This window comes from Arvicanthis niloticus, chromosome 4 (assembly GCF_011762505.2).
Source record: "Arvicanthis niloticus isolate mArvNil1 chromosome 4, mArvNil1.pat.X, whole genome shotgun sequence".
Classification (NCBI taxonomy): Eukaryota; Metazoa; Chordata; class Mammalia; order Rodentia; family Muridae; genus Arvicanthis; species Arvicanthis niloticus.
Window position 1 is genome coordinate 74,529,010 of NC_047661.1, and position 130,168 is coordinate 74,659,177.

Genomic DNA, 130,168 nt, shown 5'->3' on the forward strand with positions numbered 1-130,168 from the left:
ATATTTTTTAATTTAAGTGTGTGTGTAGTGTGTGTGTGTGTATTCAGGTTCCTGCAGAGGCTGGAAGAAAATATCAAATCTGGAACTGGAGGCAGTTGTGAGTTGCCTATCTGAGTGCTGAGAACTGAACTCTGGTCCTCTAGAAAGAGCAGTAAGCACTCTTAACCACTGAGCCACTTCTCCAGCCCCCAATAAACACCATGCAATCACCCAAAGATAGAAGGATAAACCCGCAAGTTATTTTGGTTTGTTAATCAACACCTTTAACACCAATTGGTGGGGGATGAGGGTGGGCGAGGCAGGCAGGTCAGTGGGTTTGAGGCCAGCCCGATCTATATAATGAGTTCCAAGGCAGGCAGGGTTATACACAGTAAGACCTTGTCTGGGGGTCAAAGAAAAAAAGGCCTAGCCAGGCGGTGGTGGCACACACCTTTAATCCCAGCACTTGGGAGGCAGAGGCAGGCGGATTTCTGAGTTCGAGGCCAGCCTGGTCTACAGAGTGGATTCTAGGACAGCCAGGGCTACACAGAGAAACCCTGTCTCGAAAAACCAGAAAAAAAAAGAAAAGAAAAAGAAAGAAAAAAAAGAAAACAAGGCCTATTGCCACTTGTCTCTGGTCCCAACTATATAATGGAATGACTACAAGTTCAAGGTCATCTTGGAAATTTAGTGAGAGAAGTCTCAAAAATAAAAGGGGAGAAGGGCTTAAAAGACGTCTCATAGTTATGAGTCCTTTCTGTTTTAGTATAGGATCAACATTCTGTTCCCATCATCCATATGGAGTAGCTTACAGCTACCTATAATTCCAGCTCCAGGGGACCTGATGACTCCTTCTGGCCTCTATGGTTATGCAAGTAAACACACACACACACAGAGAGAGAGAGAGAGAGAGAGAGAGAGAGAGAGAGAGAGAGAGAGAGAGAGATACACACACACCTTAAAAAATAAGAACATAATAAAAAAAGAATCCCTCAGGAGCACCTCAGTGGTCAGGTGCTTGAACACAGTCAAGGTCCCAATTTCAACCCTTAATACAAATAAACAAACAAAATCAAAACAAAACAAAAAACCTCCCACCACCAAAAAAAAAAAAAAAAAAAACCCCAAACTTCTGGCAGGCAATGGTGATACAGGCCTTTGATCCCAGCACTCAGGAGGCAGAGGCAGGCAGATCTCTGAGTCTGCTGCCAGCTTGACCTACAGATCGAGTTCCAGGACAACCAGGGCCACACAGAGAAACCCTGCCCTGGAAAACAAAACAGCCGGGCGGTGGCGGCACACGCCTTTAATCCCAGCACTTGGGAGGCAGAGGCAGGTGGATTTCTGAGTTTGAGGCCAGCCTGGTCTATAGAGTGAGTTCCAGGACAGGCAGGGCTATACAGAGAAACCCTGTCTCAAAAAAAAAACAAAAAAAAAAAACAAAAAAAAAAACAAAAAAAAAAACAAAAAACAAAACAAAACAAAACAAAACAAAATCAAAATGCTTTGATTAATACTCCACAACCCAGGAAATACAACTGGAAATCCTGGTCCTGGTCTCGATTCCTTGCAAATGCATTATAGATTTTAATAACGTGTCCTTTAGCTAAACTTACTTGTATGTTCTGCTTTTAGGACTGTAGTTTCTCTGTTTTTAGAGGCTTTGCTTATTTTATAATTTTACATGTATATGCATTTTGCCTTCTTGTATGTATGTTTACCACATGCATGCAATGTCTGCAGAGGTCCAGGGGGACTCAGATTCCCTGGGACTGGAGTTACAGACACTTGTGAACAGCAGCATGGATGCTGGGAATAGAACCTGGGTTCTCTGCAAGAGCAACTAGTGCTCTTAATCTTCAGCCAACTCTCAAGCCCCCTATTTATTTATTTTAATAATTTCTTTTTTAAAAATAATCTTTAATTATATGTATTGTCTATGTGGGGGTGTGTACATGTGAGGTACACACCCTCAGACGCCAGGTGTCAGCCGGAGTTACAGGTGCTTCTGAGGCTCCATAGAGTGCTGAGAGCCAAACCTGAGACTTCTATATGAGCAGCAAGTATTCCGAACCATGGAGCCATTTCTCCAGCCCCTACCTATTTATTTATGAAGATTTATTTATTTTGTGTGTATGTGTGCACGCGTGTGTGCACCTGGGTATATCTGTGTGCACCATGTTCATGTAGCTGTCCAAGTGCCACAGTATATTGTGGAGGTCGAAAGACAACTTGTGCAAACCAGTTCTTTCTTTCTTTGTACCAGGTTTCAGTTATGGTGACAAGTGGCTTCACCTACTGAGCTCTCCTGCTAGCCTTTTAGTAATGTTGTAATAATTATATTGGTGCTTTGTCTTTGTTTCCTTTCCTATTTCTGTGATAAAATACCCTGACAGAAGGATTTTAATGGAGAAGGGTTTATTTGACCCACAATTCTAGGTTACAGTCCATCAAGGTAGTAGGAACTTGAAGCAGCTAGTCACACCATATCCATAGTCAAGCAAAAAGAGCAATAAATTAATGCACACATGCTAGTTCTGCTCACACTCTTATACATTTATATACTTGCATAGTTATACAGTCCAGGACCCCAAGCCCAGGGAATGGTGCCACCCACAGTGGGTGGGTCCCCCAACATCAATCAATATAATTAAAACAATCCCTTGCTGGGCAGTGGTAGCTCTACATTTAATCCTAGCACTTGTGGGGGGCAGGGAGGGGGCAGATGCAGGTGAATCTCTGAGTTTGAGGCCAGCCTGGTATACAGAGCTAGTTCCAGGACAGCCATTGCTATACAGAGAAACCCTGTCTTGCAAAACAAAACAAACAAACAAACAAACAAACAGAAAAAAAGATAATCCCTCACACTCAGACATTTTCAGAAATCCCTCTCCCACAGAGTTCTAGGTTATGTCAAGTTGACAATTAAAAGGTCCCTGACCCAAATTCCCAGGAATAAGAGTCCCAGACGGTGAGGGGACAGGATGAGAACTAAGACAAGAAGTAAAGACAACAAAGCAATAGCTGGGACCAAGAGGTCTTGCACACATTTATTAAGAAGCACAGCATCACCGGGAGGCAGAGGCAGGTGGATCTCTAAGTTTGAGACCGGCCTGGTCTACAGAATGAGCTCCAGGACAGCCAGGGCTACACAGTGAGATCCTGTAAAGAAGAACAAAGAAAGAGCATCATGTATTGGCCAAGGTGGTAGTGAGGGAGGGGAAACAGCCAAGGTCAGCAGAGAGTGAAACGCAACAAAGTTGAAAAATAACTCAGGACACCTCAGACACAGCCGCCCGAGCTGATAATCCCAGCCCAAGGAGAAGATTTGGGTCTCCCATTGTCCCCAGAAACGTCAACCTTGACTCCTATGAGTTGCTGGCTCCAGCCTTAAACTGTACTTGCCAAGTCCATTCCTGGACAAGGACACGGAAGCAAAAATCCCTTTGTCCTTTCATCAGGGCCTCTGAGAAAGTTCTGGATCCATCTGGCTCCCCACACATTACAACTCCACCCCTTATCAGCCTGACACATAAAGTACATCATGTAAAACCATAACTCTTTTGTCTCTGTAAGCCCATGGTCACCTTATAATTTAAAAAACCACTTGATCCAACTTTAAAAGTTCCCATTGTCTTTTTTTGTTTGTTTTTTTGTTTTTTGTTTTTGTTTGTTTTTCGAGACAGGGTTTCTCTGTGTAGCCCTGGCTGTCCTGGAACTCACTCTGTAGACCAGGCTGGCCTCGAACTCAGAAATCCGCCTGCCTCTACCTCCCAAGTGCTGGGATTAAAGGCGTGTGCCACCACTGCACAGCAAAAGTTCCTATTGTCATTAACAATTTCAACACTTTAAAAGTTAAGTCTCAGCAAAGTGTTGGTGCATGCCTTTGATCCCAGCACTTGGAAGCCAGTCTTGTGTATAGAGTGAGTTTCAGGACAGCCAGGGCTACATAAAAAAAACCTGTCTCAAAAAGTAAAAAAGTTAAAGTTTCAGGCCAGGCATGGTAGTATGTGCCTCTAATGCACACAGGAAGCAGAGGCAGGTGGATCTCTGTGAGTTTGAAACCAGGCCAGCCTGGTCTACATAGCAAGCTCCAGCCAGTCAGGGATACATAAAAAGACCTTGTCTCAGGCCAGGTGAACCCCATCATTTGGAAGGCAGAGGCAGGTGGATCTCTGTAAGTTCATGACTGGCCTGATCTACACAGTGAGTTCCAGGACAGAGAGGGCTATGTAGAAAGATCCTGTGTAAAAAACAAAAACAACAACAACAACAAAAACCTGTTTTGAAACAACAAAAAGACCTAAATCTCCTAATTTCAGAAGGAAAAACACTAAATGCTATAGCCCTAAGTGAGGCATCTGGAGCTTGTGGTGTGATGTAATCAGCTGGGCTCCAGAGGCTCGGTAGCTGCCCCTCTCTACCTCATCCATGCAGGTTCTATTTAGACTGTGTCACTCTAGAGCTGCAGCCCTCCTTGACAGACATCACATCATCCATCGAGGCCTATTCCAGCATCCTGGGGTTTCCCTTACAACTGTAGCCTCGCCCTCACAAGGATACACAATGGCCTCTCAGAACCTCTCTGTAGAGACTCCACCTTGACTGCTCTTTATGTCTGCTTAAATCTTCTGAACCAGTACCAAGCAGATGACATCACTAAGTTCTGATGTCAGTTCTTGTGCCTGCCCCTTTAACTACAGTAGGATGCTGACCTTGGGGAAACAGGTTCTTATGAATTTGCTTTCAAGAGGCAAGGAATTCCTTCAGCTTGAGATTTTTACAAAGATTTTATTTTTATTTATGTGTGTGTGTGCCATATGTGTGCAGGTCCCTCCAGGGTCAGAAGAGGCAAAATTAGAAGTGGGTGTGTGAGCTGAGAACGAAATTCAGGTCCTCCATAAGAACAGCAAGTTTTCTTACCCACTAAACACTCTCCAGATTCTTCCTTTAAACACATTAGGATCCGTGGATGGAGTCTCTGATGAGTTGGGTTTGCTCCTCAGAACAGGTTTCCTAGGATCCCAGGGAAGCATCTGAGACTGAAAAAACTCAAAGGGGGATTCTCACTCAAGTCTCAGGACAGTGCCCACCCAAAAACTCACGAGAGACTAGCTTGCTGTAAACACATGAGACAGTGTAATATCAGAGCTCTGGGCCAGTCCATATCTCCATATCTCACATAGGGGATAGAGAGACTGACCCGGAGGCTCTAAGAATTAGGACTTTTATAGCCAAGGCGTGGGGGAATTGGGAGATTTTCACGTGGGTATACATGATTGGTTGTTTTACATCAGCAGGCTGTTCCTGTCGAGGGGGCAGAGGGAAGTTCCTGTAGGTGGAAGCTTATCTAAGTTAGCATTGTATCGAGTTAAAACTTAAATTGCAGTTTCTTGGGCCTTGAGAAGACCTCAAAGGAGGGCGGGGGGGGGGGGAGGGTTTGGAGGAACACCAGATGGCCCATAACTCATTTGGACATATCTCTGTTCTTCTAAGGATGTCTTTGTATACCTTTTATCTTCCATGGTCAGTCAGCTTCTGGAAGGCTTTACAGCCCTTTGTCCTTGTCTTTTTTTTTTTTTTTTTTGGTTTTCAAGACAGGGTTTCTCTGTGTAGCCCTGGCTGTCCTGGAACTCACTCTGTAGACCAGGCTGGCCTCGAACTCATAAATCCTCCTGCCTCTGACTCCCAAGTGCTGGGATTAAAGGCGTGCGCCACAACCGCCCCACTGTCCTTGTCTTATAACTTTATATTTTCTGTAACTAATTAACTGGGCCCACAACTGCTGACAGGCGTTGTTTTTTTTTTTTTTTTTAACTATTTAGGTTAGGGAAAAGGAATCACAGGGCCCTATTATTTTATTAGTTTGGGCCTATTTCAAAATTTTCTTTCAAGACCTGTCTTCAGTGTGTCAGTCCCTTAACAAACACACCTACTTCCTCAGCACCAGCTTGAACCTGTCCTTTCCTGAAACCTCCCATGTCAGACAAAACAGTCAGATCTCCCCATCCAATGCCATTCAGTTTGTCACAACACAGGCAGAATGAAGCCAGATTGTGGCCAAAACACCACAGGAATGGCCCCACTCCTGTTCCTGAGAGTCCTGATCCTTTGCAACTTCGTAGTCTAGAATCCACTGTCTGTACTCTTATCTCCCAAAATCCCCAAAGAGTGGTCCATCATGTTCTCCCCAAAGCACGCAACAGCCTTCCTAGTTCCAAAGTCGTCTACATTCCTCCAACCTAATAATTCCAAAGGTCTAAAAGCCACATGGTCAGGTTTACTGCAGAACTGGGTTTTGGGAAAACTGTGGAAGAATTTGGAACACCAGGCTAGGAAAACCTCTGGATGTTGTAAGCAGCGCTCAACAAGCTGTTCTGGTGGAAGACTGGGAACATATGAAGGCTGAGAGAAGTGTGAACTTTGGAGGGCTGGCTCAAGCAGGTTCATAGGAAAACTGGGCTGTCTAGGTTGGGTTTTCCCTGTGTAATTTATGTAATTATGTAATGTAATCTAGCTACATTCTGTTGTCTCCTGAGAGCTGGACTGAGACTAAGTTTTAAACTATTGAGTTTGGTGGTGATTTCATGGCAGGTGCCTTAGTTTCTTCCTTGTTGCTGTGTTGTACAGAAACAACTCAATGAAGAGCTTATGTTAGCCATTATTGTTGTTGTTTCAAGAAGGGGCTCACTATGTAGCTCCGGCTGTCCTGGAACTCACTCTGCAGACCAGATGGGTTGAACTGACTCCCCCCCCAACCCCCCGACCCACAGTTGAGGTAGCATGCATCTGTAATCCCAGCACTTGTATGGTGAGATGGCAGACTAATAGAAGAATGACCTGGAAGTCTGTGGGCCAGCTAGCCTGCAGGATTCAGTGTAGCATGAACAGCAAGAAAGAACATGCCTCAAAATAAGGTCTTAGGAGAGAAGCTACTCCCAACTCCTCTGACCTCTACACACACATACCACCCCCTCCCACCACACACAGGCATGCTTAGAGGATTCTGTGCTGTCTAGTTTTATGTCATCTGAAAGGAGGGAACCTTTACTGAGAAAATGTTTCCATAAGTTCCCACTATAGGGAATTTTCTTAATTAGTGATTGATGGGAGAGAGCCCCAACTCATTGTGGGTAGGGCCATCCCTGGGCTGGTGGTCCTGAGGTCTATAAAAAAGCAGGCTGAGAAAGCCATGAGGACTAAGACAGTAAGCAATACCTCTCCATGGCCTCTGCATCTCCAGGTTCCTTCAATGATGAGCAGTGATGTGGAAGTGTAAGCCAAATAAACCCTTCTCTCCTCAAATTGCTTTGGTCATGATATTTCATCGTAATGATTGAAACTCTGACTAGAACAGCCCATCTCCCTGTGATTCTAGATTCTATCAGAATGATAGTTAACAGGAACCATCACAGCGGACAGGCATTCAATCTGTGACAGGGTTATTGCATTTTAAGAAAAATAGCTCAAAAATGCAGGCAAAGCTAGTGCTGGAAAGGAAACTGTGGTTATTAGGGAGAAACCTCCTCCAGGCTCTAGGACATTAGGAAAGCGTCTACTTCCCAAATGCTGGGATTAAAGGTGTGTGCCAGCATACCTGGCTTTTCTGATACTATTTTTGAAGGGATGAAAGATGCAAAATTGGGCTGGCAAAATGGTTCAGCAGGTAAAAGTGTGTGCTGTCAAGCCCGACAGCCTTAGTAAATTCAATCCCTGGGACCCACAAGGTGAAAGGATAAAATGACTCTCCCAAGTTGTCGCCTGACATCCACTCATGTGCAGTAGAATGTGCTATACACACACACACACACACACACACACGGGGGGGGGCAGGCAGACAGACAGAAATAGGTGTAATAAAAACAGAGACTGAGAGACAAATAGGTGTAATAAAAAAGTTTAAAACAAGATTATGGAGTCTTTCTGCATCATAGTTCCAGAGAGTCTCTGAGGTCAGGCAACCCATGACAGGGTTGGGGTTCTCTTCAAGTCCATGACACTCTGAAGGTGAAGCCTAAGCTACAGTGAAGACCTCAGGATCTTGGAGAGAAGACCATGGATCATCTGTTAAGGAATGTGACAGGCACAGAACGAAGCCATCCCAAAACAAGGCTCTGTGAAAGTTAGGGGTGGTGGCGGTGCATGCCTGTGATCTTGGCACGTTGGGAGGTAGAGGCAGGGAGATCTGAGTTCAAGGCTAGCCTGGTCTATACTCACTGTATAGAGTGAGCTCCAGGATGGCCAGGGATGCACAAAGAAACCCTGTCTCAAAAAGCACAAAACAAAAAAGGGGAGGCTGGAGAGATGGTATGGTGGTTTGAATGAAGATTTCCCCCCTATATTCTCATAGATTTAAATACTTAGTCGCCAGGGTGAGGCACTATTTGAAAATATTAGTGTGGCCTTGTTTAAGACAGTATGTCAGTGGGAGTAGGCTTTAAGGTTTTCAAAAGTGCAAGCCCAGTGGCTCCCTTCCTGCTGCCTGTGGATCCAGACATTGAACTCTCAGCTACCTCTCCAGTACCATGTCTGCCTGCATGCATGCCACCATGCTCTCCACCATGGTGACAATGACTAAATCTCTGATACCCAATTAGATTCTTTCTAACAGTTGCAAGGGTCATGTCGTCTCTTCACAGCAATAGTACACTGGCTAAGACAGATGACTAGGAGTGGGTACCGCTATTCAGAGACCCAGAGCTCTGTTTCAAGCACCCACAGCAGGCAGCTCATGAGCACCTGTAGCTCCAGAACTAGGGAGATCTGATGCCCTCTTCTGGCCTCTGTGGGCACCTGCACTCATGTGCACACATCCACAGATGACATACGCACACATAACCATAATTCAAAACAATAAAAATACTGTTTAAAGAAGAAAAACTGTTGTGGCTAGTTTGATGTCAACTTTACACAAGCTAGTGTCATCAGAGGAGGGAGCTTTAATTGAGAAAATGCTTCCATAATGATCAGATTGTAAGCAATCCTGTGGGATGTTTCCTTAATTAGGGATTAATGGGCTAGCTCAGGGCTGGTGGTCCTGGGTTCTAAAAGGCTGAACAAGCCATGTACAGCAAGCCAGTAAGCAGCATTCCTCCATGGTCTCTGCCCCCAGATTCCTGCCCCTTTTGAATTTCTGTCCTCAATTTCTTCAATGATGAACAGTCATGTGCAAGTGTGCGTAAACCATCTCCTCCCTAACTTGCTTTTGGTCATGGTGTTTAATCACAGCAATAGTAACTGTAACCAAGAGAGATAAATTGCCGGGTGGTGGTGGCGCACGCCTTTAATCCCAGCACTTGGGAGGCAGAGGCAGGTGGATTTCTGAGTTTGAGGCCGGTCTGGTCTACAGAGTGAGCTCTAGGACAGCCAGGGCTACACAGAGAAACCCTGTCTCAAAAAACCAAAAAATAAAAAATAAAAATAAAAAGAGATAAATTATTATTATTATTATTATTATTATTATTATTATTATTATTTTTTGTAAAACAAAACTATTAGGCCTTACAATCCTAGCACTTGGAAAGCTAAGGAAAGAAGAATGCTGTGGTGTTCAAAGCCACCCTAGGCTACAGCGTGAGATGCCATCTCAAAAACCAAGAACTTGAGGCTACAGGCTCAGTGATTATGACTGGGTATTGCCCCAGCAAGTTTGGTTTCTAGCACCTACAATGAGCTTGAAGTCCACAACCTCCTGCAGCTCCAGATTCAGGGGATCTGGCACCTCCTCTGACCTGTGCAAACACCCAAACTCACATACACAACCCTTTCGAACATTCAAACAGACACATAATTAAAAATAGAAACCTTTAAGAGAGAAAAACAGGCTGGGTGTGGCGGCACACGCCTTTAAAATTGTTCATTTATTTTATGTATACGAGCATACTATCTCTCTTTTCAGACAGATGGGAAGAGGGCACTGGATCCCATTGCAGATGGTTGTGAGCCACCATGTGGTTGCTAGGAGTTGAACTCAGGACCTCTGGAAGAGCAGTCAGTGGCTCTTAGGCACTGAGCCATCTCTCCAACCCTATAATGTTTAAAAATAAACAAAACCAGACCCAAGTTTTATTTTGCAGCAATATATTGATTACACTTGAATAGAGCTATAAGCACTACCCACCACTCACCACTAGAGGGATCCTATAATCAGAGGTTATCTACCCTCATTGAGATGCCTTTAAGGATAGCAGAAAGATCATTATACCAATCTACATCCAATTCCAATACTAGTGGATATGATGGATATGGTTTTCCCTTTACCCATCTCAAAGGGAGGCAAACTCTGAGTTAAAGTCAGAAAGTGATGGAGAAAGACACTAGAAAAAGGAAAGGCATCCCATGCTCACAGAGTTATAGATTTAATGCTGTTGAAAATGACCATTCTATCTAAAGCTATTACAGATTCAATGCAATCCTAATCAAAATCCCCATCCCATTCTTCACAGAAATAGAAAAAGAAACTATCCTAAAATTCATATGGAACCACAAGAAATCCTGGAACTACAAGAAATCCTGGACAGCCAAACAATCCTGAGCAAAAAGAACAATACTGAAGGGCCTCCCAAGTGCTGGGACCATTTCAGGTCTTAAGATATGTTACAAAGCCATAGTAAAAAACAAAACAAAAGCTGGGCAGTGGTGGCGCACGCCTTTAATCCCAGCACTTGGGAGGCAGAGGCAGGAGGATTTCTGAGTTCAAGGCCAGCCTGGTCTACTGAGTGAGTTCCAGGACAGCCAGGACTACAGAGAAACCCTGTCTTGAAAAAACAAAAAACAAACCAAAACAAAACAAAACAAAAATCAAGAAAACATGGTATCAGCACAAAAACAGATTTGGAGACCAATGGAACAAAATTGAAGATCCAAACAGGAGTACGTATAACTTCAGCCACTTAATATTTGACAAAGACACCAAAACATATGCTTGGTGCGGGGGTGGGGGTGGGGGTGGAGTGGAGAAAGCATCTTCAACAAGTGGTGCTGGGAAACCGGACATCCACAGGCAGAAGTGGGAAATTAGAAACTCCATCTCAATGCCTTCTGGGTGGCTAACCACTTCTGATCACAGGGTCCCTCTAGTGGTGATTAGTAGGTAGTGCTTACAGTCTATTCAAGTCAAACCACCTTGTGCAAAAACTTCAAGTGGTTCAAAGATCTAAATGTGGAAGGTGAAACACTGAAAATGCCAGAAGGACAGTCAGCACCCGCATGATCTAGGTGTTAGAAAAGTTCTTCTGAATAGAACTCCTTATGTACAAGAATTAAGATCAACAATTGGGAGGGACCTCATAAATTACAAAGCTCCTGCACAGCTAACTAAACCATCAGTGAAGAGGAATTCCACAGGACTGCAGAGAATCTCTGCCAGGTATACATCTGACAGAGGAAAAGCCAAGAGTGAAAATAGTAAATGACCCATTTGGGAAAAAATGACCCTGGAACCTCAATGGAGTTCTCAAAAATAAAAATAAATAGTTAAGAAATAGACCCCCCCCCCAATCAAATAACTTTGAGATTCCATTCTAGTCAGAATGGCAAAGATCAACAAGACAGACAACAAATGCTGAGGGGATGTGGGGAAAAGAAAACTCATTCACTTTTAGTGCAACTGAAAACTGGGGCAACCACTATGGAAGTCAGTGTGGAAAATTCTCAAAAAGATAAAAATAACTGTACTACATGCCCCACTATACCACTTCTTGGCATACGCCCAAAGGACTCAACTGACATCCTACTTCACAGATCCCTGCTGAGCCATGCTTGTCGCTGCTCTATCCGCAATAGCTGGGAAATGGAACCAACCTAAATGCCCTTCAACAGAAGGATGTCGAATGACAGTCTAGGGCACACACTATAGGACACTGTTCTGTTGGGAGCACAAAGGTCCTTGTGCTCACAGATCGCCAGGGAAAACCAGTAATGTTAAGCACATGGGATTGTTTTCTTTTTTTGAGACAGTTTCTCTGTATCCTCTGGCTGTCCTGGAACTTGTTCTGTAGATTAGCCTGGCCTCAAAAGCAGATATCCACCTACACCTGTCTGCTGAGTGCTGAATCAAATCATGTGTCAGCACAGCACAGCTCCAGAGTTGTCTTTCCAATGAAAAAGAAGTAAAATCTGTCTCTACCCACCAGTACAGACAGCCTATCTCCAGAACCCATTTTCTTGGAAGAAATGCCACATACCCTGAGTTGCCTTTAGCACTGGGGATTGTATTACACCAGGAGTTCCAAAGAACTGTGAGGTTGCCTGTGGGTGTTAGGAACCAAATCCCCAAGTCCTCTTAACCAGAGCCCTCTCTCTGGCCCTGCAAAAAGAGCTTTACTTAAGAAGGGAGCCTTCTTGATTTCCCTAGAGAAACTCACTAGGTTAGGTCAGAAGGAATTCTAGGGCCAACTGACCTCAGAGCTCCTCCACACTCATCACTCTGAGTGAGCTCTGAGTTGTGGGTTCTCAAATCCTAAGAAGACTGAGTCACAATCTATAAAACCACTCTGGTGCTGAAGGGACTGTACAGTTAGGAGCTGAAGCCACTGCTCTCAGCTTGAGTTAAATGCAAGTTGAAGGTGGGGTAAAGATTTTCACACTAACACAAACAGTCTGGGTGGAGGAGGGAGCTGGAGCAGAGGGACTATGGAAAGCATCTAACACGCTCAGCAATCAGGCAGAAGTTCAAAGCTCCCAACAGCCAACCCTAAGACAACAAACAAGTCCGAAGAAAGGGCAACCAGGAGGTGAGGGTGATCCTGTACATTATGTTCATGTATGAAAGCGTAATGAAACTATGACTACTATACTAATAAGAGCATTTAAAAATAGGTCTAAATAATTGATAGAACTGTAATACATTAAAACCAGATATTTATTACTTTTATATTGCATTTGTCATTTTTCAACAATACAAAGTAGAGGCAAACAGCAACACTTCATAAAAATGTTGACTCCCGTGTCCTTTCCCTAAGTCCCAGCCCTCCCTCAAATATTCCCTCCCACCCCTTACAGAACTCTGTCCTGAATAAAACACTTAAATACATCATAAATAGTAAATTATGAAAAAAAATAGCAAGAAATTGTTTCTTTCCTTCTTGTAAAAAAGAACATGGCAGCAAAGACAGGCAGCCAGAAGCTGGCTGGGGGTGTCTAATATAGACAGTTACGTGGGGGTTGGCTAACCTGCTATCAAGGTGAGACGGGGCGGAGAAGGAACTAATATGGGATTTCAACAGCCAGCCTGAAACACCATGCACTGCCCCACCAGCCAGGATCAGATGGGCCACAACCGAGAGGAAGGAAGCAGGGGGCTCTGTGGCCTCATTTCCAGCTTCTCTACAGAGTAAGGGGGCAGGCCAGGTGGCATGGCAACACCTTACAGAGGGAGTCTGTGGCTCCCCAGGAGTTTAAGAAAACATTCTCTAGCCTCATAGATACGGATTGCCTGTGAAACAGACACAAACATCTCCCTCCACCGCAGCTCCACAAAGAGCAGAATACTGTTGGAAAATACAGGAAGAACAAAGAAATCTCCTTTGGAGAATGGTCTAAAATCATTTGATAATTCTTTATATTTAGAAAAACTATTAGGATACATTCCAAACTGCAGAACAGTAATAACTGACCTGGCAGTGAGCAGGGAGTGAGCAGGTCCTGCTAAGGTCCACTCTCCTAACATGGCTGCCCCACTGTCTTAAAAAAGGGTGCGTGAGCCATGCCCTCTCCACTCCCTCAGCCCTGAGTGAGGGAGACGGGGAGCAGCTGAGGCAGGGCAGGCCCGGTCTTTCTGCTTCACAAACACTAGGAGAACTTTTATCTGAGACTGGCTCAAATTTACATTGTGTGCTCTTTGTGTTTTCTTCCTTTTTTAAGGAAAAAAGAAGGTTGGGAGTAAGGATTATCCTTACTCTCCCCACAAAACACCCTTATAAAAATCACTGGGAGTCTTTTCAAAGACCAGTGGGAAGATTGAAGGTAGAAACAATGTCCAGCCAGTCTGTCCTGAGGAAATGAAGAGTCCAGCTCCAGGTAAAGAGGAGAAAACCACCCAGTCCAGCAACCCACGTCCAGCACAGAGAATGGGGGTTTGAAAAATATTCAGCTATAGAAGCCATGGCAGGCAGTGGAAAATTCATGCCATCCACTTCTGGAGTGGTAGAGACAATGCTGTCCTCAACTGTCAAAGGCACTACTGCCCAGAAGAAGGGGGAGAGTGATAGAGCCCTGCTAGCTCCACACTCTCTCCTCTGTTGATGACCAAGAAGACGACTCAGCATTCCTGGGGCAAGGGCTGACATCTTGGGATCAAAGCGACAGCGGAGTCTTTTTTCAGGTCTTCCAAGGCTCACTGCTCACCAAACAGAGAAAGAAGATAAAGTTAACCATCGACAGGAGACAAGGAAGCAGGAGCAGCATGGAAGATGATCTCATCCTAGCTAGCAAATTTGACTTTTTCCCCCCTTTTCTTTTTAGCTTCAGCTTTCAAGTATGAAGTTTTAAAACCACAAACCTTTTTATTTTTTTGGAGACAGGATCTCACTATGTAGTCTTAGCAGGCCTGGAAAGACCAGGCTGGCCTCAAATTCTGCCTCCCAAGTACTGGGATTAACAGTGTGTGCCACTATGCCCGACATACAACCATTCAGAAGCAAGGTTCAAGAGTACACCAATATTTCTCAATTAGTATTCTGCTTCGTTCTCTCAGTGACCCACTTCATAGCCTTCAAGCACCTCTGGATTCAAGATACTTACATGGGTGAACTCTGACTCTGCAACATCAAGCTTTTCCAAGGTTGAACTAACAAAAGAAAATATAATGGCAGAGAATTAGAGGACAAAAGGGGCTTCAAGTGTTGCTTGAAGCAGAACACTCACACAGCACCCATAGTCCTGGCTTCTATCCCCAGCATGTCCTCCAAGGTCAATTATATTACCTTTTCACATTTCATTTAGATCCAGAATACAAAATGGGGCTGAAGAGATGGCTCAGTGGTAAAAGGTGCTTGCTGCACAAGCCTGGTACCCTGAGTTTGATCCCTGAAACTCACACCAATATGAAGGAGAGACCAACACCACAGAAAAGAAAACTCAAGAAACTATTAAATTTAAGACAGACACAGTGGTGCATGCTTATACTCCAGCTATGTGGAGGCTAAGGAGGAGGATTTCTAGCTCAACATCGGTGTTTCCAGAAAGTGCCTTCAAACCGGGCAGTGGTGGCGCACGCCTTTAATCCCAGCACTTGGGAGGCAGAGGCAGGTGGATTTCTGAGTTCTAGGCCATCCTGGTCTACAGAGTGAGTTCCAGGACAGCCAGGACAGCCAGGGCTACACAGAGAAACCCTGTCTCGAAAAAAAATCAAAAAAACCAAAAAAAAAAAAAAAAAAAAAAAAAAAAAAAAAAAAGAAAGAAAGAAAGAAAGAAAGAAAAAGAAAGAAAACACAGCACAGCTGATTAGGGTCTAAGAATTCTATAGTTTCTATTTAGACAACTCTCTCACACATACACACTGACAGAGAAGTTAGCAGCGATGTTCTGAATTACCTAGTGAAGAAGCCCATGCATCAAACAGATGGGTATCCTCAGCCATGTTACCAGCAAGGAACCAAGTAATGTCCATAACCACACCAATGAGCTTAGAGGGACATTCTCCCATCTGAGCTACCTACTCAGGACTGACAGTTTCATTATCATCTCATGAGAAATCTTAGCCAAAGGACCTACACAAGCTAAATCTGGATTTCCCTTTTTTTTTTTTTTTTTTTTTTTTTTTTTGGTTTTTTTTTTGAGACAGGGTTTCTCTGTGTAGCCCTGGCTGTCCTGGAACTCACTCTATAGACCAGGCTGGCCTCGAACTCAGAAATCCACCTGCCTCTGCCTCCCAAGTGCTGGGATTAAAGGCGTGCGCCACCACTGCCCGGCCTGAATCTGGATTCCTAACCCAAGAAATTATGACATGGTTTTTGTTTAGTTTTGGTTTTTTTTTTTTTAAATAATTTCTTTTTTTACAATTGACTTTATATATGTGAGTTCACTGTAGTTGTCAGATATACCAGAAGAGGGAATTGGATCCTATTACAGATGGTTGTGAGCCACCATGTGGCTGCTGGGATTGAACTCATGACCTCTAAGAGTAGTCAGTGCTCTTAACCACTGACCAGTCCTAGCTTTGTTTTTTTGAGACAAGGTCTTAGACAGCTCAGACCTGCCTTGAATTACATCTTCCTGCCTCTACCTCCCTAGTGCTGAGACAAAAGGTGTCCCCAGAACATTCAGTTATATCTTTTATTTTAAGCCACTCAGTGTGGTAAAATTTATTATGATGTAATAGATAACATACTCGGTAACAAAATTAAGTCATGACTATATTCACCTCCTGAATGCTTGGCTGTTAATAGGTAGCACATGATAGCACATGATTGCTATCCCAGGACATAGGAGGCTAATACAGAAGGACTGCCCATTTGAGGTAAGCGTAGGCTATTCAGTGAAACTGTTTCAAATCCAACCAATCAACCAAACAATAAACTCTCTTTCCTTTAAGATGGGGCTTAGCTATGAAGCCCTAGCTGTCCTGGTGGCACTCACTATGTAGGTCAGGCTGGCTTCAAATTCAGAGATCCACCTGCCTGTGCCTCACCAACACACCACAATGTGCAGCCAGTATAGACTCTTGAAATACATAAAAATGAAGATTTCTGATGACCTGAAAATAGATTATCTGGAATAACAGGTCAAGAAACCAACCTCAAATTTAGTATTTGCAAAGGTTGTCCAACTACAGGTGAGAAACTGGGGCCAGGAACAGGTGAACCCTCACTTATCTCCTCTAAAGGTGGAGTCTGAGGTAAGACATCAGGACGACCAAGGTGTACATCTGTGAAAAAGGAAAAGAAAATCAATCAATGAATAAAGAACGAATCAATAAATCGAAGACTGTGTGGTCAGAGAAAAACAGGGGAAGATGTATAATGACTCAAGGACACGGTGACTCACTCGGCAATCCCAGCACCTGGGAGGTTGAGAAAAGAGGGTCAAGAGGCTGCAATCAGCTTGGCTATATACATAGTGAATTCTAGGAGAGCCTAGGCTATATAGTAAGACTCTCTCAGAACCAAGAACAGCTGGGCAGTGGTGGTGCATGCCTTTAATCCCAGCATTTAGGAAGCAGAGGCAGGCTGATCTCTCTGAGTTCCAGGCCAGCCTGGTCTACAGAGTGAGTTCTAGGACAGCCAGGGCTACACAAGAGAAACCCTGTCTGGAAAAACCAAAAACCAAACCAAAACAACAAGGCGAGTTAGTTTTTCTGCATAGAAATAGGGCACAGAGGTCCTAGGACGAGAACACAGGGCTCGGAAGCAGGAGAATGTCCAATGTGAGGGGACCCCAGCCCTGAGCTGACCTGGCTCCACTTCCGCCTTTGTAGTCACTTGTGCTTTGTGTTCCCCAAAGGCCGCTGTCATCTGGGAAGTAGTGCAGGAATTGCCGCTGGGCCCTGATCGCCGAGAGAAAGATGGGCCAGACCGAAACTTTTTGGTAGGAGAAGGCTTCACTTCAAAAGGGAGAGAGAGAGCCTACTTAGCACCAGCCTCAGAAACCATCACCAAGACAGACACCAACACATACCCAAGGTTGTTCTGGAGCAAAGGCAGAAAAGGGGTTAGTGTAGAAAGCTGGCTTGCAAAGTACTACCCAGAGAAGAGGGTCGAGTCACTTTGTCACTTTGCAAAGACGAAAGTGACACATGCACAGTGCTCTCAGGCCTTGGCTCTCACTGGAGTTCTCCTGTTCTTCATCAACATCACCTAGTCAACCCTATGGCGACGATCTCTACCCCTTCCTAGCATGCAGCACTGAAATTCCCACTGCTGCTTCACTTCTGGACCCTGTGGCTTGTCTGCAGTGTCTCAGTCTTCTCCACCTCACTATGGACAACTGCCTATGGTGAGAGCACAGAAGGGCCTGGATCTGCCAGTGTCACCAACAGGAAGTCTGAAAAAAGAACACTGGTACTTCTGAATTGAGAAAGTTCACAGGAATGACTAAAACCTCCTTCAACAGTCATCAGCAAGGCTTCAACCACTTGGACTAATCTGAAAACTCCTGACCTGGACGTGGAAGAAAACTAAGACTACTGCTAATATCCTTGCCAGTCCTTCCTACACAAAAGTCTGCTGCTAGACACCTGAGCCTGTGTCACGCAGTCTATATCCACAGCTACACATTTTTTTCCAGTCCCACCAATTCCCCAGAAATAGCCCTCACCTCGACGATACATGTAGGGAGAGCCAGGGGGAAGCAGCAACTCGGAAACGACTGGGACAGACAGTGACTGACAAGGACGAGAAGCAGCGCTCACAGGATGTAGGCAGAGCAGTAGAGGCCTCTGGCCTTGGCAGCTCCCTGACAGAGGTGTCTTGCCCCCCATCTCTTGGGGGAAGGGAGCCACTGGGGGGTCATCTGGTAGAAGTCACTTACAGGGAATCTTCTTGAACACTGTGTTGCACATGAAGCGCTGGAACCGCTCAGCATAGAAGCCTGGACGATGTACTGACACCGTGTCCTGTTGAAGAGGAGATATGGCTACAGGGTTAACAGAGGCCCAGCAGGAAAGAGGCTAGGTCCTGTTGAATAGGAGATACAACTACAGAGAAACAGAGGCCCAGCAGGAGCTGTGTCATCCAAAAGCATGTTCTGTTAGACTGAAGCCCTACCAAAGGGGTAAAGCCCATAAATGGAAAAAAACAAAAACAAAAACAAAATCATGAAAGAAACTAAGGGGCAAATGGCAAGAAATGGAGAAGCGGAAGAAGGCCTTTAGCTGACGTTACACTCACCCCATCATGGACCAGTGCTTTCCAAGAGTGCTCCAACTTCTTAACAAACCTGCCAATGAAATGTGTGTCATACATTGTTTTTTAAAGGAAAGACTAAAATAATTATTTATTTTTGAGAACTTAGAAGATAAACACTGGGCAAGTGCATCCATTGTGTATACTGGCTTTCCAGAGATCTGGCAAGGCAGTCTCAGACCTCAGAGACCCATGCTGCTTCTAGCTATGCCAGTGATCCTGCCATGGAGGAAGGGCAGTTTCTAAGACAGGGAAAATGAGAGGAGTGAACTCCTGCCTGAGGCCCTAGGTTTACCAGCTAGAAAAGGCAGAGTAAGTACAGTGGCACATGCCTGTAACCAAGCATGCTGAGACTCAGCTCTGCCTCAACTACAATGTGAGACCTTGTCTGAAAAACAAAAACAAAACCCAGAACAAACCAGAAGAGAAAAAAAAAAAAAGCAGCTAGAGGAATAGACAGATAAAGCTGGGAAAGTATAGCCACACCGTGTAAGAGGGCTGCTGAGACCGCTCAGTATAGCCACACCGTGTAAGAGGGCTGCTGAGACCACTCAGTATAGCCACACCGTGTAAGAGGGCTGCTGAGACCACTCAGTATAGCCACACTGTGTAAGAGGGCTGTTGAGACCACTCAGTATAGCCACACTGTGTAAGAGGGCTGCTGAGACCACTCAGTATAGCCACACTGTGTAAGAGGGCTGCTGAGACCACTCAGTATAGCCACACCGTGTAAGAGGGCTGCTGAGACCACTCAGTATAGCCACACCGTGTAAGAGGGCTGCTGAGACCGCTCAGTATAGCCACACCGTGTAAGAGGGCTGCTGAGACCACTCAGTATAGCCACACCGTGTAAGAGGCTGCTGAGACCACTCAGTATAGCCACACTGTGTAAGAGGGCTGTTGAGACCGCTCAGTATAGCCACACTGTGTAAGAGGGCTGCTGAGACCACTCAGTATAGCCACACTGTGTAAGAGGGCTGCTGAGACCACTCAGTATAGCCACACTGTGTAAGAGGGCTGTTGAGACCACTCAGTATAGCCACACTGTGTAAGAGGCTGCTGAGACCACTCAGTATAGCCACACTGTGTAAGAGGGCTGCTGAGACCACTCAGTATAGCCACACTGTGTAAGAGAGCTGTTGAGACCACTTAGTATAGCCACACTGTATAAGAGGCTGCTGAGACCACTCAGTATAGCCACACTGTGTAAGAGGGCTGTTGAGACCACTCAGTATAGCCACACTGTGTAAGAGGGCTGTTGAGACCACTCAGTATAGCCACACTGTGTAAGAGGGCTGTTGAGACCACTCAGTATAGCCACACCGTGTAAGAGGGCTGTTGAGACCACTCAGTATAGCCACACCGTGTAAGAGGGCTGCTGAGACCACTCAGTATAGCCACACTGTGTAAGAGGGCTGCTGAGACCGCTCAGTGGGTATAGGTGGTTGCCACCATGTCTGATGACCTGAGTTTAATCCCCAGAATGAACATGATCCAGAGAACCGGTCCCCACAACTGTCCTCTGACCTCCACATACTGGCTGTATAAACACTCACAAACACATCGATAATAAGAAGCAATCAAACATGGAGCCTAGCATTTGCAGCTCCCCTCAGCAGTGCCTCACAGGCTCTTCCTCCCACAGGCTGCTTGTTTTACATAACACAGACATCTTATTTTTGCTCCTGGAAAATGTGCTAGAATGTGCTTCTAGCTATCTCCTTATGTGGAGCATGACTCAACCCACAGTTTCTCACAGAAAGTCAAGGCAGAGGGAGTGCTCCACCCTGTGCTTCTATCTGAGGACAGACTAAGCATTCCACAGAGTACACATGTTGAAAAAGCAGTGAGGCAAAAAAAAAAAAAAAAAACCAGGGAGTAAACCACCTAAAATCTATCTAAAATCTATGAGTAACCAGACTGTGACTCAGGGTTCTTGCATCATGAAGAACTTTACAAAGAACACGTCTAAAGGAAGTATGTGAGGACTGGACAGGTGGCTCAGCAGTTAAGGGCACTTGCTGCTCTTAAAGAAAGGGAGGATCTAGGAACAGTTCCCAGCACCCACAGGTAGCTCACAACCACCCTTTACTCCAGTCCTAGGGGATCCAATGCCTTTCTCTACATTCTATAGGCACCAGACATTAGAGTGGTACACAAACATATGCAAAAGGAAAAACACAGTCACAAAATGAAAAAAATAAATAAAAATAAGTAAATCAGTAAAAGGAAAAGCAAGGAATGACCAGCTCCATGTAACCTCTGTCCTAATTTGTGAGCCACGTGCCCTTACCTGTAGGACTGCAGAATATCAATGATGCCAATATAAAGCAGGAGCCTTTCCCCTTTGTTATTCCGGGCAGGGATGCCACCCATGCTGGAGAAACAAAGGAAAAGAGTTAGAAAAATGTGTTCACTACTGGGAGAGGCTTCTCCTGTCAGTCAAATCTGGACATGGAGCTAAGAGCTAAACAGCTGTCTCATCTCCCAGACTACGGACCTCGAGCATGCACAGAGCCTCCTCATATTCTCCCACAGAGCTCCATCAACAAGACAAGAATCGCCACTACTCAGCAATTGTGAACAAGTCCCCAAATAAAAACAAACATGCCAGCCGGGAGGTGGTGGTGCACGCCTTTGATGTCAGCACTTGGGAGGCAGAGGCAGGTGGATTTCTGAGTTCGAGGCCAGCCTGGTCTACAGAGTGAGTTCCAGGACAGCCCAGGGCTACACAGAGAAACCCTGTCTCGAAATTAAAAAAACAGACCAAAAAAAACCAACCAAACAAACAAACAAAAACAAAAAAAACAAAAACAAAACAAAACAAAAAAAACAAAACAAAAAAACAAAACAAAAAAACAACAACAACAACCCAAACATGCCTGTACTTTTGTATCTTAATTTGTTCTCAGTAAGACACTTTCCTTGGCAGTCATGCTATAAGATATCTAAAAAAATGAAACCATCTGAGACTTAAAGCAACTGTAATCATTGGACAAACCCAAGATAGTAAGAAAGAGGCCTTTGACAGAAAAGCCTAAAATATGCTGTAATACAATTTAGTGTGTTCTATAATGTGCACCCAAGCTTCTAAGTATTAACATTTTCAATCTTTTCATCCTAGAACGCTCTCCCGATGCACTACAAACTCAGACACTTTTCTTTCCTCTTCTACTCTTTTAAAAGTCAGAGGCTCCAGAGTGTTAGTGCTGCTGGTCTCACTGTCAGATCAAAGCTACTTTCCCAGAAGCTGGGTTCTTCAAGAAAGGACTGTGAGCCTATGTGTGACCAGTTGCTGTTTCCAAGCACACTCACTGGTCCTCAGTCTCCACGGTGCCGCCCCGTCGAGCCTCGCCCTGGATGGATTCCATAGCTGTGGAATAGAGAGCCTTCTGTGGGGCCGGTCTGCGAGTATCAACTGAGTGCTGTGCTTCATTGTTCATGGGCTCTCGCTGTGCATGATCCATGTTGTGGATGGACATCAACAGGCTATAGTCCATTATCTTGAAGCTCTGTAGCACCTAATGGGGAGAGAGGACATGATCAACATTTGGGAGCTGTCAAGACTTCTTTCAGGTTCTCACTGACTTAATTTTTTTCTCTCTTTACTCTGGTAGATCTTTATTTGTTTGTTTGTTTTTCAAGACAAGGTTTCTCTGTATAGCCCTTGGCTATCCTCAAACTCAGAAATCTGCCTGCCTCAGCCTTCCAAGTGCTGGGATTAAAGGCATGTGCCATCACTGCCCAGCACTCTGGTAGGTCTTTATTTACACTCCTTTTCTTACCTTTCTTCCATTTGAATAGCAGAAATAGGTCTCACGCCAGGCAATGGTGGCGCACGCTTTTAATCCCAGTGCTTGGGAGGCAGAGGCAGGTGGATTCCTGAGTTCAGGGACAGCCTGGTCTACAGAATGAGTTCCAGGACAGCCAGGGCTACACAGAGAAACCCTGTCTCGAAATACAAAACAACAAACAAACAAACAAACAAACAAACAAAAAGGCAATAGGTCTCCCTAAGTTCCCCATATTGTCCTTAAACCTGTGGTTTGTTCTTTTGCCTAGCCTCCAAGTAATTGGAATTATAGGCCCGAGCCACCAAAGTAGGCAATGCAACTTATTTTTTAGAGTTCATTTTGTCATCTATGAAAAAAACATTATCTTTTTCAAGATACAAGGACTATGTACCTAAACTGTGGAAAACATCTGTAATAACAGGTTGGGGATGTAGCTCAGCGGGTGGAGTGCTTGCCTGGATGGTTGGAAATCTAAGCTCCGTTCCCAGCACTACGTAACTGAGCATTGTGAGACATAAGCCCGCAGTCCCAACACTTGGGAGATGAAGGCAGGAGCAAGAATTAAGGTCATTCTTAGCTACATAGGGAGAATAGCTTAGGTTACCTGAGACACAATCTCAAAAAAAAAAAAGGGGGGGTGTAGATTGTGTGACAGATCCGGGTCAGAAAAGATGCGTGGGAGGACTTTATATGATTAGCTTCACTTACTGAATACAAACATAAAAAAAACTTCAACACAGTACAAAAAAAAAACAAAAAAAAAAAAAAAAAAAAAACAAAAACAGTACAAATGTTTATATAAAAGACCACAGAGAAGGCTAAATAAAAAAGATCACTGAAATAGGCTCACGAACAACAAACTGGAAATAAAAAGTAAGACCAGGTAAATAAAGTGAGAAAAGACCATTGCAAAAGGCTAGAGAAAGAAACACACATTAGGCTCAAGGAAGGGATACCCTGATATTGCTGATATGAAATACACAGGGCAGGTGTGGACAATGAAAGAGGCTGGAAAGGGCAAGACAATGATAATGGCAAGATGTATCACAGCAAGGACCTGAAAGCACCTGACATTCAGCCTGTTCTGCTCCCTGGAACAGGGTGAAGAGGGGTCTACTCACTTTAGTTCCCACGGCTCACATCACAGTGCAGTTCAACCAAGGGTGTCATAATAAGTATGTAGAAGAAAGGCTGAGGAACAGCTGGCCACAACTGACTGAGTATAACTTAAAACAACTATTGGCTCATTTAGTTGAGTGGTTATCTAGCCTTTGAAACTGAGACAGATAGACAAACAGGAGACTGACAGACAGACAGAGGGCATCATTGAGGAAACAGCACAGAGTGAATAAACAAGGATAACAACTATGGCAACACAGAGAGGCTGAACAGGATGGAGGGTCCAGGTATTTCCTGAGAAACGGGGTGGGGGAAGACGACTTGGCATTTAAGAGCGGTGTGCACACTTTTAATCCCAGCACTGAAAGGCAGAGGTAGGCAGATCTCCAAGTTTGAGGCTAGCCTGGTCTACAGTTTGTCTGTCTGGTTTAGAAAGCTGGGCATCATGGCTTTTACTTGTAATCCCCAAATTAGAAAAACAGAGTCAGGAGGGTCTTCTGCATATTAGAACAGGAAATGGAATGAGTAACACTGACGGTCTGAAGCAGGAGTTGTCAACTTGTGAGTCTTGACCCTTTAGGGAGTCAAACAACCCTTTCACAGGGATTACCTAAGACCACTAAACAACACATATTTACACTGTGATTCAAAACAGTATCAAAATTACAATTATGAAGTAGTGACAAAAATACTTTTATGGTTGGGGAGTCACCAAAGCATGAGAATTGGAGATCTAGGAAGATACTGTCTCAGAAAATACAGTGGAGTGGCATCAAGGAAGACACTCAATATTGATCTGGCCTCTATATGTCCACACACAGACAAGCATATGCTTGTACACAGGTGACAGCACCTGTGCTTAGCTGTGCTATACATAGCAAAGTGCAACTGCATACTGCTCCCCCACATATACACACTCCCCCAAAATAAACAAACAAATAAATTTGGCCCAGGACACAGAGAGCTAAAGGTCTGAATTCCAGCTCCCATAGACACAATCCCAGAGAATTATAAGGCTTTCTGATAAAAGTGATTTATGTGTCTTAAATAGAGGAAAATATAGCAACTCACCAAACAGTCACGCTGCAGAGTCTTACACAGAGCACTGTACATGTCAGCATCTAGAAAAAGGCCGTCGGGGATATCTTGTAGGAAGTCCAGGTCTTTAAAGGTGGGTAGAGGCTTTTCTCGTTCTTTCTGAGAAGCCCTCCGCTTGTAAGTTGAACCCTTCAGGTCATATTTCATATGCATTTTGACAGACCGTGGCAAGAGATTGTTCATCACCACAATTCGTATGTTCTTGCCGCCTGCTTGCACACAGTACAATCCATAAAATTTGGGCAGCAAAGTACGAGGATTTTGGTTAAGATTCTAAGGCATAAGAGGAAGAAGTAGTAGGCAGGTTAACTGATTTTTCAGTGAAACTCAAGGAAAAAGTTGCTATCCAATGTTCCTATGCTTTACAAGGGCTTTGGGTAAAATGTGTTGACCTATATATTTGTTCAAAATCTCTCAAGGTGTCTAAGAGAATTTACAGAGTAAATAGCATTAAGCCAGATAAAATCTTGATACCACAGAGGCAAAGGCAAGAGAGCCAGGAATTAAAAAATGGCTTTGTCGGCTGGAGAGATGATGGCTCAGAGGTTAAGAACACATGCTGGTCTCCCATAGGACCTGAGTTCAATTCTCAGCAACCACATGGCGGCTCACAACCACCTATAATGAATCTATATAATAATCTTTACAACGAGATATAATGCCCTCCTCTGACATGTAGACAAAACACGGTATACATAATAAATAAATCTAAAAAAAAAGGGGGGGGGCTTTGAGCTATGCAGGAAGACCCAGTCTTCAAATAAAGATGCTAGCCTAGCATTCACAAAGCTTAGGGCTCAATGCCAGCGCCACTTAAACCCAGTGTGCTGGCACACAACTGTAAACGCCGGACTTGGGAGGCAGAGACTGAATGATCAGTAATTCAAGGCCAGCACTGAAGACACTGTGTCAAAATTCAAAACCACCAACAAAAATCCTCTGTCTTGACTTTAATCTCTAAGTAAAAGCAAACTCCCAATGAGCGCCGGAGCCAGGTGGCAGCACCTGCCTTTAGTTCCAGTGTCTCTGAGAGACAGAGACAGGTGGATCTCTGTGAGTTCAAGGCCAGCCTGGTATACAGATAGAATTCCTGGACAGTCAGGGAACATAGAGATATTTGTCTTGGGGGGGGTGGGGGAAACACCATCACTGGCTCTGCTGAGGACCAGTACTCCTCACTCACCATGTAGTATCCTGGAAGCAACTTTTGTAGAAATTCTGCTTCTTTATGCTGGACGGTCTTAATGATGAATTCATCATCACTGGACACATAGAAGAGGGAACCACTAGCTCCAGAATTGGAGAGTTCAATCAATGGCTCACTGCAAAGGGAGTACTGAAAATGAAAGAAGACATTAAGAGTCAAACATGACAAGGCCTATCCCACATAGAAAGTAGAGAGATTCATATCCATTTAAAAGGCTAAAGCAAGAAGGCAGGAGAAGGAAATTCCTTTTTTTACAATTAGAAATTTACCAAGTAATCATCAGGCCGGATGCCAAATAGCTCTCTGAAGTAACGGAAGGCAACAGGTGCATAGGTCTTGAACCGAAAGTCATTGTAATGATGAGCCGGTGTCAGGTTGCTGCCTTCACTGAGGAGTTAAACATAAAGAAACCTTAATGTGCCAGTCCCCAGTGGATGTGACATCCACCCTCGACAGATGCTCAAAGGGTGGCCCACCACACCAGAGAGATGTATGGGGATAAAGATGAGACAATGTGTGGGTTGAAGGCACAATATAGGAGAGAAAGACACAAGACTCACACTACCTTCTAGCCAATGAAGTAAGTCAATCAAAAGTTTATTTTTGTTTAAGATAAGGTCTCACTATGTAGCCCTGGCTGGCCCAGAAAACAGCCTGCTTCTGCCTCACCTCACAAATGCTAGGATTAAAGGTATCACCAGACTCACCTAATTTTTATCCTCTGTGTGGGTGTTTTGCATGCATGCATGTCTATGCACCATATACATGCCTGATACTTTTTTTTTCTTTCCTTTTTTTGAGACAGGTTTTCTGTTTAATACCTCTGGCTGTGCTGGACTTGCTTTGTAGACCAGACTGTCCTGGAACCTGCCTCTGCCTCCTATGTGCTGTGATTAAAGGTGTGCACCACCACACCTGGGATGCCTAGTGCTTTTGGAAGCCAAAACAAAGTGTCTGGCCCTTTGAACTAGACTTACAAGTGGTTGTGAGCTATATGTGGGTGCCAGGAAATGAACTCAGGTCTTCTGAAAGAGAAGTAGGTGCTCTAAACCACTGAGCCATCTATCCAGCTCTGAAAACATTCTTTTAATGACATTTATTCAGTGTGTATGCTTGCTCGTGCATGTGTGAGCACAGGCATACATGCCTTGGTATATGTGCTGAAGTCAGAGGAAAACTTGCAGGCATCAACCATCCATCATGTGGGTCCTGGAGCTCAAACTCAGGTTGTTAGGCTTTAACTTTGCCACTGAGTCAGCTCACTAACCTAAATGAGCTGTTTGTTTGTTTGTTTGTTTGTTTGTAATATAAGACACTCCACTGGCCAGAAGCATTCAGCAAAGTCTGTTGTCAAAACTCTCTAATCCCATTATAACAAGGTTAAGGAATGACAAGCTTAAATTAGTCAGACTAGAACCCTTAAAACTGCCCTGAGGCTGATGAAAGTCACATTGTCTCAAACATTCTCAGAGACATTGACCTCTGTACCTGGGGAAAAAGATGCTCTCCACCACGTAGAAGTCTTGCATGAGGACATCTCGCTCTGGTTTGGTGCTCAGGCTGCCCACAGTGTGAGTGATGCCTAACTGGATGGCACCTTTCAAAGCTGATGAAGTTGTCTAAGAAATAGGAAAGAAATTACAAAAATGTTCTCGTATCAAGTCTAACCAAAGTCTGGGCATGGTGGCACATGACTATAATTCCAGAGCGCAAAAGCAGGAGGATTGCCTTAAACTGAAGGACAGAGAGACCCTGTCTCTATTCCAACTCCCCAACCCTTAACAACAAAACAAAACTAAAAAACCCAAACAAACAAAAGGTGGCACACACCTAGAATCTCACCAAAGAAGTGATCAAACAAATTTACAGATTTAGGTCACCTTGGGCTACACCTGATCTTAGAAAACTAAACCAATCAATCAACTAAACATATGAAATCCATGAGGAACTGCAGTAGAAACACTTGAAAGCAAATGCCCTTCTAATAGGTTGGATAGAATGCAGACTACCCCAATCCTCTACATTGCAATTAAACCTAGGAACGATATAGAAAACAGAGAAGACTCAGAACAACAAAGAGGACCATATGTGCAGGCCTGTTGGGGAAGAGCTTAGTCGTACTACTGAAAGATAGAAAAATCATAAGTTGATCCCCTGAACCCTACTCTTAAAAGCAAAGACATAAAAACCTGTAAGTCAAACACTGTGTTGCCTCAGTCCCAGGAAATTAGCTGACCATTTGAATAGATGGCCCTAACTAAACAAACCTTAAGATTCATGGTGTCAGGATGCTATGGGCCCGATATTAGCCTGGCCGCGCTTTGAACTAACAGCCCTGAGACAGTTGGTGCCAGGATGCTAAAAGTTTGAGATAAGCCTGACCTCCTTGAACTGGAGCTCATGATATATAGTGTGAAACTAGTTCGAAATAGCCAATTATAAAGTGACACACCATCCATCTTAAGAATCTGAGATCAAGCCGGGCGGTGGTGGTGCACGCCTTTAATCCCAGCACTTGGGAGGCAGAGGCAGGCGGATTTCTGAGTTCGAGGCCAGCCTGGTCTACAAAGTGAGTTCCAGGACAGCCAGGGCCACACAGAGAAACCCTGTCTCAAAAAAACAAAAAAAAAACAAAAACAAAAACAAAAAAGCAAAAAAAAAAAAAAAAAAAACCAGAAAGAAAGAAAGAAAGAAAGAAAGAAAGAAAGAAAAGAAAGAAGGAAAGAAAGAGGAAAGAAAAAGGAGAGGGTGATAGAGGACAAAGGGTGGCTCAGTGGTTGAAAGAACTGGCTGTTCTTCCAGAGGGCTTAGCCACCATATGGTGGGCTCACAAGTATCTGTAACTCCAGTTTGAGGGGTCCAACACCACCCTCTCTGGCCTCTGTGAGCACTATGTGGTGCAGAGACACTGAAGACAAAACACCTATAATAATAAAAATAAAAATAAATTGCAAAAACAAAAAACAAAAAACAAAAAAAACCAACCCAATGTCAGTGGATAGTGGTGACACACACCTTTAGTCCAGCATCCAGGCGGCAGAGGCAGGCAAGTCTCTGAGTTTGAGGCCAGTCTCTAACAGCTCTGGTCTACAGAGCAAGTTCTAGGATAGCCAGGACAGCCAGGACAGCCAGGGCTATACAGAGAAACCCTGTCTCAAAAAACCAAAAAAAGCAAGAAAAAAGAAGAAGGAGAAGGAGAAAGGAGAAGACCTCAAAAAAAGAAAAAAGAGAAAAAAATTTACCATAATTATGAGAGGAAAAATGTAGCAGAGGTAATAACTGGGTTCCAAGGGCTGACTCAAGGGTTAAGAGCGCGTGCTGTAACCAGATGGTGGTGGTGCACGCCTTTAATCCCAGCACTTGGGAGGCAGAGGCAGGTGGATTTCTGAGTTCAAGGCCAGCCTGGTCTACAGAGTGAGTTCCAGGACAGCCAGAGCTATACAGAGAAACCCTGTCTTAAAAAAAAAAAAAAGAAAGAAAGAAAGGAAGGAAGGAAGGAAGGAAGGAAGGAAGGAAGAAAGAAAAAAAGCAAAAGCACTTGCTGTTCGGACCTTAGTTCAGTTCCTAGCACCTACAACATGCTCACTCACAGCAGACTGTATAACTCAAGCTCCAAGGGATCCAATGTTACATAGCAAGTTCAAGGCTAGCCTGGACTACCTTATGAGACCCTGTCTTAAAAAAAAAAAAAAAAAAGAGGAAGAAGAACAACAACAGAGAAACAGGGTTCCTGCTGTAAATCTTAGAACTCAGGATATGGAAGGGGAACAGGAATTCAAGGCCATCCTCTACAACACAGAGAGTCGGAGATCAGCCTGAGGCATTTTTTCTTCCTCTCAAAAAGGAAGAAAAAAAAAACCTAGTTTTCCTGTGGCAAAGAAAAAAGTGGCCTTTTAGAACTCAGCAATATATTTGCATCTAATTATGATATCTAACTTCTTCCATTCAAGGAAAGTGCGCGGCTGGTTCAGTGGTAGAATTCTCGCCTGCCATTCAAGGAAAGTGTCAATCAGTATTTTTCTAAGATTTATTTTATATATATAGTGCTTTGCCTACATGTATGCCTTCAGGACACAAGAGGGTATCAGATCACAGTATAGATGGTAGCACCATGTGGTTGCTAGGAATTGAACTCAGAACCTCTGGAAGAACAGCAGTCCTCTTAACCTTAACTTCTGAGCTATCTCCCAGCCCTCAGTTGGGCATACCTTTAATCCCAGCATTTGGGAGGCAAAGACAGCTCTGTTAGAGCTGGCCTGGCCTACATAGTGAGTTTGAGGACAGTGAGGGCTATGGAGAGTGACCTTGTCTTAAAAAAAAAAAAAAAGGATCAACCAACACTAGATTTTTCATTAGTTAAGTCTCCTTTAAATACACATATAAAAAGAAAATAATTCAATCTTTGTGACTTAAACTTTAAAACACAAATTACATTATGTTTATTGTCTATCATCAACAAAAGGGTTGAGTGTGGTGGTGTAGCTTTTAATTCCTGCACTCAGGAGGTAGAGACAGGCAGATCTCTGTAGTAAGAATTCTGGAATTTTGGTTTCTTTAGAACAGGGAAATAGTCTAAGAATGTGCTTTCTTCCGTTTTAATCCCAGGTGTAGGGTGTAGGGGCTGCTGTGGCCTCTCTGCTACAGCTAAGTGGAATCTGCGTCGTGCTCCAGCAGAGACGTAGTTTTGTCAGGTGCAGATAGTTTTTGCGACTGTATGTCATTTGGAATCCTAGGAACTTTCCAGAGGGTACATGAATCTAGGGCCTCAAGAGGTGTGACTGGTGGGTGGTCAGGTGGCTGGTACGCAGTTTGCTAATAGCAGGAAAGAACTCGATCAGGGATTTATCTTTCTTCTTTCTACCCTTCTTTTCTGTCTAGCAATAGGGGATGAGATGGGGGTGATGTAGGGTGGGGTGGGGGAGTCAAGGGTGAAAAGGAAGAACCCACAGAGTAGTAAGACCCATTACAGATCTCTGTGGTTCTGAGACAGCATGGACTACACGAGTTCCAGGACTGCCAAGGCTAAAAACAGAGAGACCATGGCTCAAACCAACCAAAACAAACGAAACCAAAACAAACAAAAACCCACTGTTTATGGAGAACAATATCAAAGAGACTGGCCAGGCATGGCGACTCATCCCTATAATCTCAGCACTTGGGAGGCTGAGGAAGAAACACTACAGAGAGTTTTAGGCCAGCCTGTGATAAAATGAGAAACTATCTCAAAACAAGCAAACACAAAACCCAACACTGTAACAGTGTTGCCCTTAGCCTGTTCCCAAAGTAAGAGTATCCACCCAGGCTGTCCAGACTCACTTTCTTGTATGTAGTCTCTCCAGAGGAATCAACACTTCGATGGCCTATTTTCTTAACAGGCATGACAGAGGCATAAGGTCCCTAAAAGAAAAAAAATTAAGATTAATATATGGCCAGGTAGTGGTACACACCTATAACCCCAGTATTTGAGAGGATTAGTTAAAAGGATTGTTAATACCAGGATAACTAACTTAGGTAACAAAGTAAGCCAAATGTTAACCTGTGGTGCATAGTGGAGACAGTCTCAAAAGCCCAAAAAGATAGTATTCTCATTCCCACATGATAAACTGCTATAGGGATAGCATATAAAAATAATTGAGAAGGGTAGAAAGATGGCTCAGTAGTTAAGAACACTTGTTGTTCTTGCAGAGGACCCAAGCTTACAAGCAATATTGGTAACTCCTGTATCAGGGCATCTAAAGTCATTTTTGGGTACCAGGCATGCACACAGTACATACATACATGTAGGCAAAACATTTACACAAGTAAAATAAACAACCTCCATCACCCAAAAACAAACCAGGCAGTAGGAGATGGCTCAATGATTAAGAATATTAGCTGCTCTTTGGGGGGACCTAAGTTTAAGTCCCAGCGCCCACTTAGCAGTTCACAACCATTTGTAACTTCAGTCCCAGGGGACCCCATGGGAACCAGGCACGCATGTGGTACACATACATACAGTGTAGGCAAAACATTCTATACACCTGAAGTAAAATCCATAAAACTAAAACATTTTAAAAAGTAGAACTAGGCTGAGTTCCAAGACAGCTGAACTACACAGAGAAACCCTGCCTCAAAACAAAAAAAAACAAAACAAAACAAAACAAAAAAAAAAAAAAAAAAAGGAAGAAAAAGAAAAAAAGAAAAAGCGAGGCCGGGCAGTGGTGGCGCATGCCTTTAATTGCCAGCACTTGGGAGGTGGAGGCAGGCCGGTTTCTGAGGCCAGCCTGGTCTACAGAATGAGTTCCAGGACAGCCAGGACTACACAGAGAAACTATGTCTCGAAAAACAAAACAAAACAAAACAAAAAAACAAAAACAAAAACAAAAAAAAAAAAAAAAAAAAAAAAGAAAGAAAGAAAGAAAAGAAAAGAAAGAAAAAGCAGGAATAGGAAAAAAGGTTAAACATCATCTATAAAGGCAAAACAAAGAACCAAGTATCAAGTTGCACACATCGGTGATCCCAGCACTCAGGAGCCTAACAAGATGGTTATTCTTTAGGTATTTGACATATTTGTCTTTTATATTGTTTTGTTTTTAAAGACAAAGTCTCACTAGGTATCCCTACACTAGAACTAGGTATCCCTACACTAGAATTCAGGAGATTCCTCTGCCTTTGCCTCCTGTAGAACATGGTGAGGCACACCTTTAATTCCAGAACTCAGGAAGCAGAGGCAGGGGAAGCTCTGTTAGTTCCAGGCCAGTCTGGTTTACATAGTGAGACCCTGTCTCTAATAATAATAACAATAATAGTAATAGTAGTAATAACTTTTAAAGGCTTATCCTTATTTTCTATTAAGTTCCACTGAGAAATTATTACCCCTCTAATCCTCAACCCAAGCAGAATTCTATTTAAAATGAATTTACCCCTAGAACTGATGTCGCCATCAGCAGTATGAGGAATTCTATAAATGAAATATTAAAAGGCTAAAGCAATAAAATGGCTTCTCTGAGTCAGAAACTTTGAGTACTTTAAAGAGACTTTTATTTTTATTTTACGTGCATCGGTATTTTTCCTGTGTGAGGGTGCTAGGTCCCCTGGAACTAGATGGAAGGACTTTTTAAAATCATGTCTCCTTACATTACTTGTTGGATAGGAGGGTCAGAGGACAACTTTCAGGAGCTGGTTCTCTTCTTCCATGGCATGGATCCCAGGGATTGAACTCAGGTCCTCGGTCTGGCAGAAAACTCTTTACTCTCTTGCCAGGAATAGACCACACACCTTATTCCCACCATATGGAAAAGAGAGGCAACTGAGTCTAATAGTTCCAGGTCATTCAGAGACACAAGAGAGTCCCTGTCTCAAAAAAAAAAAATATTGGCCAAGTGGTGGTGGCACAAGCCTTTAATCCCAGGACTCAGGAGGCAGAGGTAAGATCTCATTGAGTTGGAGGCCAGTCTGGTCAGTAGAGCAAGTTCTAGGACAGCCAGGACTACACAGAGAAATCACGTCTCGGAAAAAAAACAAAAACAAAGAAACAAAAAACCTAAAATGTCTTTACAGGAAGAGCCATCTCCCCAGACTTTAAGAGATTCCCAAGTACATGATATGACTTTGTATTCCACCCACATAACATAGCCAGAAATATGAGAGGAATAAAATCACCAGAGCAAAATCTAACTAGATATTGCCAGGAGTCCATACTGCAGTGTAACAAACACAAAGCTACTCTTCATGTCATGATCCATCAGGCTAGGAAGCCAGAGGCAGGACTAGTGAAAATGACTGCCACAGTCAGAACCCAGTCAGCACTTGGGAGACTAGAGGTGGCATGATCAGCAGTTCAAGTCCAATCCTGGTTCTATGCTGAGTTTGAGCTATATGAGGTCTAACATAGTAATGAAACAACAGATATCTTAAAAGAGATTCTAAGAGAAAAGGCTGAAATCTCAGAAAAAAAGTGCTAGATCAACTTCCTGAGTACTCCAACACACATACAGGAATAAAGCAGAACCAAGAGCAGAGCTAGGAAAGCCCCATGTGGGAATAGCAAACGGAAGATACTCCACTGCGGAGGAAAGAGGTGCACACACCTGCTAGCCCACTATTTGGGAGGCTGAGGACTGCCCAAAGTCCCAAATTACCTTATGCTAAATAGTAAATACCAGGCTAACCCGAGTATAGAGTAATATAGAGTATAGAATAATATATGATATTATTGTATCTGAGATAGCTTGGCATGAAGATCAGTGTTTGAACCCCATGTAAAAGCTTGTAGCATCCCACTGTAATTCCAGCACTTAGGAGGCAGAGATAAGATCCCCAAATCAAGTTAGCTAGCTTGACTCGCCCAATTACTGAGTGTCAGGCTCGGCAACAGACTGCCTCAATATATAAGGCAGAGGATCATGTACACTGTGTGTGCATGTCTATGGAGACACCTGACATCAGCCTCCCATCTCTCTACACATGCAGTGCGCCTACACATGCACACACATCACATATACCATATACACTAAAAGCAAAACAAAAAAGCCATGTGTGGCAGCAGCACAGACCTTTAGTCCCAACACTCGAGAGGTGGAGGCAGGTGGATCACTAATAGTTCTAGGCCAGCCTGGAATTCCAGGCCAGCCAGGTCTGTTACACAGAAAAACCATGTGTCAAAACAACAACAAAACAAAAACCTCACAAATTCCCTACCACAAATAAGATTTGTAGACAAGTGTGGTGGTACATATAATTCTTGTACTCCAGGAGCTGAGCTAGGCGGATGAGTCTGAGGACAAGTGGGAGGATACGGCAATGCCCTGTCTCAAAAGACAGAGCTATGCAATTTCTAGTAGACCAGAAAGAGGCAAAAACAGCAGTATCTAGGCTGAGGATGGAGCTCACTGATACAGTGCTCAACTACCACACACCAGACCCTGAACCGGATCCCCAGCAACACCACACCAACACCTAACCAACACACAGAGAATATTTAAGGAAACAGGGTTGGTTCTCACGTGAAACAGATCAAGATCAGGGGCAGCATGGTGAGTGATGGGCAAAGAAAAACTGACATGTGAAGAAAGAAGCAAAGCAACAACACTACACAATGAAAACATAGGATGGTGAAAAGTCTGCACCAAAAGGCAGGCAGAGATCCTGCAAAGGTCCCAGACAGTGATCCCAGACAGCCAGGAAAGTTAAGAGAACAAACACTGATCTTTTTTGTTGTTTGTTGTTGTTGTTGTTTGTTATTGGATATTTTATTTACATTTCAGATGCCAGCCCCTTTTCTCCATTTCCCCTCCCTAGAAAACCCCTATCTAATGCCCCCTTCTCCTTTTTGCTTTTATACAATTTTTTAAATGTTAACCAAAGACTTTATAAGTTTGGTAGTGTTCAATATCAATCAGAAGTATAAACCAATACCCAACCTAGATATATCAACTATCTTTGACTGATGGAGACACATGAACATCCTCCTCCATGTCCCCCCTCCCCTTTCTCTTTCTCATCACCTAGATCCTCCTCTCCTTCTCTTCTTACTCCTCCTCTTCCTCTCCGTACTCCTCCCACCTTAGCTCCTCCTACATATCACCCTTCCTGTTAAAATAAAACTTTTCTCTCAAAATACCATTAGAGCATAACTATACCAATTTGTGTCAGTAAGGTGCAAGACAGACCTAATACCAAGACCATCATTTTGTTGACTAACCAGAACCTCTGTCATCTCTCCTAAGAGACTTAGTTCTGCACCTGGCTTTTTTTCTTGGCTTTAGAATGAATGTCAGCTGAAAACCATCCTCTCAAATCTTTTCTCTCAAAGTAAATAGCCAGGATTGGCTATGAGTCTATAGGTTTTCAACCCCATCAGAAATCCAGAATGACTGAGTTAACTGAAATTGTGGGAGGCACAAAGCATAGCTTCTAAAACTTAGCCAATTTATAGAGACCGCTGAACACCTGGACAGTCCATATACTACAAAACGGTGGAGCATCTGATCTTCAGCCTTCTGGCCCAGGATCATCTGACAGACCTAGTGTTGCATTATTATTAAGGGCTGATTACTCTGTCTTGGCAGATATAATCAGTTGACTCTTCTGCAAGTGTGTCCTTTTCTGGACAGTGATTTGTCTGTAGATGGAAAGAGGCAATTCTTGCCTAGTGGCTGTCTCACCACATTTGGAATAACTCCAAAGATGCTCAAGTTCTTCTTAGAATCCAAGACAGGAAGCTGTCAGGAGCAGACAGGTCTCTAATCAAAATGAACATTAATACAGAAATGTTTGTAATGTCAATTCTGTGGACTTCTAATGTCCAAACACTGATCTTAACAGACCCAGAAAGTGAAAAGTCTCAAAGTTTTCTGTACAGCGTGATTTATGCATTAAGTTCTGGAGTAAGTCTATAGTCATCTGTATATTTTTTAACTACTGCTATGTTTAATATAAGAATATTATTCTTATATAAGAATATTATTCTTTTGAAGCAGTTGTACATATTTTTTTAAAATGTCAAATAAACATCTGTCTCTCTCTCTGTCTGTCTCTGTCGCTCTGTCTCTCTCTCTGGCTCTCTCTCTCCTTCTTAAGACATAAACAAAGATATAGCCATGTCTAACCCCACAGCCTGAATATGGCCCAAGATAACTTTAAATATAGGCCAGCACAAAACCATAACCTTACTTAAAATATCATGAGATATTTTGGCATTTCTTTCTTTTTGTACCTCAATTACATGATTCTCAAGTATGACCTCTGTAGATGATAGCAACGAACTGTGATGTCAGAAGTTTGGACACACCTGGACAGATAGTCTCCTATGTCAGAATCACACTTTTAGCAAGCAGTGAATCAATATGAAACTCACCTCAGATCCTGTAGCTCTCTTGATTCCAGATGCTGCTGCTTAAAAAAAAAAAAAAAGAAAGAAAAATCTTAAGCATATATAAACACAATTACAAAATCTCTACTGAACTCACTTTGTAAGGACCAAAGTTTACATCAACCTAAACATGGTCATGAACTAATGGCACTAATAACAAATCCTTTCCTACAGCACTTAAAAAAATGATTTAAAATAAAATTTATTATTTATTGTGTTGTATGTGTATACCTCTCACTCATGTACATACCTGTTTGCACAACCACAGTTGTGCAGAGGGCAACTGTGAAGAACTGATTTTTGCCTTTCATCTTTAGCATTCATTCATTCATTCATTCATTCATCTCCTTTCTGTCTCTATGCTGCTTACTTTGTGGCCAGCCCATCCAGATATGTGCACGTATATCTGAGCCAGCTCTGGCCAACAGCACTTGTACAAGGGCCTTATGCATATTCCATTCTAATTCTAATCACTTCTCATTTGGTCATATTCTCTTTTTTTAATTTCCTATTACATGTTTGGTTTATCTGTCATGTGTCATAGCATACATGTGGCAGTTGGGGCAACTTTGTGGAGTAAATTTTCTTCTTCCACCTTATGTGGATTCTGTGGCTCAGGTTATTAAGCTTGTGCAGTAAGCGCTTTATCCACTAAGCCACCTCACCAGCCCAGTGTTAATATCTTTTTTTTGTTGTTGTTTGTTTATTTATTTGTTTGCTTGTTTTCGAGACAGGGTTTCTCTGTGTAGCTCTGGCTGTCCTGGAAATCACTCTGTAGACCGGACTGGCCTAGAACTCAGAGATCCACCTGCTTCTGCCTCCTGAGTACTGAGATTAAAGTCATGTGCCACCATGACTGGCAACTGTTTTTTGTTTGTTTGGTTTTTAAAGATTTTATTTATCCATTTAATGTATGAGTACACTGTTGTTGTCGTCTTCAGACACACCAGAAGAAGGCATCGGATCACATTACAGATGGTTGTGAGCCACCATGTGGTTGCTGGGAATTGAACTCAGGACCTCTAGAAGAGCAGTCAGTGCTCTTCACCACTGAGCCATCTCTCCAGCCCAGCAACTGTTAATATATTTAGCTATCACAAAAAAATCACAGTGACACCATGGCAGAAAGAGAAAGAACCCAAGAGACAAACAGATATCCAAGGAGCATACACCTTCAGTTCTAGCACTTCAGAGGCTGGAGCAGGAAGATTATCAAAGCATTGCTAGTTCAAGGTCCGAGTGGGCTACACTAAATACAGGCTCACACAAAACAGTAAGATTTGCCTCCACAAATACCAGAAAACATCAGGCTGGGAGAGAATACTTGCTAGAATATATAAGATCTATATTTGTTTCCTAGGACTTGGGGGTGGGAAGATGCCTGGGGGAATGGCAGTACTCCCTTGTAATTCCAGTACTTGGAAAATGGGAGCAAGGTCATGTTAGGTTACAGAGTGAATTCAAGGAGAACCATGTGACACTGTCTCATACAAATAAGAGACAATTGTTGGTCAGAAATTTTTCCTAGCATTTGTTGAAAGTATCTTCAATAGCTGTGCAGTGGTGGCATATACCTCTAATCCCAGTGACTGAGAGGCAGGGGCAGGTGGAGGCAAAGGCAGGCAGGTTCCTGTTCAAGTCCAGCCTGGTCTACAAAGCAAGTTCCATAACAGCCAGGACTACACAGAGAAACCCTTCCTTGAAAAATAAAACAAAACGAATAAATATCTTCAGTATATATTACAATTCATGTTCATAATCCATACATTTCTTTATGGGTAAAGAAGCCATATACAAGTCAGGTGAGTTCTGACACTAAGATTAACTCTCCGGCTTAAAGAGAAATTCTTCTCAGGATTTTGGGACCTTCCCTCCCCACCTAAGATAAACTCTGCAGTCTCTTTAATTAAATATTCACACTATCACAGCCCATATTTGGAAAAGTACATGCTATCCCAGATGAGGATATGTCGTCTGATGGCATGTACATTGTATATAGGCTGACAGCTTGCCTGTAAATGCTATAAAGTAAGTCCTGGGCAGTCTATTGTCTTCCCTGACTTAAAAAACAAACTCAGCACTGGGCAGTGAAGCCAGGGCTTTGTGCATTTTAACCAGATATTCTGACAGAGCTACACATCCCAGACCCAGATAAATGCTGAATTACTTCCACTTTCTTGACTAAGACATCAACACACTACCTCTTTAGTACTAACCCAACAATTTTAGAAAAACTATTTCTCCCCATGAGCAACACAATAGCTGTATAATACTATTTTTAAGTTTATGATTTAAGATACAGTCTCAGACCAGGCTAGGTGGCGTATGTTTTTAGTCCTAGTACTCTGGCGGTAGAGGCAGGTAGATCTAGTGAGTTCAAGGCTAGCCTGGTCTACAAAGTGAGTTCCAGGACAACCAAGGCTATACAGAGAACACCTGTCTCTAAAATGAGAGGGGGGAGGGGGAAGAGACACAGACAGACAGACAGACACACAGACAGACACACAGAGAGAGAGAGAGACAGAGACAGAGAGACAGAGACAGAGACAGAGACAGAGAGAGAGAGAGAGAGAGAGAGAGAGAGAGAGAGAGAGAGAGCGAGCCTCACATAGCCCAGGCTGGCCTCTAACTCCTGATCCAACGCACAGTAAGGATAATCTTAACCACCTGTTCATCCTATCATCCTGCTTCCACTTCCTGAGTACTGACTGGGTCTACAAGAACAAACTACAACACCTGTCTATTTGTATAAAGCTTTCAAAGCTTATAAATAAAACTCACCTGGCTCTTACGACAAAGAATGAGGGCTATTTAAATTAAGATTTAAGAGATGCGGGCAGTGGTGGCGCACGCCTTTAATTGTCAGCACTTGGGAGGCAGAGGCAGGCGGATTTCTGAGTTCGAGGTCAGCCTGGTCTACAGAGTGAATTCCAGGACAGCCAGGGCTACACAGAGAAACTCTGTCTCGAAAAACCGAAAAACCAAAAAAAAAAAAAAAAAAAGATTTAAGAGACATTATTTACCTAACTACATTTACATTTACCTTACCTAAACTTGTTTAGATGCTGACTGGAAAAACAACAGAGATAGCAAATGAACAGTAGGTGAAGGTGCTTGCCACCTAAGTCTGATCCCAGGACACATACTGTGGAAAGGACACCCATAAGTTTTCCTTTGACCTTCATAAGTATGTCATAGCAGACAACACCCTGTCCCACAAAGACAAATGCATTAAGAATTTTTATATATAGGTAGAAGCCTTAAGAGGAAAATTTAAATATTCTTATTATTAAGTGTTTTTTGTTTGTTTGTTACTATTTTTTGGTTTGTTCTTTCACAGTAAAGAACAAATTCAGGCTTCAGGGCTGGGAAGACTGCTTAGAGGGCACTTGCCAAAGACTAACGACCTGAATTTGTGTTTGTTTTGTTGCCTTTTTTTTTTTTTTTTTTTTTTTTTTTTTTCCTTCTTTTTCTTTTTCGAGACAGGGTTTCTCTGTGTAGCCCTGGCTGTTCTGGAACTCAACTCACTCTGTAGACCAGGCTGGCCTTGAACTCAGAAATCCGCCTGCCTCTGCCTCCCAAGTGCTGGGATTAAAGGCACCACCACCGCCCGCCTAAATTTGATCTCTGAAACCCCCATAAGAAAGAACTGACTCTTGTCTTGTGACCAACCCACACTTGTTCTGTGGCATATACCCTCACACAAATGCAGAGACAGTAAATGTTCTACCAGGGAGCTGCATTTCTAGCCAAAATTATCATTGTTTGTAGCTGTGAAAATAATACTGTGATTATGTTACAGCCTTCCACCTCCCTAAGACTACTCATCTCTAGAAATACTTTCTCCCCTCCTTTTGGTTTCTGAGGTAGTGTCTGAAGTCTACAATGGCCTCCAACTCACTAGGTAGGCAAGGATGGCCTTGAGATCCCGATCCTCTTCTATCTACCTCCCACAAGGTGGGACTGCACTGTGCACCACCACATCCAAGTCTGCAGAAATATGTCTTCAGTGTTTGTCATTGAGCTTGTAGGAGAACTGAACTTAAAATTTAACATTCCAGGATAGAGAAGAGGGAGATTTTGGGGGAGGGAAATGGAAAAGAGCAAAAGCAAGAAGCTAGTGGGAAGAAGTAAAAGTTAGGGAGGAAAAAGAGAAGGGAGGGGAAGGAAGAGAGGGAAGAAAGCTGTGGTACCACCATCTTGAGAAGCAAAGGCAGAGGTTCTAATCTGTGTTACACAGAAATTCTAAGGCAGCTAGAGAGCCCACTCACTGTAAGAGAACACCAAAAGAGTTCACATACAACAAAGCTGGGCTTAGCCAGGCCATGCCTTTGATCCTAGCATGGTTAGGGGGAGGGGACAAGTGGATCTCTGAGTTCAAGATCAGCCTGATCTACACAGAAAATTCAAAGGCAGACAGACTCACACAGTGAGACCGAATCGCCAAAAAAAAAAAAAAAAAAAAGGGGTGGGGGGTGGGGGTGGGGGTGGGGGGGGACTCGAGGCAAGACTAAACTGAAAGACACTATCTCCAAAAAACAAAACAAACCAGGAAACATCAACACAAAAAAGCTGGGCCTGCCCGTACACACTAATAATTTCCAGCACTTGAAAGGTTTCTGAAGCAGGAGAATTGCAGTGAATTCTAGGCCAGCTTAGGATACATAGTTCTAGGCCAGTGAAGGACTAAATATCAAGACTTTCACATAAAAATAGAGTCCAGCTTGGTAGTTTATATCTTTGATCTTAGCATTCAGCAGGCAGAACCAGGTGGATTTCTGTGAGCTCAAGGCCAGCCTGGTCTACATAGAGAGATCTAGAACAAACAGGGCCACAGAGGAATCCTATCTCAAAAACTAAAGAAATGAAATAACATAAAAAAGAACTTAATCCCATAACTCACTCTGTAGACCAGGTTGGCCTTGAACTCAGAGATCTGCTTGCCTCTGTCTCCCAAGCTCTGGGACTAAAGGCGTGCACAACCACGGTCTGGGTTAATAATATTTTATTTAAAAAAAAAAATCATTCAGAAAAGGCCTATTACTCTGAGGTCTGAGTAATAATAAATAATAGCACATGCCCATGATCCCAGTACCTGAGAGACTGAGACAGGAGATTAAGATCAAAGGTCAAAATTAGCTACACAGTGAGAACCTTTTGTAGCAAAATAGAACATTAGAGCCCAGCAGTAAGCTCTCTCACTCACACAAGAAATTTAATAAATACAATTTTTAAACAAAACAGTTTGGCTTTTCACTGCTGTGTTTTAGACCAAAAGAAGACTTTCAACAAGTTTCTTTGAGACAAATTGTGCTTTTCTATAAGATTTAGTTATTAATTCTTGGCAAATATATATGTTATCAGAGCTAGAGAGCTGGGTTAAGCAGTTAAGCCAACTGTTCTTCCAGAGGACCTGATTCAATTTTCAATATCTACATGGTGACTCACAGAAATCTGTAGCTACAGCTCCACGGGAGTCAATACCTCTTCTGGCCTCCATGGGCACCAAGTGGTGCACAGAAATACATGCAAGAAAACACCATACACATAAAATAAAAATAAGTAGATCAGCCAGGCAGTGGTGGCACACGCCTTTAATCCCAGCACTTGGGAGGCAGAGGCAGGTAGATTTGAGTTCGAGGCCAGCCTGTTCTACAGAGTTCCAGGACAGCCAGGACTACACAGAGAAACACTATCTCGAAAAAACAAACAAACAAAAAACAAACAAACAAAGTAGAGCATTTTTTTAAAATTGCATGTTAACTTCTAAACTAGTTTCTGAAAGAATGACTAACAATTCACATATTATACTTGCAAGAGCTCAGAATTTTGATGCTTTTATAGGAAATCAGAAAGATTAAGCTCCTTTCTGTGCTATTTTCTCCTCCATCAGGGACTTCTGGCTCAGTGGAAATACATTCAGCAAAAAATATCCTGTTTACAGCCAAGTTAGTTCACACAGTGACTTTAAGATTAGCAAGGGGAGAGCAGGGAATTTAGCTGCTCCTCTTTGGTGTTCAAGGCACTAGGTTTGATCCTCAGCACCATAAAAAGTAGACTAGCAGGGCAGTAACAACACAGTAAGAATGTGTGCTCAGGAAGGGAAAAAAGAAGAATAGAAAGACCATGGGCTTTATACTCAGGCATCTAAATCTGCGAGGTCTCAACACAGAATTCAACATTTGCTTGATTAATCTGCTCTAGGCCATTACTTCCTCTATAAAATGTTGAACTAGGGACTGGAGATAATGAAAACGGTTTTTCATAGAGTGTACTCAAATCTATAAGGTCTTGGGCGAATCTCCTGCAACTCCTCTCCCTGCAAAAAAAGAAATCACAGAAACTGCATCATGTATCTCCACAAAGTTGTTTTAAGAATGAAGACACAAAGAACTGGTAGTAACTCTTCTAGAAACACTATCAATTATCACTGTGAATTACTTAAACTACATGTTTGGGGTTTTGTTGGGTTTTTTTGGTTTGTTTGTTTTTTAAGTCATGATCTTACTCTGTAGCTCAGCTTCACCTATAACTCATCTATGCTCAGGCTGGTCCTGAACTTAAGCCAATTTTTCTGCCTTGCCCTCCTAAGCACTGGGATTAAAGGTACGACACACCATGCTCAGGTATAATCATACACCTTATACCCCCACCTACAGAATGGGGAAAAAGTCAAGAGAAATAAGAAGTACAACATAGATGAAGGGGGGGGGGGAAGACCTAAATTTAAAAAGTAATAATAATAAAAAAAGCTGGGACTAATCTACTAAAACAAAAAATTTAGAAGAGGTACACGTCCATGCTAAGACAAGACAGCACTGTCCTGAAAAGGAACCAGGCACTAGACTACAACTGTTACGGCAAGAGCCAGCTGGGCTGCTAGTCACTGCAAGGAGTTCATGCATCTTCAGCACAGGCACACATCACATCACATCTACCTCTCTTACGGTGGACCCCACAGCACAGAAAGCTGAAACCTAGCAAGGGAAAACATAAAGTTATCACTTACTTCTGGAGTTCTATTTGCTTACAGTAAACTAAACATGTTCACATTAATTAATAAAACTCCTAAGGACAGCATGGCGCTCAGTTTCCAGCATCACACTGTGAAATCCTTTTACCCAAGAGACGGAGTTCTAGCACATAATTTCCAGTTGTTGCCAGACAGTGGTCTGACATGTCTTTAATCCTAGCATTTAGGAGGCAAAGACAGGTGGAATTCTGAGTTCAAGGCTATCCTGGTTTACAGAGTGAGTTCTGGGATAACCAGGGCTTCACAGAGAAACGCTATTCTCTCAAAACAAAACAACAACAAAAATCCCAGCAGTTGCAAAACTTTTACTCCAAATCATTTAAGTCTCCTGTGAAGGTCAACTGGAGGAATTTTTCACATCTAAAGCTATTCCTCGTATAGGCTTCTATACAGGGTACACGTAGAAATCTATTCCCTGTAGTAGTGTACATAATAAGTATAAATGTACAGGTACTGTTTGGGAAGATCATAGTAAACAAGGATAAAAAGTCATAGGGTAGTTTAAAATGGAATACTAAATAACCATTATTTTATATAAAATAAGCATTATTTTTAAATGCATACTTATAGATAACTTACATAGCAAATCATAATAAAAAATTTTTAAATTTCAGATAGTCTTTCAGTCCAGTCTTAGCCTTGAACTTGAGAACATTATGCCTCAGCTTTTCAAAATATGGGATTACAGATGTGACCCACTATACCCAGCCCCACAGTAAATTATTGAAAAGAGGTTGTTTTTAAAAAGTGTGTAAGGGCTGGAGATGGCTCTTTCAGGAGCCCTGGGTTTGATTCCCAGCACCCATAGGGCAGCTGACAACTGTCTGCAACTCCAGTCCTGTGAGACTGATAACCTCATTTGGCCTCTGTAGGCATTGTCCACATGTGGCACACAGACATGCATGCAGGCAAAAGACCCATATACATAAGAATAAAATGAAAAAAGAAGTACAATATAATAGCAATTATAAATTTACTTATTTATATATATATAAAAGGTCCTCAAAAATAACCATGTGTATATGCTGGTATCAGGTTGACTTGATTATTTTCTGTTTTTCCTGAAGCACAGATAAACCTTTTATTTTATTTTAAAATTTTTTAAAAGATTTTATTTATTTATTTTATGTAGGTGAGTACACTGTAGCTATCTTCAGACACACCAGAAGAGGGCATCAGATCCCATTACAGATGATTATGAGCCACCATTTGGTTGCTGGGAATTGAACTCAGGACCTCTGGTAGAGCAGTCAGTGCTCTTAACCACTGAGCCATCTCTCCAGCCCCAGATAAACCTTTTATAAGTTGCATAGTTTTTAATTATTTTTAAATCTCTTAAATTTTATTTACCTTTATTTTATATGCACTGATATTTTTGTTTGCATGTATGTCTATGTGAAAGTATCAGATCTTAGCTTTACAGTTACGAGCTGACATGTGGATACTGGGATTTGAACCCAGGGCCTGAGCAATAAGTGCCTGTAACTGCTGAGCCATCTTTCCAGCCCCATATTTTTTTTTAATTGCTTTTTGTTGTTGTTGCTGTTGATTTTTTGAGACAGGGTTTCTCTGTGTAGCCCTGGCTATCTTAGAACTCCCTCTGGCCTCAAATTCAGAGATTCACTTGACTGCCTCCAAAATGCTGGGATTAAAAGTGGGTAGTGTACACCACTACCACCCAGCTTAAGATTGATTTATTTTTATTTTGTATATATGGGTGTTTTGACAGCATGTATGTTTGTATACCATGTGCATGCCTGTCGAGGACCGCTCTGCCCCACACTTGGGGGCCAAAATGTCGCAGACCGCTCTATCTATGTTGGAACCCGCACTGCCAAAATCTTTGTGGTCTAAGTTGTTAGAGCCGCACTGCCTCAAGTTGCTCCAGCCCACAGCAAGAGAGTGAGTGAATGGAGACCAGACAGAGTGTGATTCAATCCCGTTTATTCTTCAGTCTCTCTTCTTCTCTTCAAGTCCCTAGTTCCCAGTCCTAAGTTCCAAGCACCAAGTCTCAGGTCCTAATTTCTAGTTCTAAGTTGCTAGTCTCTTTCCCAGTCCCAAGTTCTTTCTCCTAGTTCCTAGTACTAAGTCTCAGGTCCTAATTCCTACTTCCAGCTGTAATAAATCTCAAGTCTTAATCCTAGTTCTAAGTTGCTAGTCTCTTTCCTAGTTCCAAGTCTCATGTACTAATTCCCTTTCCAAGTTCAAGTGTCTGTCTTCTGTCTGCCTCTCACCTTTTATATGTCTCACTTCTAAGTCATGCATTTAAGTCTCAAACACCCAAGGGAAGATCCTGAGTATCTAAAACAAGATGTTATCAGAGTATGCTCAGCTGTTGTAGGCTGTTGTAAACAAGTCTCTTGTCAGGGTATATGGCTCAAGATGGCTACAAGGATGATAGCCGCCTTCTGTCAGCTCCCCACACATGCCTTCTGTCCATGGAGGGCAGATAAGGGTATTGAATTTCCTAAAATTAGAATTACAGACAGTTATGAACACCCATGTGGGTGCTGCGAATTGAACCTGAGTCCCCTAGAAAAACAGCCAGTTCTCTTAACTGTTGAGCCATCTCTCTAGCACAAGAAGTATAATCTGTATATTGCAAATTAAAGAGACACAGAAAGCTTCTGGGTCATTCTCTTTTTTTAAAACCTTTAGTTTTCAGTATTCCAGTGCTTAACAACCACCCAACAAACTACCACCAACCACCCAAACACACATCAACGTAAGTTTGTAACAAGGATAAAAAGTGAGAAGAAACACCTAGAGGACCAGTTAAAAAAGGTGCTCACCAGCCTGAGCTCAATCCTGAAGACCGACACAGTGGAGAAGGGAGAGGAATGACTTCCTACACATTGTTCTTTGACACCCTCCCCATACACACACAAGAGAGAGAAGTAGAAAAAAAATTAATAATATGTAGGACAAGGTTCGAGAAATGGCTAATCCAGTTCCAGGGGATCTGATTCCTCAGGCATCTGAGGGTACCTGCATTCACATGAACATGCCCATACACTGACACATGCACACAAAATTTAAATTAAGTAAGAATCTTTATGGGCTGGAGAAATAGCTCAGTGATTAAGAACTAAATATTCTTCCAGAGAATCAGGGTTCACTTCACAGTACCCACAACTCACAACTCAGCTCACGACTGTCTATAACTCCAGGGGACACAACACCCTCACACAGACATATATGCAAGCAAAACACCAATACATAGGAAACAAAAATAATTTTTAAAAAATCTTGCTGGGCGGTGGTGGCGCACGCCTTTGATCCCAGCACTTGGGAGGCAGAGGCAGGCGGATTTCTGAGTTCGAGGCCAGCCTGGTCTACAGAGTGAGTTCCAGGACAGCCAGGGATACACAGAGAAACCCTGTCTCGAAAAACAAACAAACAAAAAAAAATCTTTAGGAGGAGGAAGAGAAGCAACAGTAGTAGCAGCTGCCATTGCCACAGAGAAAACAATGTAAAAATAAGTGTCATCTCCATATATCAACTTATCTTTCTTAAGAACATTTACTTTATAATCTTAAACCTATGTAAGTATATATTAGAGACTCTTCTTTGAGAATGGGAACCATGGGGGTTGGGAGAAAACTCCAAAGGTAAAAACTCATGCTGTGTGTACAGGCCTGACAACCTGAGTTCAACCCCTAGAACCCACCCACATAAAAAGTCAGATAAGTAAGGAGGCTAAAAGACACTCCCAAGGTTGTTCCTGACCTCCACATGCAAGTATGGCAAGTACACACACTCATACATACAAACATACATACATACATACATACATACATACATACACAAAACAAATACTTAAAAAAGACAACCCTATCTTTCAAACTAGTAATAGTCTCTTATAATGTTGATATTCTATATTTGTATACCTCATGGATATTACAATTTGAGAAATATCCTTAAAAACAAAACCCGGTTCTAGTAGAGTGTTACTGGCACACTCCAATAGTCCCAGCACATACGCTAGAAACAAAAGTATCAGGAGTTACAGTCAGCTTTGGCTGTACAGCACACTCAGGGCCAGCATTATCTCCCATACCAAAAATCCAAACCAGATATGCTTTTAAGTTATAAAAAATAAACTGAGAATCATTGTTACTAAAATGACTTCAGAACAACTAAAACAGCCATATCAAATACAAAGTACAGACAACTAATTCTTGTTCCATATCCCTACCTTTGCAGTTTTTTGACTAAGTTTAGATAGCTCAATCTGGCCTCAAACCCCTCCTTGCCTCTGCCTTCCAAGTGGTAGGATTACAATCATTTATACCCCACAATAAAATTCTGTCTCTTTTGCTGTCTTAGATTTATTTTAAATTTATATGTGTATGGTTGTTTTACTTATCTGTTATGTCAATGCACCATGTATATGTCCTGTATCTGTGAAAGCCAGAAGAGAGTTTCAGATCCCCTGGAATTAGAATTACAGGCAGTTGTGACCTACTATTATGGATGCTAGAAACTGAACCCAGATTTTCTGGAAGAGCAGCCAGTACTTTTAACTGCTGAGCCATCTTTCCTGCCCCTTTTAAACACAAACCAACAACAAAAACAGGGTCTTATTTTATCATCCTGGTGGTTTAGAAATCACTATGTACCCCAATCTAGTTTAGATTGGGCATCTTAGAGGGCATCCCATCTCATTACAGATGGTTGTCAATTATCCACCGTATGGTTGCTGGGAACTGAACTCCAGACCTCTAGAAGAGCAGTCAGTGCTCTTAACCACTGAGCCATCTCTCTAATACCCCAATTTGGTTTTGAACACACAGTAGTCCTCTTACCTCAGTCTCTCAAGCTGCTAAGATTACAGGTATGCACCACCACACCTAGCCATTTAAAGAAACATCTGAGCAACTCTGTACCAGTTAGGGAAGCATTCCAGTTTGGTCCTTTGCAGCACCCTATCTTATGTTTATGGAGAAAAAGATACTGGAAGGTTTCTAGTTACTCTGGAAAACACCATTGTTAATCTCTGCAAATCTGCTTGGTAATACCAGACAACCTGAAACTAAAATTTCAAATTAAAAATAATCAGAAAACTTATTTTTTTTTAAAGAAAAAAAAAAAAGGAGGGTGGATAGAGGGACAACAGATGGCTCAGCAGTTAACAGGACTGGCTGCTTTTCTAGAGGACTCAGCCACCCATGTGGTGAGCTCACAAATACACCTATAATAGTAAAAATAATAGTACATTGAAAAAAGAAAATATCAAAAGGAAACAGAAAAATTATCAACATAATTCTGAGAAATTTGAGTTCAGTTCCTAGCACACACAACCGGGGGCTCACAGCAGCCTGTAAGACAAGCTCCAAGGGATCCAGTGCCCTCTTCTTGCCTCATCAGACACTGGCACACAAATAGCACTCACTGACATTATACATACAGACACACATAAATTTAATAAAAGCAAATCCTCAAAAATAAAGAACAATTTAAACGAAGATATGTTCAAACAGTAAAGAACTCCAAAGTGAGCTGGGCTCCCCCTAGTATGTGGAACAAAAAGCTTTGGCCTCAATATAAAAGCCTCTCCCAACTCTTTCAGAGAAGAAGCATTTCCTTTGGAGATGAGATGACATCATTCTCCAGAAAAGAAACCAAAGACACTGCGTGACTGACTTCAGTGTCTGAAGTACACATATAATTTGTGGATGCTAGAGGCTAGCCGGACATGCATTCCTCTGACTAATTTTGCCTGAACAGGTCATAGACAAGGTATCACAAAGACTCAATCCAGTGCTTACCAATATTACAACTTAAATGGTTCACAAAGCAAAAATGCTCTTAGGAACTAGTTTGGTAAGACTGAAAGCCAAAGATTAAAAATCAAACGAAAATCCAGCAAAATCAAAAGCTAAACTCTCTACAACAAAACAAACAACAACAAAAAAAAAACCAAACTAGTTTGTTTGCTGAACTATATCCAGAGCATCTCACTGCTCTTCTAATTTGGAAAACTGAAAATCATACTAACTATGCCCCTTCAGGTGTGAGACGCGCGCAGTATGTTCTCCAAACAAAAACTACTCAACAATGTGAGCATGCTAAGAAGTACTGTGGAGCACACAGTTCTAAGTGACAATGTGAAAAGGGAGACAGAAAAAGAATGACACCACCCGTAGCTGATGGCACAGGCCAGTAACTGAGTATTCAGAAAACTAAGACAAGAGGATCTCAAGCTCAAAGTCAGAAAAGGATACAAAGGAAGCCTGTGTTTCAAGAGGTTAAACAGTAATAATTAAAACACAACTAGCAGGCATGGCAGTGCATACCTTCAGTCTCAGCACTTGGGAGGCAGAGGCAGGTAGATCTCCAAGTTTGAGGACAGCCAGGGCTACAGAGCGAGTTCCAGGACAGCCAGGGCTATAAACAGAAACCACCACTGCCCTCCAAACAAAGAAACAAAACACTCACCACAACTCACAACTGGACAGGCGTAGTATACACTTTTAATTCTTGTACCCAAGAAGTAGCAGCCAGGGGACCATGGGTTCAAGGTCTGCCTTAGTTACAAAGTGAATCTGAGGCCAGCTTGTACATATCAGATTCTGTCTCAAAAGAAGGGGGGAAAAAGCTGGACCACAACTACCTCACTGACAGTAACTGAAGCAAGGCAATTAAAACCAAGCCACACTGCAAAGGAAAGCTCAATTTTGTTTTCCAGAAGGTATCAATTTCTTTCTCTGAGAATGTCATAAAAGTCAAGGAAGGATCTAAAAGTAAAAGCTCAAAACTAGTTTGAACTGGGACAGCTAGATGGCTCACCGGGTAAAGGCACTCACCACCAAGCGCAATGACTTTCAGTTCAATCCCCAGGACTCCCACGGTGGAAGGAGAGGACCAACTCCTCTACAAGTTGTCATCTTCTTTTTTTAAATCAAGTCAACATTTTTTATTGTCAGTTACATGCTTTATAGAAAAAGGTGTGGAGAACAGGCCAGGGTTGCACAAAAAAGGCTACGTTCCTACATAGTCTATTTACACGGTTGTGAAGATGCCCCCACTTCAGGAGCAGTAGCTGCACTTGTCCAAAACTTCTTTGCAGATGCAGCCCACGGTGCAGCAGGAGCAGCAGCTTTTCTTGCAGGAGGTACATTTGCATTCTTTGCATTTGCAGAAGCCAGACCAGGAGCAGGATCCATCTGAGGCACAGGAGCAGTTGGGGACCATGGCAAGTGGAGGCAGCAGTTGAAGACCGATGAGAGATGGATGTTAGCGTTCTAGGAGGATCGTGATCACAAGTTGTCTCTGACCTCTGTACATGTGCGCCCTGGCATGCCCTACTACCACATACACACAAAATAAATGTAAAAAAATGTTTCAGGGGGCTGGTGAGATGGCTCAGTGGTTAAGAATACAGACTGCTCTTCCAGAGGTCATGAGTTCAAATCCCAGCAACCACATGCCCTCATATGGGTGTCTGAAGACAGCTACAGTGTACTTACATAAAATAAATAAATTCTTTAAAAAAAAATGTTTCAGTTTGATCTACCAGTCTTGTCACCTAAGAGCCAACATATTGCCAAGATACCATGGAATGAGCCACAGGTTCACTAAGATCCTTTAATACCACTCAGCCCCTCTGGTACACCCTTGTCCTAGTAAGACTGTCTAAACCTCAGCTGCCTAATTTAGGAAATGAGAAGGTGCAATTAAAATAACTATTTCCTTCTAATGTACCTTTTTACCTCCAGTACCACAAGAGCAAATTTCACTGTATCCCTTGACAACAATATTTTGCTCAAAAACCTGAGGTTTTCTTTTCTTTCTTCCTTTTTTCTTTTGTGGTAGAAAAAAGTCTCTCTTGCTCTACAGTCCTAGTAGGCTTGGAACTATGTAGACCAGACAGGTCTCAAAGCTTGTGGCAACATCCTTGCTTCTACCTGAGTCCTGGGAATCCTATGAATTCAGGCATATATCATCATGCTCCACCCTGGTTCTAGCTATCTGGATTAATATACAAGTACTCCGGGGTTGAAATATCACTCAGTTGTAGAGTTTAATTAGCTTATGCTTGCATTTGATCCTGGGCACTTGGAGGAAAGAGATGTGTATGAACAAAATACATGCATATTTCAGAAAAAAAACCCTGGAACAAACAAAACTGTAGCTTTTATGACAGCAAAACAAGCATCAACTCCCTGAACAGCACTTCCCTCCACCAGCAAAATAAAAATATAGGCAGCTGCTTATGGAGCTTTCTCCACACAGCCTGTCTGAGTCAGAATTCAAAATACCTGCCTTTTCCTTCCTTCCTCCCCCCCACCCCGACTCCCCACATATACTGGTCCAAAGCTGAGTTAATGCTTTCTTTGAAACACTGGACTTTCTCCATTTTTCTGACCTCCATGCCTAACTTCAAAGGCATGACTTTGGGGGCTCAATAGTTACTGGCTGTTCTTCCAGAGGATAGTTCAGTTCCTGGCACCAGTACTGATTGTTCATTACCACCTATAACTTCCGCTCCAAGAATCTTATGCTGTCTTCTGACCTCTACAGGCACCTGCACACATGTGGCAAACCCTGACACAGGCACACAAAGAGAACTTTGACTCTCTCCATTCCCTCTAGCAGATACTACAACTTTCAGCTTGTCTGCCCTGTGGTTTTCCCTCAAACTCTAACAAAATAGTCCCTGGACTTCAAATAAATAGATAAAACTATGACCACTTTTTTTTACATGTTCTTGTCAGTGAGAACTTGTACTTTAGCAAGTTTGTTTACTGAAACAGTGCTGATACTCTCTAATTAATTATATATTCTAAAAGAGACCTTTTCCTTTCCCTCAGAACTCCCCTTGGATACTTTATCTATCCAAATACCATCTCTGAGACACAATGTTGGGCTTAGTTTGGAATATAAAAGAGATTTCCTCCACTGTTATGGGAAAGACAGTACTTTTTATCCTCTCCCCCTAACCCCATAGAAAGCAGTCACACTAAGAAAGACAAAAAAAGGAACTTGTAATTTTAATCTTTCTTTTGTTTTTTTAGACAGGGTCTCATGTTACCCAGGTTGGTCTAGAACTCCTGATCTTCCTCCTCTCACTAATCTGTATAGGATTACAGGCCTATACCTCACACCTGGTCTTGCTGCCTTCATTTATTCATTTATGTACTTTAAATGCACCGTGTGTGTGTGTGTGTGTGTGTGTGTGTGTGTGTGTGTGTGTCTGTGTGTACACGCACAGGCACCCTTGTTATCTTTTTCATGCCATATAAGGTAAAGATACTCAAAAATTCCAAGACATTTGAAGGCAGAGGCAGACCGATTACTTACTTACTAGAAGTAAGCCCTGGTCTACATAGCAAGTTCCAAACCATCAATGGCTACACAATGAGCCTCTGTGTAAGGGAAAAAAGAAACAAATTAGACAAGAAAAAGGTTGAACTTCAAAGGATAAAAAAATCACACTAGGCACAGTGGCATTCACCTGTACTCTCAGGTCAGAAGGCTGAAGCAGGAAGATTATAAATAAAGAGACCAACCTGGGTAACACAGGAAGACTCTATTTCAAAAAAAAAAAAGCAAGCCAGAGTTGGATGCTCACTCCTGTATCTCAGCTCCAGGAAGGCTAAAACAGAAGGATCACATCAAGTTCACAGACCTTAATGAAATCCTGGCTCATAAAAAATCAAGCAAGGAAGCAAAAAAGACACCCTCTCCCCCCTACCCAGCTCTGGTTCTCTTGTTATCACTGTTCAGACTATAGGCCACAGTCTCCATTACATTATCAAAGAAAAACAAGCTAATAAAATATTTAATAGCTTTTAGGTAGCACATATTTCAGCAAAGGTATTAATCAGAAGAGTTAGTATCAACCTGGGAGTCCACAGAGAGCAACAAGTAAAACATACTATTTTGACAAAGCTAACTTTTAAGTATATATACCAACTAATCTCAGATACTAGACACTTATAAAATAAACTATAATTATACGTGACACTGGGTTTAAACAGCCACAGCAGAAATAAATATTTCAAAAACAATGACAGTATAAAAAGCCAAGTATGGTACGTATCTATGCACCAGTTACTACAATTACCGGTCTAATTACCGGTCTAAGGAAAAAGGACTGGAGTCTTAGGAGTCCAAGAGCAGCTCAGTAAGACCTGATGTTCTTTGTTGTGGTTTAGAAAGCGGTAGGGGGAATAGGCTGGCAGGATGGGTCAGTGAATAAAGGCATTTGCCACCAATTACTACAGAAGTCTGAGGACGCATATGCTGGAAGGAGAAAACCAATGCTGTAAGGTGTCCTCTAGCTTCCCCTTACAGAATATACATACATAGGTGTACATTCACACACTCGAAAGGTTTTTTTTTTTTAAGTATAAGTTTAAAAACAGAAGGAGGACCAGGAGGTAGGAACACATACCTTTATTCCCAGCACTCAAAGGCAGAGGCAGGTGGATCTCTGAGTTCAAGACCAGCATGGTCCACAGAGTGAGTTCCAGGACAGCCAGGGATACAGAGAGAAACCCTGTTTCGAAAAAGAAAAAAACAGGAGGAGGAAGAAGGTCTGATGAACCACATGTGGTAGCACATGATGGTTAAAAACAAAACAAAACAAAGCAAACAAGAAACCAGAAGAATGCCAAGTGTGAGACCGGACAATACAGAGCTACACAGCAAACCTCTCAAAAAAAACATAGGTTTCCTGAAGTGGTGGCATACACCTTTAATCTCAGCACTTGGGAGGCAGAGGCAGGCAGATTTCTGAGTTTGAGGCCAGCCTGGTCTACAGAGTGAGTTCCAGGACAGCCAGGGCTACACAGAGAAACCCTGTCTCAAAAACAAATAAACAACAACAAAAAGGAACAACAAAAAACCAGCTAGTTAGGTAGATGGTCAGTACAGGAGTTGGAAGGTTATTCCCAAATCCTTTGTGGTTCTGATACAACCCAATAGATGAGGAAGGACTATTTCAAACTGTTCCTGTGAGAAGCAGAAGCAACTAGAGTGCAAGTTCATCTAAGGTTTCAAATGCTTTTCCTTAGGGGACTCAAGTGTGATTTTAATCACACAGTTCTTATTTCAGGGAAGCAGTACACATCTTGGCATTCAACTCCCTTTCTAATCTCTGCTCTAATTTCAAATCAAGACTCCAGACAGTTAGGTGTAATGACATACACCTTTGGTCCTAGCACTTAGGAGACAGTAGGTGGACCTCTGAGTTCCAGAATAGCATGGTCTACACAAAGATACTTCTAGGCCAACCAAGACAGCATTGTCAGACCCTGCCTCAAAATAACAACAAACATACACTCAAAAACAGAAACTCTTGGCTCTCATTTCCACTAAAAACTCAACTCAGTGACTTGAATTCCAAGTTACAGATTGATTGTCGAGAACTTGAAGCCAGGGTCTCTGAATCCTAAACAAATGGTCACTATCAACAGTACCTCATTGGACCTGATTTTATTAGGTGGTGGCACTGTCCAAATAATGAAGATGAAAAATAACAAAGGAAAGACTACATTTTCTTTATACAGCAAACAGCAGAACCCAGGTGTCAAACTACATCACCTTTTATTAACTATCAAAGCATAAGAACAAGCACATGACCAAGCACAAACCTCTGTAAGATGATAATTCATTTATAACTGCTTTCTCCAGATTCAAACAAGGTAACTACTCTAATGGAAAATATCACTGAAGAGCTTATGGTTTGGATGGACCATAATGGCATATATCTTTAATCCTAGCACTAGTGAAGCAGAGGCAGGGGATCTCTGAGTTCAAGACTAGCTTGGTCTACAGAGTGAGCTCCAGAACAGCCAAGGCTACAAGAGAAACCCTATCTACTTTTGAACTTATGGTCTCCCCAGTATGGTGAGGCACAACTGTAATCCCAGCACTTGAGAGGCAGAGGCAGGAGGATCTCATGAGTTTTGAGGCCAGCCTGCTCTATACAGTAAGTTCCAGGACAGCCAGAACTACATTAAGAGACCCTGTCTCAAAACAAAAACAAAACAAAACAATATGTTAAAAGTAATCTAAGGAAGGCATGGTGAACAGGCCTATAATTCTAGCACTTACAAGAAGATACAGAAAGCTGCCGGGCGGTGGTGGCGCACGCCTTTGATCCCAGCACTTGGGAGGCAGAGGCAGGCGGATTTCTGAGTTCGAGGCCAGCCTGGTCTACAGAGTGAGTTCCAGGACAGCCAGGACTACACAGAGAAACCCTGTCTCGAAAAACAAAAAAAAAAAAAAAAAAAAAAAGAAAAAAGAAAGAAAAAAAAATACAGAAAGCTAAGAGTTCAAGGTCATCTACTGTATGAAAAATTTGAAGCATGCTTTTGATACCAGCACTCAGGAGGTAGAAGCAGGTAGATCTCTCTGAGTTCGAGGCCAGCCTGATCTACAGAGTAAGTTTCAGAATAGCCAGGGCTACGTAGCCTCTGACACACATTCTCATATTCATTATACCCTCGTACAATAAAAATAATTAAATAGGTAAAATTTAAAAAAAAAGCTGTCATTTTATAAACTTTATCCTTTTTCCCATTTAGAAAGAAACAAGGGTTGTTATAGCTCTCTAATGCTTTTAAAGGAAAGGCAGAAGTCACCTCCCTAAGAAACTAAAAATAGAGGCACATAAATTAAAATTGCAGCTTATGAAGAAGGTATCTATGGCTATGTTTAAGGGGAAACTCAAGCCAACTCAAAATGGCAAGGATAAAAATCACAGAAAAGGAAATCAACTGAAGAAAAGCATCTCATACCCAGCAGCTTCTCAGGCAACAGTCACTGAGGAACACCAGACAATCTTCTCAACAGCCTCTGATTCACCCCCATACACATTTTCCCTCCCACAGACAATCTGTGGCTTTTCTTTGGGGGCCTTTCCAGCCCTCAATCTCTATTCATCTCTAACCACTTTGACCTCTCTATATTGCCCAATTCCTTACGATTTCTTCATACATCATCCTAGGCATTCCTCCAGTCCCTAAACTATTATGCAACATTCCCCCATAGCTCTTAAGAGTCGCACACACCCCTCCCCATCTTTACGAAGCCTAACCACAGGCCTAACCCAGGCTCTTCTACAATTCAAGGCTCCATTTCATTTATCCTCCTCCTTTTAGGGTCTGTCTTTTGACCTTGACCTCCCCCTCATCCTTTAGATGTTGCCAATGTTTCCCTCCGTGCTGGCTGTGGTTCACTCCTATAATCCCAGCACTAGGCCAGTCAGGAAGACATAAGAAGTGCCTGTCTCAAAATACAAAACAACAAAACTCCCCAATCCGTTTCATAGTTGTACAGTCTAAAGATAGGAATCACCAAAGAGTTAATTCGAGAAAGTACGAATGTACGCTGCTGCTGACAAGAGATGAGAGGAGGAATGACGCATTGGGGGGAGTCTGAGGGGAAAGCCACTCCAGGCACTTACTCCCAATAAAATTCACAATTCCCATGACTCTTCAATACTTTTAAGTTCCATAATCCCCTCAACATTTTGATCTATTAATTTCACAATCACCTTGGCCTCTACCTTACACCAAGAAATTCCCCTCTATCTACCAATACTCCGTTTACGTTATTTTGTCTTATTGAGCCCGAATCCTGATGCATGCTAGACAAGATCTCCACTACTGAGCTGTATGCTCAGCCTCCACTGACTCTAGTTTCTCTACTCCGGTCTTTGTCGTTTCTCTTAACCCCCAATCTTCAATCTCCATTCTTCCTCCTCAAAGTTCTCAAAGCAGTAGCCTCTAAGACATTATGGGAGTATTCGTCGGCTTCCTTTTTCTCAGTGGCATCCATCCTTTCCTCCAGACTCCTCTAGTAATAGAACTGTCTACTATTTCAAAGTCCGGTCCTGTCCTCCCTAGGGGCAACCCCTGGGACATCCTCAGCGACAGGTCCCTTCCCAGGACTCGCTCTTGTTCCCATCTCACGGCCCTCCCCAGCCGGCTGTCCGCGCCCCACACGACTCACCTGCGGTACCGGCAGGGACCCCGGAATCAAGAGGCGAAAACCCGGCCGCCGCTGGCCCTGAGGAGGCGGACGCCATCTTGGCAGCCCCCTCCCCCTCAGCGGCTTCACTCCCTTTCAATCCGGCTTTTCCTTTTCTCGGAATCGAATCTTCCCCACGTCTCTTAACAGAACCCGCGTTCGGCGGGTTTCTCACAGGCGTTGTTCAGGCTCCAGGACAAGCTCAGGACCGCACCACTTGGCCGGCATAGGGGAGAACTCCAGTCTCGCAACCTTCCTAACAACTTGAACTGCTCTCCGCGAAAGCTACCTTCTCTCAATAGACAGGAACACTCAAGCCGGGCCCCAGGGGTCCAGCGTCTCGGATAGAACAAACCTAAAGGAAAACCCAGGCACCTGAGGGCCCCCAGAAAGCGAATGCCCCCCTCCCTCTCCTCCCCAGCCACTGCCTGTTTATCCCCAACTCCACCGCTCCGGTCAGGGTGGGCGGCCAAGGAAACCCCAGCATTGCGCATGCGCCCCACCTTCTCGGTGCTCCGTCTATCTAGCCAGACAGAAAAGAAAAGCCAATCCGGAGGCGACTCCGGATCACGTGACAGATGTGCGTCACACCCAAGGAATCCACGGGCGGAAGACCGTGTGCCTACGGTGGCTCGGTAGATCAATATAGATTCGTATCTTTGATCGTGTTGCTACGAATTCTAGTAGAGACTCAGCTGGACCGGGAAGGACTGAGCGCCTCAAATGACAGTCCTGGAAAGAGCTCGGATCGCAGCTCTTGTGTCAAGTCTGAAATGCTAAGCACTTGTGCACTACAAAACATCACAACCATCAAGAATTCTTCCAGCCTTTACTGTTTGAGGTGCAGGCTTATGGAACCTTCCTTCTAAAGACATAAAAATAGATGTTTTGTTTGCTTCAAACAATGCTGGACACAGTGACAGAGTTCATCAAATGTAAATATTTGATAAATAAGGCAATGAGGATTTGTCAACAATATAAAAAGAAAAGTAAGAAAAATACATAAAAACAAAGTTTAAAAGACCTGTCAAAAAGACTACAGAATTCAATCAGACTGTATCAAATAACCTTCCCCTGTCCAAGGTCCTCCTTAGCGTTCACTTGCTAATTATCTATACTCCAAAGGGCATGGAAATACAGAGGGATTCCATTCTAGCCTAGTCGTCATATGAACTCTGCCCAGTTTTTACAAAGAACTTTGGCAGCTGTGAGCATTATGGGAACCCTAGGGAAGCCCTTTCTGAACAAGAGCTTCTGAAAAGCAAAGACTGGTTGCTACAGTTATATGTCCGCCTCCTGTCACATTTTTGTACAAGGTAATCACTCAATAATTATTTCTGAAATGAATAAATAAAAACAATCTTCAGCTTATTAGTCCTAAGGTGACCTGGACACCTATCCAGATGTCCCTCCAAAGGGAACCCAGGACCAGAACATCCATCAAATATCTCCTACTCAGATTTCTTCCTCCTCTAACAAGACCTAAAATATTTGTTTCCTTACTGCCATCTGCTGGATTCTTTGTGCTCCCTTGGGTACTGAAGAGTGACAAACTTCATTTCATAGAATTAGCATCCCTGATTCAACAGCATTTTGACCAGGTAACACTAAAGTATTGTATGTTGTGCTGTACCTGAAACCTTCACCTTGCTGACTATCAGTGGAGTCAGACAGTGCTATTCACTCACAGGTGAAGTTGTCTCACACAGGTACTTAGTAAATACTGTTGAATAAATTGTCTATATTTCCAGAAAAGGCGTTCAATCGCCTGGGCACTGTTAAGACGACTCATCAGATAAAGGCACTAAACTATCTATGCCTGGGTCCCTAAGATGGGATAAGAGAATCGATCCGTTCAAGTTTTCCTCTGCCCTCCTTATGCACGAGTGCACAAACACTTTAGTTAAGTGTAAACTCAATTGATTCTATTTCCTAAGGTGCTCTAAAAATCAATTGAGGTAGACATTAAAGCTATTTCTGACTCTGAAATTGTAAGTAGGCAAAAAAGACCTGAATGACTAAGGCAATTAAAAACAGATTTTTCTCCCTATAATTTGTGGTTCAGCTCTAAAAGAAAAAAAATCTATTTTACAGCTTCCTAGGAGTCTTTGTATCTACATCAAATACTAGAAAATGGTCACTGTTACACCTTGTGTTATCCATTTATGTGTGTGTCTCCTTCATAAGACTATACTTTTTAGAACAAAGATGGTGGCTTTTCATTATTACAGGTCAAGAATGTAAACTATGCCTGGGACAGATTAAGTTCCCCAAATATGTCTCCTAAATATATGAATGGATGAAGGTGAAATTCAAAAAGTGGAACTAAATGTTGGAATTAAGATGTCATGGAGCCAAGAATGGTAGGTAGCCCATGCCTTTAATCCCAGAATTTAGGAGGTAAAGGCAGGCTATTTTTGTGAGTTCAAGGCCAGTGTGGTCTACCTAATCAGTTCCAGGACAACAACCAAAGTTATGTGGTGAGACATTGTCTTAAAATAATAATAATAATAATAATAATTTTATATTTTTAAACATTTGGGTGTGGTGGCACATGCCCGAGGTTCCAGCTTCTCAGATAATTAAGATTTTTTAACTTGTTCCCTTGAGTTCCCTCCCCTTTTTCTTCCAAAAAAAAATTATTGATTTCCAGAAGAGCCTTGTCAATAGGCAAAATAGCATGCCTTTATCTCAGGGATAAATGTAACCAAAAGGAGAGCTTGCAGCAGGTCTCCTTCTCCCTCCAAGTCTCTCTGCCCCAGCTCTTACTCAGTCCCGAGGTGTGTTCTGAGTCATGGGCTACTCTTCCCTAGTAACATTCCTAGCATAGCAGAACCGGGGTGACTGGGCCAGGTGTGGGTGCAGGACAGAGCAGAATGCTTTGGCTTGGTGCTCCTAAGGAAATGGCAAAGGGAGTTCACCAATACATACTTTCAGAAGGGAGGCAATCTGGTGACCTCAAAGCCACCCATTCAGTCTTCAGTGCATGTAAGTGTACTTTATCAAAGCACTTTTAGGGGATAGGATATAACTCAGTATTAGAGAACTTGTCTGTCTTATACAAGACCCTGAATTTAATCCTTGGCATTAGAAACAAAGACAAAAACAAAAAAAGTAAAAGAATGAGTACCTTATTCATTCAGTTAGTCTTTTATTAAATACCTAACCCCAGCTTATTCCAGGCACTCACATTCTTAGTATAGACAGATACAATCCTTGGCCTCACTTGGGATGAACCTTAGTAGTAGAATGCTTTCCTAGAGTTCCTGAGACCTTGGGTTCAATTCCCAGCAATAAGGGGAAACACACACACACACACACACACCCCAAAAGAAAAAAAATCTTCCTCAACTTAGTAGCATGAAACACTGAGAAGACCAAAGCAGACCAGTTCATGAGACTGGCAAGTTTGGAGTACATAGAGACCCTATTTCAAAATAAAAGACTCAATAGATGGAGGTGCTTGCCATTGAGCCTGATGACCTGACTTTGACCCTCAGATTCCACATAGTAAAAGTGGAGAGCCAGCTCCTGCACATTTGTCTTCTGACCTCCACACCAGTGCAGTGGTACATGCTCATACATATGAACACAAACACGTAGGTTGATTTTTTTTTTTAAGATTTATTTATTTTATGATGTGAGTACACTGTAGCTGTCTTCAGACACACCAGAAGAGGGCATCAGATGCCATTACAGATGGTTGTGAGCCACCATGTGGTTGCTGGGAATTGAACTCAGGACCTCCAGAAGAGCAATCAGTGCTTTTAACCACCGCTGCTATCTCTCCAGCCTCTGTAATAAAAAATTTAAATATATTCTTAAAAAAGAATCAAGAATGGTATCATACACCTATCAGTCCAGCAGTTAGGAGACAGAAGCAGAATGACCAGGAGTTTAAGGCCTCAGCTGCACGGAGATTTAGAGGACAGCTGGGATTACATGAGGCCCTGTTTTAAGAAAACAAAAACAAAAACAAAAAAAGAAGGCCGGGCGGTGGTGGCACACGCCTTTAATCCCAGCACTTGGGAGGCAGAGGCAGGCAGATTTCTGAGTTCGAGGCCAGCCTGGTCTACAGAGTGAGTTCTAGGACAACCAGGACACAGAGAAACCCTGTCTCGAAAACCAAAAAAAAAAAAAAAAACCAGCCAGGAGGTGGTGGCCTTTAACCCCAACAGAGGCAGGTGATCTCTGAGTTAGAAGCAAGACTGGTCTACACAGTGGCCAGTCTTAGGAGATATCGGACAGCCAGACCTACAAAGTGAGACTTTGTCTCAAACAAACAAACAAACAAATAAAACAAAAAAAGGAAATCACAAACAAATGAGAACAGGCCCCGTAAATCATTGGAATAAACTTAATATGTATTAGTATAGAATATGTCTGAGTGCTGTGTTTCAAACCTGTATTTTCAGAAGAAACAATGAGAAGGAAAGCTGACAGTCTTTACAACACAGACTAGTTGGAACTATTTCAGAGACTCTAGGAGACATCATTTCCATGGTTATGGAAGCTGAGTCTGGAAAGAGGAGTGGGTGTTTGGGAAGACTTCACTGTCCTATAAAATTAAACATTTGTCAGACAGAGAGAAACACAATGCTAAGGTAAAGGGAAAACCTTGAACTGGGCAGAGACTGGAGCAGTTGAAGAGTGACACTCAGATAGAATGGTCTGCAAGGGTGCTCTACAGAGACAGAAAGACAACAGGAAAGGACCCTGACCTGCGACCCTTCATGTTGCGACAACAGTTCCTCATGTTGTGGTGATCCCCAATCACAAAATTATTTTCATTGCTACTTCATAACTGCATTTTTGCTACTGTTATGAATGGTAACGTAAATATCTATTTCCCAATGGTTTTAGGAGACCCCTGTGAAAGGGTCATTGGACGCTTTAATGGGGTCACAACCCACAGCTTGAGAACCACTGACCTAGAAGATCACGGTAATGGTCATTTCCTACTAGTGTTTACTCTGAACTTACTAAATGCTGTGCTAAGCAGTTTACAAAGATTATATCCCTTCATCTCAACCATCTTAAACATGTGGAAAGCATCTCCTTTTACAGTCAAAAAAATATGAGATTCAGAAATATAAAGCTACTTGTACAAGGTCACACTGATGAAAGACTTGCAAGCTAAGTCTAGGGATTTGGTTTTTTGTTTTGCTTTGTCCAGATCTTTCAGTTCAGTCTCTCTCCCAAATACTGGGATTATAAACCTCAAATATCACACTGGGCTTTTGATGTTGTTGCTGTTACTTGTGTTTGTTATTGTTGTTTTAAGACAAGGTCTCACTGTAGCCCTGGTTGGCCTGGAACTTGCTGTGTAGGCCAAGAGCAAGCTGGTCTCTAACTCATAGAGATTCCTGGCCTCTGCATTCTGAGGTGTGTGATGCTAGGCCAAGTACTTAGTTACTAGTGGTTTTTTGTTTGTTTGTTTGTTTGTTTGTTTTGTTTGTTTGTTTTGAGACAAGAGCTTTCTACATGGCTGAGGCTGCCCTGGAACTTCCTATGGTAACCCGGGTTGGCCATGAATTGTGATACTCTTGACTCAGACATCCAAGTGCTTGGGGTTATGGGTATCTGCTACAATCTCTGTTTTTAAAGTTCTAGGGTTTTGTTTCTCAGGATTGGGTTTGTCTATATAACCCTAGTTATTCTGGAACCCACTTTGTAGACTAGGCTGTCCTTAAACTCAGAGCTCCACCTGCTTCTGCCTCCTGAATGCTAGGATTAAAGGCATTCCCCACCACCTGCCATTGTAAGGTTCTGTTCTTAATCACAATAATGTTGGTTTTTGTTTGTTTGTTTGTTTGTTTTGTTTGGGGGCATACTAGGGATAGAATCCAGGGGCATGTTTGGTTTTGGACAGGGACAAGGGACTGAGGTGGAAATTTTACATATCAAAGCAGACCTGGTCTCCAGGTTCTCCCAGCATCCCTCAGTCCCTACCTGGCCTACTATGCCCCTAACCTTGAATTTTCCAGCTAAGGGGCTGGGCTGCCCTTCCCCCAGAAACTCTTCCATACATAATATAGACATTTTGGCTTGTCTCTCACCCTCTTCTCCTTCTTTTTGCCTGCACCCTTACTTTCTATCTCCCTGTCCTTCTTCACTTCCAATAGCGACTCCCCTGGCCTCAATCTTTGGGGCCAGTGAACTCCCCTAAAAGCAGCTTCCCCAAAACTCTGCCTTTAATATAATCTAACTTGGCTTGAATAGGTCCATTTCACCTGCAGAGAAATAACTTATCAGGGCACATGAGGCTTAACAAGCAAACCTCCACTGTGCTATACCCCCAGACTCCTTTTTACTTTTTAAAATTTGAAACAGAATTCTGTTACATTACCTAGACAGGTCTTGAACTTGTGATTCTCCTGTCCCGTAGCTGCTAAGAGTAGAGATCTGACTGCCACTGGAGTTTTAGAGGAGGGAGCTTGAAAAAGCCAGGATTTTGTTTTTGTTGTTGTTGTTCTGTTTTAAAGACTTATTTATGTATGTATGTGAGTATACTGTCACTTTCTTCAGACACCAGAAAAGGGCTTCAGATACCATTGCAGATGACTGGGAGCCACCATTGGATGGGAATTGAACTCAGGACCCCTGGAAGAGCAGTCAGCGCTCTTAAACGCTGAGCCATCTCTCCAGCCCCCAAACCGGGATTTTTAGAAAGGTTTCTAGCAGAATTTAAAAACAAGTGGGAGTGGAGAGAAGAAAGAAGTTTGCTATGAGGCGGGCCTACTTGGTACACACCTTTAATTCCAGCACTGGGAGGCAGAGGCAGGAAGATCTCTATGAGTTCTAGGGCAGCTTGCTTTTACATAGATAGCTCCAGGAAGCCAGGACTGTAAAGAGAGAACCTGTCTATAGAAAAAAAACAAATGTAGGTAAGGAGGAGGAAACTTGGAAACTTGGTACAGTTCCCTAGGCGCTGCCTAAGAGTGGCCACAGCCACGGGCCACAGTAGAGCAGACTTGGGGGGAGGGGGGGGCGGAGAGAGGGAACTAGGACCGGTCGACGTTCGGCTGCTTTTGCTTGGAGACGCTGGACTTCCGTCATTGGCGGTCGCCCGCAGGTAATAGTGTCGAATGCCGATCTGCGAGAACCCCGAGCTGGGCAAGGGTCTGCTAGCGGCAGCGCAGTCTCTGTAGGCGGTATGAGTTTGGCTGGGGGCCGGGCCCCAAGGAAAACCGCTGGGAACCGGCTTTCTGGGCTCCTGGAAGCAGAGGAGGAAGATGAATTCTACCAGACAACTTACGGGGGTTTCACCGAGGCAAGAGCCGGGCCCAGGAAGAGGGAAAAAGGGAGGCGAGGAGAAGCGGAAAACCCTGGACAAAGAGGAAGGAGGCGGGGATTGAGAACCTGGCTGGATGGCGGAGTCGAGGGGGGCAGTGTGTGTGTGTGTGTGTGTGTGTGTGTGTGTGTGTGTGTGTGTGTGTTATTTACAAAAAGGAACTGGTTCAGAAACAAACTTAATTTAGCATACTCTCTTTTTCAGCTTTCAAATCACAGCGTACTGTAGTCTTAGATGACCCTTTATTGATTTTCCTAAGATAATCCCCATTTATTTCCATCATAGAAACAAAATTTCAGTTTGCAGTTAGATTTGGTTTACTTCTCGTTTTCTGGTTGGTTTTAAGGTCTGTAACAGAGTTCGATTTTTTGACGTACTTGGCTGACACTTGGCTAAATTTTTATTAATAGAAGCTGTTCGTTGATTGAATATATGTTGCACACCCAGATCAGCATACTAGATGTGATTAACGGGTTGTGGTGGAGTCCTTGGAAACATTAAAAACTTCCCTGAGGCTGGGACTATAATTTGTAGTAGTGGTAGATCACTTGCCTAGAAAATGAATCCTAGATCCTGGATCACTGGCCCCTGGCAATAAATAAAAGCAAGCCCTATCGTGTTCGGCAACTGTCTGGGATCACAGTCAACTTAGATACTGTGTGGTAAAGACTTAAATCCAAGATAACAGGTTTGAGGTTTGTGTTTTGTTTTTTAAATTGTATTATGTTTATGTACCTGCATATGAAGATCAGAGGGCAACTTACAGGAGTTCAGTCTCTCATAGGAGCACAAGGAAGCAAACTCAGGTCATCAAGGTCATACATCAAGCTCCTTTACCCACTGAGCCACTCTGAAGATCCCAGAGTTGTTAAGGACAAGCAGTCCTGGGGAAATAACATTTAAACAGGATAGTTTTGAGGAGCAGGCTTTGGTTGGATGAAGAGTCAGGGCGGAGAAAGGCTCAGTTGGAAAGACACTGAGGTCCTGGTGTAAAACCTACGAGTCTGGTTTTATAGATATGGCTGGAGGATGTAGGCCTGAGCTGGATTTGGTTTTGTTCTTTGAGGTAGGGTTTCTCTACATAGCCCTGACTGTCTTGGACTCGATATGTAGATCAATCTGGCCTCACAGAGGTAAGATCAACTTGCTTCTGCCACCATGCCCATCTTCTTTGCCTCTCAAGTGCCTCTGCCCCTGGCCTTATATAGATTTTGTTTGCTTGCTTGCTTTTATTTTAATTTATTTTTTAGATTTTAGATTTATTTATTTTTATGTGTGTTGATGTTGGCTGCATATATGTCTGTGTAGGGGTGCCAAAGTCCCTGGGACTGGAGTTACAGACAGTGGTGAGCTGCCATGTGGGTGCTGGGAATTTGAACCTAGGTCCTCTGGAAGAGTGGACGGTGTTCTTAACCACTGAGTGGTCTCACCAGCCCCCCTCCCTATATAGTTTTTAAAGAAGGTTGCTACACGTAGTCTCAAAGCTTAGGTAGCCCTTCTGCTTCAGACTCCTGAGTCCTGGAACTGTAGGTACTTGTTACTTGGACCCCCCTCTCGCCTCCCAGTCAGATTTTGCAGGCCATAGTGAAGCAGTATTAAGCAGTTTGACTTCTCATTTAAAGGTCTGAAATGAGGCATCAAAGTTCCATCATTAAATTTTTGGTTAAAAAGATTTCTTTAGTACTGGTAATCTCGGGGAGGTGGCACAGGAGGATGACCTCTGGTTCCAGGCCATATGGGCTATGTATGCTTCCAGTTCCATCCTGACTCAGACTTACAGACAAACAAACCGTAATGAGAAAAGCCTAAACAGGGCAAGGGCAGGAAAGAAATATGGCCAAGGGCTGGGCTGGGGAGGACACTGGTGTTCAGGGTTATAATGTGCTTAGCGTAGCTGGAGGGTCCAGCTCCCAGCACCACGGAATGGAGGTGGATATGGGACAGTGTTAAGAAGGGTTGAAGGGAAGTTCTTGAAAAAAGAGTAGACTGGACTTTATGACTAACTAGGGGCCACTATGTACACCGCTTTAATAAACTAGTCTAAAATAGATCTCGCTCATCCTTCCTCCACAATTCATTTCCTATTCCTGTCATTTTATGAGTTGTTATTTAATTCGTGTACCTCATTGCTTTTAGAAATGATATTTAAGAAGGCTGACAATGGAAACAAAAATTAGGAACAGTAAAAATAGAAAATGAGCAGAACAGACTGTATTAATGTATGACATTTTCAAAGAATAAGTAAAATTATATATATTTTTTAAATCAGAAGTAATTTTGCCAAGAATCCATGTTTAAGTGGAACTAGCATTTGATAGCTGTGAGTTTCCTGGTAGCCAAACTAAATTTGTTCTTTTATAAGACTGAAGTATACCGTATATTCAAGAAAGACAAATTTATTTATCATTAAAGTCTAGGGAGAATTTCTTATTATATGAGGTACAACTAATGTAATCAGGGGTTTGATAAATAGGGAACATTCTCTTGTTGTGTATTAAAGGACTGGAAAAGAGCCCGGTGCTATGACAGGAAATCCATAGTGCAGTAAAAACACTAAGACTGAGCAGTAACAGTGGGAACTTGATCTCCCCCTGGTGATGTATCTTAATACCAGAGGAGAGCTGAGAGATTTAACGTGTTCTGAGTCTCACAAATGTTTGTTAGAAGAATGGTGGTCATTTGTGCTGGCTAGCCTAGAGTTTTAGTCGTTTGTTACTTGCTTGCTTTGGCAGCATGTGTACACAATCCATTGTTGTGTCTCTGATTGAAGAGAGAGCGTGTGCTGGAGGTGCTGCCCAGGCCAGTTGACTTCCCCGTCATCCAGTGACACCCCTTCCAGGGTAGCTGCCATTGAAACTTTAACCTATGTTACCTCAGGTTGCATTCAGGCCTTTCTAACTCCCAATTTTCATAGCTTTCTGCAATATTCCATGGACATACCCCAAATCCTTAGTGGATCTCATTATCCATAGTAGTGTTCAAATATTTTATGTCCCAGTGCACATGAAAAAGGACACATCCTCTCAGCAGCTGTACCTCAACAGTGATGATCAACAGTGAGACAAGTCAGATGAGGTGATTGAGCCTCATGGCTTACATATTAAGTCATAAGTGTATTGGCTTTGACACTTAAATTTCTCCATAGAAGGCCTGGAGTAGAGAGATGGCTCAGCTGTTAAGAACACTTGCTGCTTTTGCCAAGGACTTGGATTTGGTTCCTAGCACTCACATGATGGTTCACAACCATCTATGACTCTCTTTTTTTGTTTGTTTTTGTTTTTCGAGACAGGGTTTCTCTGTATAGCCCTGGCTGTCCTGGAACTCTGTAGACCAGGCTGGCCTCAAACTCAGAAATCCGCCTGCCTCCGCCTCCCAAGTGCTGGGATTAAAGGCATGCGACACTACCGCCCGGCCATCTATAACTCTTAATTCTAAAGGATCTGATTCCCTCTTCTGACCTCCTTGAATACACGCCCACATAGGCACATACATACATGCAATCAAAACACTCATCCACAAACAGTAAATGTTTCTCCTTTTGGAAAAAGTGTAGGCTCCTTTTGAGTCTTACAGGCCTAGAGACGCTTCCACTGTTGGAGGGAGGCTATGCTGGCGCTAGAGCAGTCAACTAACAGGCTTCTTTTAACTTTAGTGTTTGCCATTTATTTATGGTGAAGGGTTCATGTGCCACACCTATATGTGAAAGTCAAGGGACAACTTGAAGGAGTTGTTCTCTTCTACCTGGTGGGTTCTGGGATCAGGTGGCAAGTTTCACTGCTGAGCCTTTTCACTGGACCTAATATGGCTGCTTGGGTAAAACTCCTTATTCCATAAATACACTGTGTGAACCTGTCTGCCTTTTCACCTACCTGTAATTCTTGGCTGTTTTGAACAATATCTGTATATGAGATCAAGGCTCATTTCTTTTTTGTCCTCCAGAGTGATGCAGTAGGTTTAGCAAACTGCACTTAGCTCAGATCTGGCCCACTACCTATGTTAATGCAGCCCTATGTAATTTCCCTGCTGGGTATGGTAGCAGGCCTGTAATCCCAGCCCTTGGAAAGTAGACACAAGAAGCTCAAGAGATCAAGGTCATCCTTGGCTACATAGAGTTGGAAGATAGCTTGGGTGAAATCTGTTTTTATTAAAACAAAGAGCTACAGAGATGACTCAGTGGTTAAGAGCATTACTGCTCTTTCAGAGGACCTAAGTTCAGTCCCCAGCCCCCATGTCAGTCTGCTCACAACAGCCTTTAATTCCAGTATTGGGATCTGATGCTCTTTTCTGTACTCCAGAGGGATCTACACTTACTTAGCACATATGCACACATGTGTTGCTGGTAATATTTAATAAACGGTGCCCGGACCAGATTGTTCCCAGACGCTGCCATTTTCCTGCGGCTCCAGCTATCTTGAAACACCAGCCCTGGCATGAATGAGATGCCAGCATGGAGGATGGCTCTGCCAATCCCCCATGCTGTCTCCACAAAGCTCAACTGAACCCCAGACAATACCTGCCATGCCCGCGGTACCCAGTAGAATGAAGACTCTTAATGCTTAAAGATTATCCAATATTTATATATTTGGAAATGATCAATTAACAGGATGCCCACACAATTAGAATTGTAAACCCAATTACCTAACCTTGATATCAATAACTAAATAACTACCACAGACTGCTAGAGACACTCAGACATCTGCTGCCATCTTCTCTCCTCCCCTCCCTTCATCTCCTCTCCTTCCTCTCCTCCCCCACCCTTCTCACTCCGCCTACCTCTCATACAGCCGGATAACCGAGCTTTATACAAATGTAGTGGGAAGATATTCAGCTACACACATGCATGTGCCCACACTTGCACACATGTAATCACACGCATACATGCACATACATATAAGTAAAATAAAAATTCTAAAGAAAAGAGTTTCTGATCCTTTGGCTTTTTATAAAGAAGTAATGTCTAAAGCTTAGACCTGTTAGCCAGACTATTCTGATTTTTTTTTCTGTTGTTTTTGAGATAGGTCTTTCTGCATACATAGCCCTGGCTGTCCTGGAACTTATTATGTAGACCAGGCTGCCTTTACAGAGATCTACCTGCCTCTGCCTCCCAAGTGCTGGGATTAAAGATACCTACCACCATTTCCAGCTTGCAACTGTTTTTTTAAACACTAGTAGAGATTGAACCCAAGGTTTACTCTACTGTTGAACTATAGCTCCAGCCAAGACTAGCCCAGACTGACGTAAGACTCAAGATCCTTCCTGGAATGTGCTTCCCCATTTATCTGTCTTTGTTTTTGTTTATGTGAGGTGTTTTTTTTTTTAAGATTTAGTTTTGCTTTATGTATATGGATATTTTACTTATGATGGTATGTGTACCAAATGCATGCATTGCTTGTAGATATCAGAATAGGGTATGATCCCCTGGAAATAGAGTTATAGCTGGTTGTCAGCAGCCATGTGGGTGCCTAGAACTGAACCCAGGGCTTCCAAAATTGCAGCAAGTGCCATCTCTGTAGCCCCAGTTTCTGTGTTTTTGTTATTGGGTTTCATGTTCTTCAGACTGGCCTCAAACTGGCAACATAGCCAAAGATGACTTTGAACAAGTTTTTATTTTTGTTTTTTTTTGTTGTTGTTTTTTTTTGTTTTGTTTTGTTTTGTTTTTGTTTTTTGAGACAGGGTTTCTCTGTGTAGCCTTGGCTGTCCTGGAACTCACTCTGTAGACCAGGCTGGCCTCGAACTCAGAAATCTGCCTGCCTCTGCCTCACAAGTGCTTTTATTTTTGTTTCTAATGTATTGTTTATTTTTATTTTATGTGCATTGGTGTATGTCTGTATGAGTGTGTCCAAACCTGAGTCCTCTGGAAGAACAGCTAGTGCTCTTAACCCCTGAGCCCCAGTGACTTGAACTTGTGACCCTCCTGTTTCCACCATCTTAGCATTGGGATTGCAGTTGTACAATGCTACCCCCACTTAATTCAGTGTTGGAGATTGACGCCAGGGCCTCGTCCATGCCAGAGAAGCATTGTGCCCACTGAGCTGTATCCTCAGCTCTTAGGTTTGCGGGAACAGCATTTCTTACAACCTCCAGTTAGCCAAGGAATTGGATACATATTTACCTGTGTTACAACGTACTTATTTGGTTGGGATGTTTTTCCTTTCCAAGTAGAGTCTCATTGTAGCTTATGCTGTCCTAGACCTCACTGTGTTACCTGGGCTCCCCTCAAATTCACTGCAATCTTCTTGCTAGGCCTCCTGAGTGCTGAATTATAGTCATGAACTGTCACAACTCATGGTTCAGCTACAACTTTTTATCACAGTGTCCTATCTGTCAGTAAATGAGGGCAAACAACATTTAGATCCTTTAGATCCCCAGTAATTGACATGGAGTGTTATAGACAACATAGGTCAGTCTCCAGTAACACGGGAAGACAGTGGTACTAGGCTAAGAACCATCAACTGGAAAGGCTTTGTCTGTGGGGAGTGAAGAGCCAAATAGGAAAGAATTGGATGGTCCTTATCAGGGGGTGAATTAACCCACTTCCTCCTCAAGGAACGTTAACAGTGCCGTGGCCAGCCAGTTCTCATTTCCCTGTGTCCTCAGGAATCTGGGGATGATGAGTACCAAGGAGACCAGTCTGATACAGAGGATGAGGTAGACTCTGACTTTGACATTGATGAAGGAGACGAACCATCCAGTGATGGAGAAGCAGAAGAGCCAAGAAGGAAGCGCAGAGTCGTCACCAAAGCCTATAAGGTACAAAGAGCCCTGGTTCCTTGGGCCTCTTTCACTTTTTTCTTACAGAGTGGGGTGGGGGTGGAGTTTGTTTGTTTGTTTGAAACAATGTCTTGCTGTGTAGATCAGGCTGGCCTCAGAGGAAAGGAGTCCAACCTGCCTCTGCCCCTCCCCCCAAGTGTTGGGGTTAAAGCCCCAGCTCTGACTATTTTAGTTGTGTTCTCCTCATCCTCGTGCTAGGTGCTAGTTTTCTCTGATACAATCCTCACCTTTACCCTTATCTCTTGTCTTCTGGTGTCTGTTTCTAACTTGTCCCCAGGAGCCTCTAAAGAGCCTGAGGCCTCGAAAGGTCAGCACTCCAGCAAGCAGCTCCCAGAAGGCCAGAGAGGAGAAGACGCTGCTGCCACTGGAGCTACAGGACGATGGCTCTGACAGTGAGTTTACGTTTGCTGACACAATTTAAATGCGATGATTAAATGTTCTTCTGCATTAGGTTTACTGAGGCTGATAACTATTGATTTGTAAAGAGAACCCGTGTGTGTGTGTGTGTGTGTGTGTGTGTGTGTGTGTCTGCCTGTCTGCTAGACTGTATGTCCACTTGTACGTGCAGATGCACACAGAGGCCAGAAGAGCTAACAGTTAGAGGCTTCTTCCGTGTGTGCCATGCATGCCACTATCTGAGCTCCGTGGTCATGAGTCCTCAGAAAACACTTTAACACCACCGAGCCAGCTCTTCAGCCCCAGAAAATCCTTATTCTTAGAAATATTCCTGGGGCAGATGGTTTGGGCCTATAAACAATTATTCAAAAGGCTGCCAGCAGGAGAGTCACAAGTTCAAGACCAACCTGTGCTACACAGCAAGTTAAAGCCGGCCCCAACAACTTAGTGAGACTGTCTAAAAATAAAAACACAAGGGCCGACATCTCAGCAGGTAAAGAGTAAATATGTTGTTTGCCAAGCCTGAATTTTGTCCCCAAGACCCACATGGTATAGGGAGAGAACCAACTGCTGTAAATTCTCTGATTTCCACATGTGCTCCCCCCAAATGTAATAAAAATATTTTAAGGTATTAATAAAATATAACATGAGAAGGTCTGGGGAGGTAGCTCACTGGTAGAGAACTTAATTCCCAATACCACAAAAAAATAAAAATACTAAAATCTTTAAGAGAATGCTGTGTACAACTTAACTTTTATTTTTTTATAATTTAACTCAAGTCATTAAAACTGATAGTAATATACAGAGTGAACTGAATGGGTTGTGGTGTTTGCAATAGATGGTGTAATTAAAGGCTGTAGGCGTTATTTGTATTATTCTTGCTAAATTTGTCTTTTGGTAAGCTTAAATTTTGCGGGGGGGGGGGGGGTTGGTTTTTCAAGACAGGGTTTCTCTGTGTAGCCCTGGCTGCCCTGGAACTCACTCTGTAGCCTAGGCTGGCCTCGAACTCAGAAATCCACCTGCCTCTGCCTCCCAAGTGCTGGGATTAAAGGTGTGCGCCACCACTGCCTGGCTTAATTTTGTTGCTGTTGTTGTTAAAAAAAAAAAAAAAAAAAAACATGAAGAAACTAGCCTGGTGGTAGTGGCACATGCCTTTAATCCCAGCACTCAGGAGGCAGAATTGAAGGGCAGCCTGGTCTACAGTGTACATTCCAGGATGACCAGAGCTACACAGAGAAACCCTGTCTTAAAACCCCTTCCAACCCCCAAAAAAAGAAAAGGAAAAGAAGCTAGAAATGTGCAGGCTGTGGTGGCACAGCCTCTGATCCCAACGCTCCAGAGGCAGAGGCCCAAGGAGCTCTGAGTTCAAGGTCAGACTGGCCTACAGAGTGAGTTCCAGGACAGCCAGGGCTATACAGTCAGAAGAAAACAAAGTAGGAATGAATCAGAGCTGTCTTCCCATCTCACGTTCTGCAGGCCGCAAGTCCATGCGTCAGTCCACAGCTGAGCACACACGACAGACATTCCTCCGGGTTCAAGAGAGGCAAGGGCAGTCCCGAAGGCGGAAGGGTCCACACTGTGAGCGGCCACTAACCCAGGAAGAGCTGCTCAGGGAAGCCAAGATCACGGAGGAACTCAACTTACGTTCACTCGGTCAGTCTGGTCTGGGGAAAGTAGCTGCAGACACTGAGGTGCGTGAGCAAAGCTAAAACTGGAGGACCAGAGAACTGGAGAAATGGAGAAAATTCGTACTTTATATCCCCAGCACTGGGGAGTTCAAAGGCAGCCTGATCTACCTTAGCAGTTCTTGTCTAGGGAAAAAAACACACACACACACACACAAAGAAGAAATGAGTGTGTAATAGGAGTGGGGACCCAGCGATTAAGAGTGTCTGAAGTAGCTTGCCATGGTGGCTCATACTTTTAATCCTTGCACTCAGGAGGCAGAGACAGGCAGATCTATGGGTTCAGGACAGCCAGAACTACACAGAGAAATCCTTATCTGGAGTTTTGGTGGGGTTGTGTGTGGGGGGGAGGGATGTCAGCTTGATTGAGGTCCAGTTGGTGTAAAATAACAATTGTTCGGTTGGTTGGTTTTTCTTTTTTTGACAGAAAGCCATATATCAAATACAGGCCAGACATAGTGGTGGAGATCTGTGATCGCAGTATATGGGAGGGAGAGACAGCAGAACCGCAATCAAAGCCAACCTGGATTATGTGAGCCTTGACTCTAATGGGAAATGTATGAGTCAGGGAGATATTTCCAGGAGGGCTCTGGCCAGGCTTGAGAGGACTGTGTTCACAGTACCCACATACATGGAGGAACAGCACAGATCTGTGGTTCATTTAGAGGTAAAGGACCAGAGATACTGTGATCTGTTTATTCACTAACACATATGTATTGAGTCCCTGTAACATGCTAAGTGTTGCATGGTCCTGATAAGGTATGGCTAATGTGATTTACTGCTGCCCTTCATGAGGCAGCAGCTATACCAACCATGAACTGACAGTGTGTACAGGATCAAGCAAGGAACACAGTGTAGCCAGCCATAGAACTAAGGGGTTACAGAGAAATGCCTGAAAAGAAGAGTCACTTAGTTTTTGTTGTCCTTTTAGAATGCAGACTTGGGCTGGAAAGATGGCTCAGAGGTCCTTCCAGAGGTCCTGAGTTCAATTCCCAGATACCACATGGTGACTTACAACCATCTGTACTGAGATCTGGAGTCCTCTTCTGGCCTGCAGGCATACATGCAGGCAGAACTCTGTATACATAATAAATAAATAATCTTAAAAAAAAAAAAAAAAAAAAAGAGTGCAGACTTAGCAAGGCAGTGGTTGCACATACACCTTTAATCTCAGCACCTGAGTGGGAGAGGCAGGCCGATCTCTGAGTTCCGGGACAGTCAGAGTCACACAGAGAAACCCTGTCTCAAAAAAACAAAAAACAAACAAACAAAAAAAACCAAAAACAAAATCCCAGAACAGAGCCCAAAGAGATGTGACAGCTCAGCAGGTAAAGGCATTTGGTGACAGCCTTTAATTTTAGTTTTAATTCCTGGTGTCCACAGGATAGAAGCAGAGAACTGACTCCAGCACGCTGTCATAGGACCTCTCTACACATGTGCTCGTGTGCATACACTCTGTAAATACATATGTGTAATTTAAATAGATCATCGACCAGGGTGTGGGAAAAGGAAAACTGACCATTCTGTCATTTCTCCCTTTGATCCTGAAGAGACCTATGAAAGGCTTGAGGCTGACAAAAAGAAGCAAGTTCACAAGAAGAGGAAGTGCCCTGGGCCAGTGATCACCTACCATTCAGTGACGGTGCCACTTGTTGGGGAGCCTGGTCCCAAGGAGGAGAATGTGGATGTGGAAGGGTGAGTAAACCCCGTGTCCCTGACTTCTCTTAGAGCTCACTTACATCACTGCACACCTTCTGACCTCAGCTCATTCCTTCCTTGTGCTGCTAGCACAAACTGAATAGTCACTGAGTGGGGCGTGAGAGTGATTAAAGAAAAGACAGACAGAAGACACAGGACAAGAGAGATTCGGGAGAACTGTCAGTGAGTACTGTAGTAGTCCCAAGTTTAATGAGTCCGGCCTTCTTATACCCCACAGTCTCTCAGGATATAAAACTAGCAAGCTAGTAGAAACAATTATTGCCATTTACATAGGATATCTGTTCTCATCCGGTGGCCTCCCTGTTCTTCCTCCAAGGTTAATAGAATATTTACTCCCTAGTTTTCAGCCTTGAGTGTATCTCCTCCTAACATTTATATAGCTGGCCAGGAAGTCTGGCAGCAGACCCTGACCTGCCTTGACTCTGCTGGCAGGCAAACTTTTACTCTACTTCAGAGAAGCAGATGAATGGCTCCTGACACTTCTGTTGTTTTGTTTTCTTGAGCTGGTCTCACCCTGTAGCTCTGGCTGGCCCAGAACTCATTATGTAGCACAGGCTAGTCCCAAATTCATGATCTGCCTGCCTCTTCCTCCTTAGTATTGGGATCACAAATGTGAATCATCATGCCCAACTTTTTATTTTATTTATTTTATTTTATTTTATTTTATTTTAATGTGTATCAGTGTTTTGCCTGCATATATGTCTGGCCTGGTACCCATTGAAGCCAGAAGAGGGTGACATATTCCTTGGAACTGGAGTTACAGATGGTTGTGTACTAGCACTGTTTGGGTACTAGGACTCAAACCTATATCCTCTGGGAAAGCAGCCGAGCTGTTAACTGCTGAGCCATCTTTCTAGCCCCATGGCTAGCTTTTTTAGTTGTTGAAACAGGTACTCACTCTGTCTCCAGCAGCTTGTAACTCAGAAATCATCTTCCCTTGGCCTCTTAAATACTGAGGTTACAGGCATGAGCCACCACACCCAGCCTTCTTCCTTTATGTCTCAAGCCTTTTCCTCAGCATTTATGATTTTTCTCTTTGCCCTCAGCCTTGATCCTGCTCCTACAACCTCTGCATTGACTCCACAAGCTGGGACTGGAGCTGCCGCCCCACCTGCTCACTGCTCACGCACCTTCATCACATTCAGTGATGATGCAACGTTTGAAGAGTGGTTCCCCCAGGGGCGACCCCCAAAGGTCCCTGTTCGGGAGGTCTGCCCAGTGACCCACCGTCCAGCTTTGTACCGGGACCCTGTTACAGACATACCCTATGCCACTGCGAGAGCCTTCAAAATCATCCGTGAGGCCTATAAGAAGTACATCACTGCCCACGGACTTCCACCCACTGCCTCAGCACTGGGCCCTGGGCCCCCACCCCCTGAGCCACTCCCTGGCTCTGGGCCCCGAGCCTTGCGTCAAAAGATTGTCATCAAATAGACACCTGACCCTTAGACAGCCCCTTTCCTGACCTGGCTCTCCACTCTGCCCCCTCCCTTCTGATCTCTCTGTCCTTGGTGCCCTTTGCCATTGTTTTTCCTTAGCTCCTCCCTGGTTCATTCCTCCTTAGTTCTGTTTGCTTGTGCTATTTGTTTTTTAATCTAATAAAATGGTAACATCCTTTTTGTCTGATGTGTAAGGTTGGAGCAAGATATGTTTATGAATGTGTGGTTTGTTTGTGTATTTGGATTGCTTTGGTTTTTGTGCTAGGATTGAACACATGGCCTTGTTTATGCTGGACAAGTGGTCCACTGCTAAGATAACCCTTCAACCTTGTTTGCTTTTCCCTCTTTTCTTTTTTCTTTTTTCTTTTCTTTTTTTTTTTTTTCTCTCTTTTGAGACAGGGATCTCTACACAGCCCAGATGGACCTCAAGTAAGATCTCTCTGCCTTCACCTCCAAAGTGCTAGAATTAGTCTTGGCTGCCACACTGTGTCCTAGGCCTTTTTATAGTTTTATAGCACTTGTTAGGAGCTGTCTTTTTTTCTTTTTCTTTTACATGTATGGGTGTTTTGCTTGCATGTATGTGAACACCATAAGCATACTTGTTGTACATATAGACTGGAAGATAGCATTGAATCCCCTGGAATGAAGTTACCATTGTAGCTGCCATGTTGGTGATGGGAATTGAACCCAGTTCCTCTGGAAACCACTGAGCCATCTCTCCAGCGCCCCCCCCCCCCCCCATGTGTGTGTAAAACATAAGGTCTTGCTAAATCATCCAGGCTAATTTCAGACTCCTAAGCTCAAGCAAGCCTTCCATCTCATCCTTCCAAGTGCTAGGCCTAGAGGTGCAAATTACTGTTCCTGCTTGTCCTTTTTAATAGCATATATTTACAAAGTAGTGGGCTTAATAAAGATGCCTTCACTCAAGTCTACCGTATCTTTGTTATACTTACCTAGGTTATCCATATTTAACTCAATACTCTCTCAGCTAAAGTTATACCAAGACAAAATCCTTACAGTGTGTGTGTGTGTGTGTGTGTGTGTGTGTGTGTGTGTACATGCATATATCAGGTGGTATGCCTATGCAGAGGCCAGGCAGTGTTGCCGGTAATTCTACCTATCCCTTTGAGACAGGCTCCCTTTCTCAACCTGGGTTCATATTTTCTAGGCTATAAGGAGCTAGCAAGCCCCTAATGTTCCTGTGTCTGCCACCCTTTTATGTAAGTGCAGGGACCTCACAATTGTGCAGCAGTCTAACCACCTGAGAGGTCTCTAGCTTTCCACCCTTCCTTCCTTCCTTCCTTTCTTCCTTCCTTCCTTCCTTCCTTCCTTCCTTTCTTCTTTCCTTCCTTTCCTTTTTGGGTTTTCAGGACATGGTTTCTCTGTAACTCTGGCTGTCCTAGAACTTTCACTGTACATCAGGCTGACCTTGAACTCAGAAATCTGCCTGTCTCTGCCTTCCAAGTGCTGAGATTAAAGGCATGTGCCCTCTCCCCCTTTAAGAAAAAGTTTTTTTTAAAAAAAAAAAAAAAAAAATTCAAGGCTTTAAGCTCACCATGCAGTTCAGGCTGCTCTGTCTTGTAGCAGTCCTGTCTCAGCATCCCTTGTTGAGGGAATCCAGGTGTGAGGCACAATGGCTGGTACATTGATACATCACCTTCTGTTCAGTGCTTTGAACAGAACCGGGACCCTACAGTAGGAGTCAACTGATTCTCCACTGGAGGACTCTGCTTTCAGGAAAAGAGGTGTCATGGCTGATACTGGCCACTAGAGGCTCTCAGGGCTGGGCAAGGTATGGGGTCTGTGTATATGTGATCTCCCACCACTCCCCACCTGGCCAGAGCTAAAATAATAAAATGCTGAGCTCACTGTTCCCCCACGCTCTCCCCCGGCACTGGACTCCTCCTGCTGACCGGACAGTGCCCCAGTAGAACAGACGGACCAACTGACAAGGGGAGGTGAGAGGTGACCATTGGGACTGGTAGGTGAGAATGAGGGGTCTTAGGGGTGAGAGCCTGGTGGGAGATGGCAGAGTGGGCCTAGGGGAAGTGAGCTGGTATGTCTCTCTCTGCTGCGTCCCACTGTGTATGTTTCTGTCTTGACTTTAGCTTTGTTGTCAGTGTCTCACACTCAGGATCACCTTCCATGTTAAGCATGGTGTGTATTCAGAGCTCGAGTGTGTTTTTCACACTGAAAGATTGTACAAGTTTCACCATCCCACCTCCTCATTTAGAAGACATTTTTTTTTTCTTTTACCCAGGGTTCCAGTGTCACCTTTCTGGTGACAGATTATGGGAACCAAATGCCTTCTGAGGCCACACTGCCCTTCCCCCAATCTGGAAGTGCCCCAGCGTCTAAGCCTTAACTTTCCCTTCCGATTTAGACTTTTAGCAAACACAGAAAGTGAGATCTTGGTCTTTTACAATGGAGGAAGTGAGGGTGTCATAAGAGGCGACCACTCTAATCCAGCCAAGCCTCCTTGCTTACCAGTTTCCAACAGGCCTGGGTAATGGGAAAGAGAGGAGGAATTTTCCTGAAGCTCTCTGCCACCCCCTCCCACCTTTCAATAGGAACTGGGCATGGAGCCAGCTATGCTGGCAGGGCCTCCAGCAGCTGTGTCAGGGCAAGAGATGTTGCCGGGTAAGGTTGTAGGGGAGGGTGCTGCCAGGATTTCTCTATCACACTGTGGGTGGACAAACCCAGCCTGGAGACTAGAACCCCCATCTAGAACGGCTTGGAAGTGCAGGAACTGGAGGGAAACCATCCCATCCCTGTAGACTCTAGCCTCCCAGGTATCTCTGTCAGTGTTCTAACTATGGCTGGACTTTTTGTGCCCTCAGTGTCCACGTCCAACAACTTTTCCCATATCCCCCCAGGCTGAGAGTGTCACACCCACCGTGGGGAGGGGGTAGGGCCACCATGTCATCCTATCAGAAGGAACTGGAGAAATACAGAGACATAGATGAAGATGAGATCCTAAGGACCCTGAGCCCCGAGGAGCTAGAACAGCTGGACTGTGAGCTACAAGAAATGGATCCTGAGGTAGGAGCACAGGGCCCAGGGCATCCTTCATATGTGGGAAGGAGTGGACACTGAGTGACTGAGAACAGAGCCTAAATTCCCAAAAGGACCAGGGAATATACGTCTGGAGAGTACCTGATCTGTTCCCCAAACATCCCTAAGAACATGCTCCTGCCAGCTGGACTGAGACAGCGTGACCAGACAAAGAAGAGTCCAACAGGGCCACTAGACAGAGATGCCCTATTGCAGTACCTGGAGCAACAGGCACTAGAAGTCAAAGAGCGTGACGACTTGGTGCCCTACACTGGCGAGAAGAAGGGTATGGGCACCCTAGCATCTATGCCCCCCAGGAGTCAAATGGTTGTCTCTTGTGCCTCCCTACTGGCTACCCTCCCTGCTTCCAGAAGCTATCTATCAGGGACTCAGGTCTTGGACAGCTGTGTGCTAATTTGTTCTCTTCGATTTTTTTGATTTTTGAGATAGGTTCTCCTTGTATATCTTAGAGGTTGGCCCTGAACTAGCAGTCCTACTATCTTAGCTTGCCAAACGCTGAGATTACAGACATTTGCCACCACACCAGTCTGTTCTCCTCAATTCTTAGGAGGGAAGAGAGGACCAAAGAGTCCTGTACATATACAAAATTTAGGCCTTCCGATGGACTGGTGATTTAGTCTGACCCCATATGGAAAACGTAAAGAAGATGGAGCTGCCATCTTGGAAGAAATCACCTCTACCTGAACTGTCCTTCATCTCTCTATCAGGAAAACCCTTTATTCAGCCTAAGAGAGAAATCCCAGCACAGGAGCAGATTACGCTGGAGCCTGAGCTGGAGGAAGCACTGTCTCATGCTACAGATGCTGAAATGTGTGACATTGCAGGTGGGCAGCTGCGGGACATTGAAGAAGGGAGGCTGGGGCTTGTAGCATCCTAAACTTGACATAGCAGTAGGAAAGGCCTAGCCAGGACACGACGTTGGAGAAAGCTTCTGGCAGTGGTTTTTCTTTTTTTCTGTCTTTTTTCTGAGACAGAGATTCTCTATGTAGTCCTGGCTATACTAGAACTGTAGACTAGGCTGGCCTCAAGCTCACAGAGATCCACCTGCCTCTGCCTCCTGAGTGCTGGGATTAAAGGCATTCGCTTACCTGACCCAGGCAAGGATTTTTAAACTTTTCTTCTTTGCTTGTTCATTGGCTCATCCAAGAGCAGCTTTACAGGGATTGTGAGGGCAGATGAAACTGGCCGAGGATCTTCGCTGTAGATGGGTCACCCTCTCAGGGCTTCTTAAGGGCCTTCTGAGCCCTCTCAGGTTTTAGAAGTCACTGCCACAGCACGTTTATGGAAAAGACTCCTGGAGCTGAGGGAGGGTGGGAAGCTCCGCAAGAGTGGAGGGCCAGGCTCTAAAACTGCTTTAGCAGAGGGAGGCAGGAGGCAGGGCTGCACAGACACCTCACCTCCTGTGTCCCTCTGCTTACTCTACCCAGCGATCCTGGGCATGTACACACTGATGAGCAACAAGCAATACTATGACGCCATCTGCAGTGGCGAGATCTGCAACACCGAAGGCATTAGCAGTGAGTGTGCTAGGAAGCATGGCCGCCCTCACCCGAGCGCTCTCCATAGGCAGGCCAGTGGCTAAGAGGTTGCAAATGGTGCATGAAAGTTTAGAGGACCCATGGGGAGGTATGGTGAGGGATATGTTGGGGTTCCTTTTCTGCTTTGTTCCTCATCAGGTGTAGTACAGCCTGACAAGTATAAGCCAGTACCAGATGAACCCCCAAATCCCACAAACATTGAGGAGATGCTAAAGAGGGTACGAAGCAATGACAAAGAGCTGGAGGAGGTGAACCTCAATAATATCCAGGTATTTGATTCCCATCCCCCAAAAGAAACTGGAATAGCTACTGACGAATGAGTCCTTAGTCTGCCATTCCTTGTGCCCCTTAGGACATCCCAATACCTGTGCTAAGTGACTTGTGTGAAGCAATGAAGACTAATACCTATGTCCGGAGCTTCAGTCTGGTGGCCACTAAGAGTGGTGACCCCATCGCCAATGTAAGGCTAGCGGACATCCTCAGTCCTCTTCTCAGACCCTGGCATGCACCCCTAGCAAGGGCTGTCTTAAGGGTCACACTAGGAAGTGCCATCCCGATGTTCTCATGGCAGCCCTCAACATCCCTAGCGTTACTGCTCTGGCTTGAGGTCATTTCCCCTCCAAATAAGCTTCTCTAATGTGTTCCATCCCACCAGTAACTCATTCCTCCTGCCTCAGCTCCTCAAGTAATTCCAAGGAGATGTTTCCTCCTGCTTCCATTCTGTCTCTCCACAGTCACCTGTGGAAATGTCCCCTTTCCCTAACCCTAACACAAGTCCCTACCACCCAGGCGGTGGCTGACATGTTGCGTGAGAACCGCAGTCTCCAGAGCCTGAACATTGAATCCAACTTCATCAGCAGCACAGGGCTCATGGCTGTGCTGAAGGCAGTTCGGGAGAACGCTACTCTCACTGAGCTCCGTGTAGATAACCAGGTGGGCATTCCTTTCCCCTGGCCTTCATTCATATAATACTCATTGAGTTTCTCCCTGGACAGCTTATTGTCTGAGGGAGGGGAACCAAATCAGCACTCTCTACAAGCCTCTTAACTTCCCAGAGGCCCATGGGCCGGGGTGATGAACTGCCATACATAATAACAGATGGCTGTCACCCCTCCACCCATCCCCCAGCGCCAGTGGCCTGGTGATGCAGTAGAGATGGAGATGGCCACCGTGCTAGAGCAGTGTCCATCTATTGTCCGCTTCGGGTACCACTTTACACAACAAGGACCACGAGCTCGGGCAGCCTACGCCATGACCCGGAATAATGAGCTGCGTGAGTAATTGTAGACCCTGTGCAGAGGAGAGGGCAGGTGCTGAAATGTGTAGATCCCGAAGGCACATCTGGTAACAAATATTTGGGTGGTGGCAAACACATGTGGAGCTGAATAGCAGGGAGACAGAAAAGTCCTTCTCCCCCAGATCCACACCTATAGAATGTGTGTGTGTGTGGAGGGGCTTAGCATGGTTGTACCTCTAGAGTTCTTTTATTTTCAGGTGTGTATTCTTGACTTTGTTTTGTCAATATGGAACAGACCCATCAGGGGGCCCAAGGCAGCACCTTATGAGTCTGCCCAAGTTTGCCCTTGCCAAAGCAACAGACACAGCTCTGTTTACCATTCTCCTCTTCGCTCTTCCTTTCCAGGTCGTCAGCAAAAGAAGAGATAACATCACCCTTCCTTTTACCAACAAGAGATGAGAGCCCGGGACACACAGATCCTCATCTCTCTCCTTTCCTGTAAATAAAATCCCTTTTGTTCACGCCGCCTGCCTCCTTGCCTGGACTGGGGTGGGAATCTTGGCGCTACCCTGCAAGGGCTACTGCCAGTTCATCAAGAGATTATTTATACTCTGGGGATCAGCAGGCAAGAAGGTTCAGGTTACCAGGAGGAGGGGGAGCTCTATCCGTCATGTTCCCCATAAATCTGCCAAAGGCTTTAGTCTCTCCACAGGGTACTTGGCCTCAGTCCTCTTTGACAGAGGTGGCCAGAGCCCCTTAGTGCCTAGCCACAGTCCCCGTGTGATTTGTGAGAAAAGGACTCAGAGGGGAGGCGGGGAAGGAGTCAGACACCATGAAGGGCAGTGACCTCTTTCTGACAGACTTATTAATAGGGCACCGTGCTGAATGCAGCTGACGCTGAGCAAGATTTTGAGAGAAAGTGGGGGAGGGGCCAGAAGTATGGGGAGCCATGTACCTTGCAGGGAAGGAGTGGCCAGCCTGAGAAGGAACAGGCTTGAAATGCTAAGACTGAACACGGATCAGTGTGCTCCCAGGACCCACTGAAGTTTATTTGCAGGACAAATGGGAAAGGGGTTATTATTATTAGTCCACAGGGAGGTCAGGGGGCTCTTCCTCATCAGAGTCAAACTCAACATTTTCATCTTTTATCCATCGACCTCGTCCATCTGGGACCCATCCAGAGCTGCAAATAGGAGAGAAAAGAAAACTGGTCAGGGAAGAGGTTTATGAAAAAGCTTTATGGTGCTGAATTCCACCCCTGAAAGCTACCCTCAGACTTACATAAGTATGCCCCTATATAAATAAATAAATAAGCAAATACAATTTTTAAAGAACTTACTGATGATAAGAAAAAAGCAGTTGGATTGGTCTGAAAACAGGCAGGTATGGGGGAGGGGAGGAACGGGTCCAGCGCTCACCTTCGGAGGGTAAGGTAATGGTTCAGGACTCGGCGTTTTGTGGGGCTCATGGGTGCAGAGGCCAAGAGAGCTGCTGACTCTTTGGCATCTCGTCTCTCCCCAGGCTCAGGTTCCTTACTGATCTTTGCACTCTGGAGTTCGACCTCTGGAGTTGGCAAAGGAGAACTGGAGACACAGGGAGCAGGGGCTTCTGGTCTGGGCAGAAAAGAACCAAAGCCTATAAAACCAAGTAAAGGAAAGCAGCAGCTTCCCCATGCCTCTCAAGCTCTAAGAGCAATGCTTGAAAGTGATTTCCTTTCAACTTTTGTTTGATTTTTGAGACAGTGTTTCTTTGGGAAGTACTGGCTGACCTGGAACTCACTCTGTAGACCAGGCTGGTCTTAAACTCAGAGATCCACCTGCCTCTGCCTCCCAAGTGCTGGGATTAAAGGTGTGCGCTACCATGCCTAGCTCCAGTTCCTTAAGATCTTAAATATTCTACATATGAAAGACCTTGAAATTAGAAACTTGAGAAAACCTGGGGCTGGAGAGATGGCTCAGTGGTTAAGAGCACTGGCTGTTCTTCCAGAGGACCTGGGTTCAATTCCCAGCACCCACATGGCAGCTCACAAGTATCTATAACTCCACCTCTGACACCCTCACACAGACATATATGCAGGAAAAACACCTATGCATGTAAAACTAAAAAAAGGAATTTAAAGAAAAACTAGCTTAATAGTTTGTAATGGCTATTCTTGGTTGTCAAGCTGACTATGTCTAGAATGAACTACAATCCAGAATTGGAGGGCTCACCAGTGATCTAGATCTTGAGGCTGGAAGACACAAGTTTCTGACCTTGATTTTGGAATGGAGATCTTGCACTTATTTGCCAGAACATCTTTGGAACCTACTTCTACACAAGACCAGCTTAAACGACCAGCCTCCTGAGACTGAGCAACTACTAGATCCTTGGACTTCCCATCCACAGCTGCCCATTGTTGGGTTAGTTGGACTGCAGACTGTAAGTCACTACAATAGATTTCCTCATTATAGAGAGACATTCTGTAAGTTCTATGACCTTAGAGAACTCTGACCAATACATAGTTCTAAGTTTTTGTCTTAAGATTTTCCCAAGCCAAGCATGGGAGTGCTCACCTTTAATCCCAACACTTGAGGGGCAGAGGCAGGCAGATCTCTGTGAATATGAGGCTACCCTGGTCTAAAGAGCAGGGTTCCAGGACAGCTAGGGCTACAAGGAGAGACCCTGTCTCAGTAACAAACAAAAAAGTGTACCACCATGCCCTGCTAATGTTACTATTCTCTCTTTTTTAATGTATTTATTTATGCATTTTTTAAAATATCGGAGTGCTCTGTCTGCATGTACACCTACATGCCAGAAGAGGGCACCAGATTCCTTTATGGATGGTGGAGAGCTAGCACGTGGTTGCTGAGAATTTGAACTCAAGACCTCTGGAAGAGCCCCCTATATTCCTAACTACTGAGCCATCTCACCAAGCTGTAATGTTACTATTTTTAAGTAGGATTATGGTACAAGTTTCCATTTCCTAAAATTTTTTTTAAAATCATAAACCATCATTTTTTAAAAGCAACATTTCCACAAGATTGCTATTTCTCAGAATACAACTTTATTAAAGAGTAATAACTTTAAAGCCATCTGTTTCCTTCCACCCTTCTCCACTCCCGGCTTTCCCATTCTACCGACCTGTGCTTCCTCCGGCAGCAACTGTTATAGTGGGGAGCTCTGTGTAGAGCATTCTGGGTAATTATTCGAGTCTGGGTTAGCAAAGGAGCCTGGTGATGAAGAGAAGAGACAGAATTAGAACTGTTAGAAGCAAAAGTCCCGCCGGGTGGGTGGTGGTGGCACACGCCTTTAATGCCAGCACTCGGGAGGCAGAGGCAGGCGGATTTCTGAGTTTGAGGCCAGCCTGGTCTACAGAGTGAGTTCCAGGACAGCCAGGGCTACACAGAGAAACCCTGTCTCGAAAAACAAACAAACAAACAAACAAACAAACAAACAAAAAAAAAAAAAAAAAAGAAGAAGAAGAAGCAAAAGTCCCCTCCAGCCTGTTGTGTGCAGTATAGCCCTGTTTAAACAACACCTGATGCCTTCTCACCTCAGCTTTGCTTTCTGTCTTCAGTTCGTTCTGCTGTCTTGGATTTGGCTCTGTTCCCTTGCCTGACTGCTTCTTGCCATAGAAAAGCTTCAGACCTGAGAAGAAAAGCGAGCAATGACAAGCACAACGCCCAGTGGCTTCCCAAAATTTCAAGAGTTTATTCTCTATCCCCCGCCCTCCCAACTTCTCTTATACTTACTGGACAGATGCTTCTTGCCTGCACGGTGGGCTGTCAGCATGGCCAGGGTGTCTAGTACTGGGCGATGGGGGCAGATGGCACAAGCAAAGCTAGGGAAACAAGAAGAGAAGTGAATGATAAGTGTGTGTGTGTTGTGTGTTCGAGAGCCTGCAGTCGGGTTGTGAATAGGTCTTACTTCTGTCACAGCACTCCGCCAACTCCCAGGTTTCCCCATCTCCACCCCTTCCATGTCACTTTAAGCCAAAGAATCCTACTATACTCCTGAACTCCTTAGAAATAAAAGTTTGTTGAGCCTCTGATTCCCGAATCCCCAGGCTTGATCCACTCTTCGTTCTCACCGTCCATCCCGTAGCATCAGTGCCTCATCCTCAGGGATGTAACTAGCCAGCAAGTCCCCAACTCTCCGTTTCTGCAGGGTGCAGGGGTAGGAGAAATGAATAAGAGGGACGGATGGAAATGAAATGATATGGAGAAAGAGTCAAATGGCACGGGGCCATGCAGATCACAGAGTAGAAGAAGAGGACACTACTCAGTTCTGGTCCCCTAACCTCCTCCCCTAGATGTCGTCAGAGCAACAAAACAAATCAACAGAGCGGCTGAAGGTGATCAGACTCTCACTAGGGCTTACTTTGAGCACATTGAGCTGACTCCAGTCGTCCCCTTCCCTCTTAAAAGACATCGCGACTGTGAGAATATGATAAATTCTCCTACGCCTACTTCGTTGCTCCTTTGGGCCACCGTAGGAAGAGTAAACAATCGCCTTCACTGCTTCCGGTTTCTTGGGGTTGAGTCTGTACTTCCGGTGATGCCTTTCCATGCATGCATCGCGCGAGCCGGAAGACCCGCCTCCAGCACCCTGAGGGATCTTGCATTTCCTATGATACTTTGAGGACGCTGTGCCTTTTGGGAAATGAAGTCTTTTGGTTATTTATTTTATTTTATTTTTTTGAAGAGCACACTGCTCACCTGGACACAAGCCCTCACATCTCGAAGGATCCTGGTGTTCCGAGACCCAAGATTCTATATGTGGAGCCGGAATTCCAGGGTGGGGCCCTCCTGATGTGGAGCGAGGCTTCGGGGATCTCAGTGGACTATATACTGCAAACTCTTGTAGTCCTCAGGCTCGTCCTCCTCAACCACAACCTACCTGGGGTGGGCCTTATATGGAACTGAGAGGATGTGGGGTCTCCCGGCGTCCCGACTGTTGGATGTGGAGATACACTGAGGGAAGAGTTTTGATGAGTGTGTCTAGGGTTCAAAGGTCAGAGATCGGGCTTTTGAGGAGTTGGGGAGGGGGCGTCGAAAGTCAACCGGGTCAGCGACTGACAACTCAGGGAAGATATTTCTGGGTAAGGGGCTTGAGGAAGGAGAAATGTAATCTGCCTGGCAGACTTCTTAAGATACGGACTGTGGCTCCAAGCTCCGTAAGAAGCAGCAAGAGGAGGTCGATGAATTGCAGTCTCCCGAGAGTGGGGAGACTGAAGAGAGACGAGAGAAGAGAGAAGGAGTTCTCTGAATATCCATTCCTTGGGTTCGGCCCTTCACTGTTACTTAGCTGAGCTTTCCTCAGTTGTGACCCTAGGTCTTGGCAGTGAGGAGATGGCTTCTCCCTCTAGACAGCCTCCCCTCGGGGGGTCAGGGCTGCTGCATGGGAGCCGTGCTCGTTCTTATGGAAGCCTGGTACAATCCTCCTGCTCCCCAGTGAGAGAAAGACGCCTGGAGCATCAGTTGGAGCCTGGAGACACCCTGGCTGGATTAGCACTCAAATACGGGGTGACGGTGAGTCTTCCAGGATTGAGATAGTCCTCAGGAGAAAGTGGGTGACCCTCTAAGCAGCCTCCCCTGACATTATTCAAATTCTATTATGGTCTCTCTCTCTCTCTCTCTCTCTCTCTCTCTCTCTCTCTCTCTCTCTCTCTCTCTCTCTCTCTCTCTTTTTTTCTTTCTTATTTTGCTTTCACATCTACTGAGACAGATCAGACCATCCCAGTGGGAGGAGCAGCTCCTGTGGATTGTGCGGGAGGTGGGTGAGGGGCGGGGCTTAAAGCGATTAGCCAGACCTTGTGTCCCTGTCAACTTAAGACTCATAAACTAGTTTGATCAAAGTCAATCACTTGAGTGTGACTCTAAAGCCCATACAATTAGCCATGCTGGGGGGATGGGGGGGGGGCGGTGATGTAGTGACTAAACCTTTACAGCAAGGAAGGAAGGAAGAGTAGAACCCCCAAGGTGCCTGTCTGTAGTTCTTTCCACTCCAGGGCTCTGTTTTCTTTGTGCAGAGGCACAAAACAAGTACCCTCTGCATACTTCAAGTATTTCAGGTCATTCCTAGGATAGGTTTGACGGGCATAAAAATATCTTGCATTCAAGTTGCAGCCTTCCTGTCTGTATGTCTGTATCTTTTGCCACATACAAACAAATGTTGGATTTAGACAAATTCCCATGCTCCTCTCCTTAAAGCACAGGCAACCCTTTCTGGAGACAAAGCATACATTTGTCAATGTGCTTGTGTAATTTAAATTCTCATGAGGAGTAGAGAAGAAACTGTGGTGTAAAGAATGTTCATGGGCTGGAGAGATGGCTCAGAGGTTAAGAGCACTGGCTGTTCTTCCAAGGGTTCTGAGTTCAATTCCCAGCAACCACATGATGGTTCACAACCATCTATAAATGAGATCTGGTTCCCTCTTCTGGCCTGCAGGTGTACATTCAGACAGAACACTGTCTACATAATAAATAAATAAATCTTAAAAAAAAAAAAAAGAATATTCACAAGGGGTGGGAGATCTAGAACTATTAATGGTTGCTTGGAAGTGGGAGTAGATATTATTTGGTGTGGGGTTTTTTTTGGTGGGGGTGGGGGCTGGGGGGAGGGTAGATTTTCTTGTCAGTATGGCCTGGAACTTCTGGTGTTCTTGCATCGTGACTGCTAAGATTAGGAGTGTGACAACCACACTCTGAGGGGCAGGCTTAGGAGTGCCATCACCATGGGCCTTGAAGACCTAGAGACTTCCCGTTCTGTGTTCCCTACAAATCTGTTCCATCCAGTTGCTTGTATCCAGCAGTCTCCAAGCTCTTTAAGAGCTGAACTGGTTTCCTTTCAACTTTATGCTTCTAAACCCTAGCATAGCCTCAATCACAATGATTGAAAGCTGCCAGGGAATGGCAATGCACCCCTTTAATCCCAACACTCTAGTGGCAGAGACAGGGGGATCTCTGAGTTCAAGGTCAGCCTGATCTACAGAGTGAATTTTAGCACAGCCAGAGCTATACAGAGAAACCCTGTCAAAAAAAAAAAAAAAAAAAAGGAAAAAGAAAAAAGTCTGAAAGCCAGGCTTGGTGGTCTAAGCCAGACTGATGTTGGCCCTCAGGACGCTAAGTCAAAGGGATACAGAGTTCCAGGCCAACTCCACATATAACAAGACCTAGGGAACTGGAGTTGAAAGTGTAGTTCAGTGGTAGAATGCCGAAGAGAGACAAGGTTAGACCCTTCCTGTGGGGGTTAAATAGACACAGTCCTCAAATCCTCATTTGGATTCAGTGAGGAGTCACAGGGAGTTGCTATGCCAGCTAGAGGGTTAATAGATTCCTTTTTCTAGATATTAAGAGAAAGACGTGGGCATGAAAGAGGAAGAACAGTTACATATGGCAGTGGTGGGCATGAGTAGGAGGAAGCATATGTAAGGGGTTTATTTACTTATTATTGGAGGCCTGCTAGGGGTCCAGCCTAGGTCTGCACATGCTAGGCAAGCGTTCTACCATGGAGCTACAACTCTAGACCACCAGGATTCATTCATTGATTATCATTGGTCAGGGTCTCAGTATGTAGTTTAATTGGCTTCATACCAAGAGACCTGTCTGTCTCTGCTTTCCAAGTGCTGGGGTTAGAGATATACACTATTAGCTGGGAGTGGTGGCACATGCCTTTAATCCTAGCACTGGGGGGAGGAGGGTCGGGGGAGGGGGAGGCAGAGGCAGGTAGATCTCTGAATTTGAGGCCAACCTGGTCTACAGAGTGAGTTCAAGGACATCCAAGGCTACACAGAGAAACCCTGTCTCAACAACTACAACAACAACAAAAGCACTACCATATTTGGCTTAGCTTTTTAAAATTTTTATTTACAATTTGTTTTTAGTGTTTTGTTTGCATGTATATCTGTATGCCATGGGGGTGCCTGGTGCCCATAGAGGTCAGAAGATCACCTGGAACTGGAGTTACAGACTGTAGTTGTCTTCAGACACACCAGAAGGGGGCATTGGATCCCATTACAGATGGTTGTGAGCCACCATGTGGGTGCTAGGAATTGAACTCAGGACCTCGGGAAGAGAAGTCAGTGCTCTTAACCAATGAGCCATCTCTCCAGCCCCCACCTCAATAATTTTTAAAAATGTGAAGGTATCCTAAGACTAAAAAGTATGAAAATTATAAAACAAGATTAATATCACCTCTTTATGTTTTAGCTAGTTTTTTATGGAGTCAAATAAAATTGTACAATTACTTAAAAACTAAGTTGGTGGCCTAGGAAGATGGTTCATTTGTTAACTCAGTAGTGCTTGCCACACATTCTTAAGAAACCCTATATTGGGGTTCCTGGGTGTGTGGGGGAGGGAATGGGGGAAGGGGATTACATTTGAAATGTAAATAAAATATCCAAAAAAAAAAAAAAACCGTATAGCAGCCTCCAGGCGTTGCCCCCAAATACATGTGTCTTCATCTACACACACCAATAATAAAAGTTTGGGATACTAAGCCAGAACTGTTTTGAGAGTTGCCTGACCCCATGGTGCAAAAGAAGGGAAAAGACTGGAGGTGCTGTGTGAGATTGGTGGAGTTTACTGTCAGACATTGATTTTGGCTGATTTTTTTTTTAAAGATGGAACAGATTAAACGTACAAACCGCCTTTATACTAACGACTCCATCTTCCTGAAGAAAACCCTCTACATCCCCATCGTGACAGAGCCCAGAGACCTATTTAATGGTTTGGATTCTGAGGAGGAAAATGATGGAGAGAAAGAGGTACACCCAAGTAAAGATGAGATTGGTTCATCTTCAGGGAAGAGGAAGGATCAAAGGTCAGGCTCAAGTCGGCCCAGTGTTGCAGGCCTCCAGCCTCACCAGGAAGCCTCCACACCCAGCCAAGACCTTTCTGCCTCTGATTTCCTTAAGAAGCTTGACTCACAGATCAGCCTGTCAAAGAAGGCTGCTGCCCAGAAGCTGAGGAAAGGGGAAAGAGGGTGAGTCTCCAGCTGTTCCCTGTAACTCCCTGCATAGACCCCCTTCTTTTAGCTAGTCACAAACTAATGAGTAACCAAAGTGCCTGAAGAGGCAAATGGATGCCTTTCTCCCCATGTGGTCCCCAAAGCAAGAAAGAGCCAGTGGCATCTGGAATGGGGTAAGGTGGTGGGGAAATAGGTTCTGTGGATTCTGTGTTCTCACTCACTAGTGTAAGGACTGTGAAGAAGCATTAGGAATAAGAACTTTCTAGAAGATAGGGAGACTCCACCCAACTTGTGAAACAAAGGGAGGCAGCCCCTCCCCCTCCCCGCCCCCACCTACTCACTTGGTCCACCCTCAGGTTCTTGCCTTGATTTGTTGTTCTCTCTCTCCCTTCCCTCATCTGCAGGGTACCTGAGGAGGATACAGGTCTCTACCCTAGCTCCCCTCGGATGCAGCAGCGAGCAGTCCTAGGTCCTGTGCCCCTCACCCGAACATCTCGGACTCAGACACTGCGGGACCAGGAGGATGAAATCTTCAAACTCTGATGTCCCCAGAACTGATGAGGAAGCAGGATGCTGAAGGAACAGCTCAAGGGGGAGAGGAGTCCGAGGTGAGGCTCAACAGCAGAGCTCCCAGCCTGCCTCGCTCCTCTCCAGCCATCTTGCCCAGCCTCTTTGTCAAGATTTCCTCAGCTGGAGACACTTTTTGGCAAGCGTAGGGGCTGGGAGCAGACCCCTTCCCAGTTCTTGGGCTAAATCTAGAATTATCCTTCAGATTCAAAGGTTCTTCTAAGCCCTCGATGTCCCTTTGTTCACTCCCTGGCCTTAGAGCAGGGAAACAGAGACCTCTCCCCGTCTCCAGTGAGCTTACCTAATTTATTTGGTGCTATATTGAAGTAATATTTATTTGCTATATCTAACTCCTTTCTCCTCTTAGCTGAGAAAAGGGGGGGAATTTCCATATCACTGAAGACAGGGAAACCCAGAACCATAGGTGAAGGTGGTTGGCTGCTGGCCTCCCACCTTCCTCGAAGGATCGAAGAAGCAGCCTGTTACTGAGGCCAGAGAGTTAGTGACGCTCACCACAGGGTGGCAGACTGCACTGAGTCTTTCCCCACTCCCAAGGTAAAGGGTAGGGGCTTAGTTGTAACTGAGAATTCCCTACAGCTTTTTCCACCTCTTAGCTCTGAGAGAAGGCCGTGGCGTAGGGTACTGACTAAGCACCCTTCTTCCCACTCCTCTCCTCAGCGCGTGGTGGGGCTGAGTGGAAGATGGTTTGGGTTCAAGGATAGTTACAGAAGTGTGTCTGTTACACACCCTAGCCTGCCTATGCCTTGGTCCTCACTTCATATTTATCTGTAATCTGTACCTGATCTGCAGTACAGCTTGTCTTTTGTAGGCATGGTGGCTCAGTAGTTCTAGGAGTCTGCTGTGTTCAGGAGTGGGGCTAGGTGAGATAAGTGGTGTTTCTAGACCTCTCCTCTATATTTAGCTTGAGTATGGATCTCGAGAAATTAAACAGTGAGCCCTGTGCATGTTTTAGTGGTTTTATTTCCCCTGTGCCTCCCTTCCCCCAGCTCCTTCTAGAAGCTCTGGACGTTTGTCTGCTGCCTCCAACTCTAGGAGGTCCAGGGGGTCTCCTAGGGCCACCTTCCTGCGTCTGGCCTTTAGTGTCCCCTTTCTTGGGTTTGCGGAGAAGGAGGATCCTCTGTCCTGGGTAGCCCTCCTGGGAGAATCGAATCTGAGTTTCACTTCTTCTTCAGTCAGCTGTTTCCTTTACTGGAACTGGATGGGAGAGCCGCCTCACTCGGCTCAGTCTTACTTTAGTCCACCAGCAGTTTGTGGGTGAGGGTGGCCTTGGTGTCAATAGCACTCTTGGGAGAGAATGAAGCCAGGGGATTGAGAAGCATTTGTGCAGGGTTAGAGAGCCCGATGTGTCATTTCCCGGTCAGTCATTTTGCCAAAGTCCAGTGTGCTGAGCTCCGGAGCCTCAGAGCCTCCCCTCATCTAGCAGCTTCCGGAGCCCATCACAGATCTTGCCGAGGTGCTGAGTGAAGTCAGGCCCATAGAGGGCAGCGAGCAGGTCAGGGTCAGAGTAGTGATCAAACACATGTCTGATGCGGTCATGTGACTTGGGTGTGAGGTGGTGCTCCACCAGCTCCAGCAGAATGTCCCGGCACTCGATGAGCAGACCTGCTAGCACGGCAGCCTCAAAGGTGAAGTCCACCTCACCAAAGCTCAGTGCGGTCATCGCGCCCTGCCGTAGCTTCTGGCGGAATCGCGTAGCCAGAGCCAGCTCCCCAGGGCCGAAGCAGCCACTGCGGTGCAGCACGGCCACCTTGACAGCTACCTTGATGAGGTCTTTGATCACCCGTTGTGCCTTGGGCCGGCTGTGCGTGTATTCTTTAGAGACACGGTAAAGCTCGTCTAGCACCTCGCTGCTGGTCTCGTCAATAAAGAGATGCGCCACGGACCGACCAGCCATTTTACTCAACAGCTTCTTCTCCGCCTGTAGTGCCAGACTCTTTGAGCTGAAGTGTTCCATGGTGCTTGGGGTCGGTATGTGGTCAGTCACTAAAAAAGGCAACGGGCTTCATGAGAAAAAAGAAAAGAAATGTCTTTTCCTCAACTCCACTGCTCTGCCTGCTTTGTCTTCCCTCTCCCCTGGGCCCCTCCATCCTGTAGGCCTTGCTTCTGCTTTTTCCCTTTAGTGCTGTAAACAAGACATCTGTGTCTCCAAAACAGCCCGGAGGAGCAGGGAGAGGCCTGGCTGGAGGAGTGTGGGCATAGCTGGAGTCTTAGGGCAGGAGGTTATGCAAGGGTGGAGAGAGGTGCACAAGCCTCTCTGTGTTCCCAGGCTTGAGAGCCAAAGCTCATGTCAGTGGGGCTACCATAAAGTCTTAAAAGAAGTGAGAGATATAGGGTCTCCAGAATTATAAATAGAACATTTGGCTTTTTTTTTTTTTTTGAGAACCTACTGTGTGCCAAGTGCTTGATATGAACTGCCTCGGTTTACCAACTTCATAAGGGTGATAGCCCTATTTTACAGTGAGAAATCTCCAGGCTAAAGGAATTCTTTTTTGTTTTTGGTTTTCAAGACAGGGTTTCTCTGCATAAGCCTGGCTGTCCTGAAACTTGCTCTGTAGACCAGGCTAGCCTCGAACTGAGATCTGCCTGCCTCTGCCTCCTAAGTGATCGGATTAAAGGTGTGTGCCACCACCTCTGGGCAAGGCTAAGAGATCTTAAACAACTTGGCCTAGTAAATGATGAAAACTGACTTCAAGGAGCGGAGAGATGGTTCGGCTCACAGATGCTCACAATCACCTATAACTCCAGTTCCAGGGAGACCCAACACCTCTGGCCTCTGCTCACACATACATAATACATAACAAACAAATTGTGAGGAAAAATATAGGCTACAAGTCAAATAATCCCTCCAGAGTCGCTCTCCAACAAAGAGTGCTGCCAGTCACGGCCCACTGAGGGTGGCTGGGGCGGCAGTAGTGGTCTCAGGCTGGCTAGACGAGCAGAGGCTTTCTTTCCTAGTGGTTTATCCTGTGCCTAAGGACAGGGTCTTCTCGCTATGGTCCTTGACTGTGCTTCTTCTGGTTGTTTTGCTTCTTACTTCCCCCTCCCCGGCTCTGCAGGATGTGGTTCGTGACCGCAATGAGGAGCAACCTCACCCTCTCCCTCAAATGAACATAGGGGTCTGCTCGGAGGGAGGATAGCCAGGGGCCTCTCTCCCTTGCCGAATCACTCCAATGGGAACCTGCCATCTTGATTTGTTTCTGCTTTGCCCCCTAGACAGTCCTCCACAGTGGCGGTGACTGCTCCATAGGAGCCGGCCGGCATTCCTTCCCGACTTGCCCTCCCCTTACCTGGCTCTCCATTGCCCCTTTTGCCATCTCCAACTATGTCCCCAGTCCTCTCAGGGTAGCTATGTCACTCACTCTTTTTGTCCCAGCCTCTATGTGACCCCCATGACCGCTAGCCTAGCTAAGCTTTCACTTTTGCGCCTCCGTACTTCCACGTCCGAAGGTACTCTAGATCTCCAAGTCTCTTGTCATACCCCATGTGCACCTCCATCCCTCAGCTCTAGACTCAGCCCCCCTCCCAAGCCAGGCCTCGCTCTCAGATAGCCTTGCCCTCTCCACTAAATACACTAAAATGGTTCTGGGGAGATAGGAGGAGACCCAAGAATTCTACCAGCGAGAGTTTCACAAAACGGAAAGAAAGGTAAGGGTGAAAGGGTCGGGATATGTCGTCAGTGTCACCGCAAAACCTGCCCTCTGTCATTGCCAGTCTCTCACCTGCTCTGTGCTGGGTGCCAGTCTTGCCTTGGATGTTTCCGAGAGCTAGCAGAATGGAGAAGCTCCTAAGAGGCCCTTTGGTCCTAGCCCCACCCCAAGCCCCGCCTACCTACTCTCCACCTCCGGTTCATCACCACTGACACCAAGAAGTCCAGTGTCCCAAGAACAGCCTAGAAACAAGACAAAGGTCAAAAGGAATGGAATTCTGTAGGAAGCACCAACTCTGAAGTGGCAAGGATGGATCACACAGCTCCACCTAAACGGTCTGCTTCTTTCTTGCCGCCTAATATTCTTGTGGTACTGAGAACCGTACAGAATCCAGATTTTAATGTGGGAGTCAGTGAGGGAAGGACTAAAGATCATCAAGTAGTTAAGTAGAATAGCATTATACAAGCATCTTCAGGCCCTGGAAGGTAAGATTGTAACAGACTGCCCCAGCCTTCAGTACCCGCAGGAGGTAGGTGCCAAGGTTAGTGCTGCTGAGCCATACGTGAGCAGTAGGTGTCAGCATCGAACCAAAACGTTAGAGGACCTAGTATAGAGTTTAACAGCTATTAGAGGGCCTGGGAAATGTGGGCAGTCTCCAGTGAGGCAAAACTACACCTTTAATCCCAGGACCCTGGAGGCAGAGACACGCGGAGCTCTGAGTTCAAGGCCAGTCTGGTCTACAGGGTGAACTCCAGACCAGCCAGGGCTGCATAGTGAAAATTTGTCCTGGAAAAACAACCACCTATAACTCCAACTCCAGAAATTCCAGTGTTTTCTTCTGGCCTCCAGAGTCACCTGCATAAATACTGCCCATGAACATACACTTGGGCACACACAGACACCCAAATCTTTACAGAGACTAATTATATAGCTTTCTTCAGCACAGGATGAGAACCCAAAAAGAGGCCTTGGGATTCAGCCATTTAAAAAACTGATTTACCAGGCAGTGGTGGCACACGCCTTTAATCCCGGGCACTTGGGAGGCAGAGGCAGGCGGATTTCTGAGTTTGAGGCTAGCCTGGTCTACAGAGTGAGTTCCAGGACAGCCAGGGCTACACAGAGAAACCCTGTCTCGAAAAACAAAAAACAACAAACAAACAACAACAAAAAAACTGATTTGGAGGCCCCCAGAGAGATGGCTCAGTGACTTGTTGATCTTCCAGGTGACCTGAGTTTTATTCCCAGCACCTATATTGGTGACTCATAACCACTAGTTAGTTCCAGTGGATCTAATACCTTCTGGTCTCCTTGGATACCTACACACATGTGAAATACACATACATATAAGCAATAAAATCTTTTTTAAAACGTATTTAATGTGTGTGTGTGTCTGTCTGTCTGTCTGTCTGTAGGCCAGAGGGCAATTTCTGATGTCATCCTCAGGAACCTGGTCTGGTTCACTTTCTTTGAGGCATAGTCTCACTGGCCTGTCTCAGAGTTTCTCTTGCCACGGCATTGGGGAGGCAAAGGAAGGCAGGTCTCTGTGAGTTCAAGACCAGTCTGGTGTACATAGTAAATAATGAGTGATTTCAAGAACCTATCTCCTGGAACTCACTCTGTAGACCAAGCTGGCCTTGGATTCACAGAGATCCCCCTGCCTCTGCCTCCTGAGTGCTGGGATTAACGGTGTGCACCACCACCTCCCTGCTAATTTTTTTTTCTTAAATAAATAAAAGTCCATGCAAATGAGGACTCAGCACTCACCCTATAAGATGTCTACCATCCATGTGAACACCTGAGTGAACACATAGCACCTCACTAAAACACCAGGCAGGCAAGGCAGAACACAGTGGTAAGACCAGTGCAGGAGGTAGAGACGGGAGAGTCCCACTTGCTGGCTGGCCAGTCTAGAAAGATAGATTAGCTCCAGATTCAAGGACAGATTTGTCTTAAAAACATAAAAGTGGAGGGAGGGATTGTGGGAGAGGTCGGCCAGGAGGGTGCAGTGAGCAGGATGTAAGGTGAATAAGTAAAATAACAATAATAATAATAGTAATAATTCTAAAAGCTATAAGGTGGAGGAAGACATCCACTCACGCACATGCACACACAGTTTTTGTTTTAATCCTAAGTGTGAGCTATGGAGCCGCCTCAGACCGTCTGCAGCAGCTATTGTTTGTCTTGTGCTCTAGCAGGGGTGTGATGTTTGGAGTTCTGGGGACTTCTCAGCAGGTATATAAATGCTAGGGCCCTGAGAGGGGTGCTGAGTTGTTGACTGCTGTTAGTCAAGATTTGTTAAGTAGTCTTGTGCAAAGAAGAAACAAGAAGAAATAAGATATCCTGAAGGCAAAGGTCAAACTTGCCCCAAGGAACTTGACACCTTTTATCAGCAGGAATAGTCTAACAATACCCCTGGCCTTTCTTCTCCATCCTTATTCTCTATCTAGTGTTAGGAGGGTGAACTTGGAGAAGGAAGTGAGAAAGGGTGGAAGAAAAGAAGCCACAAAGTAACCAAAAGACCAGCTACACACACACACACACACACACACACACACACACACACACACATTTGGAGGAGAAAGGCTGAAGACATGGTGGTATAGTGATTGAAAGCACTACCTGTTCTTCCAGAGGACCCAACTATGATTACAACTGCTTGTAACTCCAGCTCCAGAGAACCCAACAGCCTCTTCCTGCTGTCATGGCCACCCACAAGCATATGCATGTATAAACAGGCAAATACACATAAATCATAAATCTTAGTCTAGTGTGTAATGGCACACGCATTTACTCCCAGCACTCGGGAAGCAGAAGAAGGCTGCTCTCTGGCAGTTCCCTGCCAGCCAGGGTTATACAGTGAGACCCTGTCTCAAAACAACGCAGCCAAGAGCTCTTGTTGAGTCTGGGCACCCACATGGTGGCTAACAACCACCTAGAACTCCAGTTCCAGAGGGTCCCACGTCCTCTTCTGGCCTCTTCAGGCACTGCACACACAAATAGGCATGCAGACAAAACAACCATACACATAAAGTGGGTTTTTTGTTGTTGTTAGGTTGGTTGGTTGGTTTTGGTTTTCTAGACAGGGTTTCTCTGTGTAGCCCTGGCTGTCCTAGAACTCACTCTGTAGACCAGGCTGGCTTGAACTCACAAAGATCTGCCTGCCTCACCTCCGAAGTGCTGGGATTATGTTGTCTGCCATCACCACTCAGGTTGGAGGAAGTGCTCTTAAGACTGAGTCGTCTCCAGCTCCTCTACCTTAGTTCTTGAAAGAGGATGTCTAACTGAACACGGAGCTCACTCAGACTGTGTGGTCAGCTAATTCCAGAACTCTCTTGGGTCTGCCTCCCTAGTACCAAGTTGCTGGCATCATACTTGGCTTGGCTGTGGTGCCAAAGATCCAAATTCAAGTTTTCATGCTTTAAGTGGCAAGTGCTTCACCAACCAAGCCATCTCCCTGGTGTTTTTCGACAGCTCTCACTGTAATCTAGACAGGCTTCCATTACACTCTGCTACCCAGTGTTCTTAAGGTCTAAAACTGCCTGAGCATTGGAATTACATGTACATGCTGTCATCTTCATGAGGTATATATAATCTAGGTAGAAAATAAGAATAAGATGAATAGACTGAGCCTGGTGACACAGGCCAGTGATCACAGCTTCTCAGGAAGGGAAGGCAGGCCAGAAGGTGGCAAGTTCAAGGCCTGCCTGAAGTGTAATATGAATTAGAGGTTTCGGGGCATTTTAGTGATACTTCTGACTGGAAAACAAAGCCCAGGTGTGTAACTGAGTGGTGGAGCTCATGTTGCCTGGTGTTTTCCAGGCCTTAGGGATACTTATTCCCAGTGTTGCCAGAAGGAAAAAGAAAAGGTGGGGGGAGGGGAGTGGGGAATGAAAATACAGTAAAAAGTTCTTAGAGGGGGTAGTTTGTGGGGTTTTTTTTTTTTCCAAGACAGGGTCTCTGGGTCTCTGTTTAGCCCTGGCTGTCCTGGTACTCGCTCTGGCTGTCCTGGAACTCACAGAGATCCACCTGCCTCTGCCTCCTCCATGCGGAGGTGCTGAGTGCTGGGATTAAAGGCACTCATCACTATCACTTGGTCAGTTTAAAGTCCCCCCCCCATTAATTAATTAGTTTATTCTCTTTACATCCTGATTATAAAGGTTCTTAACTTGTGATTCAGCTGCCAACTCTATTCACCTCTGCAGCCTGGACTCTTGTTCCTTTTTGTCCTTTAATCATTTATTAGTGTCCCTGACATGATTATGGCTGTGCATGGGCCATGGCTGGTGCACAGTGGGTCAGAGGGCAGCTGTGTGCTTCTCCCCTTCCATCTTTTTTAGGTTCTGAGAATCTAACCCCAGTCTAGCCCCACTGCTGGCCTAGTGAGCACTTACCTACTGAACCTCTGGATGGCTCTAGTCTGTCTTTCATCTTTGTTTTTGAGTCTTTGAGACAGGTCTCTTTGTAGCCCAGCTTGGCCTTGGACTCAGACACCCTGTCATGCCATCTGCTGTGTAAGTTTCCTCTGAGGATTGAAACATTCCATCTTGTATAAAACTTCTTAAGCTCCCGAGGGAGGGAAAGTTTTGTCACACACCACCACAGCCACACACAGATCTCTCTTCTTGCATTGCTTAGCCAGGCTGATATTTTAGCTTCCTCCAGTGCGCACCATGGGGTCTCCCTCCTGCTGCCTCTTCCTCTGCCTGGAACTCTCTTCAGCTTCCAGCCTGTACCTCTTCCCTGCTCCATGAATTCCTACTCGTCCTTTGGGTTTCAGATCAAAAATCTTAGTTCCCTTGTTTCTGAGTAGCCCTGGTTGCCTGGAACACTGTGTAGACCAGCTGGCCTCACACAGTGATCCTCCTGCCTCTGCCTTCTCAGTGAATTCTGGGATTACAGGTGTGTACTACCACACCAGGCTGAAATTCCTATCCCTGGGCTGTCTTATGTTCTTTAAAGTGTGTTAGACTGGCCGAGGCTCTGGCGCTGCACACCTCCATGTTGCTGTGTGTACCAGTAAATGCAGAGTCCAGAGAGCTGCTGGGTGTCCTCCTGTGTTGCTCTTCACCCTACTTTTTAAGACTGGGTCTTCTACTGAAGCTGGAGTCTGCCTTTTTTGCTACACTTGCCAGACAATGAGCCCTGAGATTCTCCTGAAACCACAGCACACATACCAACCACCGTGATGCGTGATTTCTGGTGGGAGCCGGGGATCCGAATTCATTCAAGTCTCCATGTCTGTGTCGCAAGCACTTTACCCACCAAGCTGTCTCCCCAGCCCCACACCTCCCCTATTGTAGTGTGTGACATCATCATCACCACATTATTTTTATTATTATTATTGTTGTTATTATTATTATCATTATTATTGGACAAGGTTTCTCTGTAACCCTGGCTGTCCTGAAACTCATTCTGTAGACCAGGCTAGCTTCAGACTCAGAAATCCATCTGCCTCTGCCTCCTGAGTGCTGAGTGGTGTGTGTCACCATCACCTGGCTATGTGTGGCTTTATTAACTAGTAAACTATGAACCCATGAAGACATCTATCCTTTATCCTGCTCAGTAAATGCTTCCTGAAAGACCAAGTTCAAAATGCACGGATATAAGGGCTGCTGGTAAACTCAGTTTAGTAAACTGCTTGCCAGGTAAACTAAGTTCAATCGCCAGAACCAATATTAAAACAAAAAAACTGGGGCCAGGCAGTGGTGGCTCACGCCTTTAATCCTAGCACTTGGGAGGCAGAGGCAGGTGGATTTCTGAGTTCGAGGCCAGCCTGGTCTACAGAGTGAGTTCCAGGACAGCCAGGGCTACACAGAGAAACCCTATCTCGAAAAACAAAACAAAAAAACTGGAGATTGGGTGGTGGTGGCACATGCCTTTAATCCCTACACTCAGGAGGCAGAGGCAGGTGTTTCTCTATGAATTTGAGGCTAGCCTGGTCTATAGAGTAAGTTCCAGGACAGGCAGGACTCCACAGAGAAATCCTGTCTTGAAAAACAAAACAAAATAAAACAAACAAAAAGGCCAGCTAGTATACAAGTGCACCCTTAGATCCCATAGCACTGGGGAAGCAGAAAGAGGAGACCCCTGTGGCTCACTGGCTAGACAGACTTGCTCACTTGGTTAGCTCCAGGACAATGGGAGACCCTGTCTTAAAAAAATAAGGGTAATCTAGGTGTGGTAGTGCATACCTTTAATCCCAGCACTAGGCAGCAGAGGCAGGTGGATCTCTGTAAGTTTTAGTTCAGGAAAGCACTTAGGGTGGACCTCTGGACTCTACACATGTACCTGCACACAGATGAGCACACACACACACACACACACACACACACACACGGGGGGGGGGGGAGATGATAAGGAGGAAATGACAGTAAGATAACAGTTATGATAATGTTCTTGAGGGAAAGGTTTGATTTTTTTTTTTTCAGGCAGTGTCTCACTTTGTAGACAGATTGGCCCTGAACTCACAGAGATCTCTGTGACTCTGACTCCAGTGTGCTGAGTTAAAAATGTACATCACCTTTTTTCCCCCTTGCCTTGCTGAGACTGTGTGCCTTGCAGGGCTTATGTGTGCTAGGCAAATGTTCTCACACTGAGCTCTGTCCTGAGCCCTTCCTTTAATGCATACCCAGCACTAGTAAGTATTGGCATATAAGTATCAGTAAACTAAACAGGAACGAGGAACCTTCAGAAACAGAACAGGCTGGAGCGATGGGTCACTAGTCAGGAGCATGGCTGTGCTTCCAGTCAGTCCCCAGCACGGCAGCCCACAGTCCTTCATTACTCCAATCCCAGGGGATCTGGCCACACCCTCTTCTTGCTTCTGAGAGCACCAGGCATGCATATGGTACACAGATATGCATGGAGACAAAACACCCATACACATAAAATACATAAATAACACTAATTTAAAAAAAACCAATTATAACAATGAGAGTTAATGTAGAAAGACTAGGAAAATAAAAATGTAAACAATTAAACTAATGTTTTAGTGGGGCAGTGGTGGTTTGTGCCTTTAATCCTAGCACTCTGCAGGGGCAGGCAGATGTCTGAGTTTGAGTTCAGCCTGGCTTACAGAGGGAGTTTCAGGACCAGAAAGAAACCCTATCCTAAGAAAAGAGAGGAGAGGAGAGAAGAGGAGAGGAGAGGAGAGGAGAGGAGAGGAGAGGAGAGGAGAGGAGAGGAGAGGAGTTTTGACAATGTACAAGAGGAGAAAATGGCATTAATTACAGACATTCTAGGCTTTGAGGTCCTTCCTGTGTTCCTGGGTGATTTTATGTTATATTAAAGAAGCATGGTGACGCATGCTTGTGCTGCCGGCACTTTGGCAGTAAAGAAAGAAAGACCGGCTCCCGTCTTAGCTACTTAGTGTGTTGCAGACAGCCTGGACTACATGGTATCCTGCTTCAAAGACAAGTCTAAGCACTGTGGTTCCGTTTTGTCGATCATCCCAGCAGCTCAGCATTCACTGTGGCTCATGCCTGTAATGCCAGTACTCAGGAGCCTGAGGCAGGCGAATTGCTGAGAGGGATCAACCTGGGCTATGTATGGAGTAAAAATCTCTCAAAAACTAAATCTACACATGTACATGCATACAAAGAAGTTTTAAAAAGTTGAACGCTTGCTGGCGTGGTGGATTATACCTGTAATCCCCGAATTCCAGAGGTAGAAGGAGGTTGATTGTGAGTTTAAGGCTAGCCTGGTCTACTTGGAGATTTCAAGGCCAGCCAGGGCTATATAGTGAGATCCAACCTCAAAGACAAAACAAAGTTAAATTATGATATCCTTTTGTTGTTGTTTTGTCAAGACAGAGTTTCTCTGTAGCTCTGGCTTTGCAGACCAGGCCGACCTCAAACTCACAGAGATTCATTTACTTTCCAAGTGCTGGGATTAAAGGTGTGAGTCACGACTGCCCATAACTTCTTTTTAAATTCTTAAAGTAAGTAAAGGAGTTTATTAAATATGCTGCAAGAGGGCAGCAGGTGGACCAATAACTAGAACCCATCATTTGATTTTTGTTTGTTTGTTTTTTGTTTGTATGTAGCTCAGGCTAGCCTTAGACTGGCTGAAGACTGATCTCAGAGCTTACCATACCCTAAGTATAGCATCCATCACTGGCTTGTGCGTAGCTTAGCTGAGGTTCAGCAGAGTGCAGGTCATTTGCTCATCAGTCATGAGGGAACTTAGCTTGACAGAGCTGGAGCCAGTGCACAGCGTTTAATCTACCCCACCCCACCATGTTCCTTTTAATCTTTGATACATTTACTTATTCTTCTGCTCATTGCTTGCCAGACATTATAACTGAGTGCAAGGGATAAAGAAGACAAGAGACAGGCTTCCTGCTGGGCGTGGTGGCTCACGGATGTATGTTTAGCATTCTGAAGCTGAGGGAGGGTTGCTCTGAGTGTAAGAGCAGAGTGGCTACACAGAGACCAATGGATGGTGAGTCCCAGGCCAGCAAGACTATAGAGTAAGACTCTGAGTTTTTGGTTTTTTAACCAAACTTCCTGGTTTTATTCATTTAATACATTTCTTTGAAAAAAGTTTATTAGCCTTTTGGATTGAATTCATTTGCCAGAAACAAGTCATCATATTTCTGTTGGAACCAGCACATGGCCTCTTTGCTGGCTTTGTGTTTGGTTCCAGTGAAACTTGCTCTGTGCTCTGGTCTGTGTGGCTGAAACCTGCCATACCCAGCACCACACAGAAGCCCTGGCCCTAGATCCCAAGGCTCGGGTTGTTTTGATGCCCAGTGTGCTCATGGCCTCCAAATCTGAAGTTTCCAGCCTCTGAGAATTTTGTCTTTTCCTTCAGAGCTTTTTCCAGGATTTCATCTGCCCTAGACCCTCCGGGCGGCCAACACCGGTCTTTTCATTTATCCTGATGCCAAAGGACCCGTCCGTGGCTTTAGCTTTGCTGTCTGGCTGTGGCTGCACAGGTCAGTCTGTCTCTGCTTTCCCACACACAGACTTTGAGGCTGTGCTTGTGGATATGAAGTTCCTGTAACAAGTTCTCCTTTTCAACCTGATCCTGTGCCATGATGGAGAACAGGAAGGGCAAATTTCCTGGTTTTATTTAGTTAAGTGTTTTGAGTCAGTCTCACTATGTAGCCTTGGTTGGCCTGGAACCCACTATATAGACCAGACTGGCTTCAAACTCACAGAGATCCACTTGCCTCTGCCTTCTGAGTGCTGGGAGCAAAGGCATGTCGTGGTGAATACATACTAACAGTAAAATGGACAGACTCAACAGATCATGCTCTGTGCGGGGCTCAAGCTCAGCAGAAAGACCTCAGGTGGACACTTGGATTCTTGGTGAGTACTACACACAGTCATTGTAACCAGGGGTGGGGTTGTCTCTGTTGGAGAGAATGCACAGCAAAAGAGGGTGCCTGAAGATGTGACCTCAGAGACCACCCACACTCAGCAGAGCTTGGGGAAGCCATTCACAGATTTGAGAAATACTTATGAAGCCACTTGTCTCTGTCAAGAGAAAAAGAACCCTCTGAGGTCACAGAGGAGAGAACTTCCAGGAAGTAGAGAGAGGTCAGTAGGGTCAAATGCCACGAAGGGGACAAAGGGACAAAGGCTTAAGAGCTGACTGTGGCCAGGAGGACACTGACAGCCCTAATAACAACAGTCTCTGGGGACTGGTGGAAGCAAAAAAGAAAAATGCCAAAGGATTAATGAGAATCCAAAAAATAATGCGGCCAGGACGTATGACTCTAGAAGTCATGCATTAAATGTGGATGCGAACCAAGGGAAAGTCTGGAGCTTTGGTTCTTTCTGGTTTGGATCTGCTCTACCCTCAAGCTCATGGTTCTCCCGTGTCAGAGCCATAGACTCACTATGGCTAGCCATTTGCAATCCTGATTGCATTCCTGGTTGATGTTAAGGATTGGACCTAGTGCTTTGAGTTTTCTGGGCAGCACCTCAGCACTGACCTGCAGTTCCAGCCCTTGTTTGTTTTGAAACTGGATCTCACATTATAGCTCAGGCTGCCCCTAAACTCTCAGCAGTCCTCCTGCCTATCTCAGCCTCCTAAATACTCTGATTACAGGACTGAGCTACCCTGCCCTGCTTTGATATATATATTTAAATACTGGTCTCATGTTGCTCAGGCTAGTCTTGAATTTCTGATTTTCCTGCCTCTACCTCCAAAGTGCAGGGCTCACATGCAAGTGTTAAAATTTCACGAGAGATATTGGAACACAGACAGACAGACACACACACACACACACACACACACACACACACACACACACACTGAAGGAAAGATGTCAGTGGAAAAGAAAAGCCAAGCATAGTGTGTATGCTTTTAATCCCAGCACTTGGGGGACAAAGGCAGGCAAAATCTAAGTTCAAGGCCAGCCTGGTCTACACAGTGAACTCTAGCACAACCAGGGCTACACAGTGAGACCATGTCTTAACAAAACAACAACCAAACAAATGAGCAAACAAAAATAAAAAGAAAGTATTAAAAATAAAAGAAAGAATAGACTGTTGTTCACTGGCTGCTTTTGCAGAAAACCTTGGTTTAGTCCCCATCACCCACACCCCACCCTTCTAGAACTGCAGTTTCATGGGATCCAGCGCCCCCTTCTGACCTCCACAGGCACTGCATGTATTTGCTACACATGTGCACATGCAGGCAAATATACACAAAATAAATATAAAAAAATAAAGAAGGGCTCAGATGGTGGCATTAGTCTATAAACCCAGTACTTTACAGGTGCCCACATGAGGATCACAAGTTTTGGGCCCGAGTGTCTCTTACAATAATTATTATCAGTGTTAGACTTAGTACTGCACACATATAGCCCCTGCACTCAGAAGACTGAGACAGGAAGATTGCTGAGGCTTGAGGCTAGCCTGGTTGGTCTACATAGAAAGCAGCAGGTCACCCAGAGCTACCGAGTGAGGACCTGTCTCAGTACCCTATCACCAAAATTGTAATTACAGTCAATAAAACAATTTTCAAAGGATGGATGCTGTATACAATGGCACACCCCTAGAGTCCTGGCCGCTTTGGTGAACGAGGCAGGGAGATTATTTAAACCTGCTTAGGAATTTGGGATCACCTTGAGCAACAAACTGAGTCTCAATTAAATAAAAGAAGATGGATTTAAAGATGTAGAATTATGTCCCTAAGTAGCAAAAAAGTACAATTTTATTCAATGAATATGTTAACAACACCTACTAGCCTGGCATGGTAAGTGGAGGCAGAAGGGTTGGGAGTTTAAGGTCATCAGTGGGGAAGGAGTGGGGTATGTGAGGCTCCATTTCAAATAAAAATAAGTGTATGTCCTAGAAGATGTGCTAGCCACACAATCCTGATGGTCCAAGCTTCCCAAGGCTTGGGTAAAAAGTTGGAAATAGAGGCAGACACTCAACCTGGAGCACATACTCCCAAGGCAGCTGAGGGTTGGAGACAGGAGAATCCTCGAGACCTTGTCTCAGCAAGGTGGAATGAGAGAACCGACTTCTAGACGTTGTCTTCTGACCTTCACATGGAGTCTGGCAGGCAGATCTCTTTGAGTTCGAAGCCAACCTGGTCCACATAGTGAGTTCTAGGACAGCCAAAGGTACATGGAGAAACCCTGTTTCAAAATAAAAGTATGTATTTTATTTTATGTGGATGACTGTTTTACCTTTAATGTATGATGTGCACGCCCAGTGCCCACAGAGATCAGAGGAAGGCATCAGAGGCTCAGGAACGGGAATTACAGATTCTGTGAGCTGCCACATGAGTGCTAGAAACTGAAATCCAGTCCAGTCCACCCCTCTCATTTTTCTTTCTCCTAGATTTATTTACTCATATCAATGCTCTGTCTGCATGTATAGCTGAAAGCTAGCACCCCTAACAGATGGTTGTGAGCCACCACGTGGGTGCTGGGAATTGAACTCAGGACCTCTGGAAGAGCAGCCAGAGCTCTTAACCACAGCCATTTTGCCGGCCCCACTGTCTTCTTTAGTAACAACAAAAAAAGAACAAGACACCTTGACATGTCATTCCCTTACTAAAGAGCTTAAAACAGATCCCACCCCTTCCGAATAGTTTCACCCAGCCCAGCTTGGTGCTCCAGGCCTTCTGGAACCCGGGTCCTCTTTCCTTCCCCCTACTCAGAACCAGTGTCTTTTGCACACAAGAGCCTCACAAGACCTTTTGCTGTCCATGCTTCAGGCGCCATGCTTACCAAGTAAACGCTTTTATTTAAACATTGTCCTTTTTTAGGGACATTTTCTCCTTTCTTCAGGCAGACTCCCATCAAAGTTCCCTGACCCTCAAGATAAACTATCTATGACAGGCTGAAATGAAAGGCAGTGTTAGAACGTTTACTTACCATATCATCAAGGCCTTGGGTTTCTTTTTCCAGCACTGAAAAGAAGGTAATTAAAATGTATCCATTCTCTTCTCTTGGAAACACCAAGGCCTGCACAAGTTGGCCTTGAACCCCTCTACTGGACCCGGCCTGCAGACTGGGGGTTCCGCATAGCGTTGTCATAATTAGCTTTTGGAATGTTGTCTTTGAAAATTTTTTGAAATTTATTTAGATTTTTTATTTTTATTTTTTATTTATTTATTTATTTATTTTGTTTTTCGAGACAGGGTTTCTCTGTGTAGCCCTGGCTGTCCTGGAACTCACTCTGTAAACCAGGCTGGCCTCGAACTCAGAAATCCGCCTGCCTCTGCCTCCCAAGTGCTGGGATTAAAGGCGTGCACCACCACCGCCCGGCTAGATGTTTTAAAATGTTATGTGTATGAGTGTTTTTATTTTGATTTGTTGAACCTTATTAACTTTTTTTTGAGATGGGCTTCATCACCTCTGTATGTAATCCTCAATATCCTGGACCTCATGTACCTCATGTGGCTGTGGAACTTGGGCTGGCCTTAAACTCACAGAGATCCTCCTGCCTCTGCCTCTCAGTGTTGGGATTCAAGGTGTGTGTCACCATACTCTCTATGTAAAGGTGTTTTGCCTGCATGTATGTCTGGTGCCCAAAGAGATCAGAAGAAGGTGTTGAATCCCCTGTAATTGGTGTTATGGATGGTTATGAACTACCATATGGGTACTAGGACTTGAACCTGGGTCCTTTAAAACAGCAAGCAGCCCTGGCTTTCCTCTTTAATCCTTAGTAAAATGTAAGTCATGTTTTTACTCAGATAGTGGTAAATAATCCTGAGCCTCTGATCTTCCTGCCTCTACTTAATAACTTCTGGGAAACAGAATAGGCTGACACTAACACCTGGGTTATAGGTATCAAGGATTGAAGCCAGGGCTTTCTGTATACACCCTACCAACTGAGCCACATCCCCCCAACCATGGTGGTCATTATCTTTCTTGTAGAATGTTTTATCACATCTGGACATGGTGGCACCTGCTTTTAGTCCCAGCTGTTGGTATTGCTTTTGAATTTTTTTGTAACTTATTTAGATTTTTAAAAATGTTATGTGTAAAAAAAATGTTATGTGTATATAACAGAATGAGTTCTAGGACAGCCAAAGCTACACAGAGGAACCCTGTCTCAACTCTTCCTGCACTCAAAAAGGTTTTAGTGTGTGTGCCCGTGTGATGTAGCACATGTGTGTCAGTCAGAGCTCAGCCTGTGGGAGCTGATTCTTTTCTTTCACTGTGTGAATCCCAGGGATTGAACTCAGTTTGTAAGGCTTGGTAGCAGATGCCTTTACCTACTGAGCATCTCTCCAACCATGACAGTCATATTTCTAAATGTGAGATAATAAACCACAGTAAATTGTGCTCAAGTTGTTTAATATGTATTGCATTAAATTGTGGTTTGATCTTTCTTAAAACTTTAAGGAATTATGTTTTAACCCATATATACTAACCTATCCAGTAAGTTCATATTTGAATGAATATCTAAGTCTCATGTTAGAAGCTAGGAAACATTTAAACATCTACATGTAATGTATCTTTCTCAAAGACTTCTTCTTTACAACCTTTAGAGCATTCTCTAATTCTCTCTCTCTCTCTCTCTCTCTCTCTCTCTCTCTCTCTCTCTCTCTCTCTCAGCAGGGTTTCTCTGTGTAGCCCTGGCTGTCCTAGTACTCTTAAATGTAGACCAGGCTGGCCTTAACCTCAGCGACCAGCTGTCTCTGCTTCCTAGGAGCTGGGATTAAAGACATAACCACAATGGCTGCCATAATTGTTATTTTTAATTTAGGTCTTAGTTATTATCATTGTTGCTTATGTGTGTGAGGTGTGGAGGTCCAAGACAATTTTTGAGAGTTGGTTCTATCCTTCCAGTATGGTTTCTGGGTACTGATCTTAGGCCCATAGGCTTTTGAAACAAGTGCTTTTACTCATTAAGCCATTTTTTTTTTTTTTTTTTTTTTTTTGCTGGTCTATGTTCCCTAATTTTACTGTCTATAAATCACTTTGGCTCCAGAATCCTTCAGCAGTTAATCATGTGTAGGTATTATTCCTTTCTCATTCTGTTTATTTCATTGCTTCCTCTGCCATAAGTCTAGGAGTCTGTCTTGTCTCTCACTGTCCATGTCTGTGTCCATCTTATTGCAGAACACAGTTTGTCCGACCATGTATTTATTCTGTTCAGATCCCCCCATTCAGTTAAGGCTGGTGTAGAAAATGGTAACTCAACATTTTTTGTCTCTAGTCCAGAGACCGAGCCGTGGGTAGAAGTACCCACTCAGACTAACCACTATCTTAGAATTTCAGTGTTTCCCGGCCACCTACATTCCAGGGAATTTTGAAAATACCCTTTGTCCCAGCCCCACGCAAGGAAAAATCTTTTCAGGCAACACCAAGGTGGAAGCGAAGCAGTATTGTCTGAAGTAGCCTTCTTCCTCTTGACTGACATTCCCCAAATGAAAGACCCTTTATTGGGGTCTCTCGGCCTTGGGGACAAGGAGCAGTTTTGCCGTTTGGAGGGACGTTCAAGAGCCTTTTGAGGAAGTGAGACACACTAATCTTGTATCTATGGGATCAGGGTAGCTGTTCACTCTCTCCCTTTGATGTCTCTGTATTTCTCTGAATCATTTCGTCTTGGTCTCCACCTGGCTTTAGCCCTCCTACCTGTCCTCTTTTGTCAACCATCTGTCTCCTGACAGCCAGCGTCTAGCTTTCAGACTTCTTAGTTCCTGGCATGGTGGTTCAGGGCTGACCCGTTCAGACTGTAGAGGTCGGTGGGGAGGAGATGGTCGGCGCAATTGATAAGCCAGAGAATACTTTCGTTTCTCAGGCCTCCTAAACTACACTCAGGCCTTCTTATTGGGGTCAGGATAAACGCGAACCAGAGAAAGCACACGGGGATGCAGAAGAGATGCGGGCAGAAGCTTAGGAAGGAGAATGCAGAGGGACAAGGCGGGAGACTCCCTAGAGAGCAGGGTCGCCTAAGTCGCTGTTGGAAGTGAGGGAGGATCGCGCAGACTCTGACAGCCGAGCCCAGCCGAGGCCCCCTGGTTTCCTGTCTCTCTTCTTGGGCTGTCTTCCTTCCTGTTTGTGACACTTCTGTCCGGGGCTTCTTCTCTACTAGCCTGTCTGTGTGCGTATGTCTTATGTCCTCGTCTCAGAGACTGTCTGTAGGTCTTTCCATCTCGTGCCTGACTCTGGTCTCAGGCTTACCCTCTGGATTTAGCTCTGGGTGGACCGTGCGCTCGGAGGCCCTCCTTCCTGTAGTATTATTGGTAGAGAGGTGGCGAGAAGGCGGTGTCTATCCCGCCGCTTAGTATTCCATTGGGCGATGGGACCGAGAGGCGGGCCAGAGGCGGGCTCAGCTGGGAGGCGGGCGGGGCGGCTGGGGCCGAGCCCAGAGCCCCGGGCGGTCGCATTGTTTTCCTCCGCCGATCTGCGGCGGGAATAGGGGCTCCTACTCGGACCCAAGACTCGGGTAACCCGACAGTGCCCTGGATCCTAAATCTAAGCACGATTCAGACGGGACGCTCGTCGCGTCTTGCCGTAGCCCCAACCACGGATTGCGAACTCTGCGCGGCGCGGAGCTAGCGGCCGTCTGCTGCTCCCTGGACCTTGCTGACCCGGATCTCGGAGCAAGTACCTAGGGGTAGGGATGTAGCTGCAGGGAGGGACAGGAGCGCCGCAAGAGGGGTCAAGCTTCTTAATGTCACAGGGACCCGAGTGGGTTCAGCGCGCCTAGTGCCTGGCAGAGTTAGGGTGCGTGGAGGAGGAGGGGACCGTGGCCGAGCCCAGCTGCACTGATGGGCGCAGGGTGTAGGCTTCTTTTCCGACTGGTCGTAGTCGCGTCCCGCAAGATTGGGGGTCATGCAAGGGGTATTTTTTTTTTTTTTTTGAGGCGCACACAATGCAGAGGGTAGTAAGCCCAGCACCTTGCCTCTCCCTCGGGAAACTGAGGCTTCAAGACCTGTGGAGAAGTAGACCTCGATGCCTCTGCGGGCACTGGAAGGGGGACAAGTCATTCTGGACTTCGATGTCGGGGTTGCTTCTTCGTCCTTGTGCGGGCTGGTGTCTGAGTACTCCTAGGGGGAGGGGTCGGCTTGGGCAAAGAGTCCAGGAGCGGGGCCAGGGAGAAGCATCGTTCTCCGCGCCCACCTCCGCGCTTCACCTCATTCCGCTTGTGGCTTTGTTAGACTGGTCTCCCACGGAGGAGAGCGGGCCTGGCGACAGCATCCTAGCTCACCTACCCGCTCCGCGCGGGCCTAGGGCCCGCCCTCGGCTGTTCCAGCCTCTAGCCCTGTTTCCCTAGTCTGGGAGACCCGCCTCCGTTCCCTAAACCCAGATCTCAGTCCCACTTGATCTGCGCCTGCAGGCCCCTCCAGCCCCTCCTCCCGCTAACGTGGCTCTGGGACCCGGTCCCGGCCCAGACGCTGCTACCCGCCCCTCCTCGGAGCCCCGGATCCAGTGAAGGGGAGACACGTCGAGCCCCTGGCCCCAGGCCCATCTCACGCTAAGCGCACGCGAAGCTCCAGACACCTGGTTTATACACGTTGGGGGTGGGTGGGAGGGAGGGTAAGTACAAAGCCTGGGACTGAGAGCGAAGGATAGGGTAACAGGATTTAGAGGTTCCGTGCACCCCCGGAGCCTCCTGAGGAAGGTGGGCAGGGGTGGGCAACCATGTCTATGGCTTCCTGCTATTGTCCCCGGCCAGCCTCCCTATTCCTTCCCCTGCTCCTCTAGACACCGGCTATGACCTCGGCCACTCCCCAGAGGTGGCTGTCTGGCTAAAAGGAAAGAAGGGGGCTGGCTGTTTCATCTTTCTATCAAGGGGGGTGAGGGGAGACCTAAAAGGAGAAAGAATGGCCAGGTCTCTCCTTGGGATTTCTCCAGGTCACAGCATGCCTATCCCCAGGCCAGGGATTGGATGGGAGCCACCCAGATGTTGCTCCCCCAAACAGCTATGGGAAGCCCTCTTAAAGATGTATCATACTCGAGTCTAGTGGGCCAAGGAAAAGGCCAACCAAGTGTTTTTAGAGGCTGGACTAAACCAGCTGAAAGTGAGCGTGTGTTGGGGGTCCTTAGTGTGAGAGATTAGGTAGGAGGGAAGCAGTGTTTGCTCTCCGAGGAAATAAGGGGATGAGGGTACTTGCTATCAGAGCATTTTGCTTGGAAATGAAGAGCATGCAAATTAGATGCAAATTAGCCTCTATTGTCCCTAGCTAGGGAGCTTTTGCAGGAAGGCTGTTGGAGTCTGAAGGTTTTAACATGGGAGTGGTCATTAGGCCCCACAACTCCCAGACAACCTTTTCCCCAAGACTAGTCCTGCAGTTCTAGGAGTTTCTGGCTAAAGGCCAAAAGCTACCCTCATATCTTCCGGTGCGAAGCCGCCCTCATTTTGTAACCAAACAAAATGCACTCCCCCTTAGCATCTCCTCGATACTGGCTTCAACAGCTTTTCCCAGTATTTGCACACTTACTTTTAAAGGATGTGGTAAGGGAGATGTGATTTAGCCTTTTCCCTTCTTTTGTCCCTTCCTCCCTTAGATCAGAGGGCACCTATCCCTCTCCGTCCCCCAAGACCCACCACCCCAGGTAAGGAAAAGGCACATGGGATAGAGGCAGGCTCCAGTAGGGGCCAGGAAGAGGGTCTGGCTGTTCTCTCCACTTGCCAGAGACCAAAGTTGTTTCCAGGGTGAAGATAGCAGTTGCCCAGGGCAACTTGAGGGCAGGTAGGAGAGCATAGGAGACAAGCTGTGTCCCTTTCTCTTCTGGGAGTACCAGCATCCGGAAACATGGGTTGGGGGAGGGAGGAAGACTTGGCCTTTCAAGGGAAGGGTCCTTAGGTAGCTAAGTGCTCTGCCTCTGGGGAAGGGGAGGGTCATCATTAGGTGTTTCTACCCTGCCCCTTCCTCCAGCTCTCTTGGGGCCCCACCTGACGTCAACCTCCCCACCAGTGACGCTAGATTGGGCTTGGGTGGACACTTGGGTCCTGGCTTCAAGAGTCAGATTATTGGAGAGATGGAAGGGGTCTTGCCCTGTAAGCCCAGAGTTTCTTCTTGAGAAGACTGAATGGACAACTAAGGCTTGTGATCTATCACAAAAGAAAGGACTCCTAGCTCCCTGACCTGATTAATGGAGCCTCTTCAGCCTCTCACTTCAATTTCAAGGGAAGGCAGGAAGCTGGTATGCATCTCCCACAGTGGGTCTAGTCAGGGCCAGCTGGCTGGGGGAGGCTGCTGGGTGGGAAGGAGACCTGTCCCACCGTTCCTTTCACCATATCCATCTTTTCTTGGACTTTGGGCTACAATTGCCTGTCATTGAATTATTTATATTTCAATTTCAGAGGCAGCCTGATGAGGGAAGAAGGGGAAAGCGGGGCACGTTCAGCCATTTCTTCTCACCCGTCCTTTCTATCCTTCGCTCAGCATAGGGGGTGGGTCTGCTCTTCTCCCCACGTTGAGAACATGCGTTGGTTCTTAGGAGCCAGGGAGGCAACAGGGGGCTCCAGGCTGGGAGGGGGCCCAGTGGTCGAGGAGACAGCTGCAGCCAGAGCTATATTTAGCCTCTGATCTGGCTTTGATGCAGAATCATTTTTGGCTAAGACAGCCCCTCCATGCACACCCCATTCCCTTCCTGCTCAGCTTCTTCCTCAGCAATGGGAACGGCCCCTGAAGTATGAGCTTAGGCTGGGTCAGTGACCCCCAGGCTGTTTGTCCCTCTCCTTCTGTTCTTTCTCAGCCTTAGACAGGACTATGGCTGCGGCACAGCTGCCTGTGCCTGGGCGCAGTGCCTACATTACTCCCAGGGTGCTGTGGGGGTCTGTGAGGGGAGGGGGGAGCAGACTTGGTGCCCTCTTCCTCCTAGTGCCAAGGAGTCACTATTTATAATTTTAAGGCTTCAGTGTCTAATTATAGCTGAGAAGGGGTTAGCACAAGGGGGGGCAGGAGGTGTCACCTACTGAATGTCCCAGACCTAGGCAGGAGAGAGGAGGAAAGGCTGGGAGGGGCAGAGGATTTGTTCTGTCCTTACCTGGGGTCACACCAGCAGGCAGCACACCAACCAGTTTGGGCCAGTTGGAGAGGGAAGGGCCTGAGTGACAGTGACAGCTGGCTGGGAGTGAGGCAGAGATGGCTCTTTGCCCCACCCCACAGGGTCTTCTGGGGATAGACCTGGGAGGAGTCTGCCTGCAACAAGGGTTGAGAGAACTTAGTCCCTTCCCCCACTTTTCTGTCTCCCCATTTCAGGGCCAGCATATGGGTGACGGGGTACCCCCTGGGGCTTGAGCTGCCCCGCACAGGATGCCCCGTGCCCCCCACTCCATGCCCTTGCTGCTGCTGTTGTTGCTGTCACTCCCCCAAGCCCAGGCTGCCTTTCCCCAGGACCCCATCCCTCTGTTGACCTCTAACCTACAAGGTGAGTGCCCCACCCACTTTACCCTCTTGTGGGGGGGGGATACAAGTAGAGAATGAGACCTCTGTGTCGGAGGAGGCAAGGAGTTGGGATGTTCCCAGTAGTAAGGAAGCTAAGAGAATGGCCAAACAAGGGGAACAAACAGGTGGAATGAGCTGGTACCGCACGTTTCTCATCCTTTGTTTCTTCACTCAGATGTAGTGTTGCTAGGCGGCTAAAAATGTGACCTCTAGCTGAACGTGAGGGGTGCATGCTCACAGACCCAGCACTTGGGAGTCTGAGGGAGGAAAATTGCTACAAGTCTGAGGACAGTTTGAGTTCTGTAGTGAGTTCCAGGCCAGTTGGGATTACATATCAAGACCCTGTCTCAGTAGACAGATAAAAGGAATGCAAGGTCTTCGCCAGACCAAATCATAGCAGGTATGAATCCCTGCTCAGCTGCTCACTTGCTGTGCCACCTTGATTAATGTTATCTAACCTTTCTTAGCCTCAGTTTCCACATCAGTAAAAGGAAGATAATAATCATAGTGTTGTATCTCATGCTGTTATTCAGAGATTAAGTGTGGTGACAGATATAACACAAATGAGGCACAGTCCTAAGAACACTGTCTGGCCCAAATTATGTTTGTGTGTTATTCTTAGCTACAGAGTGAAGTCCTGCACCAGGCCGGTGGTTCCCAATACCCTTACTTCTCCTCTGCCCACCAGAGAGCCTACGTCTCACTATGACAGAAACCATAAACCCACCCTTTCAGGGAAAAATCCTCATCTGTTCGGGCCTGTGTTAGAGATGTTGGGTTTAGATTCATTTCGGTTGGGTTACTAGGAGTGACTGTTGGGGGACAGATGAGACTAGCAAACGCTACATCTGATGCAGTTCTCAGTACTCTGCATTACATCATCTGTGAATCCTGAAGCTTTATACCCAGACCAGGTGGACAGTGGAGTTGGTCACAATGGTGAAGTGTTGAAAAGTCTTGAGGGAGACTCGAAGAGGGGTAGGAGAAGCAGATGCTTCGATTATGTACAAGTGTGTGTGTGTAGGAGCTGTTGGGTAACAAAACTTTTCCTGGGGAGACAGAACACTATTGAACCCAGATAGGGAGGCCAAAGTATGGATATCACCAAAGCCCAGCTTGGTGAACCAGTAAGTTTTACTGGGGATCCTTACAGGACTATGGGTGAGGGGCTCCTTCCAGGAGCAGAAATGACTCAAAGACAGCTGCGCCACCAGATCCCACCCCAGCATGGGCGACGGCTCACACCGTCTGGGAACTGGGAGCACACCGCACAGCCTGCAGGCAGCTCACCTCCTGGAGAGTCCTTTCCGGGTGCCTCAGTTGGTCTCTTCCAGGCAGGAAATCTTCTTTGCCGATCAGCTTCACTTCCTCTGGGGGGGTGGGGGGGAGACTCTGAGCTTTTACTGTTAACTCTGGTAGGGAGGGTCCTATTGAATCTGGTCAGTTTCAGGGAGTTCTTGAAACTGACTTTTTAGTTATTCACCTCCCTGCTTATGGAGCTGGCCTGCAGAATTGAATATTTTAATCTCAAGAACAGAGGAGGTGGGTCGCATGGAGTTGGAGCTAGAGGTGGTTGTGAGCCACCTGATGTGTGTGCTGGGAATCAAACTCTGGAAGAACAGTGTCATCGCCAGCCCCTTGAAAGGCACTTTCTAATACAAAGATGGTCCTAAGAAGGGACTTGGCTCAACTCCGGAGTCAGACAGACCCTGCTGCCTGCGTGGTAGTCATGTAAATCCCTCAGTGCACTAAGCCTTGAAATGGGGCCAAGGTGAGCTCCTACCTATAAGGTTACTATATTAAGGAAGGTAAACCATTGAAATGACTCACACAGTACCTGATGAAAATTAAATGCTGTTGGTGGTGGGGTTTTTTTTTGTTGTTGTTGTTGTTTGTTTAAGAGTTTTTGGCCGGGCGGTGGTGGTGCACGCATTTAATCCCAGCACTTGGGAGGCAGAGGCAGGTGGATTTCTGAGTTCAAGGCCAGCCTGGTCTTCAGAGTGAGTTCCAGGACAGCCAGGACTACACAGAGAAACCCTGTCTCAAAAAAAGAGAGAGAGAGAGAGAGAGAGAGAGAGAGAGAGAGAGAGAGAGAGAGAGAGAGAGAGAGTTTTTATTTGGAGGGAGTGCACATGCCATGGCATATGAGTGGAGACTAAAAGACTACTTGGGAATTTGTTCTCTGCTTCCACTATGTGAACTTCGTAATCAGCCTTGGCTGCATTAATCCAAGTATTTCTAACCTCAGAGCCATTTCAATGTCTTCTTTTCTTTTTTTCTTTTCTTTTCTTCCTTCCTCTCTCTCTCCCTCCCTCCCCTTTCCTCCTTCTCTCTCTGTCTCTCTCTGTCTTTCTTTCTTTCTTTCTTTCTTTGAGATAGCATCTTGCTATGTAACCAAGGCTGGCCTTAAAAGTCCCAGCAGTCCTGCCTCAGCCTCCCCCAGTGCTGGTGTGCACCACTATGTCCAGCTACTGCTACTGTTTCTGTTTCAGTAGTAGATTTGGGGCCTCTCTTTGGGGCTGGGTTCCATCCGGTAGGAAGTATTTATTATCTCAGCTGCCATTCTGAATATGCCACTGTACCCTCCAGGTACCTCTCCATCATCCTGGTTCCGGGGTCTGGAGGATGATGCTGTGGCTGTGGAACTTGGGCTGGACTTTCAGCGATTCCTGACCTTGAACCGGACCTTGCTTGTGGCTGCCCGGTAAAATGGCCGAGGCACCATTATGGGGCAGACATGCATGCTCCGGGGCAGACATGGGACCTGCATGGCCACTGCAGCATCTTGCAGGGGACACATGCAGGTGCACAAGCCATGGGACGTGGACATGCTTGGACCCAGAGAACAAATGCCAAGGCATGGAGTAAGGGGGAGGCTAGGGAGCAGGAACTCTGTGGCTTGGCCCTGAGCTGGTGAACATGGGTAAGGAGGGCTAAGGAGTCAGGCAGGGTGCCTCTGCTCAGCTCTGACCCCTCCTTACCTACCCTTCAGGGATCACGTTTTCTCCTTCGATCTTCAAGCCCAAGAAGAAGGGGAGGGGCTGGTGCCCAACAAGGTGAGGGGTTGTATGCGAGGAGGTGCAGGCAGGGAGTCAAAGCTGGGAAAGGTGTAGCGGGGGTCCTGGGGGCTGAAAAAAAGCACCTAAAAAGGATTCATAATGTGAGGAGGGGTCCAGGTGGCCACATGACTTCTCTTCTTCCTGCAGTTTCTGACATGGAGGAGCCAAGATATGGAGAACTGTGCTGTCCGGGGAAAGCTGACGGTGAGGACTGGAGTGTAATTGGAGGGAAGGCGAGGACTGCCTTCAGGTAGTGCGCTGCCATGACTACTTCTTACTCCCTTTCCATCCCAGCCCAGACAAAGGGAAGAGAACTCATCCTTTTCAGTTCCCTTTACATATCCTAGGAATAAGAAAAGGGAGGTTCTGAGAGACCAGAGAGCTTGCTGAAAGCTAAGGGCTAGTCAATAGCTTGAGAATTAGCCACCTTGCTCTGACTGTGATCCCTGACTTCAGTTCCAGGCCTGTCACTGACCTAGAATTTTGGGTTCTCTAGGACGAATGCTACAACTACATCCGTGTTCTTGTTCCCTGGAACTCGCAGACACTCCTTGCCTGTGGAACAAATTCCTTCAGCCCTATGTGCCGCAGCTATGGGGTACAGAGGAAGAGAACTGGGAGGAGAACCCAAAATAAGCTTTCAGTTTGATGGGAAGAGATGGGCACCTGGGGATGGGACTGGGCATGCACCGGATGCAAGAGTGCAGAGGGGCTGGAGAAGGAGGTGGGTGTGCGCTGTAGGGCCAGACTCTAAGACCCCAAGGTTACAGGAATCTGCTTCCTCGTCCCCAGATAACATCTCTGCAACAGGAGGGTGAGGAGCTGAGTGGGCAAGCTCGATGCCCCTTTGATGCCACGCAGTCCACTGTGGCCATCTTTGCAGGTGTGCACCTGGGCATGTGAGGGGCAGCCATGTGGTTGGAGGGAGTTCTCTCCCACCTTGGTCTCTCCCCCATGTCCTTGAGTGGAAGGTTGAGGTAGGGGCTGGGACCAGGCCTAGGTAGATGTATGGGTACACCAGTAGGAGACAAGCTGCAGATCCTGAGCTTTCTGTGACCCTGCTCCCCTCATCTCTCCAGAGGGCAGTTTGTACTCAGCCACAGCAGCAGATTTCCAGGCCAGTGATGCTGTAGTTTACAGAAGCCTTGGATCTCAGCCCCCACTCCGTTCTGCAAAGTATGACTCCAAGTGGCTTCGAGGTCAGTCATCCTGGAGGGTAGACTGCCTGGGTGTGTGTGTGGTACGCCAGGATTGTGTGGGCATGAGTCTCTGAGCAGCTATGGATACCCTTTACTGTCACTCTACCTTAGAGCCACACTTTGTCTATGCTTTGGAGCATGGAGAACATGTCTACTTCTTCTTCCGAGAAGTGTCTGTGGAGGATGCCCGCCTGGGGAGGGTAAGGAGCTGGGCCCAGGGATGGATTGATTGCTGGACAGCTCTGGGTCCTGAAGAAAGTTCTTGACCCTAATCTTGAAATCAGATTCCTTGAAATCTTGACTCCTCCCCACACAAGTTTGCATCTCCAGAGAGACCTGCTATATCATTTCTTTTCTTTGCTGTGACCCTGATATTTGTCTCTTGGAGCTCTTAAATCACACCGTGCATTTTAACCAGGTGCAGTTTTCCCGGGTAGCCCGGGTATGTAAACGTGACATGGGTGGCTCACCTCGAGCCTTGGATCGCCACTGGACATCCTTCCTTAAGCTGAGGCTCAACTGCTCTGTCCCCGGGGACTCTACCTTCTATTTTGACGTCTTACAGTCCTTAACCGGGCCTGTGAACCTCCATGGCCGCTCTGCTCTCTTTGGGGTCTTCACTACTCAGACCAATAGGTTGGTACCAGTTGGATTATGTGATCTAGTACCACCTGTCCCCCGGCATCCAAACTCCCTTTTAATGCCTACTGAGGAGAAAGCTCCAAGCAAGGCCAGTTTGCCGTCCTGGCCACCCATTCCCCAGGGGCTGCCCCTCCCACTGTTCCCTGCCTCTAACCTAGTGCACAAAGGGCAGCTATCACTTCTCACCTGGCAGGAGCTGTGCAGTCCCTGTCAACATCTACCTTGCATCTTTTCTGGCTCCCTCAGCATTCCTGGGTCTGCAGTCTGCGCCTTCTACCTAGATGATATTGAACGTGGCTTTGAGGGCAAGTTCAAGGAGCAGAGGAGTCTGGATGGGGCCTGGACTCCTGTGTCTGAGGACAAGGTCCCCTCACCCAGGTACCAAGTATGAAATGGCTTTTGGGGCAGAAGCAATTCTTTCTCTTAATGTTGGGTTGTACGGTGGTCACTGTGGACAATCATGGGATGGATTAAGGAGCTGCAAAGGAGAGGGAAGAAATGGTGCAAACGTGTCTGCTTGCAGGGGAGTAAAGGTAGTCAGCCATGTTTGAGAATGTGGCGGCCGGGGGAAGGGACACATAGCTTAACATCAGTTCTCTGCCCTAAGGCTGCCCCTTCCCATGTGCCCACCAGGCCAGGGTCCTGTGCAGGTGTGGGTGCAGCTGCCTTGTTCTCCTCCTCTCAAGACCTACCCGATGATGTCCTGCTCTTCATCAAGGCACACCCGCTGCTGGACCCTGCTGTGCCACCTGCCACCCATCAACCACTGCTCACTCTGACTAGCAGGTAATCACCACCTCCTGCCCTCAGCCACTCCTGTCTTTCTCTTGTGTGGTCCATGAGGTGAATCACGTTGGGGTGAGGACCTGTGATGCAGTAAGCGTGGGAAGCAGGGCATCTGGGTGATCCTGGAAATGCTCAAGCTTTACTCGGCAAGTCCTCACCTGAAGCCGATTACTCCAGGGCTCTACTGACCCAGGTAGCTGTGGACGGGATGGCTGGTCCCCACAGAAATATTACAGTCCTGTTTCTCGGCTCCACTGATGGGACAGTGCTGAAGGTGCTACCTCCAGGGGGACAGTCTCTGGGACCTGAGCCTATCATATTGGAAGAGATTGACGCTTACAGCCATGCCCGGTGAGTCCTCTGTGGGGGATGGGCACCGGGGACTCATCAGAGGCTTGAGGTAGGGAAGGGGACTTGGTGAGAAGGCTCCACTGTTGGGTAGGCCGATCCAATGGGTTGTGCTCAGTAGTTTTGTTTACCTTCTCCACCTATCACTTCTTTCTTCCCATCAACTCTTTTGGGGACAGGTCCTCATTCTGATTGCTTATGGCATTAAATTAGGTGCAGTGGAAAGCGGTCAGCCCGAGCTGCGCGGCGGATCATAGGGCTGGAGCTGGACACTGAGGGTCACAGGCTTTTTGTGGCCTTTCCTGGATGTATCGTCTACCTCTCTCTCAGCCGCTGTGCCCGGCATGGAGCATGTCAGAGGTGAGAGGAGCCTAAGGTCAGATGCTGCCTGGCTACACTTCCTGGGTTAGTAGGAGGTCCCCTGGGTTAGTAGAAAAATCCCCAAGTCTTGAGGGTGGCAAGGAAATGGAGGAGAGGGTGGGCTACCTTGGGTAGTCTGAAGTAGGTAGACACTGGGGTCTGGAGCAGATTGGTGTGGATGGGATGGAAATACTGGGGGTGGGGGCTCTTGTAAGCCAGGCAGGGTGAGTAGAGGGCAACCGTAAAGGAGGGAGGATAGCAGCCTCACACAACTCAGTGTCTCCTAGGAGCTGCCTAGCTTCTCTGGACCCATATTGTGGATGGCATAGATTCAGAGGCTGCGTGAATATCAGGGGACCTGGTGGGTAAGTGAGGAGCCCCTGGGTCTCCTGAGGAGAATGCACAGCAAAGTGTAGAGCCACAGTGAGCCACTTCCTTTTCCTTCTAGGACTGATGTGGATCTGACTGGGAACCTGGAATCCATGGAGCATGGTGACTGCCAAGGTAAACACAAAGGATGGCTGCAGCCACAGCCAAAGTGCATATGACTGTGACAGCATCCCAGGCTTGGGCATTTGTCTTCCTCAGCATTTGTACCAGTTACCTCTCTCAATTCTTCATGAAGCTTCCCCCTTCCTTCATTCTTACACTCTCTCATAGATGGAGCGACCGGGAGTCAGTCTGGCCCTGGAGATTCTGCTTATGGTGAGTCTTCTGGCCTTACTGTCCTTTTTCCTTACTTAGCCCACATAACCAAATCTGTTTGGGCTGTAAGCAGACTAGCACCTTGAACAGTCAGATGAGACACTGGAACTCTGGACTCCTGGGTTCCAAAGGGGGTGGGAGGTTCTTGGTGGTATCACGGGTGGAGAGCATACGTCTCACTGGCTCTGACCTGGTCTCTGTTACCAGTGCTTCTGGGTCCTGGCCCTTCCCCTGAGACCCCCAGTTCCCCCAGTGATGCCCACCCAGGGCCCCAGTCTTCCACTCTTGGAGCTCACACGCAGGGTAAGGGGGTCACCTGGGAGGGACAGTATTGCAGTGTGGTGAGTCTCAGAGTTCTAAGCCGGGTACTGATTAGTGTTTGATGCCCTCTAACACCTGTTTGGAACCTCCCTTCACCACAGCTGGACATCCCAGCCAGTGTCCTGCACGGGCAATTTGGCAGTTGTTCTTGGCATGGCTACAGGGGCTACAACCGGTATGGGGAATACCCCAGACCAGTGCTCTAGCCTGTGTGTTTAGGGATCCTGAGACTGTGTGGAGTGAAGCTGAGAGGCAGCATGAAAACTTGCTGTTGGCCCCACCTGTGCCCATTCTGTGCATCACCTACCCTAAAGCTGAGCCTCCTCCCTCCTTCTCGGTCGGCAGGCGTGCGCAGGGACCTTCCCCCAGCCTCAGCCTCCCGATCCATCCCCATCCCACTCCTCCTGGCCTGTGTGGCGGCGGCCTTCGCTTTGGGCGCCTCAGTCTCCGGCCTTTTGGTGTCCTGTGCTTGTCGTCGCGCGAACCACCGTCGGAGCAAGGACATCGAGACCCCGGGGCTGCCTCGCCCCCTCTCCCTTCGCAGTCTGGCGCGGCTGCACAGTGGCGGTCCTGAGCCCCCGCCTCCCCCCAAGGATGGAGATGCAGCGCAAACGCCCCAGCTCTACACTACCTTCCTGCCTCCTCCTGAGGGCGGATCCCCACCGGAGCTGGCCTGCCTGCCCACCCCGGAGACCACGCCCGAGCTGCCGGTGAAGCACTTTCGTGCCTCCGGGGGTCCCTGGGAGTGGAACCAGAATGGGAACAACGCCTCGGAGGGCCCAGGCCGCCCACGGGGCTGCAGCGCGGCGGGCGGGCCCGCACCGCGCGTGCTTGTGAGGCCACCGCCCCCTGGCTGCCCCGGGCAGGCGGTGGAGGTGACCACGTTGGAGGAACTGCTGCGCTACCTGCACGGCCCGCAGCCGCCCAGGAAGGGCAGTGAACCTCTCTCCTCCGCCCCGTTCACCTCGAGGCCGCCTGCCTCGGAGCCCGGCGCCGCCCTGTTCGCGGACTCCAGCCCGATGCCGAGGGATTGCGTGCCCCCGCTGAGGCTCGACGTGCCGCCCGACGGCAAGCGCGCGGCCCCGGGCGGGCGGCCTGCTCTCTCGGCCCCAGCTCCGCGCCTGGGCGTCGGCGGCAGCCGCAGATTGCCCTTCCCCACGCACCGGGCGCCCCCGGGGCTGCTCACGCGAGTCCCCTCGGGAGGCCCGGCCAGGTACTCCGGGGGGCCCGGGAGGCACCTCCTGTACCTGGGCCGACCCGACGGCCACCGCGGCCGCTCCCTCAAGAGGGTGGACATGAAGTCTCCGCTGTCGCCCAAGCCGCCCCTCGCCTCCCCGCCGCAGCCCGCTCCGCACGGCGGTCATTTTAACTTCTGACGGAAGCTGCTAGCGCCCGTCGAGGCGCTGGAGGCCCAGGCCTGCGGAGGCCGCCGGCCTTCCCGGACTCCGAGAGTCTCCCGGGGCCCCCTCGCGCCTCGGTTTATTTATTGACTGTCTTTGCCCCTGTCCTTTGGCGAGGAGCTCGCCCCTCGTAGCGCCAGCATTTCAGGGGACCTGGCCGACTCCCACTCCCCGCTCCCTTCCAGCCACGCTGCCTTAAGTCGCCGCTCCGGACTCCCGCGGACTGGGCCCCGGGCGGGCCGGCCGGGGCTGGAGCCGCGCGCTGTGTACAGAGTCCTCGGGCCTCCCGGGGCCGGGACGTGCCTCCTCCTACTGTGTAGGAGCCCCCGCTTCCCAATACAGCCGTGTCCCCTAGCCGCTGCCTGACTTTCCTCGCGGTGCGGGAGGGGAAGGAGGGCGGGGCCGCCCGGCCCTCTGGGTACCTGTGCTCCTCAAAGTCGGCCTCCACTTCGCCTCGGCCCCCAAGTCTCTCCGGAGCAATTGGCTTGGCGGGTGTCCCTCCGGGGTTAATCAGGAAAGGTTTCCTGAAGGAGGCAAGCAAAGACCTGGTGTGTGTGGGATGAGCCGGGGCCCAGGAGAGCAGCGGGTACTGATTGGGGGTGCTGGGGAAGGCGCTCAGCACGTTTCTGGATAGAGGTCAGGCACCTTTCCACGGCCTACACTATGGGGTGGGAGAGGGAACTTTTGGAGAAATAAAACGAAGCTGCTGCGTGATTTGAATTTCACATCAGCAAATCTTGTCCTAGAGAGAGGACTTGGCTTAGAAGAATTTAGGTTGCTTGAGCGGTAGGCTGCAAAGCAAAACAACAAAAGCCAGCAGAAGATGAGCCCTGTAACAGGCGAGGGGTTGCCCCAGCAGTTGGTTCCCTAAGGGACAGTTCCAGTGCTAGAGCGACTAATGTGTGTCCATCGCGATGCTCCATGACTGGCTGCAGATAGCTGCACAATATCCTGAGTATCAAAGGGAGGGATGACCCGGAACGCTTGTCCCACCCACCACCCTGGCGCTAGGACCACTTAAAGCCTCTCGTGGGTGCTGGCAGCGCTGGAGGATTTGAGGGAATTTGGCAGGCGCGTGTCGACACTATCCGCTCTGCTCCAGCTCCAGGCCACTTCTCATTGGCGCCTCCTAGAGGTCCGACCAAGTCCTGCAGCTGAGTGAGCAGCCAGTTCTCTGGTTGCTTGAATATTCGGAGAACAATTTGGCCAATAGTTCCGAGTGTATTGTTTACCTTTTCATCTTTACCTTTGGGATGGTAACTGCTTTAAGTTTCCTTTCTCATCCGAAATAATAGGGTCGCGAGCCTCAAGTACTATAATGTGCAAATGCTTTGTGACAGAGAAATCCTGAAACGGCGGTTCCTCCCGTCTCACTAGTTTAGGCTGTGTATACCAACGTTACGTTGTGGTCAGCTTTTACTAGATACAATTTCCCTTTGTATTATAAATTCGACTTAGAGATTTTTCCCTCTTACGGTTTTTAACCCTTCGAATGTCTCTTAATGAGGTTCGGTTAAGCTAATTGGCCAAGGATCCTTCAGAATTTAACATCTCTTAGCTTGGAGCTTTTTTGTCAGATTCAGTTTATTCCTCCTTGGGGACCTTAAGCTATGATGGGCTGTTGCTAGTGTCCTAAACAGTGCTGAGGTACAAGGAATGTCTTTTTCAGTCACTTGGCTGATTAATCTCTTCAAAATATGATAGTGCAGGGTGCATCTGTAAATGAAGCACGAGGGTCTTGGATTCTGGACTGTAGCTAGTCTCTCTTGAAAGATGAAGAAGAGGGAGAATGAGACGGTTCAGCAGGTAAAGTGCTTGCCTGCCTAGTCTAGGTACCAGAAGCTCATGGTGGAAAGAGAACTCCAAAATTGTCCCACCTCCACATGTGTGCCATTGCAGGCAACTCCCTTCCCTCAAACTCTCTCATGAAAATTCTGAAGAGATGAGAGAGGTACCAGCTCTGTTGGTAGAAGGCATGGTGCGCATGTACTGACAATCCGCAGTTTTAATCCAAGCACCACAAGACATGGAGGGGTGGTGCACGCCTATAATTCCAGCACTCTGGAAAGAGGTGGGAGGTCTGTGAATTGGAGGGTAGCTTAGGCTATGATGTAAGGTGGTATTAGGAAAGAAGGAAGGAAAAGACAGAAAGGGAGAAAAGGTCGCTCAAATAGCAGGCTTAACATTGGCCTAAACTATGAGAGAGACCCAAAATAAAAGCAGATTTATAAAGAACTAAACTGAATACAGCACATGAGAGGCACAGCTCTGGTGTACATAAGTGACTTCCAGGCCAGCCAGGGCAGCAGAGAGATCCACTTGCAAAAACTAAAATAGAAGTGCAGTTATCCTGCAATGTCTATATGGGATTGATTCTAGGACAGTGACCACATCTAAAATAAGTGTGGAAATTCAAGTCCCTCATATAAAAGGACATGGTGTTTGCACGTGACCCATGCCCAGCCTGTGGTATGCTCTAAATCATCTCTAGGTTACTTAATGCCCAGTACAACATAAATAGCATAATTTTTTGTTTTTGTTTTCCTGAAACAAGGTTGCCCTCCAGTGTGTAGTAGGTGCTCCCCTTGAACTGATCCTCCAGCAGCCTTGGACTCACAAGTTCTGGGATGACAGATGTGAGCTTCCCAGTGTGCGTATGTGTTGTACCATCTAGTTAGGAAATAATGATGAAACAAATCTCTGTTCAGTACACATACAGTTTCCCCAGCAAGCCCAGGGCCTCACAGACTTCAGCGAAGGCTGCTTTGGAGCTACAGCTCAGCTTTAACCTTGGGATTCTTTACAGGCAGCAGCAGTTTACAGTCCAATGTCTTGCTGTATTCATTTATCAGTGTTTTTAAGAGAACGTTCACGTCTCCAGCTGGGAACCCAGAGCAAGTGAAAGCAGCTGTGTTGCAGTCAGAGCAAGTCCTTGGGCCCTTAGCTGAAACCTTTTGTAGTTTAAGTAAACCTCTCCAAGCAGTTGCCCTCCCCCACCCCGTACACAGGAACTTTCTCTCTGTAGCTTTGGCTGTCCTGGAACACACTTTGTAGACCAGGCTGGCCTCCAACTTAGATATCAGCCTGCCTCTACTTCCCAAATTCCGGGATCAGAAATGTGTGCCACTGTACCTGGGTCTCAATTTCTTTTCTAAGGAATGGAAAGCATACACGATAACACATTTATAAGGCTCATAAATACATAGGCTTAAATCAAGCAGGTTTGGTAGGTGTGTGATGGGCCACTGTTATCTCATTCCCTCGGAGTCTGAGTCAGGAACATTGTGAATCCAAGGCAAGCCTGGACAACATAGCTTCCTTTCACCATCTCCAAAAGCCCCACAATTAAGTGTTCTGTAGGACATGGTTATTTGCCCAAAATAACATAGGCCACCACCAAAGAGGCAATCCCTTATTACTCATGAAAATTTTCTATTGGCAGATTATAATAGTGGGTAATAAATCAAGGGATAGTTGCAGACATTATTGCTAAAAATGGAAAGACAAACATCCTTTAAGTTCAAAATTAAAAAAATCTGCTCAGTAGAGTTTTGTTTCTGCTTTTTTCAGGGTCTCAATGTATCCCAGGCTGGCATTGAACTTCTGACTCTCCTACCTCTATCTCCTGAGCTGGGATTACAGGTGTGTGTCTCCACTTCTAATAGGTAGTCTTTAAATGTCACAATATCAGCCTGCTTTGTTATTAGGAAAAGCAGGATATGGCAGGAGCCTCATCCTTGGGGATCTCTGAGCTAATTTCTCAGAGGCATCCTAGGAGATTATGGAGAAAGCAGGGTCTCAGCAGGCTGAGGCCATCAGGTGTCTAAGGCTTTGGGGACCTGAGACTCAAAAGGTTCCACAATCAAGAGAGCTTCAAAAGCTGTTTGGCATCTTGGGTTCTTTAGGGCAAAGTCACAAGGGCCTCAACTATTTATTACTCAAGCTTGGTGTCTTAATGCTGCCACCCCAAGCCTTGGAGCACACAGGTGTGAGTCACTGCCATTTGACGCAGTAGATGACACTTTAGAGCTGTTGACTCCTTAAGTTTAAGGTTTTACAGGTGGGGTGAAGCTCAGACAGACTGCTTGCCTAGCATGTGTAAGCTCTGTGTTTGATCCCTAGCAGTGGGCTGACATGCAGTGGTTGTAATCCCCACACCAAGAGGGATGTGGGTAGACCCAGGGGGATCAGAAGTTCAGGATAATGCTGGGCACTGAATTTAAGGCTGGCCTGGGAAACATAAGATCCTCTCTCAGTAAAGAAAAGATAAGAAAAAAAGAAAGAAGAAAGAAAACAGGTTATATACTCAAAGCCAGATTTAGTGGCATAGATGGTTGATCCAGTTACTCTCCTGAGTTGAGGCAGTAGGATTGCCATGAATTAGAGGACAGACTGGACTATAGTGAGACTTGTTGGGAGGTCGGGGAGGAGACTGGGTGTGGAAGGTGGAGGTAGAAATTGTCCTCAGAGGAGCAGTGACTTGGGCAGGGCATTAAAGGAAGCCAGGGTGACCCCAAGAGAGGGCTGAGAAGTTAGACACAAATACACTTTACTCCAGTCTGTTTTATTCCTGTCTGACTTTTTAAAATGTCACTTGCTTTTACGCATAGTTGTGTTTTCTGTGCTTGTATGTCTGTGTACCACATGTGTACCTGGTGCCTACAGAACCAGTAAAGGACATCAGATCCCCTGGAACTAGAGTTACAGGTGGTTATGAGTTGCCATGTGGTTGCTGGGAATTGAACCTGGGTCCTCCAGAAAAACAGCCAGTGCTCTTAACCACTGAGCAATCACCCTGGCCCATTTCTGATTTTAAAACATTTTTAAAGATTTATTTTTATTTTAGGTGTATGAGTGTTTTGCTTGCATGCATCCATGTACCATGTGTGTACCTGGTGCAGAGGGCAGAAGAAGGTGTCACATCCTGGACCTACAACTGGAGTTAACCAATAGTTATCATGTAAATGCTGGGAATCAAACCTGGGATCCTCTGCAAGAGCAGTAAAAACACTCTTAACTGCTGAGCCATCTCTCAAGCTTCACCTCTAGTTTCTTAAATGCAATTTGAGATGAATTTAGATGTCTAAAGCAGTCCAACTAGTTTGCTCAGCCAATAAAGGCACGTGCCACAAAGCCTTTTTAGTCAGTCTGGGACCTTAGCCCATGGAATGATGCCACCCACATTTATCGTGGGTCTTTCTACCTCAGATAACCCAATCCAGAAGCTCCCTCACAGGCTTGCCCAGAAGCTTGTGTCTTAAGTGATTCTAAGTCCTGTC

At 45.6% G+C, this 130,168-nt stretch overlaps 7 protein-coding genes and 1 long non-coding RNA gene across 38 annotated transcripts; 4 read left to right on the top strand and 4 right to left on the bottom strand.

Moving 5' to 3' along the window:
* Positions 1–12,823: 12,823 nt before the first annotated feature.
* Positions 12,824–58,431, bottom strand: Pip5k1a (phosphatidylinositol-4-phosphate 5-kinase type 1 alpha). Of its 5 annotated transcripts, none has more exons than XM_076932883.1 (16): positions 57,893–58,386; positions 54,327–54,431; positions 36,877–36,911; positions 31,356–31,436; positions 27,528–27,658; positions 26,309–26,426; positions 26,016–26,168; positions 24,806–25,105; positions 22,137–22,342; positions 21,115–21,198; positions 18,807–18,855; positions 18,448–18,532; positions 17,372–17,521; positions 16,717–16,846; positions 14,722–14,767; positions 12,824–14,317 (listed from the first exon to the last, which is right to left on the bottom strand). In XM_076932883.1, exons 1-16 carry the CDS (start codon positions 57,966–57,968, stop codon positions 14,315–14,317), a joined length of 1,752 nt encoding a protein of 583 aa, XP_076788998.1. In that variant the 5' UTR covers positions 57,969–58,386; the 3' UTR covers positions 12,824–14,314. The 5 variants fall into 5 exon arrangements, with proteins under 5 accessions (XP_076788998.1, XP_076788997.1, XP_034355483.1 ...); XM_076932882.1 differs by having other exon boundaries at positions 36,877–36,914; XM_034499592.1 differs by lacking the exon at positions 54,327–54,431 and having other exon boundaries at positions 57,893–58,431.
* A 6,550-nt stretch (positions 58,432–64,981) lies between these two features.
* On the top strand, positions 64,982–77,390 carry Vps72 (vacuolar protein sorting 72 homolog). The gene is made up of 6 exons (XM_034501277.2): positions 64,982–65,183; positions 71,802–71,954; positions 72,253–72,367; positions 73,848–74,024; positions 75,607–75,751; positions 76,822–77,390. The coding sequence occupies exons 1-6, from the start codon at positions 65,067–65,069 to the stop codon at positions 77,207–77,209; spliced, it is 1,095 nt and encodes a 364-aa protein (XP_034357168.1). The 5' UTR covers positions 64,982–65,066; the 3' UTR covers positions 77,210–77,390.
* Positions 77,391–79,042: 1,652 nt separating this feature from the next.
* On the top strand, positions 79,043–83,588 carry Tmod4 (tropomodulin 4). 6 transcript variants are annotated; one of them, XM_034500098.2, is made up of 10 exons: positions 79,043–79,172; positions 80,091–80,256; positions 80,398–80,554; positions 80,997–81,113; positions 81,717–81,806; positions 81,966–82,096; positions 82,180–82,287; positions 82,617–82,760; positions 82,956–83,100; positions 83,470–83,588. In XM_034500098.2, exons 2-10 carry the CDS (start codon positions 80,134–80,136, stop codon positions 83,490–83,492), a joined length of 1,038 nt encoding a protein of 345 aa, XP_034355989.1. In that variant the 5' UTR covers positions 79,043–79,172; positions 80,091–80,133; the 3' UTR covers positions 83,493–83,588. The 6 variants fall into 6 exon arrangements, with proteins under 6 accessions (XP_034355989.1, XP_076789004.1, XP_034355990.1 ...); XM_076932889.1 differs by having other exon boundaries at positions 79,044–79,195; XM_034500099.2 differs by having other exon boundaries at positions 79,046–79,199.
* A 499-nt stretch (positions 83,589–84,087) lies between these two features.
* Scnm1 (sodium channel modifier 1) lies at positions 84,088–87,593 on the bottom strand. Its single transcript, XM_034500100.2, has 7 exons — positions 87,424–87,593; positions 87,134–87,204; positions 86,796–86,884; positions 86,597–86,691; positions 86,185–86,273; positions 84,483–84,677; positions 84,088–84,247 (listed from the first exon to the last, which is right to left on the bottom strand). The coding sequence occupies exons 1-7, from the start codon at positions 87,472–87,474 to the stop codon at positions 84,148–84,150; spliced, it is 690 nt and encodes a 229-aa protein (XP_034355991.1). The 5' UTR covers positions 87,475–87,593; the 3' UTR covers positions 84,088–84,147.
* A 57-nt stretch (positions 87,594–87,650) lies between these two features.
* On the top strand, positions 87,651–93,545 carry Lysmd1 (LysM domain containing 1). The gene is made up of 3 exons (XM_034500101.2): positions 87,651–88,574; positions 91,667–92,028; positions 92,418–93,545. Exons 1-3 carry the CDS (start codon positions 88,395–88,397, stop codon positions 92,554–92,556), a joined length of 681 nt encoding a protein of 226 aa, XP_034355992.1. The 5' UTR covers positions 87,651–88,394; the 3' UTR covers positions 92,557–93,545.
* On the bottom strand, positions 93,544–96,400 carry Tnfaip8l2 (TNF alpha induced protein 8 like 2). The gene is made up of 2 exons (XM_034500102.2): positions 96,321–96,400; positions 93,544–94,584 (listed from the first exon to the last, which is right to left on the bottom strand). Exon 2 carries the CDS (start codon positions 94,553–94,555, stop codon positions 94,001–94,003), a length of 555 nt encoding a protein of 184 aa, XP_034355993.1. The 5' UTR covers positions 94,556–94,584; positions 96,321–96,400; the 3' UTR covers positions 93,544–94,000.
* Positions 96,401–107,371: 10,971 nt separating this feature from the next.
* LOC143442056 (uncharacterized) lies at positions 107,372–115,779 on the bottom strand. Its single transcript, XR_013109948.1, has 2 exons — positions 115,669–115,779; positions 107,372–107,847 (listed from the first exon to the last, which is right to left on the bottom strand). It is a non-coding gene; the product is annotated as an uncharacterized LOC143442056 (long non-coding RNA).
* Sema6c (semaphorin 6C) lies at positions 112,017–125,603 on the top strand. 22 transcript variants are annotated; one of them, XM_034500128.2, is made up of 22 exons: positions 112,017–112,288; positions 114,184–114,231; positions 114,555–114,822; positions 114,983–115,072; positions 115,884–116,052; positions 118,659–118,773; positions 119,062–119,125; positions 119,276–119,332; positions 119,625–119,726; positions 119,921–120,011; positions 120,208–120,327; positions 120,439–120,527; positions 120,746–120,963; positions 121,216–121,347; positions 121,603–121,755; positions 121,933–122,106; positions 122,317–122,463; positions 122,751–122,828; positions 122,912–122,967; positions 123,124–123,168; positions 123,376–123,471; positions 123,835–125,603. In XM_034500128.2, the coding sequence occupies exons 5-22, from the start codon at positions 115,938–115,940 to the stop codon at positions 124,863–124,865; spliced, it is 2,883 nt and encodes a 960-aa protein (XP_034356019.1). In that variant the 5' UTR covers positions 112,017–112,288; positions 114,184–114,231; positions 114,555–114,822; positions 114,983–115,072; positions 115,884–115,937; the 3' UTR covers positions 124,866–125,603. The 22 variants fall into 22 exon arrangements, with proteins under 22 accessions (XP_034356019.1, XP_034356020.1, XP_034356021.1 ...); XM_034500129.2 differs by having other exon boundaries at positions 114,743–114,822; XM_034500130.2 differs by having other exon boundaries at positions 112,017–112,278.
* The last annotated feature ends 4,565 nt before the right edge of the window (positions 125,604–130,168 follow it).

Coding starts and splice junctions, on each gene's coding strand:
- Pip5k1a (XM_076932882.1), bottom strand. CDS start 57,968: ATGGCGTCCGCCTCCTCAGGGCCAGCGGCGGCCGGGTTTTCGCCTCTT. Junction 18,856..21,114: donor GATATTCTGCAGTCCTACAG/GTAAGGGCACGT, acceptor TTTCATTGGCAG/GTTTGTTAAGAAGTTGGAGC. Junction 18,533..18,806: donor AAGCACTGGTCCATGATGGG/GTGAGTGTAACG, acceptor CCTCTTCAACAG/GACACGGTGTCAGTACATCG.
- Vps72 (XM_034501277.2), top strand. CDS start 65,067: ATGAGTTTGGCTGGGGGCCGGGCCCCAAGGAAAACCGCTGGGAACCGG. Junction 65,184..71,801: donor CTTACGGGGGTTTCACCGAG/GCAAGAGCCGGG, acceptor CTGTGTCCTCAG/GAATCTGGGGATGATGAGTA. Junction 74,025..75,606: donor ACTCAACTTACGTTCACTCG/GTCAGTCTGGTC, acceptor TTGATCCTGAAG/AGACCTATGAAAGGCTTGAG.
- Tmod4 (XM_076932888.1), top strand. CDS start 79,724: ATGGGAAAGAGAGGAGGAATTTTCCTGAAGCTCTCTGCCACCCCCTCC. Junction 82,097..82,179: donor TGAACCTCAATAATATCCAG/GTATTTGATTCC, acceptor TGTGCCCCTTAG/GACATCCCAATACCTGTGCT. Junction 83,101..83,469: donor GACCCGGAATAATGAGCTGC/GTGAGTAATTGT, acceptor CTTCCTTTCCAG/GTCGTCAGCAAAAGAAGAGA.
- Scnm1 (XM_034500100.2), bottom strand. CDS start 87,474: ATGTCTTTTAAGAGGGAAGGGGACGACTGGAGTCAGCTCAATGTGCTC. Junction 87,205..87,423: donor GTCAGCTCAATGTGCTCAAA/GTAAGCCCTAGT, acceptor TGCACCCTGCAG/AAACGGAGAGTTGGGGACTT. Junction 84,248..84,482: donor CATTACCTTACCCTCCGAAG/GTGAGCGCTGGA, acceptor TCCTATTTGCAG/CTCTGGATGGGTCCCAGATG.
- Lysmd1 (XM_034500101.2), top strand. CDS start 88,395: ATGGCTTCTCCCTCTAGACAGCCTCCCCTCGGGGGGTCAGGGCTGCTG. Junction 88,575..91,666: donor CACTCAAATACGGGGTGACG/GTGAGTCTTCCA, acceptor TTTTTTTTAAAG/ATGGAACAGATTAAACGTAC. Junction 92,029..92,417: donor CTGAGGAAAGGGGAAAGAGG/GTGAGTCTCCAG, acceptor CCTCATCTGCAG/GGTACCTGAGGAGGATACAG.
- Tnfaip8l2 (XM_034500102.2), bottom strand. CDS start 94,555: ATGGAACACTTCAGCTCAAAGAGTCTGGCACTACAGGCGGAGAAGAAG.
- Sema6c (XM_076932893.1), top strand. CDS start 115,938: ATGCCCCGTGCCCCCCACTCCATGCCCTTGCTGCTGCTGTTGTTGCTG. Junction 121,348..121,602: donor GACAAGGTCCCCTCACCCAG/GTACCAAGTATG, acceptor TGTGCCCACCAG/GCCAGGGTCCTGTGCAGGTG. Junction 122,968..123,123: donor GGAGCATGGTGACTGCCAAG/GTAAACACAAAG, acceptor ACTCTCTCATAG/ATGGAGCGACCGGGAGTCAG.